Source organism: Lepidochelys kempii, chromosome 2, assembly GCF_965140285.1.
Source record: "Lepidochelys kempii isolate rLepKem1 chromosome 2, rLepKem1.hap1, whole genome shotgun sequence".
In the NCBI taxonomy this organism is placed as follows: Eukaryota; Metazoa; Chordata; order Testudines; family Cheloniidae; genus Lepidochelys; species Lepidochelys kempii.
The window spans coordinates 216,828,008-216,972,186 of record NC_136381.1 but is presented as its reverse complement, the minus strand read 5'-3'; positions in this window follow the sequence as shown (position 1 = coordinate 216,972,186).

Genomic DNA, 144,179 nt, shown 5'->3' with positions numbered 1-144,179 from the left:
TACGGTTGCTTGGTGGTGTGTCGTCGCCTTTCAGAATGCTGAATTGAGTGAAACTCAAACTTCTGAAAACCAGGAAATTCAGTTAAGGTTGCCTATAACTCTGCCCTTTTTCATAAATGCCCCAATACACCCTATTAACACACATCGTTAGAAAATCTGCCAGCCAAATTTTGATTAGAATAGCTGTTGACTATTCTTCTGTGTTCACAGTAAAGTTTCTCATAAAATTAAAACATGGTTAAAGATACATTTTAGTCACGGGTATTTTTAGTAAAAGTCAGAGACAGGTCACAGGCAGTAAACAAAAAATCATGGCCCGTGACCTGTCTATGACTTTTACTGTATACCTCCGACTAAAAGGTGGGGGTGGAGGGGATGCCTGGGGGCGCTGCAGGTGCTGAGGGAAGGTAGCCTGGGTGCTGGGGCAGGGGCAGGCAGTGGAGCACGGGCCCAGGATCCCCGTTGGTGCTGAGGTGTGGAGAGTTGGTGGGGCTGGCAGGTTCCCTACCTGCCTCCGCGCCTCCCTCTCCACAGTAGCAGCAGAGTTTGGGTGTGGGAGGGGGTTGGGGCATGGGACGGGGTGAGGCAGGGTCTGGGTGGCACTCACCTGGGGGACTCTCCGGAAGCGGCAACATCCCCCTTGCTCAGCTCCTAGGTGGAGCTGTGGCCAGGCAGCTCTGTATGCTGCCTCTGTCCAGAGTGCTGGCTTTGCAGCTCCCATTGGCCGGGAACTGCGATTGAGACCATTTTGACCCATGTCACAGCAATAGTTTAGTCTCTAGATCTGTGCAAAAAACCTCAATCCTCCCAGATACTTTTTGGAAAATTGCTATTTTTAAGGACTTGACTCCAGAACTTCTGGCTGAAACAAACCCCTACTCTGCACTCCCACAGCACAGAAAATTTCAAGAAAATCTGTGCAAGCCTTTTAGAAGTATTGTCCTTTAAACAGGAAGGATGGAAGGATGATAGAGAGAGAGGGCTCCTCTGCATATTGATCTGCAGCATAGGAGGCTCTGAAAGGTGTGAAGTGGCCCATACATCTCCATGTGATTCTCTGAGATGAGAGAGAACACCACATAGAAATGAACACAGCCTGAAACAATAGGTCTGAGTAGAACATCTCCATCTCAGAAGGTGTTCTCCTATTTCCCACCTTCCTCCGCCTTTAAGTGCTTCCTGGAAGGAAAGGGGTATTCACATGCCTATTTTTCCCCTTTAAATTTTTTGAGGGGTGTAGAAGGATGGGGTGCACTGATAGAGTTGGGGCTCTAAGGTGGTTGGGGTACACTGGCCAAGCAGTAGGGTGCATATGTGGGTTGGGGTGCCCAGAGGGAAGAGCTGGGGGTGCCATTCCTCTCTCAACTGAGGCCCCAAACTCTCTGAACTCCCCTGCCATGTAACCCCTTCCTCCTAACCCTCCTGCCTTGCTGTAGCCCAAACCCCTATCCGCCACTCGCAGGAAGCAGAACACACAGGTATTGGAGTGCACTGTCAGAGCTGGGGGGGTGCCATACCTCCCTCACCTACCCCAACCTCTCTCGCCTCCCCTACCATCCATCTCCCTTTTCTGGTCCACTTCTCTGTCCCTCCTCCCAGGAAGGATTCACATGTCTCATTGTTTCCCCAAACACTTTGATTACATTCCCCCGGAAAGAAACTGCCACCCTTGAGTCTCAAATTGCATCAACCTCCAGCCTTTCAGTTCAAAATTCCTTTTGTTTTAGATGGAGGTTTTTGTTCAATTTATCCTTGGTTATGTTAACTGAAGGGTGAGTTTACAGCCATCAAGAGGTCTGTGATTCATCCAGTCATTAGTACCTCTTAGTTAACAGTAGAAGGCCACAGAAGGAAACAAACTTGATTAATCCTTTGGAATAACTTGGCAATCCCTTGATCAAATGACCCCATATTTGGATCCCTAACTCTACCGCACACCCACGTAAGGCACACCAAATTTCAGAGCCAACCCATTAATGGTTTGGATTTTAGAACACTTACAAAAGTGACCTTTTAAAGTATATAAAATGGTGGGAATAGAAACCTCTGGCTGTTTTTCTGCATTGGCACCTGCACGGTGTAAAAATGTACATTGGTGTACACACTGTTCTCAGTTTGGGTTTCCTAAAGATTTAGTGAGTGCTATACTAAAATTTGTCAGATTGAGACCATTTTGACCCTCATTGCATCTATAGTTTTATCTCTAGCTCTGAGCAACCCTCTCTGCCCCCACCTAGCGACTTATTTGAAAGTTGCTATTTTTTCAAGGCTTATATTTCTGGAAATCCTTGCTTAAATGTCTCCAAATTTTGCTTACTAACCCTACTCTGCACCCTCCTGAGGCAAATCAAATTTCAAAGAAATCTGACTAAGTATGTCAGTTTTGAATATGTAGTCCTAGTTGTCTACATTCAAAAATTAAGTTGACCTAAGTTAGGTTGGCGCACAGCCTCTGCAATAATTACTGCGGTTTTTCATGTTCATGGACACTGCTTCTGTCAGCAGCACGTGTCCTCACCAGGAGCGCTTCCACCAATGTAACTGAGATAAGGAGGTTTTAGAACGATTATACAAGGCACTGATGAGACCTCACCTGGAATAGTGTGTACAGTTCTGGTCTCCCATGTTTAAGAAGGATGAATTCAAACTGGTACAGGTACAGAGAAGGGCTACTAGGATGATCCGAGGAATGGAAAACCTGTCTTATGAAAGGAGACTCAAGGAGCTTAGCTTGTTTAGCCTAACCAAAAGAAGGTTGAGGGGAGATATGATTGCTCTCTATAAATATATCAGAGGGATAAATACCGGAGAGGGAGAGGAATTATTTAAGCTCAGTACCAATGTGGACACAAGAACAAATGGATATAAAGTGATCATTGGGAAGTTTAGACTTGAAATTAGATGAAGGTTTCTGACCATCAGAGGAGTGAAGTTTTGGAATAGCCTTTCAAGGGAAGCAGTGGAGGCAAAAGACCTATCTGGCTTTAAGATTAAACTCGATAAGTTTATGGAGGAGATGGTATGATGGGATAACATGATTCTGACAATTAATTGATCTTTTAAATATTCATGGTAAATAGGCCCAATGGCCTGCGATGGGATGTTAGATGGGATGGGATCTGAGTTACTACAGAGAATTCTTTCCTGGGTATCTGTCTGGTGAATGTTGCCTATATGTTCAAGGGTTCAGCTGATCGCCATATTTGGGGTCGGGAAGGAATTTTCCCCCAGGGCAGATTGGAAGAGGCCCTGGAGATTTTTCACCTTCCTCTGTAACATGGGGCATTGGTCACTTGCTGGAGGATTCTCTGCTTCTTGAAGTCTTTAAACCATGATTTGAGGACTTCAATAGCTCAGACATAGATGAGAGGTTTATCGCAGGAGTGGGTGGGTGAGATTCTGTGGCCTGCATTGTGCAGGAGGTCAGACTAGATGATCATAGTGGTCCCTTCTGACCTTTATATCTATGAATCTATGAAACTGACACTGTGGGGCATTGTGGGATACTGACAGCCTGGAGTCCTGGTGCAGCCCCTTGGTGAGGGATTAGGGTGGGGGGAAGGAGAACCTGAGCCCGGCCACCTCCCAATGAGAGATTGGGGGGCAGGGGAGGACAGCCTGAACCTAGGAGGTGGCTGGGCTCAGGCTCTCCTCCCCACCCACACCCCAATCCCTTACTGATAGGTGGCACTGGGCCTCTGGGTGGTGGGGCGGACAGCCAACAGGCAATCTAAGTTATGCAGCGTCTACACAGACACTGTGTCGTCCTAACTACATCGACCCAAACATTACGCCTTTCTCCGACTGGAGTTATTATGTGAAGGTAGTGGGTGACTTACATCAGTAGGAACACCATTGAAGTTTAGACGCTTTCAGAGTTAAGTTGACCTAACTCTGTAGCGTAGACCAGGCCTTAGAAAAGTTGATCTTTAAACAGATGTCTTGTTGCAACCTTAACTATGGTGGTACTCCCACATCGCTATAATGCATTTAACAAAAATATAAAGTAAGAGTACATTCATCAAAATGATGTCATGGTTAAAGATGCAAGCAGTACTCATTAGGATTCAGTGAAAGATTGAGTCGATCTTCACATCACCCTTTGCAAGTGTCTTTCTTGTCAATGGTTTTATACTAAGTTGTCATTTCTTGAGGCAATCCTGCATTAGCTGAAGCAGACTCTGAAGCACTGTAACTCAGTTTAAAGTAAACTGCCTCAAGCAGTTCTGTGAGGAGGCACAGGGTTAAATATCACTGACTGATAGTGGTCTCAGCAATCAAAAGCACAGTGTACGACTGTATGGTAGGTTTCATCCTGCTCCAGCTTCAGATATTTGCGTTTCTAGGAATATAGGAATTGCTATAATGGATCAGACCAGTGATTCAAGTAATTTAGAATAGTCTGAGTGTAGCCAATAATGGATGCTTCAGACAAAAGTGCAAACAAGATGCCTTCAGTAGGCACTTAATGTACCATGCCCACAGGAAGAGTTTCCTTTTAACCTCCATTAGAGATTGGCTTGTACCCTGAAGCATGAATTTCTCTTACAAAACTAAAAGAAGTACTTGTGGCACCTTAGAGACTAACAAATTTTACAAAATCTTACAAAACTGTTTACAGCTCATCATCAACTGGTGTAACTGGTGTTATTCAAATTTACTCCAGCTGAGAATCTGCCCTTGGGGATGGAGGTGAGGAAGACGACTTCTTTTTCATCCTTATTATTGTAACTTGAAATGTTCTCATTATCCATATAAATGTCTGGTCCTCCATTGAACTCTGCTAAGCTTTTGGCCTCTGATATATCATGGCAATAAGTTCCACAGGCAAACTGTATGGTGTAAAATTTATGTTCCTGTGTTAGTTTTAGTTTGTTGCCTTTCAGTGTAATTGAATGCTTCCTGTTGTATTTGAGAAAGATCAGACCTGTTGTATTTGTTCATCCTACCTTCTCTATACTGTTAATTATCTTGTACACCTTTATCTTTTCTTGTCTCCTCTCTGAGCTAATTAGTCCCAATTTTGTTCAGTCTCTCCATATATGGAAGTTTTTCTTTCTCAACCATTCTTGTCACCCATCTCTTAACAGTTTCTATTTTATGCTGCATCCTGTTTTTGAGAAAGGATAAGTGGAACTGAACTTGTAATATTTTTGATATTCTGAATAAATTAAGACTCTCTATTGCTGGGAATCAGGTATGAAAGGTCTAACATTTTGAAGCCCATCTCAATGACAGTGAGTCCAACACATTGGTTCTCAAATTGTGGGTCATGACCCCTCAGGAGGTTGCAATGTGGTTATGTTGGGGGCTTTGGGGCTCTGAGCCATGGCTCTGGCCAGCCCAGCTCCTTGCCCACCTCCATTCCACCTCCAGCCCTGCTCCACCTCCAAAGAAAGGGCTCTGAATAGAAGTTTGCGCCATTTTTCCTGTGGCTGGCCCTGGGACTGAGACTACATTAAAGCGCTTGATTGTTCAGCAGCTGAAGAAGTAATTTATTATTTAACAGACAGACACACAGGCACATACTTTCTTCAGAAAATACTGCCAAAACTGCTAAAAACCAAAAGTATCTCGAGTCTTACGTTAAACATGTTTTACCGGCATCCTGATCTCTAGTATTGGAAAAACCACAATGCGTCATTTGCTGCAAAATTTTGTCTGCTGAATCGACAAAACCATGCAAACAGCAGCGATATCTTGAAACAAGACACCCTGAACATAAAAATCAAAACGTGGATTTTTTCAATCCAGAGAAGAAGCAACGAAGAAAGCCAGGTTTGATGCAGATGGAAGTTTCCAACAGCAAACGACCTCAGCTGTGGAGGCCTCTTATGTTGCCCATACAAAAACGTATCATACAATATGTGAAAGGCTTGTTCTGCCAGCGTGCAAAAATAGTATGTGTCTTAGCCTTGGCAATGATACTGCCGAAAAGCTGAATATACTTTCTACATCGAATGACACTGTGAAACACAGAATATGTGAGATGTCGGAAGATATCAAAAAACAAGTTGTCCACAAAATTAAACATTCTGCTTTCGGTATGTTCAGCCTGTAACTTGATGAAATTACTGATGTTACTCACTGCGCACAAGTGATAATGTTCGTATGGTATGTTAATGCTGGGAATGTTAAGGATGAGTTCTTATTCTGTGAACAAGAACAATCACAACATCACAGGCCATTTTCAAGAAGGTTGTGATGCATCACCACAAAAGGTTAAGCATCCTGCAGGATAAATGATCCAAATTCAACCCTAAAAGACATTTTGGTAGATAATGCTTGTGTTTTTGTTTATTTACATATATATAGTGTGACAGGGTCAGGCCAGATGGCTACAGGAGAGTGATAGAAGGCAGATATATTAGCCCCAGGTTAAGTAGGTCCCTTTTCCCTGGGTAAGGTAACAGGGAAGGTTCCAGAACAATCAGGAACCTGCTGGAGACAATTAAGACTGACAGGCTGATTAGAACACCTGCAGCCAATCAAGAAGCTGCTATAATCAATTAAGGCAGGCTAATCAGGGCACCTGGGTTTTAAAAAGGAGCTTACTTCAGTTTGTGGTGTGTGTGTGAGGAGCTGGGAGCAAGAGGCACTAGGAGCTGAGAGTGAGAGTGCCTACTGTTGGAGGACTGAGGAATACAAGCATCATCAGACACCAGGAGGAAGGTCCTATGGTGAGGATAAAGAAGGTATTGGGAGGAGGCCATGGGGAAGTAGCCCAGGGAGTTGTAGCTGTTGCACAGCTGTTCCAGGAGGCACTCTAAACAGCTGTATACCACAGGGCCCTGGGCTGGAACCCGGAGTAGAGGGCAGGCCCGGGTTCCCCCCAAACCTCCCAGCGCCTGGTCAGATACAGGAGGAGTTGACCTGGACTGTGGGTTCATGAAAATGGCCAAACTGAGGGCTGCTGTGAAGCTCCAAGGCGAGCAAATCCGCCAATAAGCGCAAGACCCACCAAGGTAGAGGAGGAACTTTGTCACAACTATTAAAGGTTAACAATCTAATCAAACAGTCCCTTTCTATGCTGTATTCTGTTAATTCAGAGATCAAAAGGACATCTTAACATTTAAATGAACTGTAAACATAGGATATCGCTGTATTCATCTCTTTGAAATGTATAGCAAATCATCTGGGGAGGGATAGCTCAGTGGTTTGAGCATTGGACTGCTAAACCCAGGATTGTGAGTTCAATCCTGGAGGAGGCCATTTAGGGATCTGGGGCAAAAATTGGGGATTGATCTTGATTTGAGCAGGGGATTGGACTAGATGACCTCCTGAGGTCCCTTCCAATTCTGATATTCTATGATTTGCAAATGGTGAAAAAACAGGCAATTGCCTGATGTTTATCTGTGTGGATAATTACCGGTGATGCTTAGGAAATAGACCTACTTCAAAGTGTCCACGAGTGCCTATTGTTCACCTGAGGACTCTGAGCTGTCACAAGAAGGCTTTAAATGGTATAAAGATGTCTTGGGTCCCAATCATTTTTATCTCAGATCTGCTTAAGCTTCATCAGAGGATGTCTGAATCACAAGATTGAGATCCCAGTCCTAAACTGTAACACCCTGAATATGATATTGAACATTACACTATAGCCTATGGACTAAATTCTGAAAGAACTCTTTGCAACTACAAAGCTCACCATCTTTGCTATGAATCTGAATGTCAAGGTTGTACTCATGTCTCTGTGTATACTGATCTTTTAACCAGTACTCTCTTTTCTTTTTAAATAAATTTTAGTTTAGTTAATACATGCTTACATCCAATTTTATTTGGGTAAATCTGGAATATTCATTAACTTAGGAGATAATGCATCCGATCTTTTGGGATTAGTAGAAATTTTTTATATAATGAATAAGATTTTCAGTAATCTTCATCATATTTGACTTGCGTGTCTGGGTGGAGGCCTAAGGCTGGGTTACTTTAAGAGAACTGTGTTGTTGGCTTCTGGGTAACCAGTGAGGTATTATACAAGCTGTTTTGTGCTGGCTTGGTAAATTAAAGTATTGGAATATCCACCAGCTTTGGAGATTCTCTGGCCCATTCTTTACAGTTCACCCTAATTCAGTGACATCAGTTGGCTCTCCTGGGATCCCGCTCACAAAGGTGAATGCCTTTTTCAAAAGCATTGAGTGGAAAAATATTTGTGGTATCTGTATCGAAGATGCTCCAGCCATGATGGGCACACAGTCTGGCTGTCAGCAGAAGGTGAAGTGCATGTCACCTAATGTGATTGTCACTCGTTGTGGAATCTGTTGTTAAGTCCCATCTGCAAAGACATTGCCAATGTGCCTTAATGCTGTGGTGGATGTTGTTATATGGGCAGTGAATTACATTAAAGTGTATGTTCTGAATAGTCCTCTCTTTTGAGAGCTCTGGTGGTGGTGAATATGAAATTCTCCCTTTCCACACTCAAGTCCAATGGCTTTCTAGGGGACGCACATTAAAGCGTGGTTTTATACTTTGTGAAGAGATGTTGGAATTTTTCCTGTGAAAAGAGAAACAAGCTGAACAAAAAGTTCTGTGACAAGAAATGGCTTCTCTGCTTGGCATACCTAGTTGATATATTTGATAGCCTTAATGACCTTAATCTGTCTCTTCAGGGAAAATGTTCAACATTAATAGACCTGACTAATATAATCAGAGCCTTCCAGATTAACTTGGATCTGTGGTGCAGGAAGTTGGACACAGATATGGCATATTTCCGACACTTTCCTCATTCAGCGAAGAGAAGGAAGTCAACACTGATAATGCTCTCAAGTCAGCTATCAGTGACATCTGAGAGCCCTTCACAAAGAGTTATTTCACTATTTCCCAGCATTACCAAAAGTACTTCATTCTCTGGTGAAGAACCCTTTCAGTATGACGGGTGAGCAGTTTCCCACTGAAGATATTCACACACAGGAACAGTTTGTCGACATGATCAGTGGTGATGAAGTGAAAGCAAAATTCACACAGCTACCTCCAAACCAATTCTGGTGCTCAGTTGCAAGTGAGTACCCACTAGTATCTGAAATGGCCCTGAGAGTCCTTCTGCCATTTCCCACTACCTACTCATATGAGAATGGATTCTCCAGCCTTCTCACAACAAAGACAAAATCTTGAAACCAGCTTGATGTGAAGGATGACATCAGATGCACCCTTTCTAAAACAACATCATAGAATATTAGAGTTGTAAGAGAGCTCAGGAGGTCATCTAGTCCAATCCCCTGCTCAAAGCAGGACCAACACCAACTAAATCATCCCAGCCAGGGCTTTGTCAAGCCAGGCCTTAAAAACCTCTAAGGATGGAGATTCCACCACCTCCCTAGGTAACCCATTCCAGTGCTTCACCACCCTCCGAGTGAAATAGTGTCTCCTAATATCCCACTTAGACCTCCCCCACTTCCATCGATCTGCTGGCAATGCTCCTGCTTATACAGCCCAAAATGCCATTAGCCTTCTTGGAACAAGGGCACACTGCTGACTCATATCCAGCTTCTTGTCCACTATAATCCCCAGATCCTCTTCTGCTGAACTGCTGCTTAGCCAGTTGGTCCCCAGCCTGTAGCGGTGCATGGGATTCTTCCGTCCTAAGTGCAGGACTCTGCACTTGTCCTTGTTGAACCTCATCAGATTTCTTTTGGCCCAATCCTCCAATTTGTCTAGGTCACTCTGGACCCTATCCCTACCCTCCAGCATATCTACCTTCCCCCTCAGCTGAGTGTCATCTGCAAACTTGCTGAGGGTGCAATTCATCCCATCATCAGATCGTTAGTAAAGATGTTGAACAAAACTGGCCCCAGGACTGACCCCTGGGGCACTCCGCTTGATACCGGCTGCCAACTAGACACTGAACCGTTGATCACTACCTGTTGAGCCCGACAATCTAGCCAGCTTTCTATTAATGATCGAGAGGATGGTGTGGATTGCACCCTCAGCAAGTTTGCAGATGACACTAAACTGGGAAGAGAGGTATATATGCTGGAGGGTAGGGATAGGATACAGAGAGACCTAGACAAATTAGAGGATTGGGCCAAAAAAAATCTGATGAGGTTCAACAAGGACAAGTGCAGAGTTCTGCACTTAGGACAGAAGAATCCCATGCACTGCTACAAACTAGGGACCGAATGGCTAGGCAGCAGTTCTGCAGAGAAGGACCTAGGGGTTACAGTGAACGAGAAACTGGATCTGAGTCAACAGTGTGCCCTTGTTGCCAAGAAGGCTAACGGCATTTTGGGCTGTATATAGACATACCCCGAAAGCTTGCCTGCAGAATTGTGAAAATGAGATTCAGATCCTATAGGAGGGCCCTATAGGAAACCATTTCTTCAAAATCCATTCTTTTTTTCTTGCTACATCCTCCCCTTCTGCTCCCCTTGATATAAAAGTTGCCCTCAGTTTTTCTTAGCTACCAAAAGTCATATCAGTGCAAGTTATACTACTTTTCCACTTATCATTTTCTTTATGACCCTTGTAGGCCTTGTCCAAGTTGAACTGTTTTAACTTTATATTGCTTTAAAAACTGATGTATTTAATTTGGTGCAAAATCCTACATGGACACTCTTAATCCAACTGAAATTTGTTTTATATCGCTTTTAGTTTGCAAGAAATTGAGTTAAAATAAATTGATATGGCAGGTGTGAATTGAATTATGACTGACCACACAGGGTTTTGCATTAGTTTAATTCAATTGGTTTAACATCATGCCTTTAGTTAAACCAGTGCAATTAAAATATAGACAAGGCCTTGCACCGAATGTGTAATTTACACTATCTTTTAATTTAGTACAGAGATTTTTGTAGGAGATTCGTTCACTTACTCAAAGCTGAATTTTCAGCTTCAGGTGGGCTTACTACAAAAAAGTATATGGGGGGAGAAAAAGGAGTAAACCTCACACTCACACACACACACACCACTATTTTTTTTAAGGTCATATTATGTTCTATTTAGTCAACCATTTACGCATGAACAATCTTACCAAATAATCATACACTTCAGAACCAGATAGTTCCTGATATATTGTAACTGGATCCTATTTCTATTCTCTCTACAGTTCACCACTTCCTTTGCTGTATAGCTGGCTTGCATTTCAAATTAATTGTTCCAGCTTATGCTACATTTGTTTAAAAAATTTCAGTTGCTTTCAGTGTATTTGATTGATGAAGGCATTCAACACAAAGCAGCTCCTGATTTACATAACTGCTACCACACTTTGAATACTGCAAGATATTTTCTATAGATACCAACATTTTAAAAAGTTTTGCTTTGATTGCGGTTGTACTACTTGACGTGGGAAGCAGCATCATTCTGGCAAGTGATCTTACTGACAGGAAACAGCAATTTGTAAGTGATTACTGCAGAATGCCTGTGGAAAGTGAATTTCAAATTTATATTCCTAATTGTTTGCATCAGCAACTTCACACTATGCTTACCTAGTCCAGGCAAACAGATTTATCATGAGATCTGTGTCCAATAAAAACAGTTCAGATTTCAAATATTGAAATCTCCCAATTAACTTCTCCCAAGTAAACTATGGACTGAGAATTATTTGTAGAAATTTATTCTGGGAATAACAAGCACATTTGAGGAGACTGATTGAAATTGTGGACAACTTGAGATCAAAAAGATAGAGGCAACTTCCACTGAAAGCATTGTTCCTTATGCTGTAATAATTGCCTCATCCTGCCCACTCTTGTACTGCTTCTACCAGTTTTGTAGGTTAAATATATTTTTATGAATGTGTCATTGATACATTTTGCTATCCTTTTATTGCACGCTAGGAGTTACCTTTACTTAGTCATACCCTTTGTTTGCAGGTAACAAATGACACAAGACATACACATATTCAGCCACGTTTGCCCTATAGACATTGAGGATGGTATTGGCTTCAGAATGGGTTTTTGTTCAGCCGTGGAACAAAAATGAGATCTTTCAAAATTTTTGGTTTGAAACACTTTTCCAGCCAGCTGTAATGCTGCCACAAACTGTACACAGTAATTTATTCCCTCAACAGGAGATCACAACTGGATTACTAAGTGTGTGTGTGAGGGGGAGGGAGCTACTCATAGATTCCAAGGCCAGAAGGGACCACTGTGATCATCTCATCTGATCTCCTGTATAACATAGGCAATAGAACTCCCCCAAAATAATTGTTAGAGCAGATCTTTTTTTTTCTTTTTTTTTTTTTAAAGAAAAACATCCAATCTGATTTTAAAAATGGCCCGTGATGGAGAATCCACCACTACCCTTGCGTTTCTTTGATTCAAAATGGACTAAACCAGGAAAGTTTGCTTTTCAAAATGCAGTCAGTAGCCATAGTTGAGCGATACTCTGATTAGACTTGGCAATCGAACCCCTTTGATCTATGACCGGCACTACCAGTTCTGGAAACTTATATGACCGCCACCAGAAGCAGAAGCAAAAGCAATAGCTTTTAGAGACTCCTATGGCTCTGTCACAGAGAATACCAGTGGCATTTGCATAGGGACTCTGTGTAACAATAGAAAGAGTGACACGTATGATACTACTGCAAATTTTCAGTAGCATCTCCATTCGCGGATGGCTTCTGTACCCTGACAAAAAATGTCTGCTCTCGTGAAACTTGCAAATCATATACTGCACAGATGTTGTTCTTCTTCGAGTGCTTGCTCATGTCGATTCCATTCTAGGTGTGCGCGCGCCCACGTGCGCGGTCGTCTGAGATTTTTGCCTTAGCGGTATCTGTAGGGCCGGCTGTGGGGCCTCCTAGAGTGCCGCGCTCATGCCATAGTATATCAGGTGCTGCCACTCCAACACCCTCTCAGTTCCTTCTTACTGCCCGTGGTGGTCAGTCGGAGCGCCTCTGTCCCTTGCTTTGCAACCGGCCAGCGGATCCTTTTCTCAGCCTTGTGCTTCCAGCTGGAAATAGTTCTATTGTTTGCTAGTTAGTAGTTAAGTAGCTGTTAAGTGTTCGGGTAGTTAGGGTCCCAGCGGAGACTTTGCTCCCGGTGGGGCATGCCCTGTACTCCAGGTTTTAAGCCCTGCTCCAGGTGTAACAGGCCTATGCCTGTTAGTGACCTGCACAATAGTTGTCTGCAGTGCTTCAGGGAATCCCCCATGTGAAAGAGCATTGTTGCATCTGTAAGAACTTTCGTCCTTGGATGCAGAGGGAAGGCGACACAAGACTTAGAGCCTTCCTGATGCAGGCTGCCTTGCGTCCACCTTTGGAGCCAGCTCAGCCCGAAACAGCACCCAGCGCTTTGGCTTCGGTACATAGCACACCTCCGGCACCGGGCTCCTCCCAGCACCAGTCCCTGGTGCTGAAGAAGAAGCCAAAGAAGATGGCACTGAGCAAGCCCAATAAAGGTGCTCTGGGCAAAGGACTCTGTTTGGGCCTTACACCCATTCCGGACACACACAAGGGCTCTGCCCTGGGTAGTTCCTCCCCCTGAAAAGACCCGCCACCAACTCCAGGGAGCGAAGGGTCAGTCGATGCCCGCTCCGGTTTTGGTGCCTGCAGAGCCAAGAGAGCTCCCACTGCAGCCAGCACTGTGTTCGGCAATGGAACTGGCTAAGGCTCCCTGCAAGGGCAAGCCTGCCGATAAGGCCTCGCAGAAGACGAGTGAGCACCACCTATCTCCGGAACCAACACAGAGCCCTAGATTGCCACACTCTTGGTCTGTGTGTCGGCCCAGGTCTCTGGCCTGTCATTACAAGTCACCGGTACTGCGCTCCCAGTCCCCGTCTTTGCACCGAAGCTTTCCCAGGTGTAGATGATCTCCCCAGCACCAGTCCTTGTCACATCGTAGGTCACCGGTGCCGAGACCTCGAGGCCGCTCCCTGACACGGCACTGCTCTCCCTACTCCCGGCACCAGTTGGAACACTCCCAACACCGGTCACCTGCGGCAACGGTTAGCTGTCACACCCATGCCTCGACAGCCCCGCCGTGGTCACCAGAGGGTGACGACTTCTCCATATTGGAGGCACAGTTCAGTTCCTCATGCAGGCAGCTATGGGACTGGGCTCTGGAGGATACATCTGTGGCATTGGTGCCAGCCTGGCAGCAGGGCCAGTGTCCAACCTAATGGCCTTATTGGAATGCCTGGGAGGTTCCTATCGTGCCATTGCCCCAATCCCACTAGCCTTCGGTTGCCTCATCGGTCAGGCCAAAGTTGGCACCCGCGGCACCGTCAGCACCAGGTTCGGTGCAGGATGCTCTGGTGGCCGTCGCAGGTGCAGAGCTGGTACCCACCCAAGGCCACCCTCCCTGGTGGGTGAGGACACCGTTGGACTTCTCCTGGTGGTCCAATCATCCTCCTCCTCTCCGGACAAGGCAGTGGCGGGCCCCTCCAGAGCTAGCCCACCGGATGATTTCAAGGAGCATCAGGTGGTGCTCTGTAGGGTGGCTCTGAACTTGGGCCTCAAGGCAGAGGAGATGGAGGAGCAGACGGACACATTGTTTAATGTGCTCTTGGCAGCCACCTCAGCCCATGTTGCACTCCCTGCATGGGCGTAGGTGGGTCCTTAACATTGCCAAGTCCATCTGGCAAACCCCGTCCTCTATTCCGCCCGTGTCCAAGAGAGCAGAGAAAAAGTACTTTGTCCACACAAAAGGGTTCGAGTACTTATACACCCACGCGCCACCATGATTGTTGGTCGTGTCTGCAGCCAATGAGAGGGATAAGCAGGGCCCCACCGTTCCACCTCTAAAAATAAAGAGGACAAGAGGCTGGACTTGTTTGGTTGCAAAATTTATTCTACGGCCAGCCTCCAGTTTCAGGTGGCAAACTTCCAGGCCCTCTTGGGCAGCTATAATTTTAACTTGTGGGACTCCCTCCTCAAGTTCAAAGACTCCAAGTCCCAGGATGCGGCCCAGGAGTTTGTAACCCTGGTGGAGGAGGGTACCATGGCGGCTTGGTGCTCCCTCAAATGGCCTGGGATGCAACCGATTCAGCTGCCCGAGTTGTCGCCTCCGTGGTGGTTATGAGGTGCAGTTCCTCGCTCCAGACCGCCAGCCTGTCTCAAGAGATGCAGGCCTCTATTCAGGACCTCCCATTTGATGGTGTTGGCATTTTCCCCAACCAGACGGATGTGCGGCTGCATGGCCTTAAGGACATGTGGGCGACTCTCTGCTCTCTGGGGATGCACACTTCTCAGGTGCTGAGGTAGCCGTTTTGGCCTCCTCTGCCACCTCGACAGTGGCAGCCTCATCAAGGGTCTGCAAAGAAATGGGACACCGGGTTTAGCTGCTGCCACCCATCATCATCCTGCTCTCCTGTGCAGCCTGGCCTGGCAAAGCACCAAGGGGGCCATAAGCATTCATTCTGAGGGTGTGCCTGGGAGTGACGCACCAGCCATATGCCTGGATCCTTCCCACCTTTTCTTCGACCGCCTTTTCCCTTACCTTACCCTGGTCCAGGGTTACGTCGGACCGCTGGGTCCTGGACATAGTCGCTTGGGGCTATACCCTGCAGTTTTTTGCCATCCCTCCCTCCTGCCTGCCCCCCTTTCCCCGTCCCTCTTCAGGAACCCTTCTCACAAGCACCTCCTTGTTCAGGAGGTCGAGAAGCTCCTGGAATTGGGGGCTGTGGAGGAGGTTCCTCGGGATATGGAAGGAAGAAGATTCTATTCCCGCTACTTCCTAATCCCAAAGGGGGCTTCAGACCCATCCTGGACCTGCATGGCCTCAATAAGTCTCTGAAGAAGTTGAAGTTCTGCATGGTTTCCTTGGCCTCCATCATCCCTTCCTTGGATCCGGGGTATTGGTACACCACTCTCAACTTAAAGGATGCTTACTTCCATGTCACCATATTCCCAGGACACAGTTCCTGCGCTTCATAGTGGCTGGGTGCCACTTTCAATTCACAGCACTACCCTTTGGCCTGTCCTCAGTCCCCAGGATGTTCACCAAATGCATGGCACCAGTGGTGGCTTACCTCAGATGTCGGGGGAAGGGGGGTCCAGATTTTTCCGTATCTCAGTGACTGGCTTATCAAGGGCAGGTCTCCGGAGCAGGTGCAAAGGAGCCTCAATCTGGTGTATTCTACCTTCAGTGACCTGGGCATGTTAATAAATACAGAAAAGTCCATGCTAATGCCAGTCCAATGCATAGAGTTTATTGGGATGGTTCTTGACTCCACGTGGGCCAGGGCCTTCCTTCCAGAAGTGCGTTTCCAGATCATGGCAGACTTAATTTCCCACATAAAAGCCCACCCTCCCACCACGGCCCACATGTGTCTGCAGCTGTTGAGTCACATGGTCGTGTGCCCATACCTGGTCAGGCATGCCTGATTTCATCTGAGGCCTCTGCAAATGTGGTTGGCGTCAGTTTACATTCCCAGCAGGCACCCTCTAGACCTAGCGGTCATGGTACTGAGCCATATCCTACTGTTGTTGGACTGGTGGCGGGACACCGAGTCGGTGCTCCAAGAAGTTCCTTTTGTTCCTTTTGTCCCCAACCCCATCACTCATCCTGGTCTCGGACACTTCAGATCTGGGCTGGGGAGCCCACTTGGGCAAGCTGAACACCCAGGGCCATTGGCTACAACCCGACCTGGTCCTCCACGTCAATGTCAGGGAGCTCAGGGTGGTTTGCCTGGCCTGTCAGGCTTTCTTGCTCCACCTGAAGGGCAAGGTGGTGTAGGTCCTGACAGACAATAACACTGTGATGTATTACATCAACAGACAGGGTGGTGCCAGGTTGGGAAGCGCTCAGCCTCTGGGACTTTTGTGCGTGGCACGGCATTCACCTGGTGGCTGCCTACCTGCCGGGAAGCAAGAACGTCCTAGCAGATTGCCTTAGCAGGGCCTTCTCGTCTCGCCACAAATGGTTGCTCCATCATGAGGTGATCAACCTAATCTTCCCCAGGTGGGGGAGCTCCCCGAGGTGGACCTGTTCATGAGCAACACATCTCGAAGAACAAAAGTTATGAAAGGTAGGTAACCATTTTCCCCTTCCCATATCATTTCTTTGCATGTCAGAGGAAAACATCTGGCTTCTCCAATGTACAGTTATAATCAAATGCCTTTTTTATTTAGTGCCCCTTTTTTATTTCTAATAAAAGTAGACACATTAGTATCATTAAGTGCTGATCACATTCAAAGGGCATGTACTCTTGGAAATCAAAGGGATGTATATGCGGCTATAGTAAAATAAAAAGCAGAAGAGTAACATTCAATCTTTATTTATTGCATTACAATGCTACACTTTCTATGCACAGTAAAAACAATGCAATGTACTTATTTAGTGGAGAAAAAACCCCATTAAGGAATACGCATTCACTCTGGATTGTGATACTAGTGAAACAGCCTCTCCATTCAGTCACAGTTGACTTGCTCTCACTGAACAATCCTTTTTTGCTTTAGCTTGAACGTGGTCCAATGGAATGTCTGTGCCCAGCGCTAATTAACTAGCGCTCCATCAGTAAGGAGTTAGCACTTGAACTAAACAGTAGTCTAGTGGTTTGATAGCCTTGTTCCTTTTGCTTTGATAACAACCAGTGAGATAGGAATATGCTCACTGGGACATTTCATTCTCCCACCATTTAAAAATAACAAATAGAGATCTGCTTTTGGTTTAGCACTGAGTCTCTCTTGTTCACTCCCTTTCATACAGTGTAAAAATGTTTACAATTAACTTGGGGGGGGGGCGCGGAGGCAACAAACAGCTTTCGACAACTCTGAATTGAGTACCGCAGTGTACCTGTGTAGGGCAGCCATTTTATCCCCCACCACTGGGGTTTCTGAGGTTATTTTCCAAAAATATTACTCACAAAATTCTCATGGAAATGTCCTTGCCATTTTATCATTTCTGCTTCTGTTTTTGGAAACAAGGACATGCCTTGGGTTTTCTTATGGTTGACGATCATAGACCTTAAATTGTCCGGTGGTAGTCTCTAATGAGATCTTTGTGGTCAAAGCTCCCAACTGGTACTTCATCCTTATCCTTCTGAAATTATTGGCTGTCTTTGACACTGTTAACCATGCTCTTCTTGCAATCTTGTGCTTCCTCAGCTTTCATGACTCCATCTCTCCTTGCTCTCTTCCTGTCTTTCCTATTGCTCTTTCAGTGTTACATTCAGCACACTCTCCATACCTTCAACTTTCTCTGGGTCCTACCCCCTTCTCTTCACCTGGTCTCTGAGTAATCTCATCCACAAATACAATTCTGATCTGGTATTTATGCTGATGACTCAAACTCCTTTCTCCACCTGAATTGGCTCCTTCTGTCCAAAATAAAATCTCTGCCTGTGTTTTTGAGACCTCCCCGTGGATGTCAAGCCATCAATGTCAGCTCAACATGGCCAAAAAAAGATGCCTTTCTCAGTCATCACTGACATCACCACCACCCTCCTTGTCATGGACATCAGCTTCAATTTGGCTGTCTCTCTAGAGCACACATCCAGGCTGTACCTAAAATTTACCACTTCTTCCTGAAAATCTCCAAGAGATGGTCCTTCCTCTCTATTGACACAGTTAAATCTCCCATCCAAACCCGCACCTCATCTGTACTACTGTAATCTTCTCCTCTATCCCATCCTGTATATCAAACCCATGTAATTATATGGGGGAAGAGGGTGCAAATCCACCTTTGCAAAGCAAAGAAAAAAAATCTGACAGTCTGTCCATCTTTCTTTAAAAGAAATTGCAGCTATGGAAGCTGTTAAGTGGTTTTGAATGTTAGAAGTATTCTGGAGATGAATTGGGGTGTAATAATTCCCATTTAAGTCAATGGAAAGAAGGATCAAGATCTTGCTGAGTATAATGTTAATGAGGTGGTCAAAGATGCATAACATGCCTCTGAAGTTTATCACTCACATTACCAATGCCTCTTTTTTAATTTTTTGCCCCTGTGGCTGCTGGATAATTGAATGTTTAGGAATCCGACTTGTATCCAAACTTTTCTATGAATAGACTTTAATGTATAACTGTAACTGAAACATGTTGTACACTGTTCCTTTTGTACAATTTACATGCAAGTGAAAAGTGACCATGAAATGCATCCATTCTTCCTGTATTGAGGAGTGAATTAATCACTTGGTTTGTTTGCGAACGGACTATAGTTCTTGTAGATCTTTTTTTTTCTAAACAATATTTATTTATATCTTATTGGACTTGAGTGTATTCAGGCTTGTGGCTTTGGCATGTTTCAGTTTTAATTTTAAAGCCAATGTACTTACCTCTCACTTGAATGCATAAAATAAGAGTGAAATGAACTTTCCCTCCATTTGCTGATGTGAGTGGGTAGGGTAGGAAATTCTCACAGCTGGCGGACAAAGAATTTCTGTATTTGCAAAGTGGTTGGAAACACAAATGTTGATTATTTGAATGAAAGAATTTAATTAGGGTTCCTGAAGAACAGGATATTACTGACATTTCTGATTGGCAAAATGAGCATAGTAGTACAGCATTTAACATTGCAATAGCTCTCTCTTAATGATGCCATTATTAGAATTTGGCTGGCATCCTGGAATACATACAATAGCTTGGCTATAAAATAACGATTTGGAAATTGCAGATGTGGAGCTTTAGAGTGCGAAAGGCAAAGGGTTACTGAAAAGAATACCATATGAAGCATTTCTAGCGCCTCGCACTCTCGTTCTTCAGACGAAGAATCCTTATCACTCTATTAAAAGTCTGCTGCCTATCAAAGTGTAAATAACAGCAGTGGAATTATTCAAGTCTTTCTCCCCACCTCCCTTAGCCCTAGTGCCTTGTTTTAATTATCAACCCCAGCTCCCAGGCAAGTTAGTGGTGTACTGCAGCAGCTTGCAGCTGGTGCTCTGATGGGCATGCAGCTGGTGCTCTGCTAGAGATAGATGTGTAGGACTGGGTTCTCTCCTGCAGTAGAATGCCAGTTGGCAAAGGAAGGAAACAGAAGGTGAGTATCACGGTTCCAGTTACAACTCCCTGATTGTCAGTGTTAGCTCCAGCCCATATGACTTAAAACAGCTGCTGGGCTGCTCTAGGTTGCACCGTGGCACTGACATGAGATCCTCAATGGACTCGACACCAGTACAGGCCACTTCTCTGATCTGACGCATTCCCTATCTCTCTGGTGCACCCTATACATCAGGCAGGTGGTGTGGAGAAATAGGTCATAAGGGCACAGACCCTGGCCATGACACACTTGTGCCAGCAGAAAGTTCCCTTCTGACAGAGCAATTTTCTGCTGGGCATTTGTGTCAGATTGCAGCCTCTGTGCAGTATCTGGATGTAAAGGGGTGATAATGCTGTAGAGAGCATTTGGCTCCCAAAATGAGCAGTTGAACCAGCTGATTGGAATTATAGAGTAAGACCTTTTCTGGAATATCATGATATGTAGACACTACCTACACCAATGTTAGGGATTCTCCTATCAGCATAATCCACCTACCTGAGAGGTGGTACCTAGATCAACCTAGCACTGTCCACAGGGGGACTTAGGTTGGCTTAACAACGTCATTGGTTGCAAATCTTTCACATTTTAACTTAATTTTCTAGTATAAACCAGGCCTTAGAAAAGGGATTTTTATTTATTTGAAAGGTATAAAGCCTGATGTTATCTTTGTTTTCTGTGTAGCTTGTACACGTTTGCTTTCCCTTACTATTTCATCTTGGTATCTGTGGTTTTTCTATTAAATAATCTTTTTATTTATTTTTACCCTAGGCAGTCTCTGATGTGCAAATTGTGTGGAGTATGTATGCAGAAGTGAGCTGGTAACTGGAGGGCTTGTTTCACACCTTCAGGAGTGGCAAATCAGAGAGGGAACAGTCGGAGTGTCTGGTACCTAAGAACTTGGGGAAAGGGATTTGGGGAGACCCAGGACTGGAAGGGCAGTTGGTGTCACCTTGCAAGGAGTTACTGGACTGGTAAGAGCCAGGGCGAGATCTTATGCTTGTATGCAGCTACTGGTGTCAGGGAATTGAACCATATCTGAACAGCATAGAGGCCCTCAAGATTACAAAGCAGGTTGTAGCAGAATGCCTTATCCAGTGTGGATGATCCCCCAAAATGTCACAACCACCAGCTCTATAGCCAGAGTAAATCTGTGTTCCCCCTCATACCATACTGTCTTCTGTACTCAAATTTGGTTTCACAGTGAGATTTTAGCTAAAAGGATATAGTTTTAATTCTGCAACTCCAGTTCTATATTTGGCTTCCTTTATCTTAGTATTGGACTTGGATTAGAGTAGATCCAAAAATGGTAAATATAAGTGGCAAAAACTGAAGGAAAAAATGGAATATTTTTCATTTTGTTTGGAACCCCCCCCCCATGCACACACTCCCCCAGCCCCTGCAGGGGAGGGGGAGAGAAGGTAGGGGTGTGGGGAGTGAGAAAGTATGGAGTAGGGAAGAATCATGTGTGACAAATGCTAGTCCTGTCACTAAAAGATGTTCCAGTGCCGTGGTGGGCACGATATAAGACATTAAATAGAACCGAAGAGCAACAGTTTATCATTCCTCAATCCCATCTCATGACTGCCATAAAGAAAAGCAGCTTACTTTAAAATACGAGTTGGTCAGGTATCTTTCACTTGAAAGTTTTTCTGTCAAAAGATGCCTCTATGAAAATCAAAACCTTTTGTGGGAAAGGATTATTTGTGATGAATTTCTTGTTTTTTTGCAAACATTTGGGGAAAATTTCAAAATGATTCAGATGGGCATTTTGGCATTTTCAGAGCAAAACATTTGTTTTTCAGTTCAAAACAACTTTGGGTTTTAAAATGTGAGTTAATTGAAATGAAATGTTTTGAAATTGTGAAATGAAATGTCGTCACAGTTGACCCAAGTTAAATTGGGGGGCGGGGAAGGATTTTTGAGATTTTGACTTTTTTTGTCAGAGTTCAGGTGTTGGAAAAATGTTTGAAATCTCAAAAAATGTCCTGGGATGGAAAATCCATTTCCTACCCAGCTCTATTTAAATTTTTTGTGGCAAGGGCCCAGGGGTTTGCATGAAAAGGAAGTGAGATATCTAGAAGAGCCAAGTGGCTTGCTGGTAGGAAGTATAGGCTTGTTATGTAGGTTTGGGCTACTACGTTCTAAATTGGAATAAAAAGTCCCATCTTCCCACTCATTTTACCATAAGGGAAAAGATGATTTAGACTTTGCCAACCACTTTTCATGGCATTTCTATAAAATATTACATCGAAATATAGAAAAAACTGAATATGGAAATATATAGATTGGTATTTGAAACAGCTGCTCTTAACAGAAACATTTTTAGAACAGATTGAACTTGGGATGCCATTTTAGGAAGCAATGTCCGACATGGAATTACATTTGATATATTAATATGTAGCTAATATTAGTCATAACAACTAGGAGAAGGAGAAATGGGTTTAAAAACACATTGTGGGCTGGGTATCCCTGAATAGTTGGGATTACACTTTACATTGAATGGATCACAGTGATTTTTTAAATTCAATAGGATTCTATAGTAAATTACTTTGGGAATCCCCTTTAAGCCCGCATCGCTGGTCTCCACTTCTGAATTCTTTAGCATGTTTGCAAGGTCTGTGATTATCCAGCTTCTGATTATTTCTTCTTCTTTGCTCCTCTCTCACGTCTTCTCAGATCTACTTTGCCCCCTCTGAAGTGAAGCAATGCAGTTATTTTCACTCTTTCTGCTGTGACAGGTTTCAGAGTAACAGCCGTGTTAGTCTGTATTCACAAAAAGAAAAGGAGTACTTGTGGCACCTTAGAGACTAACCAATTTATTTGAGCATGAGCTTTCGTGAGCTACAGCTCACTTCATCGGATGCATGCCGTGGAAACTGCAGCAGACTTTATATACACAGAAAATATGAAAAAATACCTCCTCCCACCCCACTGTCCTGCTGGTAATAGCTTATCTAAAGTGATTATCAGGTGGGCCATTTCCAGCACAAATCCAGGTTTTCTCACCCTCCACCCCCCCCACACAAATTCACTCTCCTGCTGGTGATAGCCCATCCAAAGTGACAACTCTTTACACAATGTGCATGATAATAAAGTTGGGCCATTTCCTGCACAAATCCAGGTTCTCTCACCCCCTCACCCCCCTCCCAAAAACCAGGGGGGTGAGGGGGTGAGAGATATCCCTGTAGTTTCCATGCCCTTTCACTGTGACACTCACAGAAATTATGTTTGCTGCCTACACACCAGTTTAAGGTAGTTGAAGGCTCACACTTCACCTTAATAAATAGCAGGGAAATGGCTTTGTAATACAACAAGAACAAGTTTATTAATAAAGAACAGAGAATTAAGTGACACTACATAAGAGAGAGATAGATATGGTTACAAACAAAAAATAACATTTTCTAGTGTTTAAGGCTTAATAGATTATGGTCTTGGTCTCGAGCAACTTCTCAACTATAGTCAGTTCCCAGAGGCTTCGACCCACATGGCTGAAGGATCCACATTTCACGGATTCCAAGATCTCTGACCTTTTTGTCCCTTAAGTGATGACGAACTAAAATGTATTTTTGCTCGCCTTATATTACCCAAAGTCCATTGTCTCAAGAGCCAAGAAGGAGTACGGGGGGCAGGCTCTGTCCCCTGGCATATTTATTAAATTGTCTCCTCCTCAGCTTGTTAGCGTGATATCATTGTTTACCTTATATGTAAATGTACTTTTATTATCCTCTGCCTTTAATCAAGCCAGGCAAACCCACATTACTTTATCTAGGCTTTGTCAGGCTTGATATATGCACCACCTCTCAAACACTTTTTATGAACGAATTTCCAGCTCACATGTATAACTCTTTGAACATAACCTGTACATACATCTCACAATGATTTTCAGGACCAGCATGTCATGAGTTTACATATACCTTCTAGATATATATTATGAACACCGTGTTTTGGGGTAGCAGTAGTGACTTTGTCAGGCCTTATATGAGTTACACTATGGAGTGCCTTCTGCTAGTTGGCGTTCAGAGGCTCTCACAGTCACAATGTCATGTACTTATTTGTTTGCTGGAGACTAGCAAGCCCAGTCTTTTGTGTTTGATATGTCTGAGTCTGAAGAAAATAAAATAAAACTACCTCTTGGGTGTCTAACACTCCACTTCCCGTTATTGAGTCTTACCTAGTTGCTCCCTGCTAAGTTAGTGAAATGTCCCAGGCTGGCATTCCAGCTGTTTATAAATCCAGGACGGAGTTGTATGACAATACACCGCAGCACTTATTAGCAGTGTTGCCATAGCCACAATAGGCTTAGTTTAATCACATGTATTTCATTTCCCAAATTCATTGTAACAGGATTCAATTCTGCCCTGGAAGTGTGCACATAATTTTCATTACAGTCAATTGAAGGAAAGAATTTAAACCAATGTTTGTTGACCTGTTGAACAGAATTAGAGAAATGCACAGAGACTCTTAGGAAACATTTTCTCTCTGGAGTGGAAGAATTGGTAAAAGGATTTTTACATCCTCTTACTTCCGGGGGGTAGTTTAATATGTTGCTGGAGACGTCCTTTAGATTTCCCGCAGACATGGGCTTGAAGCATTGTAATGGTGGGAGTGTGTTAATGCCTGAAGTTAGGTGTGGTTTACTTAGATCTCTTGCTTAGGGTTGACAGGTGTCTAGTTTTTGACTGGAAAGCCCAGTTGAAAAAGGACCCTGGCAGACCCTCTGGCTCCTAAGTGGCCAGGGGGGCTCCGCGCACTGCCCATGCCCTGAGCACCAGCTCCGCAGGTCCCATTGGCTAGGAACCCTAGGAGCCAAGGGACATGTCACCACTTCTGGGGAGTCCCCTGAGCGTTGCCTGGAGCCCACTCCCCTCACAACTCAACCCTCTGCCCCAGCCTGGAGCCCCCTCCTGCAATCAAACTCCCTCCAAGAGCCCACACCCCCTCTCACAGGGATGCCCTCTCTGGGGTGCCCTAGCCCCAGCCCAGAGCCTTCTCCTGCACCCTGAACCCCTCATTTATGGCCCCACCCCAAAGCCAATACCTCCTCCCACACCTCAACCTTGAGCCCCAGCCGAGTGAAAATGAGCGAGTGAATGAGGTTGGGGAAGAGCGAGCAAGCAACAGAGGGAGAGGGGATGGAGTGAGCAGGGGCCTCAGAGAAGGGGTGAGGCCTTGGGCGCAGGGGCGGGGGGGAAGGGTGTTTGATTTCGTGCAATTAGAAAGTTGGCAACCCTACTCTTGCTACTAGTTGATTGGGAAATGGTATGACAATCTAGATTGTGAGTGCAGTGTTTGAAGCTACTATGATATCAAAGTTTTTTGGTCTCCAAAACTTTCCATCCCAGTGGTTTGGAGACAATACAGTGCATTGCCATGTTGAAGACCTGGGCTACAGTGTGGCACTGGGGGACTCGAACCTTAGGCTTGCATTCCAGAAACTGTTCTTGTCATGTGCATTGTCAGCAACAGGCAGAAGTGCACAGATTTGTTTTTTTTCCCAATGAGAATATGAAATCAACTGTTTGGGCCAAAACAAAGCAATTTCAACATACTTTTTTGGGAGGGGGAAGGGGATAAAAATTCAGTCACAAAATTAACAATTCATCAACTGATAAATCAAATGTCAACAAATTGTTAATTTTGTGGTGAAACAAACACTTCAAATGATATAGTTATAACTTAGAGAGACAAGATGGGTGAAGTAATGTCTTTTATAGGACCAACTTTTATGGATGAAAGACAAGCTTTTGACCTACACAGAGCTCTTCTTTGTGTCATAATTGATAAGTTATAATTTCATAGGCAAGTGCTTGCATATAACAGTGAGTCATTAGAACATTAGCCATCTTAAAAAAAATCTGGGCTTTTGTTACTGCTTCTTGTAACTATCCTCCCAGGCTCAATGGCCTATTTAGGGCAGCTCGAATAATAAAAATATGCATGAGAGCTAGGGAAGAGCTGAGCTACCAATGAGACTCTTCCTCATTATTTGCATACAGTTACCAAGTACTTTTACTACCTGTAAAAGGCAAGCTTCCTCAATCACTGATGATGCTATTGTTACCCACAGGCCACCAAGCAGCATTACCATAATGAGCATCTGTAGCATACTACTTTAATATCTGATTGGGTTTTCAGGTGACTCACTCATAATTTTTCTTGTTTAGACTCCAAGGATCCAAGCCTGTTTCTAACTGCGCCTCTCCTGATTAGACATTTACTCTAATAATACAGTTGCCCCTATGAATGGGTGAGTAATACGGTGAGTGATTTATCTAAAAGAATACAGACCAGTATGTTCCATCAGGTAGAAAATGGCCTCATGTAGGAGATGAGTGCTTGTTCTTGAGATGTGTAAAAGCTTAAAATAAACATTCCTCTTGACATCTTCTTTACTAGGAACCACATCCACTCAGATGAATAGGGAAAAAGATAATGACATGAATATCACTTGATACACAGGAGAGCTGTCTAATTAAACTGTGCTTTCTGAAGAATCATAGAATACCAGAGTTGGAAGGGACCTCAAGAGGTCATCTAGTCCAACCCCCTGCTCAAAGCAGGACCAATCCCCAATTTTTGCCCCAGATCCCTAAATGGCCCCCTCAAGGATTGAGCTCACAACCCTGGGTTTAGCACCAATACTCAAACCACTGAGCTATCCCTCCCCTCTATTATACCTGAATGCCTGTTATACAGCAAGCTTAAGGCTTTTAAATTTCTTTACAGAGCTGAGGGGAGAGGAATGTGTGTTGCAGCAGGCTGATTATAAAAGACATGCTGCTTTAAAAGGATGTAATCATCTTTTGAACTGCTTATGTTTTGCAAAGAAGTCATACAACCTGGACCATAGCTGGTTTATCATTTCTTATAGTAATGATGCTGGAATTCGTTGACTTAGGCACAGCAGGAGCAACAGCTGTTATCATTTATAAATGTTATTTTTTTTCCTTTTTGGATAGGGAGTCTAAGAAACAGAGGAAAATAGAGCTCTGTCTGCCATACTGTCATCCCACACCTGAAGGTCAGTTGCCCTAATGCTTCCCACTGTATGTGCAGTTCCACCTCTCCAATTGATAAGCAATTTCTGGGTGAAGTGAAGTGATCCTACCAATGCAAAAAAGAACAATGGTTCAATCATAGTTTTCTGCACGCAGAATCTCAGTATTTCACTCCTTGACTGAGATATCCGCACACCCAATCTTCTAACGTGGGATACAAAAACACAAACCTACATCTTTCTTCTTAGACCATGGGACTCCTTTTATAATCAACCTGTGGTGCAGTAAGTCAATCAGTTTGTAATCTCACCCCTATCTTAATTCCATACAGAAGTGGAAATAGAAACAAAACTGCCCCAGTCTCTGTTACTGCTGACAAGATTTAGATTTACAGGCCCAATCCTGCAGACATTTACACACGTGAGTAACTTTGAAGTTAATGGAACTAATTTATGTGAATAAAGTTACTGATGTGTGTACTTTCAGGATCAGACCCTTATTCTGTACAATTGATGGAGGGGAATTGTACTTGATCTAAGATCAAGGTGAGCTGTCATCCTGCTGCGGATGAATGATGGGGAGGGTTTTGGGAAGACAGCTATTAAGGAGAGCCCAGTTCCTGAAAAGGTGTGTATCAACTCTAGTCCTATTTCTCTCCACTGCTGGGCTGTCTGGGATGATGTAGCTTCAGTCAGGAGAAGAAACAAAACTGGGATCCTCAGTTTTCTTATTAGAGAGGGCTGGGGAGGGCTTCTTGTCATACTCCATGGAGCAAAGGCTGTGTCTCAGTCTATGAGCACACTATCTGCACTTAAATGACAGTAATTAACTCACTCTGTCTGGAGTGGCTCATGACCATGAATGCCAACCTCAGGGCAGACTGTCAGAGAGCAGGGCAGAAACTCCAAACTCCGTTGTAGGTTGTGTAACTAGATTTCACCAACCCATTAATAAGTGTGAACTCCTAAAGCACTATAACAGTCTTACCATGGAGTCACAGACAGTCCCCTTGGGCACTCCAGTCTATCTTGCCACCCAGCCAAGCTGGGCTGTGTGATAGATGGTCAGTTTACTTCTAAAATCACAACAATATTCAGGTTACTCCCAGTCCCAAAGGACCGGTCACTTACCCATGCCAGTTGTACTTAGATCTCAAACCAAAGATGACACCAGTAGCCAATCCTGTAATAAACTAGCTAAAGATTTACTAACTAAGAAAAGAAACTGGTTATTTACAAGGTTAAAACAGGAAACATACACACATGTGAGTTACAGTCTTAGATTTTAAAAAGGTAATATGAGCTTCTATAATAAGTAGCTTTATATGTCCTTTAGGGCTGGCCCATGCCAGGCAGCATGGAGATCTCTTGCTTACGTTTAGGAATCTTTGCCCTTCAGACTCCAGACAGCATAAAGAGACCCAATTTCTCCTTGTCAGGGATTTTTATTCCCCCTCACCCCAGAATCCAAGCTGATGGGATGAGTTCATGCGTAGGCCCTCCCCTTCCTGGAGGGAATGAGGAATGCAATCAATAAGATCTCGGTTCTTTGATGCCACAAAATGTCTCATTTGCCTCCAATGGGCCATTTTGTGTGCAGGATGAGCACTTTACTACACAATTACAGAGATTTACAATGCAAACACTCACTATAACTTTATACCACGGACTACAAAGTTATAAGTGAGATCAATACGTGCAGCATCCAACAAGCATTCCATAAAGTCTAAACACATTCTTAGAACACTAATATCTATTTTAACTATACAGTAAAAGATGTTTTATCCAGCATTTTGGGGAAATAGGGGGTGCCGGTAAATGAAAAATGCCAGTTAACTAAGAGGGAGGGAGTTTTGGTGCAGGAGGGTGTGTGGGGCTGAGGGTTGGGGCACATGAGTGGGTGTGGAGCGCAGGCTCTGGAAGTTTGGGTGTGAGAGGGGGCTCAGGGCAGCAGGTTGGGGCACAGGAGTTGTTGTGGGGTGCCAGATCTGGGGGCCACTCACCTCAGGTGACTCCCCGCAAGCGGCGACCTGTCTTGGCTGCTCCTAGGTGGAGGCATGGCAGGTGGCTCTGCACGCTGCCTCCACCCACAGGCGCCTCCCCCATAGCGCCCATTGGCCGCAGTTCCCAGCCAATGGGAGATGCGCAGCTGGCAGTGGGCACGGCAGGAGGGGTGGGGAGTGTGCACAGCCACTTGCCGTGCCTCCGCCTGGAGCAGTCAGAGCCCGGGACAGGTCGCCACATGCCCTCCTGAGCCCCAACCCCTTGCTGGCACCGCACCAACCAGACTATAAACTGCCATTTCAATGAAGATCAGAAATGCCGGTTTATAGAGCTTTCCAGTTGATGAAGTCCCAGATAAAACAGCTTTTATTGTATTAACCTACAGAAAAGCCAGACTGGTTCCAGCTATGTTCCAGTGTTCAGTGAGGCCATGGGCCTTTGGCATGAGCTGGCACCTAGTCTGCCCGTCACAAATTAATAATAATCTGGGCTGGATTTGAAGCAGAACCTAGCAGCTAAAGACTCTATAACCCATCACCTGTCCCTTTATTAAATTTATTGTAAAGGATTGAGAGATTAATTAAATAATTTGAGAGCCCTCATGCTTACTTATAAAATGTATATACTTGAGGTTAAGAATGTACTGTATTATTCTTAGTGGTTTGATATTGATTAAGTCAGGGCATATTATGCATGTTTGAATCTCAGTTTGTCTGTAGCACTAAATCTGCTGGATGAATCTTAAGTCAGAAGATGGCAAATGCAAACATAAATAATGAATGGAAATATTTTTGTATTCTAGAGGACTCTGTCTCTAACTTCTATGACTGTTTAAAGAATTATTTTCCATAGCATTGCATAACTTTAGGCATTATTCTGTGCAAGGCAAACAGCACTTCAATAATAACATCTGATTTTTCACCGCGCTGACCAGCCTAGTTGAACCAACCTAATTTTCCATTGTAGACCACACGTAAGTCAGCTCTGTATGTCCCAGTACCATATAGAAGTTGGTGTAATTATGCGTGGATGCTACAGCTTCTTCGTTGGGGATCCACCATGAAATTTGCTGTTCACTTTAGAGGGTTGTATCTGTACTGCTAGGGCATAATTTATATCTTTATCTACATCAGTGATGCACGACCTTTTCTGCCTGAGGGGCCAAAGGTATTATTTCCTGCAGGTCAAAGGGCCACAACCAATGCTTTGACTATCTCCCTAGCCTCAGGCAGGGCAGGTTGAGCTCCTATCCTGCTCTTTCTAGGGCTTCCACAGCCCAGTTGGGAAGTAGGCAATGGAGCAGCCAGAGCAGCTGTCATCCCGTCCCTGCAATTCAGCAGGGGACAGGCAAGCAGCAGGAAAGGGAGAGTAGCTGCTCAGAGCACTCGCAGCACAGACCAGAGCCATTTCTGGGGCTGCAGAAAGAAACTCCCCTCAACTGGACCTCCAGCACAGGCCAGCTTAAGTCATGTTCAGTATATGGACAGGCACTGCATTACTTGCTGTAGACCAATGTGTGTCTTGGTTGTAGGTGACATAATGCCCATTGAGGCCCTGATCCAAAGTCCACTGATGTCAATGGGAAAACATCAATGAGCTTTGGATCAGGCCCTGAATCATTTAAGGAGAACTAAAGGTTATAAGCATGGCTATTAGACTATTGCTTTAAAAAAAAAGATGGGGGCAGCAGGGGTGAAAGTAATATTAAATTCTTACCGGTACAGGGTCCCGGTCCCAGGAAGGGGCGGGGCCTCAGGCGGAAGGGGAGGAGCTAACGGTCAGCCTCCCCCAGCCACCCATCTGCGTTGCCTCGCCTGTGCCGCCCGGCACTCCGGCAGCGATTTAAAAGGGCCCGGGGCTCCAGCCGCTGCCATGGTAGCACTGGCCGGGAGCCCTGGGGCACTTTAAATCGCTGGCCCTGGGGCAGCTGCCCCTTTTGCCACCGACGGGGAGGGGGGCGGGCAAAAGGGGGAACGACGTTAAAGCACTGTCACGGAAGCGCTTTAAGGTTGGCTGCGTATGGGCCGGTACCGGCTTCTTACCGGTTGGCTGTACTGGCCCAGACCGGCCCACTTTCACCCCTGGGGGGCAGGTCTTCTCTAATGCTCTCCCTGTTATTGCACAAGCACTTATAAGCTGTGCTATTCATAAATGACAGCTCATGTTCAAGGTCAGACTGTAAGCTCTTTGGGGAAGGAACCATTTTTTGCTCTGTCTGTACAGTGGCTAGTACAATTGGGTCCTAGCCCATGATTGGGGTTCCTAGGTAGTATAGTAATGTACCCAAATCATCCAATATTTTAATGACAATTAGCAAAAAAACCCAGAAGATTGAATGTTTTTTTCGAAAGCATAAAATGTACTTTTGTTTGGGATTTGTTTTTGAGTTTGAAGCACAAGACTCAAAGAATCCTAAAGCAAGCCTGATTTTATGAATTTCATGGGAAAGTATAATATAAACTGACAGTACAAAGAAGCATTTTTCTCTATGAAAATTGAAATAGACATCTCAAATTTGTGACACGTACACAAACTCACTGCATGAAGCCATCTGGCCAGAATTAATCCAAACATCAGCAAGAGTTGTAAAAGCCACTACAAAGAAAAGTAGCAATACTCAGACAGAAATGAGACCAAAAACTGTAGAACAAAATTAGCTGTTAACCACATGCTGTTTACAAAGTCAGTCATTCACTAGTACATTTTATCTTTGACCTTCCATGCAATGGTTATACAGTAATTCATAGGGTGTGGGGGTGGATGGTTACAAATCACTCCACTCTGTGGCAGACAATTACTTTCAGATTTTAACTTTAATTTTTTTAAGTTCCTGACTAAGTGTGCCACTCTAGGGTACTGGAGGAAGTCATTAAATCATCATGAAAAAGCTACACCTTTGATATATATATATATAAAGGTCAGGGGAAAGTGTGTTCAGACAGAGACGGTGGTGTAATAAGTATTGCTCTGATTGTGAGATGCAAGTCTGGATATTAGCACAGGAGTGGCCTGCAGGTTAGAGCAATGAAAATCTAACTTGACAAAGTGGATTTGTTTAACCTTTCCTTAAGAGAAAGGTCTTCAGGGTTTATGGAAAATGGTTTCAACTGTATACTGGCCTATAGTTTCCCTTCTCACCCCAGCCTGCTTCTGATGTGCTTTTCTTACTGTTGGGACTGGTGGAGAGCCATTATGCTGACTGGAAAGCCATCTTATGATGGGGGGTTAGGGGAGGGACTCTGCCAGGCCATTTTAGGAATCATTATGCTTCTGGAATGGCACTGGACATGAAATAATCTAGGCCTGTGTGTCTCTATGTAGCCACTCAATGTGGCTGTGCAAAAGAAGCAGTGTTGATGGGCTCTAACAAGACTCCATCTAGCTCTCCGTGGCCAAGGAGGGTTGCTTCAGTGAGGGTCCTTGAAAGGGAAGAGGAAGGGAGTTGAGGGGAGAGGGAAGGAGAAAAAACAGGGCAAAATGGAAAGGAAGTTATTTCTGAGATAATATATTGCATGTCCTGATGGGATATATGATATAGACCAGACCTTAAGGGAAGCCTTCAGAGACTGGGAGGTTCATGAATCATAACCATGAATTCCTCTTCCCCTTCCAGATCCACTAACAAATTTACGAAAGACACAAAATTATTATCTAAAAACACTTCCTCAGTAATGGAGTCCATTCTCTCTTGTGGCTCACATTAACTCTCATCACCATTAATGGGAGCTATATGCGCACCTAGTCACTCATGTCTCTTCTAATTATAATAAAAGGCAGCACAAAAGGAGGTTGAATTTGGAGGTGTGCTCAAAAGGGACTAAATTGTTATGGGCCTCAACCCAGACTTTAGTTGTGGGTGCACATGATAGGATTTAGCCACTAAAGTACCTGATTGTGTGTGCACAATCTAGTAATTAGACCATTACATTCCTAGCATTTGCATCTGCAGTTAAATGGATGCACAAAATTGTAGGCACAAATTTGTGCCTGCAAAATCAGATCCAAGAAATTTACATCTTTACTTCAGATTTATACCAATGTAAATGAGAACTGAATTTCAACCACTGCTTTCCTATTACTTGAACAGATCACAGGTCCCAACCCAACAAAGTAATTAACACATGCTTAAGTTTAGTTTCCGTGTGACTGCATACTCACATGCTTACCTGTGCTTACAACCATGCATGTGCTTTGCTGGACTGGAGCCATAAGAAAGATACAAAAAATAATGGTTAATTCAAATTCTTGTTTACAAATGAGGTGTTTCCTCTTTTATGTAGGTTACAGGCTTCAATGAACGATAAGGCTATGTTCACACTACAAAGAGAAGTTGACCTATGTTAGGTGGACTTACAGCCACCTCATCAATTACTACCCTCCTTCCTAACTGGTGCAAGTCCTCACCAGGAGTGCTTCCAAGGAATGAAAAAGTACAGTGAGGGGGATTGAGATCCAGGACCCACAGTTCACCACCGGGAGCCCAGCTGCCTGCTGGGGCTTCTCGTGTCTGTGCTCCCAGCCGAGAGAGGGGGGAAAGGTTCCTGGGGCGTCTCGCCTCTGGCGGGAAGATCTGCACCAGCAGTCTAGTTGGCTGCTGTGCTTCCAATGGGGAGCAGCGAGCTGGGACCCCAGGGGGCAGCAGGGCTCCCAGTAGGGAGTGGGGAGCCTAGGTGGCAGCCCAACTTGAAGCAGACACTGGGCAGCAGCCCAGGAGCTGGCTTTTTTGGCAATTTTATGACTCCAGCGGAGCTGTAAAATTGACAAGAAAGACAGACAACAGCCGACGTAAGTAAGGCGGTATCTACATAGACACTGTGTCACCCTAACTACACTGACATAAGCCCTATGCATCTCATTGCAGTAGTTTTATTATGTCTGCATAGCAGGCGAGTTACATCAGCGGGAAGGGGTTTGTGTGTACACCTCCACTATTTTGTTGACAAAAGCTGACTTTTGTCGACAAAACTGTGTAATGTAGACAAGGCCTAACTCTTTACATTCAGTCTCAAAACTCCACTTTCCTATGTGGCACTAAGTTTAAGCTTGCCTATAATTCTTAAAGGGGATAAAGTAGTTATAATAACATCCAGGCAAAGCATCGCTAAGCAGGAAAGCTGATGATAATGCTGAATGGTTTTGGCACATATCATTTTCTGCAAAACATGTTTGTGGCATTGGTTGCTTTAGGGGGAAAGGAGGCTGTTAGTATCTGCTAGTACTACTGAGATGAATTTTAGAACAGTCTTGTAGACTTTGTATTTTGCAGCTGGTGAATGGGTGGCATGGTATTTGTGATGCTTGCTGACCCCTAATAGGGAAGTGGCAAGGAATAAGAATGGCAGGAGTGAAAGCACCTAAGATACGGCAATCCTGGCAGCAGTGTATCATTTCATCTCCAAAAAGAATAGACCCCAGCTCTCATCCATAAAGGCCAAGGATGGACTTCAATGGTATATCCCTGGTGTAAAACTAATTTAAGAGAACAATTGGTCTCCAAATTTTCAGCTACCCTCCAGATGTGTCTGGAAGATCGTTAGCTAAAACATGCATTTGCGCCCACAAGTAGAGTTTTTCATTTGGTGTACTCAGAGGAATGGATTTTAAATCTACCTCTGTGGACAAAGGTTATCAAGGGTTTATGGATCAAAATGGGTTGAGACAGGGAGGCTCCTCCTTGAAATCAGTTGCCCCAGAAATCACACAGGGATACATGGGGCCAGATTTATAGTCCCTTCAATTATGTTAATCTTCAAACTATATCCTCATGTCCCAGTCCTTATTCCTCTTCAGGGGTGCAGGATTAGGCCATTAATTAGGCCATTAAGTGTACATGTACCACTTTATTTAAGGATGTGTACCTACAGAGGGTTGAATTCACTCCAGTGCAGAGGGTCCAAGCTAGGCACTCAACACCAGTTAAAGCCCTAAATTAAGGGACTAAACAGCGATAGTATAGGGAGACTTTGTGAGCCCTGTGCACTGGTGTGAATTTTACTCTCATACTGAAAAATACAGAACTTTGCAGTTAATGTCTTTCCTCCAAGGATCCCAAAGTACATTACAAGTGACGGTTTCAATAAGACTCACAACTCCCCTCTGAGAGAGGTGGTATAATCTCCATTTTACAGATGGAGAAAACTGCACCCAAATCTCCAGTTTCAGCCAATGGGAGCTGCTGCGGGTGCTCAGCGGCTCTGAAAATCAGGCCCTAACGGACTTGGAGGTTTTAACTCGGCTTTGGGATCATGGTTAGCTCGACTTCATGCTAATGCTTTTAAGTGTTGTAGCCAGGTCCCCCAGTTGTGGTATTGTAGGTGGGGCCTTACTCGAAGACACTCAACAAGCCAGTGGCACAGTCATGAATGAAACATGTGTCTGCTGTCATAGTGCTATGTGGCTGAATATCTCATCTCCAGTTGCTTTTAAGCCATCCTGTCTCTACTGTTCTGCTCGATGATCTGTAGAAAAGCCCCTGGAAATCAAAGGTTTAAAGCACATGGAACGTACAGGGTGTCTCTGATCCAGTCAGCCACAAGAGGAATCTTTTGTTATCTGAAAACAACAACAAAGATAATTATTTTCAAAATGCATTGATTTGCATTAGATTAAATGGTAAAGAGAGAAAACCATCAAGTTATACCCCATCTTGAGAAGGGTTTTTAACATGTAAGAAATGTAGAAGGGTATCCAGCTAAATAAATAAAAAGGGCTAAAGTGAATCATTGCCATCAAGTGAATCAGCATTTTAAAAAATAAATAATCCAAAGATTTCTTTCATGTGCCCAGGGTATCACCCCTGATTGCCAGAAAACTGCAGTTCAAAGGATCAGAGCTAATTTGGAATTCACTTTCATAGCAGCCGATATTATTCATTTGACCTTTAATGTAAATGCCATATGCACTCTAAGTGTTCCATTGCATACTAGGTCAGTAGGAGTTAATGGAGACTTCAAGTAACTAATTACCAGCATCAATACCAGTCATGCAGCCCAAAACTATTCTGCTTCTTTGACTGTTCTGATCACCACTTTGTACAAATTAAAGTGCAAAACTAGCATTAGCGAGAGTTTAAAACGCTGCTGTTTCCCAAATGCGGATGGAGGACACATATTTGAAGGGGTTGCCAGTCCATGTGGATAAGGAATATTTGAGGAGTACAAGGTTGAGGTTAATGCTGGAGCCTTAGCTGGGATTTAACTGGCCCTGTCATACACAAGTATGTCTACATGTCTACTTACACTGTAAGTTCTTTTTCTAATAAGTGCATACAATAACTAGCACAATGGAGCCCTGATTCCTGACTGGAGCTTCTAGGCTCGATTGTAATACAGATATTAAACAGTGTAAGTAACCCCGGTCATAGCCGTAGTCGACTTGAGATCAAGAGGACTAGGCATTTGCGTAAAGTTGCTCATGTGCATAATGGGTCACAGGACTAAACCCATAGTGTCCTGTTGTGGTTACTGCAGAGGTACTGTGGTTCCAGGGTTGCAGGCTGAGGTGGTGGTAGCCCATTGATGGCCCTAAGCAGGAATATTTTTGCCACCCCACCCCCCAACACATAATAAAAAGTGAACAGGGGTCCCTCTTGAGGTGCTCGTGACCCTAAGCAATTGCTTAGTCTGCTTAAGCCTAGTGCAGGGTCTGGTTCCAACATTGTCTCTGCCACTGAGTCACAGGGCATCATCGCCACCAAGTGAATCAGCATTTCAAAAAACCGAGCAAGTCAGTTTGGCTACAATTTTTAAACGTGAGTGCCTAACGCTTGTGAGAGTCCAAGGAATCTATTCACTGGCTTGTACACTGAAGGTCAGGCCTGGGTCCAGCCCATTTCTGTTATAACTGTGGGCCCACTAAGGGCAGGTATTCTGAGACTTGTAGTTCTCCAGAAGGATAATGTGATAGCAGCCTAGAACATGGACAGCTGGTAAAGATGATAGGCCTATATACAGCTCTGTCACACTAAACATAAGGAACTCTTATGTTTCTCCATGGTAATCTAGGTAAGGATTCTGAAAGGAGCCTAGAATGGGATTGTGGCCAGAGGTTGGGGAAGGGGCCTGGACTCTGGAGAAGCCTGTAGGAACCTCGGGAAGGAGTCTGAGATTCATTGTCTGAAAGGAGACTGGCAAGCAAGCCAAAGCAGGTAGTGGCCTGGGGGGAAAATTCAGGAGGAATTTTGTACAGAGTGAATGGCAACTGCATGGTTAGGGTCCCTGGGCTCAAGCTGAGGTAGGGTCTGAGCTCTCTTTTGGTACTACCTAGAGGAGGTGTGGAAACCCCTGCAACTAAGGGGATGAGTTTAAAGAGGAAATGTGGCCCACAGGGAGAGATGAGGTAAAATGCTGTAACATCCTTTGAGAGGGAACAAGATAGATAAATACCAAAGGAGGGCTGTGACCCAGTATGTTTAAATTAAAAGAAAAAAAAGAGTAGATGATTTGGATTTTGTTTCATTTAGACTTGTGGAAATTTCTTTGCCACATGAGGGGAGGATTCCCGATTTGGCTAAAGTGTTAAATCACCAACACCCCAAATTGCCTTAGCAGTTCAGGGGAGAGAAAATAAGGCAGTGGACTCCTCTCCATGGCAGAGAGATAAGAAGTCTGTTTCAAGGTACAGTGTGATGCCCACTGAAGAAAATAAATGTCTTTGAGGATGTTTTGTCATAATCGTAACCAAGGGAGGTGTCTTTTGCTAGAAATGTTATGCTGTGTTCTGAATAACATATTGGGTGAATAACATCTTGACCCATTTGAAACTGGTGGAGTTTTGTCATTTACTTTAGTGGGGCCAGAATTTCACCCAGGGAACATAACACAGCAATGAATTTGTGTTTACAAAAGGGTCATGATGAAAAACCTTTTAGAAGGTCTGGAAGTCTCCTATCTGCATCCAGTGGCTCCAAAGTATTTCCCAATGTGCTTTCTTCCGACAGTAGGAAACACCTCTCTTCAGAAGTATTAGTATGATCCTCACAATCCCATCACAAGGATGATTCATCTTAGCCTGAGCTGTTTCAGCAGTTACCAGAGAGAAAACCAGTGCCATCAGAGGCATAAAAATAAAGCTCCCCATCAGTCTGATAGCAGAATTTTAACAAGTAACCCCTGGGAGCTCCTCATAACACATTGCATTGGCAAAGTCTTTTTTTATTCTGGCTGTGGGAACTTTCATGGCTTAACATATCACATTTTTAAAAGCAGCATTATTTTTCATGTACTTTATTGTAAGATTTAGGCATTGTACTTGTTATGAAATAACAAATCAAATGCAACTTTAAAGTAATCTATTTTGTATTGACTTATCCAGGTGAAAGACTGTAGGGCTCAGTCCTCATGGAAAGAGAGGGTAATGGAGATTTTCAGCACTCTTAATTCCATTAGAGCTGTTCTCTCAGGCTTGCATAGAAAAGAATGAGATCATTCTTTTAAATGCTTGCTAGAATACTTTAGTGTTTAAAAGTAGTCCTTAGCTGGGGTGTGTGTTCTGTTAGAAATGTATTCACAGCTTCAAACACACTTCTTCTCCCACATACCACACCACACAGTCAATTTTTTACAAAGACGAGCATTTGTTTCTACAACTGCAAGGCAAGCAAGAAGCAAAGGGGCAAGGAGACAGCTGTCTTCTAAAAGCAGAACAATTTTTACCTACTTAGAGAAAACAAATCCTTCTTATCTTTGAAAAACAGCTGAGTCTGCCCAGAACAAATATTTTGGTGGCTTGTTTGTGTGGGCAGGTACAAAGTCTTGCTGACTTCAAAAAAGGGGTGAAAAAAAGTTAGGAGTATAATCTGTATGTTTTTATTCACAGGCTTTTCTCTCCCTCTTTCCTCCGCCCAAATGTGGTCTGCCTCTTCTGCAATATAGTCACAATGCTCCTTCTGCTGCCTGGAGTCATCAACTGAAAACAATGGACTTGTTTTTTTCCTCCCTTTATATGTGTGTGTATATATATATATATATATTCTTTTACTTAGAAGCATCATTCCCACACTTGGCAGAAAGATCAAAGTGATCATTCACAGCTTGGCTGTCTTACTTAGCACGAAACAACCTTAAAACAACATTTGAAGGTTAATTTTTATGTCTACAACCTACAACTACAAAAGGAGAGAAGCTGTTTTCTTGCTTAAAAAGTTGGTGAAATTTCCAACTTACCAGCAAGGGACATGGGCAAAAAAAAGCTTGGATTGAGATCTGAAACATTTGATAGAGCTGCAGGGTGGCCTACAGCTTTTAAAAAAAATGCAGCCCTTGTAGTGGTCTGATCTCCAAGACCCGTTTCCTATTAAAGCAGGTAATATTTGTAGTCATCCTGATTCTGCTTGACATTTGAAGCTTTGCCATTCCTTTATTTTAATGCCACAGTTAACTTTAAAAGGTGAAGGTACATTCCATTATCATTTGAGGCTCTGTTATATTTTTCTGATCAAACACTACTGTACGTTGGTTCCCAGCTACATCAAATCCCTCTATAATCAACCTCAATAAACTAAGATCATTATGATGCTCAAAATTACATGGAATCCAAGTGTTGGTGTTGTGAAGATGCATTGATTTGAATATGCATCCTCAACTCAATCTGCTCAGAAGTCTTTAAGTAGCATCCTAGTATCTGAACTGCTTTTTAGATCCACTGGGCTTGATTCCCCTGCACCTCTTTTTGTGTAGTCACTGTGCACCTGTGAAGTGGATAGAAGACGCTACCATTGTGAGTTGTTAGCCATCTACACCTGTTTAAAATGCTATGCAAGGTTCCAGGAAGTGAGGAATTTGGGACTACTATTTCTAAATGTAATTTTCATGTCTCATTTTGTAATAAGGTATAAAACAGGAGAGTGTAAATTCATGTCAGATTCCAGACTTTCAGATCTTCTGTCATACCACATACTGGGAGGACAAAATAACTTGCACCTGTTTTTAGCATTCTTTAGTTCGGGTGACTTGCTGCAAAGAAAGTGCCTATTACCTGCTCCTATTTGCAAATGACAAAATAACCCTGAACTGAAAATAACAGCTCAATAAGGGATATAAATATGTAAGGATTCTTGAAGTCTCTTACCCAGCATCCAAAAACATGGCCAAATATGCATCATGGGCCAAATCTTCAGGTTGTGTTAACTAGGTTAGCTCTATTGCATTTTATGCAGCTACCAGTTGAGTTCTGTTCCATGGTGTATATATACATAAGCAACTCAAAATGTTTGATTGTCAGGAATGGATCAAAGGGACAGAGCCCATAATGTATTGTGCACTTGCTATATAAGGCCTTATTACAAATAGATTTAGGTCCCAATCCTATCCTCTGAAACAGACTAAACACACACTGATTTGAGGTGTATCTGTGCCATGAAGGTCTATTAATGTGTGACAGTAAGTGGGCATAGCACATAAGAATTGCTATACTGGGTCAGACCAATGGTCCAGCTAGTCCAGTATCCTATCTACCGACAGTGGCCAGTGCCAGGTGCCCCAGAGGGAATGAACAGAACAGCTAATCATCAAGTGATCCACCCCCGGTCACTCATTCCCAGCTTCTGGCAAATGGCAGGTGAATTCACAATGGATGAACATGTTGTTTAAATGGAATTTGAGCTTGTGTAAAGGTTAGGAAATCCACTTTGCCTCTGTTTCTCATTCCCAGTTGCTATGTTTATTGTCTAATGTCTATTCCTATTACTTTCACATCATGTGTCAAAGATTTTAACAAAATATACCAGTATGACAGGAATTGTAAACATCTCCTTGCCAGCAGCATGCCAAGGGGCCTACAGGACATATGGGACACACCCAGGTGCAAACATTTTAGAAGATTCAGTTAACTAAAACTTCAGTCTTTTTAATCAGATTTTTTTTATGACTTAAATACTTGTAACACATTGGGCCAGATCCTCAGCTGGTAGAAATTCAAAGGACAAGGCAGCAGTTCATGGAGATATAAACAGAAATATAGATTCCAGATGGGTTCTAACGCTAGTATGAGAAATAAATACAAATGATGCTCCATCATATAAAAAGGACTAGCGTCCTTCATCTTCTCAGTTAGGGGAAAAAACACAAAACCTCTGCTCCCCCGCCCCCCAACAATTTATATTAAAGTGAAAAAATGTAGCTAGCTAGCTTTCTCTTTTTTGTACATTCTGTGAGTGATTCAGATGCTCCAGTATCACTGTTTTGAGCCAGGTCTAGTGGAAGTAGGTGCTAGGTAAGCTTCTGCACACAGCCCTGCCAGTACATCTAAACTCATACAATACTCCCCTGGTTTCAGCCTTGGGCTGTGCTTGAGAACATCGTTCATGTTAAATTATGTACATAAGAACAGCCATACTGGGTCAGACCAAAGATCCATCTAGCCCAGTATCCTGTCTTCTGACAGTGGCCAATGCCAGGTGCCCCAGAGGGAATGAACAGAACAAGTAATCATCAAGTGATCCTTTCCCCGTCGTCATTCCCAGCTTCTGGCAAACAGAGGCAAGGGACATCATTCCTGTCCATCCTGGCTAATAGCTATTGATGGACCTATCCTCCATGAATTTATCTAGTTCTTTTTGAACACTGTTATAATCTTGGCCTTTAAAACATCCTCTGGCAAAGAGTTCCACAGGTTGACTGTGTGCTGTGTGAAGAAATACTTCCTTTTGTTTATTTTAAACCTGCTGCCTATTGATTTCATTTGGTGACCCCTAGTTCTTGTGTTATGAGAAGAAGTAAATAACACTTCCTTATTTACTTTCTCCACACCAGTCATGTCGTTATGATTTGTGTGTGTATGTGTGTGGGGGTGCCCAAATGCAAACTCTTTTATTTTTTTAGGTCTATTCTAAGTACAAAGAGTCTCTGCCGATCTGTGTCAAGAACACTTGACCTAACTGCAAATAAAACTACTAGATGCATTCTACTGTGCATAACATCTTTAAGATTTTGATGAGTGACTACATTCTTTTGCACTCACGACCCAAGACAAGATTTGAACATATTGTAATGGGCTCCTCTTCCCGTACTAGCCGGATTGCAGGTAGGTGTGGTTTGAGAGAGGTTGTGAACTGGAAAGCGAGAGTGTTCTATGGGAAGATGGTGCTATCTGCCACTAGCTCTAGGGGAGACAGTCAGTGCTATGTGGTGAGGGCTCTAACTGCATTAAGGGATAGTTGGATTTTAACACTGTTCTCTTCACATTCATTCAGATATCCTTGATGGTACAATACCAGAGGTCTCCACAGATCAAAAGCTAGTGCCTTAACACACTGCAATACAATATACCACTAAACAGCCTGACACAAAGCTCTTTTTTATAAACATGTGCTGGGACAAACATTTTGAATTTGTGAGTAAAAAGAGAGCTCCTGAGTAAGCGTGATGGAGACAGTAATGCTGGGCATGTGAAAGGTGGTGGATTGATGTCTTTAGACACTAGTGATTTCTGTAATATCTATCCCCAGAAAAAGTACAGCATGGTTCCTGTCAGAGCAAGCTTACTTTCACTGCTGTACCAATTTAGAACCTTTAAGGGACCATCTTTAGGTGTGAGATGACATCTGTCTTCATGCCCAGACCAGTCGCAGGACAATAGTGCAGTTGTAGTATATTTCTATTATGTGCATACCCGTCCACTGGAAACTGGACAGAAAACATCAAATGCAATTAATAAATTAAACAACTAATATGAAGCTGTGGCTTTAGTCATTTCAGTATAGAGATAATCCCAAAGACCTTATTCATGCAAAAGCAGTGCTTTACCTAATGTTGTTTATAGTGAACACAGAATTAATGTGAAGAGTGGAATGCATAAAAACTACCAGTACAGCTGTCACTCAAAGGTGTGCACGTCTCCAGTAATAATAAACCCTGTCAACACTAAGGAAAATTACACACAGTGTAAGAAAGAGACTTGTCTCTAAACTGTGTTTCCTTTCAGATTTTCAGTTCCCTTTGATGTCTCCATCTTATACCTAGAAGATGGGGATATATTACAGTAAATGTTAATTTTGTATTTTTATGTTCCCTTGAAGATGTTCAAAGATCTTTTAAAGTCTCTATTTTGTAAATGTGACAGGATGCGAGAGGGTGGGGGAATGGTACAGGGGATACTGCAGCAAAATGTTTCATTCTGTGGAATAGTTTCAGTTTCCTTTCAAGGTGTCAGCTCCTCTAAATATTTTCATCTTGTAAAAATATAAAAGCAAGATGGGCTAGCAGGGAGATTCTGTGGAAATAGTACCTCTTTTACAGTTTATTTCTACTGCTGTGCAAAAAAATAAAATAAAACCCCTCATATATACCTAGCTCCCTTTCACGCTAAAACTACTCTACCCTAGCGCTGAGGGGTGATGGGAAGCAAAAGAGAAAATATAGCATCCAGTTCCTACTGAATTCCTTAATTACCAAAGAACAATGGTTCACACATGAAGACAGAGCAACCCAAGGAGCTCACTTTTGTACAGTCTTTAGTGCAGTTACACTGAATACTGCATGAGTTCTTAACTGTGGGAACCTGACAGTAAAATGTTGCTAAATGTTATTGTAGAAAAATAATGAGAATGGAGAATTACACACATTTCTAGTCTGTGCATGAGCAGTTTTCAGGGTCATCAACAGATACCAGAGTAATTTCTCTAAAGTGGTGCAGTATTTTTCCTGATCTGAGCTTGTTTAAATTGTGGCTCATTCATTCATGTACGTATGTGTGTGTGCATATATGTATGAGGCATAAGTCTTGAGTTCGGCTTTGCCTCCTTTCCCTCTCTCTTCCCCCTACTTTCAACCTGCATCCTTCCTAGCATCAGAATATGCCAGAATGCTGTGGAATTGCCAAAATATTTTGCTGATCTCTGGAACACTCATACTCCAGCAGCAAGGATGGCATACACTGCAAGACTACATCTCAAAGGGTACATTTGGAGATGAAGAATTGGTCCCCTCCCTATGAATGACAAAGCACAATGTGCCCACTCGGTAACAAAAACATTATTCATTTGGTAGAGAATCCAAGTTGAAATTTTGAGTGTTTGGCGTTCCATTCTAAGGCTGGCAAGAGTTGGGAGGTCAGTGGTTATACATTCCCAGTGAGTTGGCAGGACATAGCTGAGTCAGTGGTTCATAAAGTCTGAGGTGCCTATCCATTTATTGTGGCACTGAAGTAAAAAGCTCATTGACGTCAATGGGAGTTGTTCCTATTTACTTCAATGGGCTTTGGAACAGGCCCCATCTAAGCACCATCCAACAATTAAAGATAGCACTGACTGCCCTAAATACCAGTGTTTCCTCAGCCACTGTTTTGTATCTCTGGATTTTTAATTTTTATTTCCTTCCTTCCAGTCTCCCTATTTGTGGGTTGGGCATATTCCATTGTTGAGGAAAGACCTCAGAGTTGGGTCCTGTACTTTAGCTGAAAATGGTCAGGGTTGGATTCTGTTTGATCTCTTCTGGTAAGGTGTCCCATATCTCTGCATATGTTAATATTTCATTGGTCTCTGGTTTTGCTTTTAAAACCACCTCAGCCAGTCTCTTGAGTTCTTATGTTGCTTTGGATACTTTTTTATGTAGTAGGTGACAGTATGTAGATTTAAGACTTTAATTCTGAATACTTTGCCTTTGAACATCAGTCTGCAGTCACAGGGTGGTGCTGCCTTTCTGTGTGACAGTTGATACAGCATATCCCAGAGAAGGCATACACTGTCTCTTGGGAACTTTACTTTTGTTCTTCCTTGTTTTATTGTTGTTCACTACAATGCTGCCAGCCCAAAGATTCTGTAAAAATCATGAGCTAAACCCTTACTTTAGACATTGAAAAACCTTTGCAAGAGGATGTTGTGAAGGGCAAGACTATAACAGTGTTCAAAAAAGAACTAGATAAATTAATGGGGGAAAGGTCCATCAATGGCTTTTAGCCAGGATGGGCAGGGATGGTGTCCCTAGCCTCTGTTTGCTAGAAGCTGGGAATGAGTGACAGGGAATAGATCACTTGATGATTACCTGTTCTGTTCATTCCCTCTGGGGCACCTGGCATTGGCCATTGTCAGAAGACAGGATAATGGGCTAGGTGGATCTTTGGTCTGACCCAGTAGGGCTGTTCTTATGAATAGCAATAAAGCTGCTCCCCCGCAACTAACTCTCCCTGCAAGAGTGACCACAGAATAGATGTCCTTTTGCTGCCTATGCAGGAATCCCATGAAGGAAGAAAATAGAATCTGAATTTGACTCTCTTAAATAGTCATCCTGGGATATTGACTGGAATAGGTTGTAAATACTGGGGACTCTCCCAGCCACCTCAGGACTGTGGGCAACAATAAGAGCCGCAAATCTTGGGTGTGGATAGAAGTGTGAAGTCACAAAATCTGGGAACTTTTTTGGAGAATGAGGTAGGGGGAATCTAAATCAGACAAGCCATTCTGCCCTGCCTTAATCCTTCCTGAGCTGGTCCCACAAAGATGCTATCTAATGAGGGAATGTGTTTTAGGATTGTGCTACAGTAATCCAACAATTCACTCTGCAAACATAACTGTACAAATCAATCGATATCTGCCAAACAAACGTGGACTGTGTTTTGATCTATAGATTCCAATATGAAACCTCAGGAGGACTGTTTGACTTTTAATACCCTGAAACCTCCAGATTAAGTTGACCCTTTGGTTCTGTGTGAATTAACTTTCCCCAGTTCACATTTTTTTTTAATTTCACCGTTCCTGCATGCATGAAATTGATCAGATTTATTGTAGTGCGGATCAGCCGAACTGCTCACTGTAATTTCACTAGATTGCTGGATGCGATACTTGAAATTCATAGTGTCATTACTGTGGTGTGTGAGTTTTCTCAACAGCTGTTTTCAGCTATGTTTTCTGGGGGGTTTGTTTGTTTATTCATTTGTTTGGTTTAAAAGAATTGTGCCTGAAAGGATAGGATCAAAACATAATACCTTAAATGTTGATTCTCTGTTTCAACTGCACACGCTTTTAGGGAAAGTCTGTCTAAAGAAAACTAAATATCTAAAATTAGAAGCCCAAGGATGGACTTTTACAGGTATTTTTGGTTTCTCTAAGTTTACTGCAGTATGGCACTGCGTAGCGTAACAATGCATAACTAAAGTGCATGGTTTGTTTTAAAGTTGTCTCGCTACTCTTAGGACATGATTAACAGGGAGTCATTCAGGATATGTCTACACTGCAATAAAAGATGGTGACACTGAGTCTCAGAGCCCAGGTCAAATGGCTCGCTGTGCGGGGCTAAAAATAGCACTGTAGACCTTTGGGACTGAGCCAGAGCCTGGGCTTTGAGACCTTCCCACCTCCTGGGGTCTCAGCACAAGCCCTACAAGCCTGAGTCAATTGACAGGGCTCTGAGATTCAGTGTTGTGGGTTTTTTATTGCAATGTAGACATATACTCAGGGCTTCTGCTCAGGGACACTCAGGTTGTGTCTACACAGGGTGTCTAACCTGAAGCTGTCGGGTAACTCGCAGTATGTGAGTCACATCAGTAGCATGCACACGGAATACCTGTTCTGTTTTCAGTTTGCATTTTGTGAACACACGGCCACAGTTTGCTAATAAACTGAGGTTTAGTGTACTCCTGGGCTATCCCATGGTTCTTCGCTTTGACTGAGCAGCAAGCTTCCTGGGATTGTTTCTGCAGTGAATTGTGGTTCAAATTAAAAAAATATCCTATGATTCTTCTCTCTCAGTCCCATGCCTTCTTTCTGAGATGTCTCTCGCCATTTTCGAATTGCTGTCGGACAGCATGGCCCCGACACTTCTCCATGCCACTATGGTAACAGCTGCTTAGTCTGTACTATGACACTGCAGTGCTGAATTTGTCTGGCTCTGACTTTGCCTGTTGTGCCACTGAGCAGATGATGTAGGAGCAGGAGAATATTCGATGGCAGCAGTAGCAGCCCCTCTGATAGAAGGAGGGTACTCTGCAGGGGTGGCAGCAGAACAAGGTGGAAGACCAGGAGGATGCTGAGCTGTTGGAAGAAGAGGACTGGTTTCTGGATCAGGTACACAGCATTCGGCACTGTTTCTGGGCCCGGGAAACTGGCATGGTTTGGTGGGAGAGGTTCAACCCAGCTCTGCAGAATGATAAGCGGTGGCAAGAACTTCAGGATGTTGAGGGTTACCATTTGTGAGATCTGTGCAGAATGGGCCCCAGCACTTCAGCAACTGTGTCCCAACATGTGCTGCCCTGTACCTCCGGAGAAATGGGTCACTATTACCATCTGGAAGCTGGCCATCCCAGAGTATTACTGGTCGGTAGCCAACCAATTTGATGTGGAGATTATCTGTTGGGTGGTCTGGGAGGGTCCATGCTAGGATCTTTTGGAACTCAGTACTATTTACATTAATGGAGAAAAGACGGTTCATTCCCAGGACTGCTGTGGACATTGTTGCTGTGGAGGTTGGTATGGTTATTTCTGGGAGACTTGGTTTATTCCCTGATGCCCAGGCTAGCGAAGCCATACAAAGACCCCTTAGGAGGAAGGAAGGAACATTTTAACTATCACCAGAGTAATTGCGGAATGGTAGGTGAGTGGGCGTTAGGCTGTTTGAAAGGCAGCCAGCACAGTCTGTGGAATAGGTTGGAAGCAGCATACATATTCAACCATTATAACTGCATGTTGTGTTTTGCACAGTGTTTGTGACACCAAGGGGGAAAGCTTTGTGGAAGCATAGAGATTGCTCGGAGGTTTGAGCATCCCACAAGATGTCCCATAGAGAATACAAACATCTGGGGGAATTTTGAAAGAGATACCTGTTATTCATATTTTAAGTCTCGTGGTTAAACATGTTCATCTGGGGGTTTGTACTGGGAAAGAGACATTGCGAGCACGGGGTATTGTGTGTGCGTGGTTGAAGTTAGTGTTCCTTATGTGCTTTAGCAAAACCCATTCATTATTTCATCTTTATTTAAAGGATTTTCTGTGTTAACTGCCGTTGTGACTCATAATGGATGTACTGTGAATGGTTTTTATTATGAAACAACAACCAAAAAACCCCCAAAGTTTTAATGAAACCAATAGAAAAGTAATATCTTTGGTTATTTAAATGTATTTCCACATGCAATCTACAAAATACCCTACTATATACAAACCTTCAGTGAATGCAATGGTGTAAACAAAACTCAAAGTGCAACAGTTAGAACATTTCAAATACAGCAATTTGGGAGTGTGGGTCACAAAGCTACAGGTGAAGCTACAGGTCACAGAGCTATCCGATGAAGTGAGCTGTAGCTCACGAAAGCTCATGCTCAAATAAATTGGTTAGTCTCTAAGGTGCCACAAGTCCTCCTTTTCTTTTTGCAAAGACAGACTAACACGACTGCTACTCTGAAACCTGTCAAAGCTAAGGTGAGTATACACCTTACCTCTGGCCCTTCTTATCTGTCCAGGGTCTGGGTTTGAATGCTGTGGCTCAGAATTAGCTAGAGGCATTGCAAGGCTTAAAAGAGCTGGACTACCAGGTGCAAGTGTTCTTGGTGTGAAGAGGTTGGAGCTGAGAAGTGAATGGGAATAGTAGGAACACTGCCGCGGGGATATGGTGGTTAGGGTTTTCTGCTGGTCCCATTAGCCAGCATCATCCAGGGGCTGAAGGACGTGGCTGGGACTGTACGGCTTACTGGCCTAGCAGGAGCATGTTTTGGCTCAGGAAGGCATTCTGGCTCAGGATAGTGTCAATGAGTGGCATCTCTGTCTTTTATCGTACTCTCCTTTGCCATAATTATCCTGTCCTTAGCCATAGCCACGATTTCCTTGGTCAATGGCATGATCTTCTTGGAGAGCTTCATTTTTCTCCCACTGGGTCCTCATGTCCAGTCTCCACATCTCAGCCTGGTTTTCCTATGTGACTAAGCCATAAGTTCTGCAAACATGTTGTTGCCAACCTTCCTTTTATCCCCCTAAAGTTGGCCAGCCTGTCAGCAGTGTATAGAGACCTGTCCTTGATGGTGTGGCTGTGAAAGGGGAGCGGGGGGAAATCACTTGTTTATATACCAGACAAGTCATGATAGGGTTTTTTTTTTAAGTATGTATATGTGATGTTACATCCCAGAGACTCTTCCCTTTCTTTGGGGGGGAAGCTCATAGCTGGTAAGTGGTCTGTGTGTACAGAGGGTCCTGGCTGCATTTGGACGTGTCTGTTATATCTGTTTTAATGCTGCAAGGAGTGGGGTGGTCGGAGCTATGTTCCCAGTTTGCTTTTGCAGTTTTGTTTGAGTGCTGGAGCCCCGCCCCCCTGTGGCATCGGACCTATAAAGAGGAGGCGGGGGGGTGTGTGTGTGTGGATTATGAGGGGCAAGCTGGATAATAATCCCCTGAACTTCCCTTTTAGGCTGTCCTGACACTCAGGCAGCGGACGACGGGGCAGAGAAAGGTGTTGTTCAAAAAGACAAAGGGCAAACCAGCTGTGAGGTTATTCCTCAAGATGGTCCCCCCGAGAAGTGCTGTTGGAGTGAAGAGGCTTGTGAGCTCTACTGGGGCCAACGGTGAGTGGCTATTCCCTACAGTGTGCAAAACAAAATAGAGAAATTTCTCAGTCTTAAGTTCTGCTAGATCTCCCATGGATCCACAGAGAAATTGCAGAGCAAAGTATAGGGCCCTGCAAGAATTGCCAGCTAGAATGCATGTTACAGGGCATTTCTACCTTAGTGAGGAGCAGTGTTGTTTGTGCCTCGACTGGGCATGCAGTGTGCACTCTTCCCTCATGGAAACTACAAAAACTAACCAAATCTCTTGTTCTGTCAGCGCTGTCTCAACGAACTGCTGAATTTTGTACCAATGAGTGCTTTTGGTATTCCAATCTGCTGCAGGAGGGATGGGTGGTGGTGGGGGTAAGAGGGTACAGACTAAGACTGTGCCATGCTGGTGGGCACCATGTTGAAACAGCAAAAGAGGGGAGGAGAGGCAGGTACTCCTAGCTCACATCCATCATCTATAATAATAAACACAATGTAAAGGTAATTACGTGCTGAATTTCCCTCCAGGGGATCTGACTCTTTGGTCTCAGCCTGGGTTTTCAGCTGGGAATCAGGCTCAGCCTTGTAGAGGGCAGGAGCTGGGGTCTGTTGTAGCTGGACAGGGTTGGGGCTGCCTTTCCAGCTGGCCATCATGAGGGTCCTGAGTCACAGAAAGATCCAGGCTCTCAGTGGTGGGGATGGAGCAGCTACTCTCCAGCATCCTCCAGCTCATCCCCCTCATGGGTCGATCAAGTCAGCGGTGGTGGTAGGGACAGTGCAGGCAGTTGGTTCTGAATAGTGCCTGGGACAGGTCATACTGTAATTGTGTAGAATCCTGTCCAGACCATCGAACATTGGACCGGTCACATATTCCACACCAGATTGTCTCTCTTTATCCCTTGTTTCAATATACTGACTCTTTAGCATTCTGATCATGACCCCTTGTGGACATCTGCTTTGCAATGTCTATGAAAAGGTCCTTATTCTGGTGGCTGTCCCCAAGAGCTTCTGTCCCGATGGGGCCATGCTGAAGCCCTGAATCTCAGCACCACTGCACAAGACATATTGTAGGGCTTCTGGATTACAATCACAGCTGTATCTCCAGAATAATTATGCACTGGGATTCAGGAGCAAATGTTCAAAATCTAGCTCTGCAACAACTTTCAAAAGGGGGAAGGGCCATCCTAAAGGGGAGGGTACCCAGTGAACAGACAGGTCAATAATGGCTGACCTGCAAAGCACTGTGGGATAGCCATTGGAAGTATGCAAAAAGTGTTGTGCAGCAATTGTGTGCACATGAACAAAAGACCATTTGAAATAAACCCTAGTCCACTTTGCAAGAGGACTCCAGAATTCCTGATAAATAGAAAGTTAGTGTAGAGTGATGGGTTATGTCATGTGTATGCAAGTGTTTCAAACTACATTAACTCAGTTTGATCTGGTTTAAAACTCCCATGTAGACAAGCCTCCAGGAAAGGTAATCTGAATTAACTAAAGATGTTAATTTAAAGTGGTTTGGTTAAACTGCATTAAACATTTGTGTGGAGACACTCATTCAGAAATAAAGTGGCCTTAATTTGGTTTAGTTTAATTCACTTTGAAAGATGAAGAAGTTGTAATAAGTCATGTAATCATATTTGTGGGTGGAAGAGGCTTAGATATGAATAACAGAGACAGTATTTTGTCTATTTTCTGACAACTGGTGGCAATTGTGCGTCTCCTTTTTTTTTTTTAGAAAAAAGAAAGCAGTTACATGCCTCTGAATGCCTTAATTCATATGGAGAAATTGCTGTGATTGGGACAGTTCTCCAACTTCTCTCAGAGATGTTGTTCTGTCACAAAGCTAAAGGAACAGCTCTGCCTTTAGAGGGAGGCAAAGAATAGGGAGAGGCAAAGATGCGTGTTTGGCCTACATTTCTTGACCTTGTTCCAAACACTAACACTTCTTTCCCACTTCTGAAATGTCCCTTTGGCTGAATGAAGAATTATGTTATTTCCCACAGCATGCCACCTTCCTCTGATCTGACTTCAGCTGACTTGCTTCATATGACCAGTATCCAAAATGAGGCCAGCAGGGCTTGCAGCCTGAACAGGATACACCTTGATGCTCTAATTTTCCAGTAAATGTTCAGAGCCTGCTTTTAACTTTGTTGATGCCAGTGGAAAAACCAGTAAGAGCCAGACTTTCTCAGACTATGTGATAACCCACTTTATACTGCTGTAACACCTAGGATGTAACCCCAGCAGAAGCACATAATTTTAGATACCTAGATTTTTGGGATTACAATAGGCAGCACAGATAGACACCTCTGGATAAGGTTGCTGGACACTTTCCATTACCAGACCCTCTTTTCAGTTGTTCATAACTTTGCCAAACTTTAATTATTTGGGCTGAAATTTTCCATTCTGGGTGCCTTCCTCAGTTTGTTTTTGTTTTTGTTTTTGTTTTTTAATAGAAAACGTGAGGAAAAAAAAAACAATTCAGCCAATTCTAGAATTAGCTTAGGTCAAAATATGTGTTTTTTTGCACCAAAACATCCTTAGAAATACTTTTGAGAAATTCTTATGCCTCCATATTTTGGAGAAGGAGCTTAAATTTGGAAGGAAAATACGTGTCATGTTGTTTTCTGAAGGTGAAAAGTGCTAAAAATGCTGTATGGTCTCTGAAAAAATCAGGTCATAGGCATTTCTAATTGGGCACCCAAAACTAGCATATGCTTTTGACACTGAAGCCTTTGTACCTTGGTCCCCCATATTTAAAATGGGGATAATGATACCCTCTCAACAGGGTATTGGAATGATACATTCATTAATCTTTGCGAAGCACTCTGGTAACGTAGTGATGATCACCATAGAAAAAGCCCATGAGAAAGATGATGATTCTGTCTTTAGAACAAGGTTTGAATAGTGAGCAGTAAATAAGGTCTTGGTTCACAGACTGAACAACGAGAAAACAAAGAATTGAACAGCTCCTAATTCACTGAGCATTGTCCATCTTGTGCACTGAATGAGGCAGGGGCCCTGTGTCGTTTGTGATCAGATAGATAAAAGATCTCTTTCACACACACACACACACACACACACACGGTCCATAAGTTATTTCAAGGCCTCCTCTGGCATTGCTGATATCATCCAATTCACCTTTGAATCCATATTTGGGGCACTGAGTTATGATGTGTTTGATGGTTTGGATGTTCTCACAGCAGTCACACAAAGGGGAGTCTTTGATTTTCCAGTTGTACATCAAGTAGCCGTATCTTCCATGGTTTGTTTGGATACGGTTCAGTGTGGGTCAGATTCTGCATGGCAGGTCAAAACCAGGAGGGCGTCTTGTTGGGTCAGTAACAATGCGCTTGGTCTGGATCTCATCAGAGGTTCCGAACGTTTGCCATTCCCTGGCAGGATATAGAGACATGAGATGGTAACTTGTGATCTGTAGTGGTTGTTGGGGTATAGTGTCTATAACTTGCCAGACAGGAAGTACTGGGTGGTCTTGGTGCATTTAAGTTCTCGTACTGTGGCTAAACCTTGACGGATAGCTGGAGGTTCAGTGTTTGCTGATATGGAAAGCCACAGTAGAGGGGTTCATCTTAAAATTCCTGTGATGATTCACATGGTATGATTCAGCTGCCTAACCACAAAACGGGTATGGCAGCTTCTTGTCCACACCAGCACATAGTACTCTGCAACTGAGTACCCCGGGTTCCAAGGCCGATATTTGTAGCTTCGTAATGCGTGCACACAAGAGGTACATATAAAGGTTGCACAGGAAGCCTTAATACTAGCATTTCCTAACTTTTGAATGCTTGACTTTGCAACCTCACTAATGTTCTTTTAATGCTGGTTTTAGTATATAATTTTATAGTTCTTCAGACTTGCTGCCAATGTGGCAACTGATGTGCACTGTAAGGCTATGCACTGTTCCTTGGTGTATCTCAGAGCTACAGTGACTCAGGCTGAACAGGGAATGACAAGGTAATGTTTTACTAAAAAAAAGTGTCACTTTTCTTGGGATTTTTTTGAGTTGCAAATAAAACGGTTTCATACCTGACTGTTATGCTGTAATTAGCCTAACTAAAAAGGGAGACATTTACTGCTATTTCTGACAGCATCTTCTCAATAGCTTGAGTCTCCAATTGCTGACCTTTTGGAAAAAAGAACCCCTTGTCCATGTGTCAGTGGAGGGATTGCGTCTATTTCTCTAATGAAAATATAATTGGTGGGCCAGATCTGCAGCTGGTGTAAATCGTCATAAATCCATTCACATCATTGTAGCTATGCTGATTGATTGAGGATCTGGCCCTATAGATGTTAAAAAGGAATTAATAATGCTAGGAGGAGTCACCGCTGGGTATGTAGGAAAGGGAAAATAAATAATACATTGAAGTGAAAGGTGAAGTTAAGAGAGCATAGGGAGTGTAGTTGGATTGGAGAATATTTTAAATAATTTAAAAAGGTTTAAACTATTTGAAATCATGTGCTCTGCAAATCTATGTAACTGCACGATTTTGTTACTGTTATCCACATCCTCCCTCCTAATTTCACTCCTGTGGTTTTTTATTCATTTATTGCTTCTTGTCTCAGTTAGGCCTCTGGTCCTGCAATGAATGCCCACGTGCAGTAGATTAACTCTGTTCTGGGTGGTCTGATCCAAAGCCCACTGAAGTCAGTGGAAAGGCACTCACTAATTTCAATGAGCTTGGGATCAGGCCCTGGCTTCTAAAATGAATAACGGAGTAAGGATGAATAAGTGGGTTTTGCCTCCCTTTGCTGGGCTGGGGAAATTGTTTGAGCAGTGACCCAACTGCACCCGTAACATGCATCTGCTTCACTGCTGAACTGAACATGACCCTTTGAGCTTGGGTTTATCAGATGCAATACTGCATTGTTCCAAAGCTGCATCACAGGCCATACTGTGTCAGATGATTGGGAGTTTATTACATAAATTAAAAATCAGCATCAAAGTAAGTGACTATCTGTTTTATTCAACAAATCTATGCTCCGCAGCTATATGTACACAGTATGAGCAGAAACTCCCCAAAGACTCTAGGTCTAATGTAAAACATGGCATTGACTGATTGGATGAAGTTTTTTGTTTGTTTGTTTGTTTTTGATAATTCCCAACCCCTGGTCAGGCCCAGAAGAGCTTAATGTCCAGGAGTGAGGGCGGGAGTTTGGATTCAGTTTAGAACTTGCTGGTGGCCAGACTTTGTGGTTTGAATAAAATGTCTTTCGGCTTTTCTGTTCTGTAAGCAATAAAGTATTGGTGGGTTTCTCAACTGCTTTGGATAACTGTTCACTTGATAAAACTTGTGTATATTTATCTGCCAAATCCCTTCCATTTAAACCAGCAATTATGAGCCACATGTTCATTTAGGAACATAGCTTTTCTCATTCTCCAGCTGCATATCAAACTAACTACAAAGAGATATATCGGGTGACACCAATGTACCTAGGAGAGTGGGACCTTTCCTGCTTCTGGGATTTCTGTCAAACCGGTATTTCTGAGGTTGCTATTCTATTTTTAGAAGTATCACTGGGGAAATGTAGTTTGGTTCTTTCACAGGTAGCATGGCGGTGGGAAATAGCAACAGTTAGCACTGCTTATAGGGCTGTCCTAGGTAACTCTAAACCTGCTTCATTGGTGTGCATCCAAAGACTGGCAGAAGTTAATGATCATGTAGGTTAGCTGATATGGGCTCCCAGTCTGAAGAGTCCACCCTTCCTGCAGTGGGATTTTGTTTTCTAGAAGGAGCATTCATTTACCCACTGGAATGCATGTGGATGGGTGGAAGTTGGTATAGCTTGGCTTGAGGTGAAAGCTTGGGGTCTGAGTCCAAACTTCTATTAGGTTTGCAAAAGGATGTCCAGATCCAAATTTTTGGTTCAGTCCATTATGGAGATGGGAGTTGGCAGTGAAATTTGAATCTGGATCATATATTGAAATCCAAACTTTCCCCAAGTTTGGGCTGTTTGTAACCAGAATTCTGGTATGGGTCCATTTTTTGATTACTCTTCTAGTGGAAACATATCCAAAGAACAGTATTGAATTGATCTGCGCCACTTGTACCCGTAACTGAACACCCCCTCCTTACAATGTACCTGGATTGTTCAGAAAATATGTTCCATCTTATATGATTTAAAATCTGACTTGAATCTTGACATGTTTTTCTTTTGTGAAAACAAACACTCAGAACATTTGTTCTTGAAATTGTTAGGTAACTGTTCTTGAATCTTTTCCAGCTCTGAAGGGTCATTTTTAGGAATGTATTCAATGTTTACTTGAATACAGGAATCTTAAAAATATGCTCTTTCAAAATGCTTTCTCATATCCTCATTCTTCCACAACACTTCCAAAGGAGTAAGTAAGTCACTGACATACACCAGCAGCTTTGTTACATAAACCCAAGTTGGGCAGGTAAGCCAAGTGATCCCTTGGAGCAAGAAAAGAGCAGAAAAAATATCTTTGATCTTGTTTTTCATTCTGAGAAGGCAAGGCACAGAAAAGTCTGAATGTCAATTTCTGCCCATTGGTACAAAATGTCAATCTTAGCTTTTTAAAAAAAAAAAGCTGAGAAGATACCCTGCATTATGGGAGAAATACATGGTTGAAGCTGTCATTGCCTTTTGTAGGGGTTCTTCCTGTGCATCTGAGGGCAGAGATTAGCCCCATTTGTATAACAGTGGGCAGCATTTAAAACTAAACATTTACCAGGGTACAGTAGAAATGCAGTCTAATTACAGAAAACACCATGGTAAAGGAAAGACTATTTTACAGCCTTTGTTTTCCTGTTAGTGTTTTCTCCCCAACTATGGAAGCAAATGCCAGTGAAAAGGATTATTAGCACCTAGTGCCCCAAGCCTAGATCAGAGCCTCATTGCAGTGAACATTGTACACATGAGAGAGAGAGAATCCCTACCTCGGGATTAAATAAATAAATAAGACAGATAAAGAATAGAAAAGAAGTATTATCTCCAATTTTACAGATAGCACAGAGATTAAGGCCGGGCTAGATCCACAAAGGGGTTAAGACACCTAAGTACAAAATTCAGATCCTCCAACCCCTCGATCAACTTCTACCTAACTTGGTATGTACCTACATTTCCAGCAATATAGTCCCTAAATATCTGCCAGTGAGCATGCACATAGCTGCCTAAGTCCTGATGTAGGACACCTAGCTTTTGCCTAGGCCCTGATGGGATCCTCAAAGTAGGCATTCTCTTGCCTGTGGGGCCCTAGCTAGTAGATGTGCTCAGAACTGGCCTATCAGATCAGGCCTTACACAAAGCAGTGGTGGTAGTGGTCCCCTTATAACCTTTAGCCCCAGGGCTAGAGCACTTTCCTAAGGATATGGGTTCAAATTCCCACACTGCCTGATCTGGAAGAGGATTTGAATCCACATCTCCCACCTTTTGGGAAAGTTCCCTAAACACTGGGCTACAGGGTATTCTGAGGTGGGTATCTGTTGAAGCTGTTTGTCTGTGTATAAATAATTACATATTCATTGGAATAGGAATCCTGGGAGAGTGCCAGAAACCACTGGGCAAAAGGTTATAAAGGGAGGCACCAATCCCTTGTTATTTTTTTCCCCAAGAAAAGGCTTAGGTGCCAAACTTTGGGAGAGGTTCACAGCTGTGCATCCCAAATGGAGATAGTGCCTTCCTCCGGCCCAGACTTAAGCAGCTAAATCTCTTTGACGAGTGAGGCTTAGGCCATACCTCTCTCTTCAGCATTTGCTATTAACTAGCTTATTCAGCTCTCTGCTCAGCTTGCAGGTTTTTCTGGATCTCATGCTTAGGCACCTGACTCTCCCTATGCATCGTAGAGGGACCCTGAGAACCTAACTTGGGTGTGAGGTGGGTGGCACCTAAAGCTAGGCATTACAATACTGAGCCTAAGTGCGCTTAGCCTCTAGCCCAAGTGGCCTGCCTAGGGTCACACAGGAAGCCTGAGACAGAGTTGAGATCTGAACCCAGAACTCCAGAGTCCCAGTCCAGTAAAATGATGTTATTTAGATAGATATTCATCAGCATGGTCCAACTGCTTTGTGCCCTGTGTCAATGCAAACGAGCCATAAATTTTTCTTATAACAGTGAATCTGGGTTTTACAGCAGCTTTGGATGACCAGAGTGGAACAGAGGAGCCAGACAGTACCAGTGAATATGGAGATGTACTTGCAAACATCCTAAGATTCTACAGCTTGCCGTCCATGTAAGTTTAGCTCATGACACTTTTTATTTTGGAATATTAAATTAGATCAAGTACAAATTGTGTTGTACCCACCAGATGAAGTATATTTCAGAACTATTGTGCTAGTTTTGCTGAGCAGCATCAAGAACTCTTGTATTCTTCCTTCTTCGCTGGTGTTACGAAAAGAAACGAGATGATCGTTGTTGGCATAGATCCTTCGTGACATGCTCAGCACTAACCTGTGATGATCCTAATTAGACTTGGCACTCAGATGACACATTGGAGTGGTCTCTCATAGGCTTAAAGAGTCACTCCATAGCAGCTCTTAAAGATTCAGTCTGGGACCACATTTTATACTTCTCCACTTCAAAAAGGGCCAAGTACTTACTCAAACGTATCTCCTCAATTACACTTATATTATGTGTGTCTGCTAAAATTGTGTAATAAATTGTACAAATAAACCAGGCATTTTTACAATAGATATACGAACACCTTTACAGCAGTGCATTAAATGGTAATTCATATGTTATTTACAAAGAGAGATGCAAAAAAATCCCCAACAAAAAACAAAGGCAGACAGTGAAATAGCTTGTGGGAGTCTGAGATAGTCTGCAGTTAGCTAGCTGTCAGTTAACTTTAAATAAAAGCAATATTTTAATTCCTTCTCTGCTGGTCCTTGGTCTCAAGCAGGAGTGTATTCATGCTAAATAAGGCCCTAATACACTAAAAGCTTGTCTCTTCTAAAACTCTGTACCCTCTCTAGAGTCGGACAGATCCTTCCTCCCCATTACCCACATCCTCTCCCACAGTCTTCCTCCCACTTCATGATTGATTTATTGGTGCTTTCTCTCCACTCTTCAGTTTTCTTTCTTTCTTTAGATACACCCTGATCTTGACTCCTTGCCTTTCTTTGTCCAGCCCAATGCTGCTTGGGAAAACTGGTTCTTGATTTTCCTCTCTCTTTCCATGGGCCTTCCTGAATGTAAAGGGAGGGATCAACCAAAATTAAACTCCTCTGCTACAGCTTGGCTTATCCTTTTCTTAACTTAGTTATTCCATTCATGGGCGTGTGCCATAATTTGAGGGGTTGGGAATGGGGCACCCGAAGTCCAGAGAGCATCCTGTCTCTTCACTGTGTCCTGACTCCTGAACCAGCAGTGAGTGTCAGCTAGTAGAAATGAGCTGTGTGACTGATGCCACTACTGACACTCACCTCTGTCTGGGTTGCAGCCTAATCATGGGGCCAAAATCCTAAATATCATAGAACCATAGAAGATTAGGGTTGGAAGAGACCTCAGGAGGTCATCTAGTCCAACCCCCTGCTCAAAGCAGGACCAACCCCAACTGAATATCCAACGATCTTCCTTAATCCTCTCTTGGCTCCAACTCGTTTGCTGCCACATTCCATTGGTGTTCTGCTGAAATCAATAGAATATCAAAAGGCAGTGGTTGCATTCAGCAGCAGTCAAGCGCTTAAAGTGAATTCAGTGTCAACATTTTACTTCATCTTTTTTTTCTACGTGACTTGGTGTGAATTACTGGATGTGGGCATGAGAACCATATGACACATCCTAGGTCAACCCTGCAGTGCTGTGCAATAGGAGCATCTGTTAAATTACGCACTTCAATTTGTTACTTTCTTTTCACCAATTAGCTTCTTATCAGGTGAAGTAGCAGTTTTAACAAACCCTAATTTCTCACCTGGGACCCTGCAAAATTCCAGGGCATTTGGTTGATTTCTGCGCTGCTCCATATATTGTAAATATGGTAGAAACTATTGCCTGATACTCTGTAAATTTCCAAGTGTCCAGACCACCTCAAGTCACTTTGGAAAGCTTGCATGTGTAACACCCTCCTGCACTACTGGTGCTAGAAGGCTGACAGCTGGCCATGGGGAAGAGAGAGTCATTGCAGATACAGACTCCATCAGCGTAACTGTCAGGCTGATGGGAGACCTTTTAATATGACCAGGCATGCCAGTATTCTAATATGTAGTCAGCACTGGTAAAGATTGTTTTATAGCTTTTTTTCCCCCTCAGTTATTGTCACCCCCATCAGGAATGGCGGGTGCTAAGTGCTGTTATAGTCCTGAGTATTAATTATGCAACAATTAATGTCTGTGTTGGACTCAGTACTGCAAAAATATAACACAGCAGTCAGCACAAAGAGGTCACAGAATTCAATAATCAGCAGAGATTATATTTCAGTCACAACTGCTTTTACCAGATCTATTCTTTCATCCAATATCATGTACTCGATGAAAACATCGGTAGCCACAATGTTTTCTACTTTCTACTTTGAGGGCCTAATAAATAGAACCCTGTGCCAATACAAAATTTGTATCCACATCCGATCCGCAAACATGATCCGCGGATGCAGGTATCCACGGATATAAAGCAGATATCCACAGATTTGCAGGGCTCTACTAACAAAGAGAAGACTTAGAGTTCTGTATCTGTGGTATGTATTATGAGGATTCTATAGATATTGGCACTTTTCAGTTATTTTTTACATGCCAAGGACAATGTAAGTTACTATATGAAGGGTTTTGAATTCAAATGTGGAGGAACTCTTTTTTTAAAAATTTATTTAGCACTGTTCCTCTTTATCATTTATACTCTTGAACCACCAAGTAATAACAAAACTCTGCAGTTATATGGCTTTCGTCTAAAGGCTTGTAAGTGTTTTACAAAGACGCATGTGTATTATTAGCCCAGTTCTAGAATAGGCACAGTGAGATTAATTGACTTGCTCATGGTCACTTAACAATTGAGAGGAAGCAAGAACCGGCACAGTTGGGAAATAGACCATAGGTTTCCAAGGGCCCTATTCTAACCAATAAGCATGTTGCCATTCCAGCAAATCTTCCTCTGTAAATCAGCACCGCTGCCATTTCAGGAAAGAAACAAGATAAAAAGGGATGCCTGCTTCACCTAGCCATTTGTTAGCTTCTCTCACACACATCTCTGTGCTTTCTTCCATGCTACCCATTTCCCTGCACTTATTCATAAGGACACTTCTTGCTTCTTAAGTCTCACTTCTCCTGTAATGCTTACAAGTGATTAGCCAGCTAATGATGGTTGGCTAGAGATGCTGTGGGGACATCTGGCAATTACCCTATTATATATATAAATAGAATTGCAAATGTACATCTGATCATGCACAATTGAAGTCAATGGACAATTTTTTCCCTTGCTCCTTGCTCAACAGGAGCAGGAGTGGTGCCTTCATGTTTATATGTACTTTTGATCCCTCTCTCCCACCCTTTGTACGTTGCCAAGCCTCTTTAGATTTTAAAGTCCTAGGAGTGAAGATCATGCCATGTTATATTTGAAGAGCCCCTAGCACAATGATACTAATTAGAACCTTTAGAAGCTATTGTGGTATATGTGTTTAATAATGGAGGGAAGAATGAAAAAGGATACAAAAAATAATAATACTACAGTTAGTTGGATGAAGAGAAGGGGAAAGACTGAGAGGAAAACTGGAAAGAAATAGACAATAAATAAAAAGAATGAACAGAAGAGTAATGAGACAGACGAAAAAATGACATACTATAGCTTCCTTACACTGATGAATAGGCAATTTGGGAAATACTGGGCCAGAACCTCAGCTGGTGTAAATTACATAAGAACATAAGATTGGCAATACTAGGTCAGACCCATAGTCCATCTAGCCCTGTATTCATTCTTGACAGTCACCAGTGCCAGATACTTCAAGGGAATGAAAGAACAGGGCAATTATTAAGTGATCGATCCCCTGTTGTCCAGTCCCAGCATTTGGCATAGTTGTCATAGCTCTGTCGAAGTCAATGGAGCTAGAACAACAGAGCATCTGCTCACTTCTATCTGCTGTGGGAAGGCAAAGGAGCCCTTATTTCTTTATCACCTCCTCTTTTTGTCTTTCTGAGCAGCTCTATTTTTCAGCCGTGTGTGTGTGTGTGTGTTTTCCAGAATGGTGGGAAAAGAATCAGAGGAGCAAAGAGACAAGGAGAAGATGGCGATGATCAGGAGAAAGAGTGGAAGAGATAAATTAGGGTGGGAGAGATAAACCAGTGTCGAAGCTAAGAAGACTGAGGGCAAATGTAAATATAGGGAAGACTACCAGAAAGAAGGGGTGGGGCAGGGTGAAACAAAGTTAAGGATTGGAGGAGGAGTGATAGGGGAGGAATTTCCAGCAGTTCTGATGATGGTGGCAACAGCCATAAATGAAACCAAAATTAAAGCAAGTTTTCCTTCTGCCTATTCACTCCTCTAGAGTGGCCAATCTTGAAGCACATCATTGAGCTCCGCCAAGAACTGAGATGACACATGTAAAAGACTGACTGGGGTCACACTGTATGTGTTATATGGTGAACAAATTGTTTTATGGAATTAGACAAAAATTACGAATCAAAGGTATCTGACTGCCAAAAATCTATTTAGCGTCCCTTTGTGAAAGACAAATGATCTTGAAACAACAACACTGGTTAAAGTGAAAATGCTGTAGCTGAGGTGCGGGGAGGGGGAAAGCAAGCAAAGTGCAGTATATATTTTTTTTCAGAATATTGATTGTGTGAGGTGCGAGGGCCAGTTAAGAGTGTTTTTATTAAGTTAGTGCACTGCAGGATCACAAGTACATTAATGCACAGTACACTGCTAAATCCTGTGGCCTTTTGTACAATTATTGCCCAGTCACTTACGTCAGATCTGCTTAAGGTGACATACAAACAATCATGATTGCGGCTCAGCAGCAGTTCTGCAGAAAAGGACCTAGGGGTTACAGTGGACGAGAAGCTGGATATGAGTCAACAGTGTGCCCTTGTTGCCAAGAAGGCCAATGGCATTTTGGGAGGTATATGTAGGGGCATTGCCAGCAGATTGAGGGACGTGATCGTTCCCCTCTGTTCGACATTGGTGAGGCCTCATCTGGAGTACTGTGTCTAGTTTTGGGCCCCACACTACAAGAAGGATGTGGAAAAATTGGAAAACGTCCAGCGGAGGGCAACAAAAATGATTAGGGGACTGGAACACATGACTTATGAGGAGAAGCTGAGGGAACTGGGCTTGTTTAGTCTGCGGAAGAGAAGAATGAGGGGGGATTTGATAGCTGCTTTTGACTACCTGAAAGGCGGTTCCAAAGAGGATGGATCTAGACTGTTCTCAGTGGTAGCTGATGACAGAACGGGGAGTAATGGTCTCAAGTTGCAGTGGGGAGGTTTAGGTTGGCTATTAGGAAAAACTTTTTCACTAGGAGGGTGGTGAAACACTGGAATGCGTTACCTAGGGAGGTGGTGGAATCTCCTTCCTTTGAGGTTTTTAAGGTCGGGCTTGACAAAGCCCTGGCTGGGATGATTTAGTTGGTGTTGGTCCTGCTTTGAGCAGGGGGTTGGACTAGATGACCCCCGAGGTCCCTTCCAACCCCGATAGTCTATGATTCTATGATTGAACTCTGGTCTTGGTAGCAACAATCAGCAGTACTGTCATTGCATGAAGAGAATTAAAAAATAATCATATTGCTGCTTAATTTTCCTGTGAACTTTCTCTCTAGCGGATCTCCAACGACAACATCAGAAAAAATGCAATAGGCATGTAGCTCAATTATATAGATTTATAGAAATGAATGTCTTGGACACAGAGGGACAAGCTTTGTTATTTCATATTCTGTCAGCAGCAGTCTGATACTAGCAAAGATCATTATACTTGATGTATATATGTGAAGAGGTATAAAGAGATAACAGAGACACAGTCCATTGGCAGTTTAAATAGGTCACCTCCACAGTAATGTCAGGATTTCAGAGCTCCTAGCTTTCTGCGGTCAGATGTGCAAATGTTTTGGGTTCTCCCACCATCAATCCATAAGAACGATCTGGTCTTCCATCAGGGGAATAATTCACATCCCTTGTTCTATTTAAGGATGAGTCAGCTGTTCATTAGTGAAAAAAAATGTTTTGTTTTGTTTTCAAAAACTGGATACTTGGAATAATTAATCTATTTTATTATTCAGGGAGCAGTGTACATGCCACCAAATGGTTTGAAAGGACATTGTTTTCATCATCATTTGCTGCTCAGAATATGCTTGTCAAATCACAGTTAAGTGTCAATCCATGGTGTGCTGTGGTTTTGATCTTAAAGGAAAACACAAGTTCAATGGCACTATAGAGTCATAGATATGTACTGGGTTATAAACAGGTTTTTGTTTACTTTTTTGGCCTTGTGACAGAAAAGCAAATATTTTATATCACCGGGGGGGAAAAAACGCACTGTTTGTTTATAATTGCACCTGCTCTTACATAATAGGAAATACAGTTTGAGCCATGCTTTCCTGGAATTGTTGTCTGACTGGCACAGTTGTTCAGTTGAATCTGATATCCATGTGTTATCTTTCAAGGGATGTTTTATTTCTTTTTTTAAAATTCTCTGGCATGTTTCTCTCTGCATTAGAAGCCCTATCTGTGTTTTCCGAGACACCAGTGCGGCCCGAACAATGACACTCGCTGCCTTAAATTTATATTTCTTGAGGGAGCTGCTGACCCAGCGGACAAATGCATGTTTGATCATACACATCAAAACTCCACTAACTTCCAGAGCCTGCGAAGCGGGCAGTGACAGATACTGGGAGAGAGGAATTGGTCCCAGGGAAATAATTAGTGTGTGTGTGTGTGTGTGTGTATGTGGGGAATCTGTGCTACTGTTTCTTTAAGGCACCTTGTCGGGTGAGGCAGGTCCTTTCTCCCCAGCCAAACAGGACAAGCCCTGGGAAGGAGAGCAACATATGCTGCCTTCTCCCTCCCAAAACAAGTAGAGATTAGCTACTCTACTTAGGGAAGAACTGCCACCTGTTGACCTCTCGCAGCCTAGGGAAGAAATGACTAAGCTGGTGAGTCCTGGCTTCTAAGTCATGGAGGAAGGCTGGAATCAGAGATGCATGAGGGTAATTTAAAGAGGTCAGCTGGGAGAAGCCAGCCTGAAGTAGACCCCTATGAAGGAGAGCGGGAGGGATCACTTGACTAGATGATAAAGACCCAATAAATTAGACACTGCCTCTACCCTCCCTGGAGGGAAATGTTGTTCTAAGTATTTTGGACTGCAGCAAGTTACTGGAAGACCTAGGAGGGTACTGAGGGCAGGGTGCCTGCAGGGACATCCCAAACCACCAGAGGGAGAACTGTGGACAATGTCCTGCCACATGATCGCAGCTGAAGGAATTATTTTATGCTTCTGAAATCAAAAATCAAAAACTTCAAGACATGCATGGCACAGTTGGTGGGAAAACAAAATTTCCACTTCAGAGGAAAATCTGACATTTTGAAGTATGTTTTAATTCCAAATTGGAACAAAAAATAATATCTTTTTTTTTTTCAATATTCCTCAGAAGAACCAAAATTTTGTAAAATTTAAATTCGGAGACATTGTTTTGATAAAGTCAAATCAAATCATTTCATGTTGATAATGCTGAAATATTATAATTTAAAATATTGCATCATTATAGTAATATAATGTAAATATAATAACATACATATTTTAATAAAACAGGATAAAGTCAAAACAAAATGTCTCTATTCCATTCAGATGAAACATTTGGACAGTATCAAAACAAAGTCAAAATGGGTTGTGAAACCACACATTGAACAAGACCTTTTCCCAGAAGGAGGAAAGGGACTGTCCAGCCATGTCCTTCCAGCAAAACAAGATCTGCTGGTGGATGATGGAGGGAAGCATGGGATGAAGATACCGATTGAATGTATTTATTTTAAATTATTGTAAATGGGGGGTGGAGTTCACATCCTGGCATGAACTCTCCCAGAGCCCTGGGTGGAATTTTGGCCAAATCAGCCAGAATATGCATGTTGGGTCCTGTTTCTGTGTTGTCTCACTGTACCCCACTTCTCCCAGCAGAGGCTGTGATTTAAAACCCACAATCCAACCCAGAGTTAGTAGCGAGGCCTCTCCTTGTTGGAGCCTCACTGGAGATCTCAGGACAGCAACAATGCACAGAAAAATAAACTGGAGGGAATGGCCAACTCTAGAAAATACTAGAGAAATGAACAGCAGATATTTTCATAATCCCTGTGAAGGTCTATAACTTATTGCAGCTACTCCCTTGGTAATTAAAGAGAAAGAAGGAAGATTCTCTCCACTCACCATACTAAGATTTTTGCTTTCCTGGATCTTAAAATAGTATAACAACAAATATACTGGGGGTGGAGGTAGTTCTTTTTCAGATGAGCTTGTCTACAATTCCAGTGAAGAATTCAAACAGTACTATGTTAATGTGCACTAGGGAACTTTTAGTGCGTACCACCAGGGTCCACATGGGCCAGTTAGCAAGTGACACCATAAAGCACACAGAGTTTACACCATTCTGGTGAGGACTAACACATCAACTAGACAAGCCCTTAAAGTGTAATTCTAGCCCCACTGAAGCCAATGGGAACTTAGACACTGACTTTTAGGGGTGAAATCCTGGTTCCCTTAAATGGTCCACTGCAGTAGTTAGATGCTATAAATTATGTCATTTAGCAGGCTTAAAAATGGATTGTATGCAATGTGAAAAAGAAGTTGTTTTTGCAGAAAGATGCTCTTGTCTCACCTTTATGTATTATATTTGTTATGTAATCAGAACAGGCTTAATGAGCCAAGACACTACAGAGAAGCCTGAACAAACCAGGGCTGCATTAGAAAATGAAGAAAAATACTGTGTAAAGTTGGCAGTGAAAGTAACTGAGAAGCGTGCAGCATTTAGCACATGAAGAGATGTATAATGGCAATACCTGCTTTTGCCACCCATTGGAAAAGTTCTCCGGAAACATAAGACTGAGATGAAATTTAGGGATGCAGGAATAACAACAGTAGTATTGTATAGAGCTGAGACTTGAACAAGATATAAATTAAAAGATTGGACTGTATTGACTGCGAGAACCTTGGCATATCTTGTGATGGTGGGGTAAGAGCTATGGGCAAGGACAGCATGGAAGAAATGGAGTCTGAGTGCTAATGAGAGAAAATTACCTTTCAGCCCAGGGCCAGTTGCAGCGGAAAGAGACTAGATGGGAGCCCACTGGGTGGGAAGGGACAGGGAAGGGGCAGGGGGAGATGGAGTGGGCAGGTTGCCTACAGTACAGAAGATGTCTCCAAAGAATTTAGGAGGAGAAATTGGCCTACTAGTAAAACACCACAAAGAGCCCTGAGTAGGAGAGCACCGTCTGCCTGTTGCTTTAAGATTAAGATATAACCACTGGGACTCTTAAGGTGAAAAGGGATGTCTAGGCATGTTCCAGGGTCTCTGATAAGGATGTGTTATCTCAGCTCAAATCATCCCCTGCTGGACCTTCCAAGGACCTGTGGTGCTAGAGAAGGCCAGGTGAAGGATGAGGGTTTGCATCTAAACCAGTGAAACTCCATTTTGACTGAGTTTCATTTTGTGCTGGATCTATGTCTAGATTGCTGTGCTCTCATCTGTATTATTGACATCATTCCTATTGTGTATTTTAAGTAAATTATTAGATGCAGTGCTCTCAGACAAGCTCACCAACTCAAACTCATACTGTGGTGAAGAAAACATATACAGGTGGGTTATCAATTAGATTCACATATAGTACCATACAGTAGTAGAGCCTGCTTCACATGGCTTTTCTGCATTCATGTGAGAGTGGCTGGGGTTATTGTTATGGTTATGGGGTTATTGTTATGGTTAGCAATTCTAGGTATATTTTCCACGCGGTAGAGATGATCTCCTTTGTCATACTGAACTATCAACTCCTTTGTTTTCAAATGACTTTCACATGCTTTGGAAAGTACAATTTTCTTTTCTGTAACTGCAATATATCCTGCAGGTTACACCTTGTCGTTTTAGAGCCAAAGTGATCAGAAACCAGTCGGCTCACTATATGGAACCTCATTAGTGCAGTGTGACCCAGACTGGTGGAGAAAGCATTCGAATAACTCCCATTACATTGTTCAAAAACGATTTCATTTTTAGAATGTCAGCTGTGATGGGGCCATTTGCTGAGCTTGTCAGTGCCATATTTATGTATCCTGCATGGATTTCCATGATCCTAAAATCAAGTGAGGCTTGGACTTTTAAAATTAAATTCCCCTTCTTTTCAAAGCATTCCTTTCCTTTAAGCAATTCCTGGCATCTGACAGATTTAAAGCAGCAGAATATGTTTAAACTGATGTTTCCTATAGTTAATGTACTGAGACTGGCAAAGCGGATCAGGAAGCATTTTATCAACGAAAATGACTGCACGTGACATAACCAGCCATACTGATAGCCTGAATTGATCAGCAGGGGTTTTAATTAAATGGATTCCAAAGGAAGCTTTTGTTAAAACTGTTCTAAAAGCTTGAGGACTGAGAATAAATAAATAATAATTCTTCCAAAATAGTTTAGTCAGGACATTTTTAATCTTGAATCATTTAAAACAAAAATCAAGTTCCTTTAAAAAAGAAAAAGAAAAAAGCTTTAGATCAGGTTGAAGCTAGATTTACCTGTAAACTTGCTTCATGTCCCACTGAAAACTTGGCTAACACTAAACTTATTGGGCTGAAACATCTCGTGACAGGTCTAATGCTGGAATAGTATTTTTGTCTAGGAAGTGTGAGGCAAATTAGAAAAGATCTTTGCCTACTATGTGGAGGCAGTATAGCCTGTTGAATAGAGCATGGGACTGGGAGCGGGACTGCAGAGTTACGGGTTCTGGTCCCCACTCCGCCACTAGCTTGGTGGGTGACCTTGGGCAAGTCACTTCCCCTCTCCATTGCACTTCTGCAGATGAGGAAATTGGAGGCATCCTTTTTTAAAGCATCTTGAGATCTACTGATGAAAAGCACTATATAAAAGCTGGATATTATTATTAGGGTTAATAAAATGAGGTGTTTTCTTCAAAGTGGAGGGTATCTCCTCTGCACAGCTCTGGGTCTGTTGTTCTCAGTGGGAACTGCTGGGTGCTGAGCACTTTTGAAAATCTGCCCCCCTTATTGTAAAATAGGCTGTCAACTAGCGTTTAGACATGTTTGGGGGTGGGAGGAAGCAGTAAATACCCAATGATTGATTTTCTATTTGTGTCACTCTAAGCATAAGACCAGGACTTGGAAATACTAATCAGATCCGGTTTCAAAACCTAGCTCTGCTGATTCCTTGGTAGTTTTTTATAAAAATTAATTTTTCAGACAGGCTGTCCTCACCTTATAAACTGCATGGAAATGCAGACATTTCTATATTTCTACTGGCCATTTCTACAGGCCAGTCAGCCTCACCTCAGTCCCTGGAAAAATCATGGAGCAGGTCCTCAAAGAATCAATCCTGAAGCACTTGCATGAGAGGAAAGTGATCAGGAACAGCCAGCATGGATTCACCAAGGGAAGGTCATGCCTGACTAATCTAATCGCCTTTTATGATGAGATTACTGGTTCTGTGGATGAAGGGAAAGCAGCGGATGTATTGTTTCTTGACTTTAGCAAAGCTTTTGACACCGTCTCCCACAGTATTCTTGTCAGCAAGTTAAGGAAGTATGGGCTGGATGAATGCACTAGAAAGCTGGCTAGATTGTCAGGCTCAAAGGGTAGTGATCAATGGCTCCATGTCTAGTTGGCAGCCGGTATCAAGTGGAGTGCCCCAAGGGTCGGTCCTGGGGCCGGTTTTGTTCAATATCTTCATAAATGATCTGGAGGATGGTGTGGATTGCACTCTCAGCAAATTTGCAGATGATACTAAACTAGGAGGAGTGGTAGATACGCTGGAGGGGAGGGATAGGATACAGAAGGACCTAGACAAATTGGAGGATTGGGCCAAAAGAAATCTGATGAGGTTCAATAAGGATAAGTGCAGGGTCCTGCACTTAGGACGGAAGAACCCAATGCACAGCTACAGACTAGGGACCGAATGGCTCGGTAGCAGTTCTGCGGAAAAGGACCTAGGGGTGACAGTGGACGAGATGCTGGATATGAGTCAGCAGTGTGCCCTTGTTGCCAAGAAGGCCAATGGCATTTTGGGATGTATAAGTAGGGGCATAGCGAGCAGATTGAGTGACGTGATCGTTCCCCTCTATTCGACATTGGTGAGGCCTCATCTGGAGTACTGTGTTCAGTTTTGGGCCCCACGAAGGGCAACAAAAATGATTAGGGGTCTAGAACACATGACTTATGAGGAGAGGCTGAGGGAGCTGGGATTGTTTAGCCTGCAGAAGAGAAGAATGAGGGGGGATTTGATAGCTGCTTTCAACTACCTGAAAGGGGGTTCCAAAGAGGATGGCTCTAGACTGTTCTCAATGGTAGCAGATGACAGAACAAGGAGTAATGGTCTCAAGTTGCAGTGGGGGAGGTTTAGATTGGATATTAGGAAAAACTTTTTCACTAAGAGGGTGGTGAAACACTGGAATGCGTTACCTAGGGAGGTGGTAGAATCTCCTTCCTTGGAGGTTTTTAAGGTCAGGCTTGACAAAGCCCTGGCTGGGATGATTTAACTGGGAATTGGTCCTGCTTCGAGCAGGGGGTTGGACTAGATGACCTTCAGGGGTCCCTTCCAACCCTGATATTCTATGATTCTATGTAGTAATACTACGTACGGATCTTTTGCTGAAACTCTGAAGATCATAGTTTGTTTCTATCCCGTGTTCATTTCCAGTTCAGCCCCATTAGGACTCCGTAACCAAACACAGTTTGTTTTTGTCACTGCCAACCCCACTACATTCAAGTTCTCCAGTAAATTAGAGCATCTCTATACTGTACAGACCCCCGGGACAGCTAAATTTGGCATTCATATCCTTGCTCTTGGAAACACTGTAACACAATCCCCAAACAGAGACATTTAAGAACACTACCTAGGACCCGTTTAATCATGACACATTATTCTTTTAACGACTAATTAAATAAAATGCTTTTCTATAGATAACCAATGGGAACAGCAGGACAATTAAGGCTGCTCAGTGCAATGAAACGAAGGAACAAACAGTCAGAAAAATGAATGAACCATCAACTCTAATGCTTGCTTAATGAACAGCCCATAAATCAGAAGAAAACTCTACAGGGGTTCTTGAATAGCATTATCTGCCTGCTTTATATCTGACTTATGTTGATGTCATGCTTATGATTTCTACATTCATGCCCACATTAAGTTACTGCTGTAGGTTCATATAACTTTAAGCATGTGAGTAATTCTGTTGGCACAACTTTATGTGAAACATACTTAAGGGCTTTGCTGTATCTGGGCTATATTCTGAAGTTTGTAGAGGAGGTATAATTCAGGGATTTGATAGTCCTCCACTATCCAAATTGAACATGGTGTCTCCCATTATGATGTGAGAACCAAAAAGGCCTTAGAGCTCGTGAAAATGTGAGTCCACCTGGGATTTGACAGGAGTGTGTAGGGGATGTGAAAATCTTCAGAAAAATAGCCCTGTCCAACAGAAAATATTCAGTATTACTGACTTCCCCCAACTCAAGAAAGTTTGCACTTAGCTCAGACAGGAAATTTCATCTTGGTTTCCACAATGCTCAGGAATGCCCCAGATGAATGATAACATGAATAATAACTACAGTGATTTCTAGGTCTTTGAAATATGGTGGCCTACTGCCATATAGGGTAGGGACTTAAACTGGTAAATAACTACTAAGGGCAGAAGCACAGCAAAAAACACTCTTGTTTATTTAATCTGTACAGGCTGCATCATGCTCCTTCCAAAACTGATACCAAAAAACAAGTGGTTTTGTAGCCGTATCAGTCCCAGGATATTAGGCAGGGTGGGTGAGGTGATATCTTTTATTGGACCAACTTCTATCGGTGAGAGAGACAAGCTTTCGAGTTTACATAGCTCTTCTGGAAGTGTGGGAAAGGCACGCAGGGAGTCACAGCTAAATGCAAGATCGAACAGATAGTTTAGCATAAGTAGTTTGTGCATATTCTAATTGACCATTCAAAGAGAAGTGGGCCGGTAACATCCCTGTAGTCATGGGACAAAAAGGGAGATTAGTGGGTTACAGATTGTATTAATAAGCCATACATCCAGTGTCTTTAAGGCCATGATTTTTAGTGTCTAGCAAAAGTTATGAATTTAAACTCCCAGCCTCATCTTTTGAAAGTGTTGTGCAGGTGTCTTTTGAGGAGGGGGACTAACAGGTCAGTTATAGAGTGATCACTTTCTGAAAAGAAAAGGAGGACTTGTGGCACCTTAGAGACTAACAAATTTATCTGAGCATAAGCTTTCGTGAAATGCAACTTATTTCACTGTAGCTCACGAAAGCTTATGCTCAAATAAATGTGTTAGACTCTAAGATGCCACAAGTCCTCCTTTTCTTTTTGCGGATACAGACTAACTCGGCTGCTACTCTGAAACCTTTCTGAAAAGTGTTCACCTACAGTTTTATCATTTTCCTGTGTGAGTTCATTGGAGGGCGCAATGATTGTCTGCTTTCACCCAAATAATTGCTATTGGGGCATTTAGTGCACTGGATGAGGTATACCACGTGTTGTGATAGGCATGTATAGGACCCACAAACTAGGCAGATGCAGAGAAATCCCTGATGATTAAGGATACGATTCTGTCACGGAGATCACAGATTCTGTGATGTTCCGGGACCTCCAGGACTTCTTCTGGGGGCAGGTCTGGAGCAACTGTCAGCCCTGGAGCAGCGGCCCCTGGAACACCTGGCCAGCGGTGAGCTCCCGGGCCAGCGGAGCACTGACTGCTGAACAGCTGATCAGTGGCCAGCCTCCGGGGCTGCCAGAACATCTGGCCGGCAGCCAGTCCCAGAGCAGCACCCCCAGACCACCCTGACTGGTCAGTCCTGTGGCCACTGGAGCAGAGGTCTCCAGCCCATCTGAACAGCAGCTAGGATTGGGTAAGCACCCCTGGGGCAGCTGCAAGCCCCAGCACTGCTCTGTTTGCCCCCCCACACACTATCCCCCCAGTGTTTTTAGTAAAAATCGGGGACAGGTCACAGGCTTCCATGAATTTTTGTTTATTGCCCATGACTGGTCCCTGACTTTTACTAAAAATATCTGTGACGGCATCTTAACCTTATTGATGGTGCAGCATTGCCATAACAGATCCTTTGCTGCGCTCCCCCTCCCAGTCTAGACATAGGGGCCACGGTTATTATTTGTATTAAGGTAGTGCCTAGAAACTCCAACTGGAATTAGGGCCCTGTTGTACTGAGAGAAAATCCCTGCCCTGAGAAACTTCTAATCTAAATAGACAAGCCAGACAACACGTGGGATGGGAAACGCAAGTGCAGAGAAGTGAAATGACTTGCCAGAGATCACATACAACAGGTCGGTGGCAGATCCATGAATAAAATGAGGCCTCCTGACTTCCAGCGCAGTTCTCTATCTACTGAACCAATTACAAGTATGGCCAGAGCACTGCTGTCAATCTATGGCTACCAGAATGGTACTTGTGGGTCACTGGCAACCAGTGTAAGATAGAGTAAGGTGATGGACTAGGGGGACTAGTGCTAATGGTATCTGCCAGCCGAGGATCAGGGAGTCACAAAGCTGGCTTAGTTGGAGCCACTTTCTCCAGACTTGTGGCTACCGAAGCTCTGCCAAGCCAGAGTGTCTGGGCCAAAGAGACTAGTATTTTTCCTTTTGGCCTTAGGAACATCACAGGGCATGTGTAAGAAGAAACGTTCATTCATTGGGGGGAGCAGGAGGGGAAATCAATTCTAAAGCAGATATTTTTATCTCATTTTGATACTCTTTACAATGACAGAGTAAGTATGAATTTAGATAGCAAGTGTGAGAGAATTATGCAGCTACTAAAAGGAAAAGCACAATTTGTAGTATTCCATTCTTTTTCACACTGCCTCTCCATGCGCTGTAATTATACATGAAATACCTGTCTCCATTGCTTCACTGGGTTTTCTACTTATGCAGCATAGCAAGTGAAAGGTCTCTCGAAGAGCTCCTGAAGTTGGGTGCTTATCACTCCTTCAAATAAAGCATTGACTTACCGTTTCTAAATGAGCGTGTAGGAGTTATAAATCTTTCAGCCACATTTCTAACAATGAAGCACCATTTTCTGTTCAAGCGAGAGGTTTTTTTACTATTTTTTACTATTACTGCACTATTCCATGTGACTATGTCAGGATTTGAATACAATGGGTCAATGGGCTTGCCAGAACTCACTGCAGGATTTTCTATATTCATTTTATAAAGTGATAATCACTGTATTCTGATTTGAGCATGTTTGTAACTTTATGTTCCTTGAGTCTGTGAATGATAGTGAATGTTAGATTCCTGTCTTGGGGCTTGATCACCCCATTCATGGAAATACTCAGAAGATAAAAATATCCCACAAGGAGGCGGCTTGTTGATTTTAAGAAGAAATACATCAAGGAAGGGGGAAAGTGTTCCTTTCTGCATAGAGTTTGTACAAGTTCTGCCTGGGACTTTCACATACACCCTGAAATCCCCTTGGATCACTTTAAAACTCATTCTGGGGTTCCCTTTCCCACGTCCCTTACTTTGCAATTCCATTGTAGCCATATTGCAACTGGTCCTTCTGGCCAGCAGTGCCCCTGGAATGACTCTCTAAATAACACTACAGTAATTGCTGGAGACATTGGTTGTATGTGTCATCTCTACAGAAGCCCTGTTCTTCACAACCCTTCTTAATACCTCCGCAGCCCCTTGGTAGCATGACTCCATACAAGCTGCTGGCCTTGGGACACCTGTTTCACTGTTACACTGATCTAAGCCCCAGTTGAGCAAGGTTCTTAGGTATTAGCTTGAAGTATGTGTGTAGTCCCTTTGACTTCAATGGGATTGCCACATGCTGGAATTTAAGCTAAGCACTTTGCTGGATCGGGGCCTAACATGGTCAGGCTGGTCCGAGTGAGAGAACAGGAGGGATCAGAAATCAAAGTTGGGTCTCCTGCATAACATAGATCAGCACAGCAGATCATTAGCTAGCATCATTAGAGGCCAGTAATAATACCTGACATTTCTATGGTAAAAATCTATTTTCATGAACAGATAGACTGGGTGAACTTTAAAATAAATTCAGAAAAGTGCGTAGGGCTGCCTTTAAGTTACACGAGTCCAGAAAAGCCAACTCCAAAAACTGTGCTGATTTCAGACAGTTTTCCAATAATTCCAGTGTACAAAGGGACACGACAATATATACACTACCCCCTTGTGTTTTTAAAAGGTATCTTTCCAAAACCATTATTAACACACCAGGTTAAATGAGCCCTTGGCTTTTTTGGCTTTGCTTGTAATAGGCTATCGTGGCTACGATTCACAATGTTTGCAGTTAAACTTTTTTTGGTTTACTTGTTCATTTTAACCGTTCTGTTCTACATCTCCTGCTGCTTGCAGCCATTTCCAAAATGTTACCGCTCATCTCTGATTTGTAAAAGGTTTCTTTTGAAAAATTAACGAAAAACCCATTTTATCTTTTTTAGCAGTGAGGACATGAAGGAGAAATTGATTTTTACTTTTCAGATTGATTTTAAAGTTCCGTTAAAATTTATATTTAAAACATTGTCAGAGGCAATGCTGAAAATGTCTCTGTCTGTGGAGAAACTTCTAGCTTTTTTGTCATTAAGCTGATCAATTTATATAATTTGCCTCCTTTATGAAATGTGAACACAAAATGCTCAATAGAATATTGTGAGCCTTTGCATAGCTATTGTAAACATAACATCAGTTTCACCACTTGGTTGGAGCTCATGCAAGGATTTTTCTCTTGTAATTAATGCCAAAATTACTGTCCATTTTTATTTGGAACTAATGATAAAATACTCACTTTTAGCTAATCTAATTGCTATAATAATCTGAAAAAAATGTATATATGTTACAATGCTACTAATAGTTGCATGTGAGCAATCCTGTTGAGTTCAAAGGTACTTACATGTGTAAGTGTTTGCAGGGATTGGAGCCTGATGGGTAATTCAATGCTATCTGTTAAATTAACTCCTGAATTAAATGTCTTCATCTTTCGTACACATTTTGTTAAATTTCAAGTATTTTTTTAACACTCCATAATGTAGTAACAGGCTAATTAGTAACAAATTACTCACAAGACTGCAACACTTTAATTAGTAGCAGGAAAATATTTATCACTTGTTTTTCTTCTTGGATCCTGTCAAAGGACCTAATCCTGAACTTCTTACTTACGGACTTCTTGCCTGAGTAAGAAATGCAGGATCAGAATTTGTTATCTTTATTGGCAATGTGTCCCGCTGCACTGTCCCTTTAACCTCTTAACCTGTTCTCAATCAGGAGCTGAGCTATTACTCTCAAAACTTTGGGTTCATACCAAAAAGTAAGTGAGGTCAGGCTGCCCTTGAAGATGCCAGAGGGGGTCAAAAGCTACTAGACCACTGTGAGCTCTTGATGCCAACTGGCAGAAGAGGTGCATAAAAGTTACAGGAATCCCCTGGGCTAGTATGTTCATTCTTGTTCACCAAAGTGTCATGTGTGGTCTCTAATGAACGCTTGTGTCACACTGGTCGTCAATAGTATTGCAAAACGCACACATGGATGTTTTGTAAGGAGTTGTATGTATACACTGAAAATTACATTCTTGAGGTCTGTGCCTAGAGACTGGACACCAGCAAGGATGAAAAGCAGATTTTTTTTTTCCAGGCAAGAAATGTCTGTCTGTTTACAGGTGAATGAGGTATTGTATGATTCACAATGGACCTCAGCTCATAAGTCTGAACCAAATGCAAAAGAACTGTGAAATCTTCAAAGAAAGGAAATGAAGAAGTCGTAAAAGTAGGAGTTATCTTGTGTAGGGGTAATACAATGAGCTTTTGAAATTACATCTGAGGTATAGATGAACTCCTCGGTATTTTATTCCTTCAGTCTGTGAGGACAAGCTGTCAGTGGGCTTGATCTTATGAGAAGGGGTTTCAACTAATTGGGTTGAAAATGCTGGGGAAAGAACTTGGGGTAAGCTTTCTTGTAGGAGAAATGCCTTGCTGGTTAAGTTAATCTCTAGAAAGCATGTTATAATTTTGCGTACCCATTTGTTTCCAATATTCATACTCACTATCACTTAAATCTCTGTTCTTTAATAATAAGCTTATTCTTTTTTTCACTATAAATTATGGCTCTTGATTAATCGCAGTTAACTCACACGATTAACTCAAAAAATTAATCGTGAGTTAGAAAAATTAATTGCGATTAATCGCACTATTAAGCAATGGAATGCTAATTGAAATGTATTAAATATTTTGGATGTTTTTCTACATTTTCAAATATATATCAATTTCAGTTACAACACAGAATACAAAGTGTACAGTGCTCACTTTATATTTTTATTAAAAATATTTGCACTGTAAAAATGATAAAAGAAATAGTATTTTTCAATTCACCTCATACAAGTACTGTAGTGCAATCTCTTAATCATGAAAGTACAACTTACAAATGTAGGGTTTTTGTTACATAACTGTTTTGTTTTTGAGTCCAGTGTAAAACTTTAGAGCCTACAAATCCACTCAGTCCTACTTATTGTTCAGTCAGTCGCTAAGAGAAACAAGTTTGTTTACATTTACGGGAGGTAATGGTGCCCACTTCTTAATTACAATGTCACCAGAAGTGAGAACAGGTGTTTGCATGGCAATGCTGTAGCTGCGTTGAAAGATATTTATGTGCCAGATGTGCTAAAGATTCATATGTCACTTCATGCTGTGGCCATCGTTCCAGAGGACAGGCTTCCATGCTGATGACGCTCTTTAAAATAATAATGTGTTTATTAAATTTCGGACTGAACTCCATAGGGGAGAATTGTGGGTCTCCTGCTCTGTTTTACCCACATTCTGCCATATATTTCATGTTATAGCAGTCTCAGAGGATGACCCAGCACATGTTGTTCGTTTTAAGAACTCTTTCACTGCAAAATTGACAAAATTCAAAGAGGATACCAATGTGAAATTTCTAAAGATAGCTATAGCACTTGACCCAAGATTGAAGAATCTGAAGTGCCTTCCCAAATCTGAGAGGGACAAGGTGTGGAGCATGCTTTCAGAAGTCTTAAAAGAGCAGCACTCTGATGCAGAAACTACAGAACCCAAACCACCAAAAAAGAAAATCAACCTTCTGCTGGTGGCATCTGACTTATATGATGAAAATGAACAAGCATCGGTCCGCAGCGCTTTGGATCAATATCGAGCAGAACCAGTCATCAGCTTGAACGCATATCCTCTGGAATGGTGCTTGAAGCATCAAGGGACATATGAATCTTTAGCGCATCTGGCATGTAAATATTTTGTGACACCAGCTACAACAGTGCCAAGAAAACGCCTGTTCTCACTTTCAGGTGACATTGTAAACAAGAAGCAGGCAGCATTATCTTCTGCAAATGTAAATAAACTTGTTTGTCTGAGTGACTGGCTGAACAAAAAGTAGGACTGATTGGACTTGTAGGCTCTAAAGTTTTACACTGTTTTATTTTTGAACACTTTTTTTGTACATAATTCTACATTTGTAAGTTCAACTTTCATGATAAAGAGATTGCACTATTGTACTTGTATTAGGTGAATTGAAAAATACTATTTGTTTTGTTTTACAGTGCAAATACTTGTAATAAAAAATAAAGTGAGCACTCTACACTGTATTGTGTGTTGTAATTGAAATCAATATATTTGAAAATGTAGAAAACATCCAAAAATATTTAAATAAGTGGTATTCTTTTATTGTTTAACAGCACGATTAATTGCAATTAATTTTTTTAATCGCATGATTAGTCACAATTAATTTTTTTAATCGCTTGACAGTCCTACTATAAATATATCGAAGTGCTGTATGTTCAGCAGAGCTGTGTCTAAGGGATAACTAATAATGTGCTGTGTACTGTTCCTTTGGGAACAGCAGGCCTGGTAATTCTGTGAGTGTTCGGTGGATAAGTTCCTGGACACTGCTGAGAATGCTCAGAGGTCTCCAGGGTTGGTGTGCCTATCATTAACCTGTACAGGGGGGGCCTGGAAGACAGTGCCTCTATTGCCAAAAGCTGAGGGGTTTAGGAACTGGTCCACAGCAGGCACATACTAAGACTTCCTCCCACTAAGGGCAGGTAGTGATGACATGCCACACAATCTTGGGAAGCATCACAATCTCTCCTTCCTAACTTCAAGAAATCACTACAGTGCACAGCGGAGAGGCCTGGCCAACTGGAGTTGAGGAGTCATGCAGAGGGGGAGCGTCTGAGGCATCTTTTTGGGAGAGGGATAATGGTTGAACTTCCTCTCTGATGTAGGTAGATGGTTAAAGGAGCAGGCATTCACCTCGCCATTTTCCACTTTTTGACCCCATCCTGCAATGTGCCTCTTGGAGGTGGACTCCTGCACCTATCCAGAGTCCCACTGGCTTCAGTGGTGGGGTCCACCAGTGCAGAGCAGTTTTGCAAGATTTTCCAGCTAGATTCAAACCAGAGGTGGAAAGTGAAACCCCGCTCCAGTTGAAGTCAATGGGAGTTGCACCAGTAATGTCAATGGGGCCAGGATTGCATCAGGAATTTAAATCAGAGGGTTTCAAAAGCTCATAGTTTGGGGTTTATAAAAATGGGCAAACTGGGGAGTTTTTGGAGAGGTAGGGAGGTGAGAGGTTCTCATTTTAATCAAACTGGCTTTCTAGCCCTAGTGGATAATGTATCTAGACTTTGAGTAGGTATTTGTGATGGGGCAGAGTGGCCCCGCACTGGTATCGCAAGGGTTAACCCTTCCTTCCTGGCAGAGGAAGCCCCGCCCCGGAAGCCCTGCTGGGCATGCTCCAACTGGAGAATAAGTATAAAAGCCTGCAAAGGTGCTCAGTCTGGGCTGACCACCGGAGGAGAAGGAGGCACACTGCCAGCTCTGGAGGAGGGACAGCCAAAGCTCCAGATCCAGGGGCCAGCCAAGCCGGGACGCACCCGACGTCCAAAACGGAGGTCTCGGCAGGAGGGGACGGAATGGAGGACCACCCCCCTTGGAGTGGAGAAGACGACATTGAGAGTAGGCAGTGACCCTGGGGTATTTTAGAGACAAGCAGCGTTAAAGCTGCACTGATGCTCGGTGTGTTGCGGGCGGATCCCCACCAAGCTAAGCACGAGGGGAAACCCCCACCAATAGGAGAGCCCTGGGTCAGGACCCAGTAGATAGGGCGGGCCCGGGTCCCCCTCCCCCATTGGGATACACTGTATAGACCCTGCACTGCTCCAACGCAGGGAGCGATTTATGTGGATCCTGGCCTTCGGGCCACACCGCCCGATACTCAGGGTGACCCATGGACTCAAGCCGTTAGGTCCCGCTACCCCAAATAATGGGTGAGCACAGGGAAACCAGCCATTGGGCCACATTGGAACGCCCTTACAGGATGGGGTGGGAACGTAGGAGTGGCACCCCATCCACCCCTGCCACAAAGGGGCGCTGCGGTGCCGGACCTGTCACAGTATTCAACATGGTTCAATCATGGGAATGTCACAGAAAACTTGGGACAGTGTTCTTTAGTTAGGAATACTGCTCTCACTTAACTAATAAAAAAAAACAAACCCAAGAATCTGTTATTAATAGTAATAGTCAGAGAGATGTAGACTGAGGCTCCACAGGGTTTAGTGTTAATATTTTAGAGATCAGTTGTAGGCAGGAGTGCACAGTAGACTGATTGATTAAATGTACAGAAGAGATGTTACTAGGAGGGAAGGCCAAAAATGATGCAAGTCTGTGTTCCAGTATAGCAGAACTGATAAAAGTTAGAGATGTACAGAAATCAATAGCCCAACACTCAATCAGAATTGACAGAAGGATAGGTCACTTGGGGGAGAGAGAGAATCCCATGCATATTATGTGTACATAATGAAACAGTAATGAAAGAGTGTAACAGAAAAAGTAAAATCTTGACCGTAGGGCAGAATAAATCATATACTGGAGACATCCATGAAATATGAGGCATCTATGTTACCCACTGGAACTGGGGAGGCAATTAGTTCTCTCTCTGTAACACTGGTAAGCCCATATATGCACTACTGCATCTGTTCATAGCTCTGTATTAGACCTTTCTCAATAGAGCAGGATCCAGAGGGTAACCAAAATAATACCAATTAAGAAAATCAACCCATAAAAAGCTAAATCAACATAATTTGTGCAGTCTAGCAAAGGCTTAAAGACACTACTGTCTATAAACACATGCACAGAATTAAGGAGTGAATTAGTGTCAATAATCCACGCCGAGGCTAGAAGAAGTAATGCCCTAAACTATGAAAGCGAAAATATACATAAATATTGTAGTAGGAAGAACTTAATAACAACGTGGTCAATAAGACAGAGTGGAATAAACTTGCAGTGGAACCACAGTTGAAAATTTTGGGCCCAAATGAATGCTCACATCAACAAAAATGCTCCCATTGTCTTTAACTGGAATTGGATCAGGCCCATTCAACATAAAAGAAAGACAAGGAATTAGTTAGAGTCTCTATGGAAATCTGTTATCTGACACTGATTTTAGCCTTTAGACAAGAAGATCTAGGCAGGCCCTTAGCTTCCAACACTGTTGCAGGTAACTATTCCATTTGAAAATGTGTCTTGGGAGCAGAGATGATCCATACCTGCTGATAGTGGGGAGGCATAATTTAAAGGTTAAGCTGCTTCCGGAACAACTCCAGACACACATACACACTCTCCCACTCCCCCCCAAGGCAAACCCACTTCTTAGCCTTAGCCTCAGTCTCCCCTCCTGGAAAGCAGCAGCCTCTTCCTGCAGCTTCCAGCTGTTTCTCCTGCCTCTCCCCGTGGGGTGCAGCTCACAGCTCCATGGCTCTGGCAGCTGCCGCACAGGGAGGGGGCACCATGTGGCTGAGCGTGGCCAGCAAACCCTGGCAGAAATTCTCAGAGGGTGCCACCCTCCTGCATGCATCACCTCTGTTTGGGAGCCAAATAGAGTAGTTCATGATCTGAGATTCATTTTCTCTGGATCCTACATGGAACATGCAAAATTACTCTTAACTAAGCATGATCCTTGCACTAAACTTTGAATTATTAATATTTCTATACCTTTCATTATCCCTGCATAATACTTGCACTTTTGAAGGTAGTTTGGTCTGAATAGATGGGAGAATAAGGCTCTGTCTACAGTAAAATTGTAAACGGTTAGCAGCTTTACCGAGAATATTATTTATACACGGCTCTTGCAAAAAGGTGGGTATCATGGTTTCGGATGACGTTGTACCTAGGGTATAGTCTGGGTTATGCTCTGTTTTGTGTCCATCTGTATATGTTCAAAAGAAAAAGTTCCTCTATCCACTTGAAACGTCCAAGAGCAAACCAATTCCAGGAGATTAGCCACAGCTATGTTCCTCTCTTCCTTGAATACTTTGTAAGCAGTGTACAAGTCTTCTAATGTGCAAAGGGACGGGGGGGGGGGGTAATCACATCAGGTGTGTAAGAGTCAGTTATTTGAAAATGGAATTATATTTTTCACAGTATCTTGTATCATAAATATTAAGCAAAACTTTATTAATTGTTTTCTATTAGGGGTTTTCTTCACAACAGTGCAAATATAACTTTATATTTAGATTAGATTTGTTTAAAAGAGCTTGGAAAAATCAGTCTGAACAATCTGATGGAAAACCAGAATTTTCTAAGAGGAGGAAAAAAGCATTTGAATGTTTGGTTTGGTCCAGTGTCACAAAATACCTCTCTCCCTTGCAGCTCTGAATCTCAGATAACACACATTACTCAATATAAACAATAAAAGCTTTTGGGCTTGCTTTTCATTCTGTGAAGCTGCTAATGGGGGTAATGAAAATAATTTTTCGTCTTCTGAAGCAAGCTGTAAATAAGAATTTCTATAACAGAGGTCACATTTTTGTGTGTGCATTATCATGCTTCTAAATACATTATTCTACAGTCACTGGAACACTTACATTTTCCCTTCAACATTCATTACACAGCTCATTTTGCATTGTTTAAAATGCAATGACACAAAGATTCCTTGCCTCATATTTTTCTGCCTTCTTAAAATAAATTAGGGGAAAAAATCCTCACTTCTATGGCACCTTCCATTCCAGGAGCTCAAATTCTTTTACCAGCCATTAACAAATTCAGCCTCTGAGCATCCCAGAGAAATAGGTATGTACTTTTATATCCATCTGTCATAAATATAAAGGGAAGGGTAAACCCCTTTGAAATCCCTCCTGGCCAGGGGAAAGCTCCTCTCACCTGTAAAGGGTTAAGAAGCTAAAGGTAACCTCGCTGGCACCTGACCAAAATGACCAATGAGGAGACAAGATACTTTCAAAAGCTGGGAGGAGGGAGAGAAACAAAGGGTCTGTCTGTCTGTCTGTATGTATGTATGTATGTATGTATGTATGCTTGCTGGTTTCTGCAGGGGATAGACCAGGAATGGAGTCTTAGAACTTTAAGTAAGTAATCTAGCTAGGTATGTGTTAGATTATGATTTCTTTAAATGGCTGAGAAAGGAATTGTGCTGAATAGAATAACTATTTCTGTCTGTGTATCTTTTTTGTAACTTAAGGTTTTGCCTAGAGGGGTTCTCTATGTTTTTGAATCTAATTACCCTGTAAGCTATCTACCATCCTGATTTTACAGGGGGGATATCTTTATTTCTATTTACTTCTATTTTTATTAAAAGTCTTCTTGTAAGAAAACTGAATGCTTTTTTCATTGTTATCAGATCCAAGGGTTTGGGTCTGTGGTCACCTATGCAAATTGGTGAGGCTTTTTATCCAACATTTCCCAGGAAAGGAGGGGTGCAAGTGTTGGGAGGATTGTTCATTGTTCTTAAGATCCAAGGGTCTGGGTCTGTAGTCACCTATGCAAATTGGTGAGGCTTTTTACCAAACCTTGTCCAGGAAGTGGGGTGCAAGGTTTTGGGAAGTATTTTGTGGGGAAAGACGCGTCCAAACAGCTCTTCCCCAGTAACCAGTATTAGTTTGGTGGTGGTAGCGGCCAATCCAAGGACAACGGGTGGAATATTTTGTACCTTGGTGAAGTTTTGACCTAAGCTGGTAAAGATAAGCTTAGGAGGTTTTTCATGCAGGTCCCCACATCTGTACCCTAGAGTTCAGAGTGGGGGAGGAACCTTGACACCATCTTACAGATAAGGAAATTGAGGCACAGAGAAACAAGAGGCCAGACTTCTAGAAACTGGGGTTTCTTTTCCACTATCTGTAGATTGTGGTACAAATAATTCTAGGGACAGATTAGATCATGTGGCTATTTAAGTACCTGTTTGTATTCATAGTTTTGGGTATGATGGCTAAACATCAGGGGCAAAAATAGAGGCCAGGCTGAAAATTGGGCCTGAAGTAACTCATCCAAGGTCAGAGAGGAAGAATGTGGCAGAGCTAGAAACAGAGCTCTCAGATCTTAGCTCCCAGTTCCAAATGAAACCACAAAACTATTCTCTGGGATAGCCAGAAATTAAACTGTTCTTATTTTAAACTGGCCTGCAATCTGAGCATTACCTCTCCAATTTATAGCCATACTTTCTGAAATCTGGTCACTTTTGTATTTGCCCAAGGAAAAGGATCTATTATTAATAGTAACAATGTTATCTACACAAAAGATTCACACTCCCAAAGACCCTATTATTTGGTCTGAAGGATATAAAAGATCCATAAAAGGCTCAGCAATATGACTAGCAATAATGATATCACATTTCAGCAAAGTGACTATCAGTGGCACTAGGCTCAGATATGTCACTTTCAAATACATGTCACAATTGAGGCCTGGCGAGAAGCCCCGCTTGTTACGTGACCTTTCAGAGAACAATGCTGGGCAAAAAGATGTGACAGTCTTTTGAACAGACTTCATCCATTTGCAGTTGGGCTTGCCTGTCCATAGTTTTCATCATTTTGGATTGTTTCTAGCATCAAAGAGTCTCAATGTTGTTATTTAAAGAAAAATGTTTTAAATTAAAGGAATTTGCAGTACTGAGGAATCTATATTGTATCGGAATTCTTGCTCCTTCTCTGTACTTTCTGTAACTTCATTCTGTTTCTTTCGCCAGTGAATAGGATAATCTACATTGCTGCACCAGATTAGATTTATAGCCAAAGCACACATTTGTCATAGGTTTCCGACACCTTTCTCAGATATGCTGTAATGAGGATTCTTCCAAGGACAATGATTAGCTGGAGCTCTGAGACTTATAGCTCAGTTGATTCCTACCGTTTAAAATCTTGAAGTTAGGAAAACGTATTTTTCATTCTTGTGCTGCCAGCGGATGAAGTATGTTAAATGGCATTGTGTCTTTAAAGACTGGCCATGATCTCAGCTTGTGTGTGTGCTGGTGTAGCAGCAACAGGGACTCTGTGCTTCTGAGAATAAAATTTCAAAGGGGTGCAGGTGCAAAGGAGGGAGGAGGCGAGTTGCCCTACTTTATCACTGTTGGACGTGAACCATATAAGTTATTAATACTTCACCTTCCTCCAAATCCCAGAGCTGAACTAAAAAGCAAATTTCACTGAAATTATTCAGCCTGCAAGAATTATTGATGCTATGAGACATTAAAAGTAAAGCTTTTGCCTTGTGTGTTTTTTATATACATCAATGAAGGTTCCCTGCTGCCTTCGTTCTTTGATATTTTGGGTACTGCAAGGAGGTTGTTACTGAGATTCTGTAAACAAACCATGCTGATTCATTTCCTACAGGGCTGATGTCACCAGAGCTCCTGGGCTAGGTCTGTGTTATTGGCTCTGTTAATTAATTATTGACTTGCGCACTGGAGTGGGAATTGCACATCTGCCACAGTAATAATAAAAAAGTGAGCATAAACATGTGATGGGCACCTGTGTTCCATAAAGACCACAAGCTTCTTAAGACAAGGAAGCTGACAATAAGAGGATACAGAGTGGGAAATCTGGCTGTCTTGACACATTACACAAGGAGTGAGAGATACAAGAAGAGTGGCAAAAGCTTGAGTAAAAGTAAAAGAACATGGTTTTGGTGACAAGTGCATTTACGACCTGTCAGTGCTGTGTGGCACAGGATGTTACAGAGAAATATTGTTTCCAAAGAATGAAAATTTCCCCCTAATTATCTGCATGCTTTAGAACAGCAGCCGTGTTAGTCTGTATCCTCAAAAAGAAAAGGAGTATTTGTGGCACCTTAGAGACTAACCAATTTATTTGAGCATAAGCTTTTGTGAGCTACAGCTCACTTCATCAGATGCATGCAGTGGAAAATACAGTAGAGAGATTTTTATATACACAGAGAACATGAAACAATGGGTGTTACCATACACACCATATTGAGAGTGATCAGGTAAGGTGAGCTATTACCAGCAGAAGAGAAAAAAAAACCCTTTTGTAGTGATAATCAAGATAGGCCACTTCCAGCAGTTGAAAAGAACATGTGAGGAACAGTAGGGGGGAAAAATAAACATAGGGAAATAGTTTTACTTTGTGTCATTATTTTCAATGTTTGTTTTCCCCCCCTACTGTTCCTCACACGTTCTTGTCAACTGCTGGAAATGACCCACCTTGATTATCACTACAAAAGGTTTTTTTTCTCTCCTGCTGGTAATAGCTCCCCTTACCTGATCACTCTCATTACAGTGTGTATGGTAACACCCATTGTTTCATGTTCTCTGTGGGGGGGGGAAGGAGCATGACACTAGCATCTCTAAGAACACAGGACTGTTCAGAAAGTTACAAGAGGGGACTTCCTTTCCTGACCGGTGGATTACCATTGGGAATGTTGAAATGCCAATAGTGATCCTGGGTGACCCAGCCTACCCCTTGCCATACACCGGCCACCTTGACAGCACCAAGGAATGATTCAACTATCACTTCAGCAGGCCCTCTAGAATGTGTGCCACAACTCCTTGGCTTTCATGCTGTGTGGCTGCTGATCTCTGTTGTACCCCTTCTCCTGCATTCCCCTGAGCAATCTGCTCGTAGATGTCAATGTTTCTGTAGCTGGTTTGAAGCTCTGCCTTCTCCCCACAGGTCCAGGAAGTCCAATATCTCTTGTCTTTTCCAGGCAGAAGAGCATCTAGAGCAGGGGTTGGCAATCTTTGGCACATGGCCCATCAGAGTAATCCGCTGGCAGGCCACAAGACATTTTGTTTATGTCCACAGGCAGAGCCCCTCATAGCTCCCAGTGGCCACAATTTGCCGTTCCTGGCCAATGGGAGCTGCGGCCAGCACGTCCCTACAGCCCGCGCCACTTCCCACAGCTCCCATTGGCCGGGAATGGCGAACTGTGGCCACTGGGAGATGTGCGGGGGCCATGCCTGTGGACGATCAACGTAAACATAATGTCTCATGGACTGCCCGCAGATTACCCTGCTGGGCCCAGGGCAGGATTAATGCAGGGGCTTTAAGGGCTGCAGCCCAGGGCCCCGGGCGAAGGGGAACCCCCAAAATAAATCCATAATTATATACAATTCAGCAGTCACCAACTGGTCGATCCTGGTGCCTCTGCCAGTTGATCGCGATCTCCGGATTGCTAAAAGTTCAGTGGCGCAGCAGGGCTCAGGAAGACTGCCTGCATGCCATAGCCCCATGCCACTCCCATAAGCAGCTGGCTGCTGGCACATCTGTGGCTCCGCACACCGCCCCCATCCCCAGTACCATCTCCACAGCTCCCATTGGCTGGTTCCCGGCCAATGGGAGCAGTGGGGGGGCGCTTGTGAGCTCACCCAGCGCACGGAGACACACTGTTCCCCTTTCCCCAGGGGCACACAGAGACGTGCCAACAGCCGACCACGTCTGGGAGCGGCATGGGGCTATGGCAGGCAGGCAGGCACCCTGCCTGAGCCCTGCTGCGCCGCCGGCCAGGAACTGCCTGTGGTAAGCGCCTCCTGGCGGGAGCCTGCACCTCTCACCCTCTCCTGCTTTGAGCAGGGGGTTGGACTAGATGACCTCCTGAGGTCCCTTCCAACCCTGATATTCTATGATTCTATGATTCCTGCACCCCAACCCCCTGCCTCAGGTCAGAACCCCCTCCTGCACCCAAACCCTCTCCCACAGGCCACACTCCCTTTTGCACCCCAACCCAAGTCAGAATGCCCTCCTGAACCAAACTCCCTCCCAGAGCCCTCACCCTCTCCTGCACCCCAACACTCTGCCCCAGCCTGGAGCCCCCTCCTGCATCCAAACTCCTGCACCCCTCCCAGAAAGAAACTAATGTAACAGCTGTTCTAAGGTAAGAAGTAGGCTATTTTGAATTAACTTAACTATATTCCACATGTTTTAAGACTGAAATGTAACCACAGAATGGCTTTAATGTTAATTAAAAGGCAAGTTTAGTATAGCATTAGTATAGCGTTATAGCCTCGATGCCAAAATTGTGATCATTTTGTTTTAAATTAGGAAAAAAACTTGTATACAGGGGCCCCATAAAATCTAATAGCCCTGGGCCCACAGGAGAGTTAATCCAGCTCTGGATGGGTCATGTGCCAAAGGTTGCCGACCCCTGATCTTGAGCATGTAGCTGACATGGTCAGCTGGCCAGCTGCACACAGCAATGGAGAATTGCTAGGTGTGCAAGATGAGCAATCCAGAAAACCAATTTCAAAAATTCATGAGGCTTTATTGGGGAGGGGGATTCCAGTCTTTGTGAGCCCTGGGCAGTGGATCTCACAATGGTGACCAGAGCAGCCAGTGTGGGGCATTGTGGGACACCTGATGGAGCACTGTTAGGGTCAACATAACTAATGCAGTGTCTACACTTGCACTGTTTTGACCTACGTCCATCAACCCTGAATGTGTGCTGCTCAGGAAGGTTGTGTTACTATGGTGGCATAATGGGCACCTACACTGATAGGAGACACATTTAAGTGTCAACACATGCACAACTAGGTAAGCTGCCTTGCACTAACCTAACATTATAGTATAGACCAGGCCTGTGACACCCTGAGTACATTTCCCAGACCGGCGGTTTCTGTGAAAACTCGAAAGCTTGTCTCTCTCACCAACAGAAGTTGATCCAATAAAAGATATTACCTCATCCACCATATCTGTCTGTCTGTCTGTCATTTTAATGTGGTTTGAAATCTTTTGGGGATTTTTCCGTCTCGTTATTGGCTCATGCTTCAAGAAAAACTCTTTTTGTTGATGGGTAAAAGCCAGTCAGGAAAGGTCTTGGGAAGGGGCTGGAGAAGTCAATGCTATCTCTCCTTGCTTCCCCCATATTGAGAATGGTGCTTCGGCAGTGGAACCCTGTGAAGTGATTCCTTCTCACTTTTGTGACGCTGGATTCCTACCTTGCACAGAGCTCTCCAGTACTCAGCCCGGTTGCTTGGGCTGGGCACTAGAGAGCAGATTTCTTCTTACGTGTTCCCTTGTTTAAAACAAAATCTCATGAAACTGGAAAAAAACTAAATCAATAGCTGCTGTTTACGCCCCCTTATGGGAGAGCTATGGTACATTTCTGCTTCTCTATCGACTTATTTAGGTAGAGACCATATAATAAAATGGTTCACCATGATTTCAATGTATCTTTCAAGATATTTCTTGGAAGATCAATTTGTGCCATAATTGATAAATGCACATCACAGATCTCAGTTGCACTAAAACAGGGGTGAAACTGGCCTAATACTTTTGAATGTGGTAATGGTTTATGAGAGGCACAAGGTAGGTGAGGTAATATCTTTCATTGGACTGACTTCTGTTGGTGTAAGGCATAGGCGCCAACTTTCCTTGGCGCCAATGGGAGCTTGCGCCCCCCCGCCCTGGCCCCACCCCTGCCTCACCCCCATTCCAACCCCTTCCCCAAAGTCCCCACCCCAACTCCTCCCCCTCCCTGCCCCTATTGGACCCCTTCCCCAAATCCCCGCCCTGGCCCCGCCTCCTCCGTGAGCACACCGCATTCCCCCTCCCTCTCATGCTTGCAGCATGAAACAGCTGTTTCGCAGCACAAGTGCTGGGAGCTAGGGGGAAAAAGTGGGCATGCGGCGTGCTCGCAGAGGAGGCGGAGGAGGTGGAGGAGAGCTGGGGCGGGGGGGCAGGGAGCTGCCCATGAGTGCAGAGCACCCACCATTTTTTCTCCATGGGTGCTCCAGCCCCGGAGCACCCACGGAGTCGGCACCTATGGTATAAGGTACAAGTGTTAGAGCTATGCTGAGCTATTCTTTGGGTCTGGGGAAGGACGCAGAGTGTCAGAGCTAAACACAAGTTGGTGCAGATTGTTTAGCAGAAGGAGTAACACATGTTGGAGGCGCTCACTTGAAATTAAGTGGGCAACTGGGGGTTAGAATATTATGCATAAAGGGTTTGAAGTTTCAATATTTATCCTCAAGGGAAACCTGCACACCTTCAAAAGGCGAGCCAGGGATCTTAAATACATAACGCTGCTAGACACCAAATCCATAGACTTAATGGGGACACTGGTTTTATGGCTCATAATGTAATTTGTAAGACACCACACTGTCAGCTACTCTTAACTGCCCAGTTCAAACTCTTTATGCATAACAATCTAACCCCCTATTACCCGCTTCATTTCAAGTGACGGCCTTTAGCATAGTTACTTCTTCTACTTAACAATCTGTCTCACTTGTGTTTAGCTCAGATACTCTGCTTCCTTCCCCAGACCTGAAGAAGAGCTCTGTGTAGCTCAAAAGTTGTACCTTCCACCAACAGAAGTTGGTCCAATAAAAGATATCACCTCACCTACATTGTCTCTCTCATATCCTGGGACCAACACAGCTACAGCAACACTGCAAGCAATTTCCTCCCCAATCACTCTTTAGGCCTACAATCACTGTAGGCACATAGTAGTTTGGACTGAATTCTGGGATGCTATACAAGCCACTGCATAATGAGGAAAAAACTGCCAGTAGTCTTGCATGGGAAGTACTGTGGCAGATTTTCATGTTGCATACAGTATCTACCATTGGTGGCCTGATTCTGCTATTGGAATGGTTTAATTGTGGATGATGTATTGATAGAATGGGTCAGAGAAGCTATGCCAATTTACATCAGATGAAGAGATTGTTACTTTCCAGAAGATGATATTTTGGGCCTTATGTTTCCCTGATTTACACCAGCGTAACTTCACAAAGACTTGGAGTACTCATGATCTGGTTTGTAGTTCACCTTCAACCTTCTATTTCCCCTTAATAGGCACATGGTAGATTTAATTATATTCTATAATGTTGATAAAATAGCATTCTAGTAACAGCGTTATCTCCAGATTAAGAACAAAGTGTGCTGGGTAACATCATAAAGCTCAGATGATATAAAACAGGTGAGAACCTAAAAGGATCACAGGGTGAAGAGCTTTTGCTACATAAAAATAAGAGAGAAAGTTGTTCTCATTATGGTAATCCTCACATTTTCAGGCATGAGAGGAATGTCTACAGGCTTTGTCAGATACACAGGGATGATTTAGTAAATGCCATTTGCTCTGTTGTATAACTAAAACAAAGCCTAGTGCAGCACCCAGTGATACGTTTGGACAGAAGAATTTGATCCCCTTAGAGCCATTCAGAAATTGTTCTCAGGATAATTGCATTGTCTCACCAGTAGTCAGCACCACTGCAACAGTGCAATGAAGAAAAGATGATTAAACTAGAGACCAAGATGAGATAACCGTAGAGCAGGGAATAGAAAATATTTTATTTTTATTTTCTTGTGGCCTCTTTGTCTCTCTCCTGGCTTTCTCAATGGCCCCATCATGCTTTTTTATGAGATCAGCCATATCTGTTAGGCAAGCCATGTACCGGGGACTGTAGGGAGCTCCACTGCCTTAGGGAGAACCGCAGGAGGAATTCTGCTTTAGTGAGGTAGAATTCATCCCTGATCTCAATGGTACTCCTGGGCATATCATGCTCTGAATGTCTGTAGACTCTGTTTGCTAGAAGCTGTGAATGGGTGACAGGGGACTGATCACTTGATGATTTCCTGTTCTGTTCATTCCCCCTGAAGCACTGGGGGGAGGGCTAGCTCAGTGGTTTGAGCATTGGCCTGCTAAACCCAGGGTTGTGAGTTCAGTCCTTGAGAGGGCCATTTAGGGATCTGGAGCAAAAAAAATTTGGGGATTGGTCCTGCTTTGAGCAGGGAGTTAGACTAGATGATGTCCTGAGGTCCCTTCTAACCCTGATAGTCTATGATTCTATGTTAACACCTGGCAGTGGCCACTGTTGGAATACAGGATACTGGGCTAGATGGACCATTAGTCTGACCCAGTATGGCCGTTCTTATGCATCTAGGCACAATCTGATTCTAGGTGTGGAAAAAAAACACACTCTGATTCCCCCAGCCAGGCAACTGTGTGGGTTTGGCTGGAGTCTGAACACCACAATTAATTCCATAACACTCAGCATCTTCAGAGGAAATCATCTGAAAGCTAGTTGGCTTTTTGTTTTCTTTTCAACTGCTCCAACAGCTCTTAGTTTTTAGCCACTCATTCTGCAGAGGAGGAAGGGCTTCAGTATTCCTAAATAGCAAACACACTGTGTATTTTGCTAAACTTAGCTGTCAGTAATGACATCATGCTGTTATTCTTGAGAAAAGGGTTGCTACTGTTTTGCCTGTTTCTGGTGACACTAAGAAAATGTTAGATGAAGGGACTGGATGATTCAGGGGATTAGTAATGGGATAGACCTTTTCACCTCTAAGACTAGGTGCCTAGTGACCAAGAAGTTCTACCATCTGATGGCTGTTCAGTGGCTGATGTGAATTAGGTTGGTGGTCTCAGTCTAGTTCTAGAGAATATGTCTCTAAATCGGAATACTGCCACCACTACTGTTGGCATCCTTGTCAACAACGTCAACAGAAAGGCCAACAACTGAACAGGCATGGAGGCAAACCTATCCTCTCTGCTGCTAGAAGTTCTCCCTCCACGATAGGGTTAAGGAACATTAAGGTGTATGATAGCATGAAGAAGCTTGTGTGGCTGCTATTTGTGCTGTACCTTTAGCACGGCTAAACAGAAATCTCTGGTCTCCAAGCTCTCAATCAGGCATCATTCAATAGCATTATACACAGTTTTAAAACAAAACCAAACATCTGAACAACATCATACATCGTGGCTTTGTCTGATGAAAGGTCTATGTTCCAGCTTGTCAAACAGTGAGAATATAGTAGACTGCAAAGGAACCATTGTCATTAAACTTCCTTATTTGTCTGTTTAATGATGTTAATGAAGGATCCCAGGGGGATTTTATCCAGCTTCTTCTATTACTTGATTCTGATCATTTGGATCAACATAGGGAAATCTCTCTATTTGTTTGCTAGGCTGATGCATGTGGTTGTATCATGGGATTGGAGCTACTATATCAGAAAGTGGTTACTTCTCACCTGTTCTGAGGCCTTCCAGTCAGGGTCAGTTTCTGGGCTGACAGTATGTGTGTGCCTGTCTGGTATGCCTCTAACAAAAATCCACTAAATCAACTGGCAAAACATTTTCCATTAGAGCTTGCACTAGAGAGCAAGGATTCATCCCCCTTTCATGCTTCTGGAGAGAATACAGAAAAATAAAAATGATGTGGAGAACAAAGGCAAACCATGGGTAGACAAGCTGAGGATCTGGAAAGCATAGTCTCTCGACAAAAGGATAAATTCCTATGGACACTTACAGCTGCATAATATGAAAGGGTCCTCAGTATATATCATGGGTTATTTAGTTTCCCATTAAGTGATCTCATGACAGATCAAGGCAAGACAAATTATTTCATTGGGATTCTTGTCATAATAATGCACCTCATCTTGTGGTAATGATGATGTGTCTAAAATGCATCTCACTACTCCAGGTGATGTGATTCGGTAGGGTTTGTATCATCATGTATAAGCTGTGCACATAATTTCAGTCTAATCAGTCTCTGGAAGAATGCTTTGAAAGATTCCAATATTGCTCACATATAGAGTGCTGAGAGGGATTTTTGTTTTTTAATGTACTGAATGTGAGAACAGCAGGGAATTTTTAATGTAACATTAGTAACAGTAAACCCTGAGGTAAAGGGGAATCGTTTATAGCGTCCAAAATGCTTCCAGCCACAAAACACGGAGGGAAGAGCCAGGCCTTAGAAGTAAGTAGCTACAACCTGTCTGTGTAGAGAGGCTGCTGGCAAAGTCACCTTGGCTAGTGAAATGGATTGCTCAGCCAACCTCGTGATGGAGTCAGGTAAGACCGCTGCTTATATTACATTTGTATCAGTCAAAGAGTCGTACAAAACCTGATGAAGGCATGAATTCTTAATTATAAGAGACATACGTGCTGTGTTAAAAATTGCAATATTTTAAAAGATGAGAAATTTGTTAATATTACGTAGGAAAAAAGAAAAAAGTGCATGACACTGCACTCTGAAGACATAAGGAAAAAAGTGTGTACTACTCTATGAAGATGTGTTAACTGTCATGTATGATCTATTATATATTTCCCATGCTTTTTTTACCTACCCACAATGGGGACTCATGCCACAGAAGACTGACTGAAAAAAATCTCAAAATGCAGATTTTAACAGTGACAATAATTGATGATTGGAACGACTTACTATAGTAGGTGGCTGAAACTCCATTACATAAAATCTTTATCCATCCCATAATTTGGAATCTTCCTAAAAGATATGCTCTGGTTCAACCATTGGCTTGATGTAGGAGTTATTAGATGAAATTCTGTGGCTGTGTTATGCAGGGCACACTAGATTGTCATAATGAACCTGTCTACCAGTAAAATATATGAATCTAAGAATCAGTCACGTGAACTTTTTTCTTTCTTTTCTCTACCATGGAACCGACATAACTAGAAAGTGATATTTTGTACCACTGTCAGTGACCAGGACACTCTAAAAATGAATAATGACAATTTATATTAAGGGGAATTTTTAGCTGCATCTCCCTACCATTGCATCTTTCATCTCCACATTTTGTGACAGTTACAAGCCCAATGAATGCCACAGTGAAAGGAGATATGCTATGTAAAACACAGGTTGTGACGTAGGCAAATGATAATATTTTGCTGTATTTGCATATAGAAAAATACAACCAGACAAATGTTTACTACTGAAAATTTATTAAAGTATCTTTCTTGTGGCTCAAACCTTTACTGCTTTCTACAGACACAAGGTTTTACAAAGCAGTTCTGTGTAGAACATCTAAATGGTAAATCATAAGCTAAGCATTTATTTTTTTCTGCCTACATTTCACTTACTTTGCTCAACCTTAGTGCTGAGCCCAACAGAACACAGCCAAGACTGTGGAATACTGCCCGTGCATCAGTTCTGCTGAACAGAATCCAAACGCTGAAGACTCAGCATCGCAATGTGGTACTGCTTGCATGACAACATCATTATGTCATGAAGTCACCCCATAAGAATCCGTGCCCATCCAGGCCCATTTCTCCTACCCCAGGACATGCTTTACTCCAAGTAAAGTCACTGGGAGCTAATCGTATCCCACAGCTGGAGAATCAGGCCTTATGAGCCCCTGTTCGAGGCCTGGATGGAAGGAGAAGGGTGTTGAGTGGAAAAGTAACTGGACAAGATGAACTCTGTGGTCTAAGAATGAGGTGAGAAGGAATCCACTGGCTGCTTGCTCATACAGATGATACACGCTTGTCATCCTCCTTGTGTCTTCATTGCTAGGGCTCTACAGGGATGGTGCTATGATGCAACAATGTTTATGTTGACACATCAAGTGTTGCTGTCGAAACACAGGTCCTCATTTTGTGATATAATTTGGGTTCAGGGAAGTTTGCAGCTATACCTCATATCAGAAATAGAATTCAAAACTCTTCTGGTTTTCTCAGCCCTACATAAGGTCCCACAGTATTCTGCAGCCCTTCAGAGATATTCTCTGTGGCAAAAGTCTGGTTAAAGTCTTTGAATGGATTCCTTAGCACTGAGAATATACAGCTGTGTGCATTTCCACATCTGCACTTTCCCACATCTGCACTTTCCCATCAAAGCCAAGGCATTCCTGAAGCTCTGGCTTTCAATCGTACATTTCTTGATGAAGTGATTTGAAAGTCTGCTTAGGGATCATTTTTCTCCGATAGTACTCTTATAGCTGTGCCAGCAAAGATAAGGCAATCAAGAGAGGGTGGTGGGATTGCTCATTAAATAACACTTAAAAGGTTTTTCTGTATTTCTTAAAATCCTTTTGTTAAGTTCTCTCCTCCACCCCCTCCTGACCTCCAACATACACTTACACACCAGACACAGGAAGGCAGTATTTGACTTGTGTTTACTGTTGCTGTTAAAGGCAGCATTATCCAACAATTACCACACACTGGTATCTGAGAGACCAGTTCTCTCCTATACTCACGATAGGTAATAACTGTGCAACCATGTGGTTGGTATCTAGCAAATGTTGACTTTTTAATGGTGAATGCTGTGCCATAAATCTTCAGATGGTGTAAGCTGGCAAACTCTCACTGACTTCGAGAGCTATGCTAATTCGAATCAGCTGATGATCTGATCCTCTTTGTATGTGTTTTGGTAGTAGGAGGAAGATATTTTTGATTGTTGTTGATGTAGTTGTTTAAAATTATTTGAATCAGTATGGTATAATTCATCAGTGAATGCTTGTAAATTGCATTAAAGTTGTAAATGTTTGTGTAAGTGCAAACATTATTTACTATATCTAATGTATCACCCCTTCTGATCTCCTTTCTCCACATACTTAGCAATCTCTGCATGCCTGGAATGAAGTCTCCTTGTGTCAATCTGAGTACTTTGGTTTCTGGGTACCAGGCTCTAGGTCTGAGAAAGCATGTCTTCTACAGATATCATGCAGTATTCACAATCTAAATACCTAGAGAGTGATACATAGGCACAGTGTGCAAGATACCAGAGTTGGTCTGTGGGGAATAAAAAACTAAGATGACTGTAAAGCAGATTCAGACCATTTCCTTTTGTAGGATTGTTATATGCATGACTACAGCAAGAGTTTTTAAAAAACACCACTCTTTGAAAATCCACTCCAGTACATGGATGACATGAATGTGTGAGGCAAGTTCATTCAAAGATTTAATGGCGTTTCAACTGGCTGCATGTGAGTGGTGGCCATTGTTTCCACAGACACAATCATTCCGTGGGACCTCTGGGGGACTAGTTTGCATCATTTAATTTGAACAGCCCAGGGGTGACTGACATAAAAGAGATATCACTTTTCCTGATTGGTCTCTGTTTTAGTGCTCAGCGTGTGATGCAGAGAACTGATTCCCAGGCTGTTTGTTGTCCATATTGTTAAGATTTCCAGGTCTTTCTGAGTTATGGCATGTGATGAGTTGTATAAACCACACACAGGCCTGGAAAGGGTTACAGGGAGCCTGAGAGTTCTATTAACCTCACCTGATATACCTGGAGGGGGCATGATCAGGTTGAGGGAAGAACTCAGAAAAAGGGTAGTCAGGGACAGAGTAGTCAGAGGGAGAGGAAGGTTCTCTCCTGGGAGGAGAGGCTGGACAAGGACCAACTAAGGGGAGAAGACAAGAGGTATAGCTGCAGGAGCCAGGATTAGTTCTTGCAGTGGGCCCTGTGAATGGGCAGGACTTGAGGGAAGCAGCTCTGTGAGTCAATGTCCTGAGAAAATGATGGACAGTGAGAGCAAAGAGGAGGAGACACTTAAACTTCAACCCCAGCAAGGAAGAGAGAGGTCCAGTGTTATTTATGGTTGGGCTTCTATTTGCTGGAGAGTCTGGGACTGAAGGGAAGTCACATAAGGGGCAGAAGACTTTTTGTGGGTGACTATATTTGCTTTACATGCTGATGGAGGAGATTATTTAGAATTTGAAGGACATTATTGCCCAGGAAGGAGCAGGACTTTAGAGAAATCTGATTGGAGGGCCAAGTTCTGTATGCAAGAGACTGTTGCAACAAGGGTGCTCCAGGATGGTAAAGCTGCTACATGGAGACAATCCAAACCTTTGTCTTTCATGATCATTTATAGTTTCCCATTTTAGAGCCTGGTATCAGGTATTGATAGTATTGCTGATTGTTCATCCCATTTTTAAACGGATATTTCAGCAGTCGGCGCCAAGGGTGGGATGGGAAACAATGCCTTCATACTCGGGGAGGCTGTGGGCTTTCCCAGCAAATCAAGGCTGGAAAGAAAACAAACAGAGATTTTGATCTCTCACTTAACATGCACAGAGCCTTGCAAGAACACATTTAGAGGAACACACGCAGATCTGCTGTGGTGGGACAGTGCAAGAAAAGGGGTCAACTGTGCATTGAGGAATTTCATACATCCCTTCAGGGGCTAGTGACAGGGGAATCTCCTATAACTGTCCCTGCCTATTTCTTTCCTAATACCCACTTTCCAGACACTGGCTCTAACATCCTTATCTTAGATCTCTAGTCCTGACTGGAGGAGTGCTTCACAGATACAGTACCAGGAGTCTTTGATGCTAAGTAAATAGGTAGGTGGTGTCAGCTAACAGAAGGATTAGCAACCTCTGCAGGTTTGTTAAGTCTCCCAGTTTGCCCTAGAAACTCCCAGCTTTTGGCGTTGCTGGGCTCCTGAGCAACAGCTTCATTTTCCCAAGTGGAAGAGTTGCAGAGCTGAGGAAGAAATATTGTAGGCAACATCTGTATAATTAGTGTCCTGTAGGCAAGGTCTCTCTTGTAATGCAGGGTTTCTACCCTTGGGAGGATTTCAACCATAGAGACAAAGTCTAGCATAGGCATGGCTAGAGCACCCCTGGACAGAATAATGAAGGGTGTTGCCCTATGAATGTCTCTATGGCTATAAGCATGTCTGAGACTATGCTCAAGAGAGGGAGGATGTGACATGGAGAACCAGACAAAGTGGATGTAATGTGGAGCCATGTGGGGGGGGGATTTTGAGGGATGAGGGGGAGAAGTAAGAGCACAGAGGTTGGTCAGGGTGAAGGGAGAAATTTTGAGCAGGGGAGTAGAGAGAGAGGAAAGCAATAGGGATGATGTGAAGGGACAATATGGGGAACCGGAGAGAGATTCAGATGATCAGTTCAGGAGTGGGGTATGAATGAAAGAAAACTAGAGGGAAGAAAAGTTTGGTTTAATGGATCATTTATTGATTGAACAGTGAGAAGGAGCAAAGAATTGAAAGTTTTGACTCTGGGGGAATTATGATAAATGAGGTCATGCATATTCACTTAGTATGCAAATTAGAGCATGGCATAATTTACATAACATCTCCAGCTTTCCAAAGGCACAGCCTTAAAGGTATGCATTTGTGATGGGTGGTTCGGGTGGTAGGGATCCAAAGAGCTGCCATAGATATCTTATGTGTGTGTCTCGCTTTATCCCAAAGTAGCAGGGAAAAGAGGATCATATTCCCTCCTGTGGAATATATGGCAACCAAATCGCCATTTCAGATAATAGAGGTTGATCTAGAGCTGTGTTTCTTCTTGCTAGATTAGCCATTCCTGCAGCTAGTAGTTAGCTACTGTACAGTAAGGCACTCTGCTGTAAGTTCAGGCCTCATGTGCATATGTGGTGAAACCCTGACCCCATTTAAGGGTATGTCCAGCTGATGGTTAAGCTAGAGAGCTAAAAATAGAGTGTACCCACAGCATTGAGAGGGGCTAGCTCCCCCAAGCACTTACCCATTAGAGACCATAGGCATATACTTGGGGCAGCTAAACCTATCCACTATCTGTGCCACCATGGCTGCACTCTATTTTTAGAGCACTATCTTGATTAGAACTAGCGCAGGTATGTCTTCTCAAGCTGGGAATCACAACCCCAGCTTGAAGTGTAGATAGACCCTAAGTCAATGGCAGAAGTAACATTGTGTTCAAGTAGCCAGGGTTTTGTTTTATTTAACGATTCAGGGTGATCTGGAAGGGTTATGTTACAGGTTTATGGTACAAGAAAAGAGCAATTGGTATTGCCAAACCTAACACTTTCACTTTCACAGATATCAGGGATTCTTACTCCCATATTCAGATATGTTTACCTGTCTTATTTAATAAAATTGTGGCTTTTCCAGCCATTTCAAATTAAACAAATCTGTCACCACTCTAACATGTTTTATCAATAATCCTCACAATCACTTCTGGCAGATTCCCAAACTAATATATTCATGCCAACCCCCTCCCCCCCACCCTACTATCATGTCTTTGGCTCTGATAGATTAAATACTAGGTGTTTAACATGAGACTGAGTCAAGAGTCATATTTGCTCAGGGAATTTTGATATTCTCAAAGAAGGAAGCAATGGAACATGCACAATCCTGCCACAGAAAAAAGGAAAAGATTTAATATCCCCTATTAACTTGCAGAGAAATGGAGGCATATTTGATTATACTAGTCTGCTGAGTATCTGGACAAGATTAGAACAAGGAATGGAATATTAATCACTAAATGGTGGTTATTAGACAGAACCCAGGGGTAAAGCTCTAGCCACTGTGCTATATGCAAAAGCTAGACTGTCTCCAGAAGGACCTTTTCACATGACAATTTGTATGGATTGTTAATTATGCTCTGTGCAGTGTCTAGCACAGTGATTTTCAACCTTTTTTTCACTTGTGGACCCTCCCAAAAAATTTCAAATGCAGATGCAGACTCCTTTGGAAATCTTAGACAGTCTGTGGACCTCCAAGGGTCTGCAGACCTCAGGCTGAAAAGCACTGTTCTTTCTAGCAGACATTGAGACATTATTTATGAAAACAAATTTACTACAGTAGGCAGCAGTGCTGCATAAAATTTCAAATACAAGCTTTATAAATTACCCTAAACCATTACAATATGCTCTTAAAGAATTAAAGAAAAAAATCTAAGAGGAACAGTGAGTACATGTCCAGTTCCAAAATAACCTTCTGACAGTGTCTGTTCTCATAGAATCATAGAATATCAGGGTTGGAAGGGACCTCAGGAGGTCATCTAGTCCAACCCCCTGCTCAAAGCAGGACCAATCCCCAACTAATTCTCATTTCTCTACTCTCTAATTCAAGCTGGATTTTAACTACTATAATGTTAACTATGGTCTGATTTTTCACTCGATATATTTGTTGAACAACTCTTTAAAGTTGCATCCGATGCATGCATCCGATTCATGCATCCGATGAAGTGAGCTGTAGCTCACGAAAGCTCATGCTCAAATAAATTGGTTAGTCTCTAAGGTGCCACAAGTACTCCTTTTCTTTTTGCGAATACAGACTAACATGGCTGTTACTCTGAAACCTGTCTTTAAAGTTAGCTTCAAAGACTAGAGATGGTAAGTATTATTCAATGGAAACATTGGTCAAATAATTGGTTAGACAAACACTCAGGCAATATTCAACCATATTTGTATAGTAAGTGATTAAATACGATTTACTGAATACATTATCTGGTCAAAACCAGCAGGAGATTAGTTCTTTAAAATGATATATTTTCCTAGTATGAAACTACAAAAGTACACACCAGGTATAAATCATAGTTGAAGGTAAGCCTCTGGGTTTTCTCTGTCCCTCAGTTTAAAGTTGTAGGGATTTAGTGTCCTTTCTCTGGTATCTACTGACTCCCCAAAGGCCAAGCAATAGCAAGTAGCACTTCACTGCAACCTGCTTTCTTCTAGCCTCTGCATGCTAACATCAGAAACTGACCAAAGGTAAAGTTGTCATTACTGCTGATTTATTGCAAGTGAAATGCAGTGGCGTCTCACTATTCTAAATTATACAGATATTGTTACAAGGCAATGTAATGCCCTTCAGTCCTCACCAGGATTCTAATACTAACATCAATACTCTTTGGGCAGCCCATTAAAATCTCAAATCTCATTCAAAGGTAGGACCCAGTTACCCAACCAATTGTGTACTTATGATATAAATTTGAAAAAAAACTTTAACCATTTGGGCTAAAATTTTACATGCCCCGTATCTGCCTCAGGTTGATTATTTTAAAAAAATATTTCAGCCAAAATGATTCAGCTGTTTTCAAGAAGAGGTTAGAAAAAATATGTTGTTTGGCCCATGTTAAAACATTCTGGCCACCTTTTCTTTGAGAAGCTCTAGTGGCCCCATTCTTGGGAACCAGGACTTGAAATTTGGCAGGGGATTGGCCTAGTGTCACGGATGTGCCTTTTGCTGTTTCCATCCACAAGCATCCTTGATGCTGGCATTACCTAATGCCACCATAACGTTTGTTCAATGTGGGGGAAAGGCGTGGTGTGTAATATATAAAGAGAGTAGGGGGAGGGATTGTTTAGCAACTTCACTACACTGTAAATGGTGGCAGAGAAAAATAAATAGGTATGGGAAAAAGAGGGGCAAAAAGAATAAGGCTGACCACTGTGAAGTTATAGAAGGGAAGGGAAAATAAAAGCGGCATGAAACACCCATAAAGGGGAGATGAGCACAGAGCAGGGCTCCACCCTATGTGATAGCTGCCCTCCATCATCTCCAGTGGAGTCTGCCAACTTTTTGGGCAATGTGTGAATGAAGGGCCTGAAATGGCACTAACTTCTCTTGAAGTATATCAAGCTACACCTGAATAAAACTGGCATGCAATCAAAATTAGGTCCAGCTGTTGGAGAAGCTTTTAAAATCCTGAGTATTTTCTACCTTTCTGTGAGTTTCCTTCTATTTTGATGAGAAAAATGTAGAAGGAGTTTTTTTTTTTTAACAAGGAAAGAAGCACCACTACCACCTCTGCTTTACTAAGAGGCAGAAAGCAGACTGGGTAGTGGATGTCATAAGGGGCCACAACAGAGGGCACCCCCCAAAAATTAATCGCTCATGGATCTGATCCAGCTCTCCCTAATGTCTTTCCATTGATTACAATGGGAGCTGGATTGTGCCATATATTGGGTGAGATGTGGGGAAACCAAATGATTCAGAAATTAAATGACCTTTGTAACACAAAAGCCCTGATCTACAATGAGCTCCATCCTGGGGTGGGGGAACTCCACACCTGCACAGAGCCCCACTGACTTTAATGGGACTCAGTTCCAGCAACAGAACTCGCTGCAGGAGTGAGGTCAAAGCCCACTGATGAATCTACAAACATTTCACAGTGACACACAGAATCAGAGGGGACTTCAGCAACATTCCAGCTAAGAATCATTGTAAAGCAAAGATCTTTAACATCAGTAGTGCCCCTATCAAAATGCTCTGCATGATCCTTGGATTTTAACTGTATGCCGAACCTGGGTTGAAATAGATTTTAGTTATTTTTGTCAAGATGGAAAGGTGCCATTTCGAAAGCTATTCTCATCTTATCTAAACACTGTTTAGATGTCATGCGGCATTTGTTTTGCTGTTTACGTTTGTATATAAACTGATAAACTCTGTCAGCAACAAGCAACAAATAATTACAGAATTAGACATTTAGAATCCGTCGGTTAAGATGAGGGCCATGAAATAAAACCATGTGCAATGCCTTAGCATGTTGCAAGGACATCTCAGCTGGGGCCCAATCCAACTTCCACTGGAGTCTTCCCATTGAGTTAGGAGATTCGCTCAGTATGCTGTCATTGACAATGGAGGTGTGATATAAGAACTTGAACAGAATTTTTGAAAATATTAAATTCCCACCCTCTGAAAATCAGATCCCTTTGAAAGGCTTGTAAGTAGCACCTGAGAGCATGGCATCTAAAAATACTAATTTTGAAAATGTTGGTGAATAATATTAATATTTTATATTTCTATATTGCCTGGCATCAGAAGATCTGTAAGTGATTTTACAAACTATGAATTTAGCCTCGCATGACCCCTGTGAAGTATTATTACCATCCCTCTTTTAGAGACTGGGAAATAGCAGCGGAGACTCTGACAGTGCCACAAGTGGAACCCAAATCTGCCTCCCTCGGTTCCCTGGGTTAACAAGTAGATTTATAAAGCATTTATATGGCCCCCATCACTGTAGAATCTAAGTACCTCACAATTGTTAATTGTATTTATCCTCACACCATTCCCGTGAGGTAGGGCAGTGCTAGTGTCCCCATTTTACAGATGGGAACTTAAGCACAGTGGCTCACCTAGCGTCACACAAGATGCTTTTGTGGTGGAGCAGGAATTGCACCTGGGTGTCCCACAGATGAGGAGAGCATCATAAACCACTGGGCCATGCTTAATCTCTTATGGCATACGTGTACAACAATCATTTGAAATATAAATGGCACTGTTTTTACCTTTATCTGGACTCTTTCAAAGCCGTGCAATAACTTTGAAAGTCTTCATGGGCATTCAAATGGGAGCTAAATTCCCTGTGTCCTCCTCTGCAGCATGACAGTTACCTACTTGGTTACCAGTCTAGAAAATTACACATAAGGCACCTTTTCTAAAGTGATTTTCTCTTTATAATTTGCTGGGGGTGGGGGAGGGGGATATTAGAACATTGTTACATTGAGGTTTTCACTTTAATATCTCTTTTTCCTCCATGTTTTGGTGCCTGGCAAATCACTTGTAATATTAAACATAGGGGAAATCTGTAGTCTCTACCTCTTCTCGTAATCACAAATGCTGAATTGACTTTTTGGACAATATCAGAAGCCAGTAGTCAAACTGTCAGTGGCAATTGTGCACAAGGATTTTAGAACTACAGGTTCAGTGCTTCAGAATGGGGGGACAGCTATAGTGCCTTAATACACGTGAGCCATAAGCATAATGATTTTCCCCGGGTTTTAATCCAAGCTCGTTTTAATGGGTCAGCAAACCAATTTATTTTTATGTCTTTCCCCAAACAAAGTGTTTTATCAATAAAAATTTGAGAAGAAGCTAGAGAAAAAAATTAATCTTTCTGCGGAGGAAACTTAACTAATAGGATTAGAATTCAGACTGCATAACCTTGTTGGTTCTTTTTTCATTAAGAGTCCATCCATTTTAATTAGTTTTGTTTTAATGATTGTAAGTGCCCAGAAGCTAAGATAGGTCTAGTTTGTTGAGGGGGATAAATTTCCCAACAAATTGAATTATCAGCTTTGGCTAGATAGGCTAAAAGATAATCAATAACCCCCCCAGGAATGTCTGCTCATGTTTAATGGTTTTACCAAAGAAGCATTTCTAAGTATTTATAGTTGTTCTTCACTGGATTTTTAAGAAAACATGTAGTGGCTGAAGCTTGTGATTTAATTGCAAAACAGTGAAGGGCTCTGGCAATCTTATCTGCTAAGCAATCAATGATTGTGGTTTCAATTCTCTCAAGATAATTTTCTTTTGCAGATTATACATTTTTAACTCTTTATGACATTCCACTGTGTGGTTTAAAACAAATGGAGAGAGTAACTCAGTCTGACTGGGAATTACTGCATGCAGCCGGGATGTCTTGAGAATACGGCCTCTGATCGGGCTGGAACATTCAGAAGAAAGTCTGGTCAGTCATTCTTCTAGATGGTGATAATGGGCATTTTAATGGGTTCCATACACATTACTTCCACCATGTGATCTCTCCAAAATTTGTACAAGACCTTCCACTATGTGCCATGTATTTTTCCTATAAAAAAGACTTTTTGCTGCCAAAAGAAAAGGAGGACTTGTGGCACCTTAGAGACTAACAAATTTATTTGAGCATAAACTTCCGTGAACTACAGCTCACTTCATCGGATGCTGCCAAGAGCTCTCTTGTGAGTGTTCTCTGGGTCATGAGGGTGCGCCGCACCGCACAGGACTTCTCAGTACCTCACAGAATTGAGGACATACAGTAGAACCTCAGAATTACAAACATTTGCTTGCTAGCGTAGCTGAGCCAGCAAGCGGTGTGTCATCATTTTGCTGCTGAGATATGCTAAATTATTACCGCCTGGACCCACAAAGGAGGCAGCAGGAGAATGACTGTGACTCAGAGGTGTGTTTCTCAGCTACAGTGCTTCCTGGCTGGCACTACTTGTTCAGTGCTGTGCTGGACATCACAATCTAATCCTATACTGTTCTCTCAGAGATAAATTGGCCCCTGCTAAATTTGTACCTATCCCCATAAATCCCCATTGCTGTGCACAAAAACCAGGTGTTTGTTCCTACAAATGGGTATTTATATTAAATTACCCAGCTACTTACCTATGCAAATATTGTGTTGGTGTGCATGAATTTTGGGGGCACAATTTAGATGGCCTTTCCCAACTCTCCTCACCCACTCGGACAAAGTGACTAGTTTTGTAATAAATGAGTAAAATAGAATAGGTGAAATCCTGGCCCTGTTGAAATCAATTGAGAATCTTGCCATTGATTTCAGCAGGGCCAAGATTTCACCCAGTAAAGCTATGTCTACCCTTGGAGCTAGGGGTGTGAGTTCCAGAGCAGGTAGACATACTTGTTCTAACGGTCATCGAGGTATTACACTAAAAATAAGTGTAAATATAGCCTAAGCATGTACGGTATCATCTATGATCACGATAAAGCTCAAGCAAGTAGATTTGTGTCTGGGCTTGTACATTTTCAAGAGGATTTTGCAAGACTAGCAGTATGTGACAGTGTGCCTTACAGTGTCCGTTTACCTGTGGTTTCAGCATCCTATCAAAATAAACATGCTATAGTACTGTTGCTGTACAGTAAAATGATGCGGTGTTTTAGACAAGTGCTGTAGAAGGGTCCCCTATTGGCCCTGACCCCCATCGGATCGCTTTTCCCTGATTTCTACTTCATGCCCCTCCTGCCCTGGCAATTTGCTCCACCAATACATTGATTCCCTTTTGTTCAGAGATAGCCCAGCTTATTTGTACAGGACCCAAATATTCCTAAGAGTTCCTAGTGTAAGATGAACCTTTGAACATTCTGGTAGCATTCATTTTATATGCATTATCACTTTACACCTAACTTCACTCTGCCTTCTTCAGAGCATAAGACATTCTGAGAATACTGCCCCGTGGTTCTTTTGCTTAAGCTGCTCCTTGTCTCTTTCAGAATATTGTTCTGTATAGTCTTGACCTAAGACAGACAGGGAGGTGGCTGGAGCGAGCAGAGAAATGGAAGAGGGAGGGAGAAGGGGACAGCAAAAGTTGAAGTTGTTTATTTTTAAATAGTAAAGTACACTGCAGGGCCTGATTCTCTGTTACACTAGGGCCCCTTTGCAGCACTCGGACAGTGTAAAGTAGCCTTAACCAGATGTCTATAAGGTGGGTAGTAATGGTCTCAAGTTGCAGTGGGGGAGGTTTAGATTGGATATTAGGAAAAACTTTTTCACTAAGAGGGTGGTGAAACACTGGAATGCGTTACCTAGGGAGGTGGTAGAATCTCCTTCCTTAGAGGTTTTTAAGGTCAGGCTTCACAAAGCCCTGGCTGGGATGATTTAGTTGGGGATTGGTCCTGCTTTGAGCAGGGGGTTGGACTAGATGACCTTCTGGGGTCCCTTCCAACCCTGATATTCTATGATTCTAAGCTGCATACTAAGTCTGAGGCTGTGGGACCTGGGCTTGTGGACTCAGTGTTCCCAAGCCCATGCTTGAGCATCCACATTGCATTTTAAACCTGGGAATACAATTGCTGGACCTAGTCTCACAGCCAGGTTAATATGTCCATACTGTACTATTCAGATCTTCTGACTTGGGTCTGTGGCTTCACCTGCATCCACACTGCAAAATGACAGGGCTTGGACATGGATCACAGCATGACTCAGGCTCTGACCCATCTCCCCGAGCAGCATCCTAGAACCCAGGGGCTTAGTGCTTCCTGTCCTGAGTCAGACTGATTTGTGCATGGCTGGAAGGGGTGGCGAGAGTGGGGGGGCTGGGCTCAAACCTGAGCCAAAGGCCAGGCTTAGTGTGCAGTGAAGACATACCCAAAGAAGTAGATATACATGTATGAGCCATGTAGTAAGGCCTTAGTGTAAATGAGAATCAGGCCCTACCGTATTCATATCAGGAAAGAAACTTTATGAAGATCTGAAATATTTCACTATCTTTTTCCCTACTTTTTTTCTTCACTTTTTACCTGCCTCTGCACTTTCAGGTTCTGCTTAGGTCCAAAGTTCTGAAATATTACAGATGGCATTCCTAGGAAATTTCTAGCAGACACAAGTTTAAATGGTTTAGATAAGCATCCAAGTTTAGTTAGATTGGATAAGCATCCAAATTCTTGGATGTTGACCCAAAGTGAATCTCTGAATACAGTTGGTTTATTTGAACAATTTCCTTGATGAATTTTCAAATAATTTCCTGAACAAATTATTTGATGAATATTTTTTTTCATCTTGTGTCCAGCGCTCTAAAGTAGATGACTCTTCAATCCTTGATCAAGAACATTTTTCAAGGGAAAAATAATAAAATTCCCCCTCCCAAATAATAAAGATGATGATAATAATAACCCCCTCCCCCGCAAATTTTACTACTTTCAATTTTTTCTTGTTTTTGACAGAAAATCCTGATTTTATTTTTTGCTGACATAAAATTGGGTGAGGGAGAAAGCAAAAAAGGAGAGAAAGAGGAAAAATTCAAAATAGCTGAAAAAATTTTGTTCTCAGTTTTTAACTGAAAAATTTCAGTTTTTTGCAGGAAATCTCTAAAAACAAAATGCAATTTTTTTTTAAATTTACCATGAAAAACAGTTGGCATTTTTGACTAGCTGTATTTATGAATATATATATATACACTGAATGAAAATATTCACAATTGTTAACCAGCTTTATATCAGAATCTGCTGAGAATCTATCCATGGCTTAGTCATAGACTGCACAGGTATAATAAATGTATAATAATCAGGAAGCATTTCTGTATAACTATCCAGATAAATTACATACTGCTAGCAGAATATGGTAGTATTGAAAATGTGTATTTAATCATTTTATACATCTCATATCAACATTCCTGTACATGAGTCAATCTAATGCAATATGCTTTATCTTTCTTGGTTTTCCAAAACACACCCACCATTATAAGGCACAAAGTAATGTAACCAGAACTGTATTTTATTTTGATAATCTCCGCACCATCATTGTTCTTAAAATAGAACTGATAAAGCTATTTATAAGAGTGAAGCACTTGTCATTAGCAAATTGCTGCATGCCTTTGTTCAATCATTTTCATTAAATATTTTCATAATGACCTCTCTTCTCATTCACAAGCAATGTCTAAGTGCTAAGGGAAATTAACTCTCACTTTGTAGGTAACAGATACTGACTATTGACCTTAAATTATGGTTGAAGTTAAACTAATTTTAAGATTAAGATGGCAAGCTCTCAAAAAGCCACTACAATGTTTGAGAGGAAAAAATTACCATGCAGTTCACCAAATTATTCATCTATTTTCCTAAATGTAAAGCCATCATCATCTGGAAAAGTTTCAGCTTTTATGCTAATATAATTGAACTTCATATGTCAAGCTCAACTTGAACATGGCATTATGAACTGGACTTTGCCTTAGCAGATTTATCAGATTCAATTGCACTTAAAGTATTTTTCAAAGATAAAATGTGGTTTTAATAAACATTTAGCTCATTAAATACAAGTTGTCATTCTGGTGATTAATCCATTTAGAGATATGTGTAAGCGGGGGAATAGTCCCGCTCTTGTCCTGGCTTCTGCACTACCCCGGTGAAGTGGGCTAGCAAAAGGATCTGAGTCCTTGCTCCCACTTCCTTTACCCAGTGGCCTCCCTGTCCTTGAGAACTCCCCTTCCACTCTCCTGTCTGGCAGAGTCCTCGTAACCCCAATAAGGCTGGGCCAGGATTCCTGGGGGGCTCGACCCCCAACCCTGCTGTGGTCACTTAGGACAGGGGCTAGGGTGTCCCCTCTCCGGGATACTCTCTCTGCACTGGGCACTTCTCTGACCCACTGACCATTACATACAAGTTAAAGCAAATGCAAGTTATTTAATTAACAATTAATTTTAAAAAAGAATACGGAATAATGGGAAAGGTTAAAGGAAACACATCACCCCGCTCTGTGGCAGGGAACATCACAAACAGTGTCTCTGGAAAGTCAGGGCAGTTCACAGTCTGTTCCTTGTACATCCCAGGCCTTCTTCTCAGGCCTGGCTGTGCTGCAGGGATGCTGTGGGTTGGACACTTGCTCTGGTGGTGGCCACACGCTCTCAGGCTCTAAGTGGTAGGCCCCTTCTTCCCAGTGTCGCCCCTGTCCTGTGAGGGTTACGATCCAAACCTGGCCTGCAGAGCCTCTTGGCTGAGCCGCTGGGCCTACTGCCCAGGGTCCCCCTCGCTCTCCCCAGTTGCTCACCGTACCCAGCTCCAGACCACTCCAGCCCCAGCTGCACCACTCGGTCTCTGCACTGCTGCTCTGCCTCCAGCTCCCTGGGCAGCTTCTCTGGCCCCTCTGCCTCTGGTTGCTACAGCTCTGCTCCCAGGACAGGTCTGCTCTGCAGGCTGCTTCTGTGACTCTGCTCCCAGCACTGACCTGCTTCCTGGGCTGCTTTTCTGGCCCCTCTAGCTCTGGTTGCTGCAGCTCTGCTCCCAGGGCAAGTCTGCTCTCTCTGGGCTGTGCCTCTGACTGTGGGGCTGCAGCTCTGCTCCCAGGACAGGGTCTGCTCTCTCTGGGCTGCTTTTCTGGTCCCTCTGGATCTGGCACAGCTCTGCTCCCCAGCTTAGCTTGGACCCCTGCTTTCTCCTTAGCTTGGCCCCACTCTGTCTGAACCAGGCAAATCCAGCTCACACGGAGGATGGGACCTGATTAGCCTGCCCACCTTGTCATTCAGGCTGACCTGGAGCATTGGCCACTCCCCATTGTTCCTGGGGGCTGTCAGTCTCAGGGTCCTGATTCCCCATCGACCCTTCCCCCTTTTTAGTACTGGGAGGTAGCAACTAAAATACCCTCACTGAATGTTAGTAAGGGGGCAACAGTCCCCTTACATATGCATGCAGTTAAGCTTGAAATAATTCAGTTTCCCTTCCATAAACTTCCTGGTTAATATCTACCACATGTAGCCTAAATAAAACCATGCAAGGTATATTCATAAAAGCATTTCTTTGAGGATAATGAAGTAGGCCCATTTCCCTCGTCTAATGCCCTAATCTCTGTTCTCTTTTCACAACATAGCTGACTCAGTGAAGAGAAAAGCTAAAACTGACTCTAATAAACATATCTTTAATGAATTCTAAGTCTTGGTCATTAAGCATTCAATATTTCCACCTTTTTTCCTGTGAATGTTTTGTGTTAACTGAGATGAAATATTGAAATGCCACTATGCAACCTGCATGATTGTTATTAATCATGTATATTATGGTGGCTAAATACAGACCAGTCTAGAATGGGGCCCCACTGTGCTAGGTGCTGTACAGAGTAGTAGATAGTTTTTGCCCTGAAGATCTTACAGACTAAATAAACAAGACAGACAGCATCTCTGAAATGCCTGTAAATTGCTGCCTCCGTTAGTCTTACTTGTAATTTCTGTATCCCATGCTATAAAGTAATATGCAAGTTTTTCTTTATAACTGTAAAAATGCCTTCTCTGAACTTGTGAACCGAGGCAGGAAGAATGGTTCCCTCTCCCTCCCCCGCATCCAGAAGAACTATCAGTACTAAGTGGACCATTGTGGAATATCACAACACAAAGGCTGGATTAATGGCCCTCTTACACCCGTGAAGGTGCTACATGAGAGAAAGCAGGTCCCATCAGCTTGAATTCTGTAAGAGCAAAATAAAGATAGTGGACATGAAGATTTTCCATTTCTTTGCTGTTTGAACTCTTACAAGGTTGGAGCTAAGAAACAAAAGCAGAGATCCTAGGGTCAACCTGGAAATAGCTCTGAAAGATATTAATTATTGACAGATTACTACATCTCAGTCACTGTTTGGATCCATAGACTGAATTCATTTGTATATATATGTTGCCTGCTTTAACCTGTAAATAACTCTCTAATTTCTTTTTTCTAGCTAATAAATCCTTAATTAGTTTACTATAGGATTGGCTACCAGCTTTGTCTTTGGTGTGGTCTGCAATAAGTGACCGGTTTCTTGGGATTATTCTTCTTCTGAATATTTTGTGATTTTTGGTGTAAGTGACCATTTATCAATAAGTTGAGCTTGCCTGGGTGGTAAGGACTGGAGTGCCCAAGGAGATTGTCTGTGACTCCATGGGAGGACTGTTACAGTGATCCAGGACTTCATATTTCTTACTGGGTTGGTCAAATCCAGTGGTAGAACATACCGCCGGTTTGCGGTGTCTGCCCTGCTTTTGACAGTCTGCCCTGAGGTTGGCACTCTCGGTCATGAGCCACTCCAGACATGACAGTAGGTCAGAAAGACAACACCTGGGTTCTAGGGCCCCCAGAGAGTGAGTGTGTGTGCGTGCGAGTGAGGGGAATCTCCCTTGCAAAGTTTTGGGTCCAAGGGGGATGCCTTGTTGAACCCCATTTTACCCCCAGTTCATCAGTCCCTGCTTTGGATGCTTCTACACCTACTATTATTGGCTGGAGTCTCGGCTGGCTCCTCTCTGTAGTTTTGTCCCCAAGATCACAGAGCAGGAGCTGCCTTCTAGTCTAAATTCTAATTTGCTCTTAGTGAGATGAAGCCTCTCCCAGTTATGGAAAGTGTCTGTGTTTTGCCAGTTAATAACTTAGATCCAGATCCTCAAAGGTGTTTAGGCTCCTTTGAGGACCTGGGTGCTAGATATTTTGTGTAATTAGGGCATCAAGTCTTAGATCATGAACAGACAAATTCATTTTTATTCAAGACAATTCAGTTCAGCCATTTTGTATCATTGTGAAGTTGTAACATGGCCATGCCAGCAAAATCTGAGGTGAACAGTGGCATAGATTTTAAAATAAGAATGCACTTGAGTACGTGAAAGGGTAATACAATATTTTTTGAAATATCATATTATGGCATTAAAATTCAGCAGTTCAAATTGTCCTGACTTACACCCCATACAAGGCTACGGAAGTGAATGGAAGTGCCCAGGGTACAAGTTAGGCCAAAATTTGGCCATATATGTCTGCTTCATTAAAGTCCTTTAAGCGGGAGAGAGAAGTCACTCTGGGAGGGTTTGAAAACAGTTATGCTTTTCAACAGGTGCGCTGACTTCATCTATTTACAAACAATATAGAAATATCAGATAGGGGCTACCGGCACTTGAACATATGAAAGCAATCTGTCTTTTCCTTTGAAATAAATTAATATTCTTATGGAAAACAAATTGGAGAAGGCATTGATTGATGCATAAGAGGAAAAGGGAAAGTAGCTGTTTTCACAAAACAGCTTGTTGATACAGAAGGTAAAAGGAAAACAATTCACGCCTGTGACCATTGAGCAGATGCTTTATTTATACTAATTATTATTGCAGTGAGCTTGGAGTTGATGAGTCTCAGTTGGAGTCCCTGAAATTCAGGGTTGTTCATTATGGGGTTTGGGTTTTAGCCCATCTTTCAGCTACTGTACAAGAGGTGCCATATTACACTCAGGAGATCCAGACTGGAGCTTCATTCTAGAACATTATACATTTCCATTACTGAGGGCATTAAGTCAAACACCCTACCGTGGGCCAGACTGTGCTGGTGTGCAAGGGTGGAGAAAAGAAATGGGCCTTCTCCCATCCCTCTCACCCATTGTAGTACCTACACGAGGGGGTCTGGCCACCTTTACAGTCCATGGGATCTCCTGAGAACAGGGACTTCTCTCTACTAGTGCTAACCATCTGCAAGGGAGTGTGGAGGTAGTAGGATCATCAGTGCATTCTCCTCTGAGCCTGCTGACTGTGTGGAGGAGCATACGCTGCATCCCTTGTAGGCAGGCAGGTTTCCAAGTGCACAGGGAGAGCTCTGGAATGCTTTGTGTCTCCTTGAGGCACAAAGCCTCCTAGTGCTCCTGCTACTGCAGCGATCGCTCCATACTATCATCAAAGCAGGGGTGTCACTGATTGCAGCCACAGGACTCCATATACTGTGCGGCAAGTTGGAAGTGACAAAGTCGTCCAAACTCAGATTGTCCCAGAATTGCTTGACTATGGCCTGGTAGCCATGCTTTAATTTAACCAGAAATGCTCTCGGGAGAGTCACCTGCAGTTACAGGAATACTGTGAGCAAGTCACCATGTGCACTATGATGGGCCAGCACGGCTGGACATGTCAGAATGATGCATCAAGCGCTGAAGATTTAAAAAAAGAAATTTGCATTTGACTGCAAAATGCAGAAACAAGAGGTTTTAGCTGACTACTCATTTTTCATTTGTTTCCCAGAGCCAGGAAACCCCAGGTTTGCCTTTCAGGAAACCCTTTATTTTGGTATGGCATCCATGGGCACGTATAAACTGTTTGCTTTGGTAGCCATGGCGGAGGCCTGAAATCTCTATTGCAAAATGCATTAGTACCATGACAATGCAAATTCACTTAAACAGCCTTAGTGGTATGTCTATATTATTGGGCTGGCTCGTCAGCTGGTGTAAATTGGCACGGTTCTGGAGAAGTCAATGAGGATCCGGCCCATTACATTTTCATGTATCTTTTCTTTAAAAGAATACCATGCATCTTTCCTTCTTTCCCCATCTCTAGCAATTACCCTGTATCACCACTTTTACTTTGTATAATCAAATAATCTGTGTTTAATGTCTCATTAACTCAGGCACATTAAATAACAAATCATTAGTTCATTTTTAAATAGCAAAAGAAAATTTTTGCATGATCTTTTCCAAATGTCATAGTAATGCACAAATTATAGAATAAAGGGAAGCCAATAAATTAGCACAATTTCTTTGGAGATAATTAGACACATTTGAGGTGTTCATTTTGCCTTTTTTATTAGACACTATGGTAAGCCTACCTAGAAACAGTTACATTATACAGCACTGTTATTATTCAGTCACTTTACTTAAACTATTTTTCACTGGCCTTCCATGCATGGTTTTCCTGATTAGCCTCAGTGCTTCTGTGCTTTACAAAACCACAGTGGTTTTTGGACACATTCAATAGTATATTTGCTAAACATAATGAATCAAATTTACTCCTGCTGAAGGGAGGTAAAATTTCCACTGACGTCAATTGAAGTTGCACACAGTTATGCCAGGGTTGAATCTGACCCATTATCTGTGAAACAAGTCAGTTTCGTGCTTCGTGTTTAGTCTTTAGGTTTAGGTTTTAGGTCTTTATTGACAGTCCTACAGACTGAAGTCACATAACTGAACAAGGGGCATGGCATGATTAGCAGCTGTACGCACTTCCTCACATTTCCCAAATATTATATCTGAAATCTGACCTGTAAGGCTCACATCTAAGGCTGGGTCTACACTCCACTCCACTGGCAGGGGTATGTAGAGTACGTGTAACTGCATCCGATGAACTGAGCTGTAGACCACGAAAGCTTATGCTCAAATAAACCTGTTAGTCTCTAAGGTACCACAAGTCCTCCTGTTCTCTTTACACGCTGCCTCATCCACACCGGAATGTGAAGCTACCCGTGTCATTGAAAGGCTCTGGCAGGGCTCCGGCAGCTCTGTGTGGCAGGGATGAGCTCCAGCAGCAAAGAGTTTCCAGAGCCTTTCCCTGCTTCCTTCCCTGCCAAAGCCTTTCCCAACTGCTGGGGCCTTTCCCTGGGGTGGAGAAAGACTCCGGCTGCAGGGAAGCAGTCGGACGTCTATAAATACCAATGTAGATGTGGGAGACACTGCTTGGTCGTGTAGAGAGCTGTGTAGACTATATACCCACAGGGTTCAGGCATGTCTTTACTTACCTATATGAGACTGTTAACACTTTCCAACTCCTTGTCTTGACAAGGCCTGTGAGTCAGGGTGACAGAATCAGGACCTCAGATGTGGTTTTGTGATGTGAACACCTGTTTTTAACAAATTAGTCTGAAATCACCTAGTCATTATACATAGGCCACCAAACACTCATTAGATGGAAAATCTTTCAGCCTATACTGACCTAGGCTGAATTTGAATCAGTGGCCGATAAATCTAGTATCTTGAACCATCCAGTCTCTCTGTTTCTTTTCAAATTTTACCTGTTCTTCCATTTAAGTAGAAAAACATAGTTTCTCTTTTGTGATTATATAATACAAAATATTCTAAAACATATACTGTGACTAATCAAACTCACGTATGCAAATCCCATATAATTTATACACTGAAGTCAATGGGGCTTCACACAGGTGGACCAATTTGTCAGTTGCATATGTAGGCTGCTGGTGTGTTGATACCACAGCATATCATGCTGGAAAATTCTGTCTCATTGTTTCCTTGCAGTCTCCCATCAATCTGTCTGTTGTCTGTTTTACACTTAGATTGCAAGCCCCTTGGGGCAAGGACTGTCTTTTTGTTTTGTGTCTATACAGTGCCTGGTCCATGACAGGTGCTCGTAGGTGCTATGTTCAAATGAATAAATAATACATGACTGGGACTAAATTTTCCTGTGTTGTTAGTGTGGGAGACTAAAGCATTTTAAAAATAGGGAAATGTCATTGAAAAAGAATGACAGTTGCCGGGGGCCTCCAGGGCAGGTGTAGTACCTGAAATTACTTTAAAATTCATTGTTTGTAGGGCACTACATTTCTAGCTGATACTGTCCTTTTAATTTATACATAAAGATAACCTGTTGTTGACTAAATACGGACCTATTTAAAATATCTTACATCTTGTACTGTGTAGGGAACCTGCTGAAAACATTATGCTGCCCTCAATATTTTCTTTGATTAATATCAGAATCCAAATTTCTTGTTTACAAAGATCTTATTTATACCTCAAAGTATCCTAACTTTTTTTTTTAATAACCCAAGACTATTTTGGATGCTTTTCACTGCAATTGAAGTGAACTATTTGTCAGAGAGAGGAATTACATGTATGAGCCCCTGAAAAAATTATCTAGGCCCTCCTGTCTCTTTTTTGCTTGTCAAACACATTACACTTGGTTAACAGTGGGAGAAAAAAATCAATCTTTCCTGTCTGATTTCTGATTAATGGTATTTATCAGGCTCCTGAGCCTTGAAACTGCTGCCAGTGCAGAAAACAATATACTCAGGTAATGCACAGAACCACTTCATTGTGTTCTCATTCTCAACAACAGAATGAAAGATGGAGGAAACAGGGAAAGCATATGTATTTGCTACTGAGACAAAATTAACCAGGCCTTGATCCGGCCTTGATTACAGGCCTTGATCCGGCAATGGGCTGCATCCAAGCAGACAACTGCACAGACCCTCTGTGACTTAGTTGAGGCTCCAGATGAATGTATGGGATGCCATCAGTATGGAGTTCACGGCAGGATGGCGGCCATATGTTGCCATAAAGCTGTTCATGGAACACCTGTTGTCCATGTCAGATCAAGGACAACATATTGCCTGGCCCTTAGGCATGTTACTTTGCCACTGAATCAGAGTATTTTCAACCTTTTACATTTTGAGGATTTTGTTTGAGTTCTTCAATAAATGAGAATTTTTAAGGGTTTTTTTTTGTTTTGTTTTATGTTCTTTTTAACATTTGTTCAGACACCATGTAAGGTGAGAAACAAGTTAGAGGTTTTGCATCATTTTTCTGAGATAATGGATTATAAAACAAGTTATAATGGTTACTTGTCCACATACTGGTATTTTACATCCTAAATATTTAATAAAAAGTTTTGCTTTAGGTTTCCTTGGCTAGTCCTCCCACCCCCTTTGGAATAACAGCGCAGTGTGCTTCAGTATTCATCTTAAAGGATTCCACTGTGGCATCCTTCCACTGTGGCATCCACAGTGCCTATCCATATTTGCCAGTTTGAACCAAGACTGCCATTTGCTCTGCAGTCACTGTGTGTACAAGTAAATCTGCATCTCTGCTTTACTGATCGCTGAGCAAGACTTGTTGAAAATCACATCCAGGTAGAAATGCACATCCAGGTGGACATCCTGATGCCTTTGAAGTCAAGGGGAGACTTCAATGGAGCAAGGATTTCACCTCTAGTCCACAGGAATTTTGCCTTTCAGGAAACCCTTTATTTTGACCACTGTTTCATTTTCAGGTTTCTTTTTTAAAAAAATATCCTGCAGCACCATGCCCTGATTTTGCAATGATGTAACTTCAAGCCCTTGAATAGTCCCAATCTGTAGCCTTGTTGCTGGCACCCAGTGCCAGAGGCAAGCAACAGCAGGGGTTCGTTGCCCGGTGTGCATCACCCAATAAACACAAGGGGGAGGAGAAGCAGAAAAGTTTATTTGGAGCTCCAAATAGGGCGCAGGGAGACTGAGCTGTCTCAAATCCTGCCCCAGTGCAGCAGATTCCAGTATACATTTTATACCTTTTCCTACTTCACTACACAAGCTTATGCAACCAATTACCTGTTGCCCCATACAATACCACAGCAAATCAGCTGAAGCAGCCAGTTGTGTTTTTCCTCAGTAGCATTGCCCGAGCCTTGCCTTATTTGGTCCTATTTGTTACTAGTTTTTGCTAAACATTTCTGCCTTATCTATCTGTTTCCCAGGCCGAAGCTGGCCTTGGCTGATGAGCCGTGTGCAAACCTGTCTGTTTGTGTGCCAGCTTCCTCAGTGTTATGCAGGATCACAAAGGGTTCAAGAAGCAAAGGGACCTTGGTTTATCAGGGCCTAGAGCAGGAGGGCTTCATCAACACTCGTGGTCTTCCACGCTCCCGAGTTACCTAGTGTAGTGCCCAGTGTCCCCAACAGCCTGAATCTGCACCTCCCTGATTCTACAAGGGCTTGATCCAAAGCCAAGTGTGATCAATGAGCAACATTCCAATGACTTTAAATCAAGGTCCAAATGTTCTGTGGTGGTACCAGTGGGAAATTTTAAGGACAAAGACTAGCACAGATGAGGTCTATGGGAATGTCTATACCGCAGATGAATAGTAGTGAAGATGTAGTGACATGGACTGCCGCATGAGCTAATAATCCAGGGTTCCCAGGTGGATCATAGTGGGTCAGTTAACTCATGCTGGAGTTCATGTTGCTATGACTCTACTACGGTTTTTACCTGTGCCAGTTAGATCAAAGCTAGTGCAGAGATGCGTACGTGCACCACCATCATGTCTTCATTTGTGCTGTAGATGTACCCTAAGTCAAGGTTAACCTAGGCCCGTTCTGAAAACTTTTTCTAGTACAGGATACTTCAAATCAATTTGGAACTGTTATGTTCTTTAAGAGACATCCTTTGATGGGTCCCAAGGTAATCCAGACAACTAGCAAAAGTAATTTAAGATTCTCCTCCCCTTGTTGAACGTGCTGGGGACTGGCAGATATGTAACTTATAATTGTGGGGTTGTGGCCATTGTTATTTCTTTTAGGACTGTCAAGCGATTAAAAAAATTAATCGTGATTAATCGCGCTGTTAAACAATAAAATAATACCATTTATTTATTTAAATATTTTTGGATGTTTTCTACATTTTAAAATATATTGATTTCAATTACAGGACAGAATACAAAATGTACAGTGCTCACTTTATATTTATATTTGTTTACAAATATTTGCACTGTAAAAAACAAAAGAAATAGTATTTTTCAGTTCAACTAATACAAATACTGTAATGCAATTTCTTTATCATGAAAGCTGAACTTACAAATGTAGGGTTATTTTTGTTACATAACTGCACTCCATAATAAAACAATGTGAAACTATAGAGCCTACAAGTCCACACTGTCCTACTTCTTGTTCAGCCAATCGCTCAGACAAACAAGTTTTTTTACATTTGCCAGAGATAATGCTGCCCGCTTCTTGTTTACAATGTCACCTGAAAGTGAAAAAAGGTGTTTGCATGGCATTGTTGTAGCCGGCATCGCAAGATTTTTACATGCCAGATGCGATAAAGATTGATATGTCCCTTCATGCTTCAACCACTATTCCAGAGGAAATGCTGAGGATGGGTTCTGCTCGATAATGATCCAAAGTAGTGTGGACCAATGCATGTTCATTTTCATCATCTGAATCAGATGCCACCAACAGAAGGTTGATTTTCTTTTTTGGTGGTTCAGGTTCTGCAGTTTCCGCATAGTAGTGTTGCTTTTTTATGACTTCTGAAAGCACGCTCCATACCTCACCCCTCTCAGATTTTGGAATGCACTTCAGATTCTTAAACCTTGGGTCTAGTGCTGTAACTATTTTTAGAAATCTGATATTGGATTCTTCTTTGTGTTTTGTCAAATCTGCAATGAAAGTGTTCTTAAATCAAACAACATATGCTGCGTCATCATCTGAGTCTATCATAACACAAACTATATGGCAAAATGCAGGTAAAACCATGGAACAGAGACATACAATTCTCCTCCAAGGAGTTCAGTCACCAATTTAATTAATGCATTTTTTTTAACAAGCATCATCATGGAAACATGTCCTCTGGAATGGTGGTCGAAGCATGAAGAGGCATATGAATGTTTAGCTTATCTGGTACATAAATACCTTGCAACGCCAGCTACAAAAGTGCCATGTGAACGCCTGTTCTCACTTTCAGGTGACACTGTAAACAAGAAGCAGTCAGCAGAAAATGTAAAACTCTTTTGTCTTAGCAATTGGCTGAACAAGAAGTAGGACTGCATGGACTTGTAGGCTCTAAAGTTTTATATTGTTTTGTTTTTGAGTGCAGTTATGTAACAAAGAAAAATCTACATTTTTAAGTTGCACTTTCATGATAAAGACATTGCACTACAGTATTAGTATGAGGTAAATTGAAAAATACTATTTCTTTTGTCATTTTTAGAGTGCAAATATTTGTAAGCAAAAGTAATATAAAGTGAGTACTGTACACTTTGTATTCTGTGTTGTAACTGAAATCAATATATTTGAAAATGAAGGAAAACATCCAAAGTAGTTAATAAATTTTGATTGGTATTGTTTTACAGTATGATTAAAACTGTGATTAATCACGATTAATTTTTTGAGTTAATCGCATAAGTTAACTGTGATTAATCGACAGCCCGAATTTCCTTATAAAGAAAGGAGCTCTGAAGGTTTGTTGTTGTTTCTTAATGTTAGAAATATCAAGTCTTGGGCAATACTATTTTATTATTAAGATGATCAGAGATTTTTGGATCATTTTTGGCTGATCAGCTGATCTGAGCATTAAAAACATTGAGACAGGAGGACTTCATATTCATCAATGTTTTTAACATTAGTATTTGCAGCATCGCTTTGATGCAAACTGCTAGCCTAATACATTTCCCAGCTGCATGTACTGACAATTATGGATTTTATTAGCACACTTGGAGAAAATAATTGCAAGCATAACAAGAGCTCTTCCCCCTTTGCCAGATGCACTGAATGACGTGCATCCCTTTTCACAGCATATCAGCAATTTTTATTACTGACTTCATTTAGTGGCTCTCATTCACCAAACCCTTTGTGCATAGAGCAAGAAGTACAGAGTTTAAAGAGTTGCTGACGGTTCATGGATCCCATATAAAAGCCAATTCTGCTGTCAGGCAGCATATTTTCTGTTTATCATCCTGATGATTTTAGGGACTCTTGCATAAAAGCGTGCTCTTTGTTGCTGCAGAGTTCAGCTCTTCTTCCTTCTTATTTATCACCTGATGTCAAACTTCTGTTAATGGCATCATAACAATCTCCATTTCAAATAATTGAGATATCACTAAAAGTGAGTTATGGGGCTTCACTCTTCAAAATTTACATTGACTTCATTGGAAACAGGATTGGGACCTAGGTCTTCAGTAGGAGTTTCTAAACAAGCAAGCTCTGGGTTTTCCTATAAATGTGCTTGGGGCTAGCTTTGTGAACTCTTTAGTCCTCTTGGTGATCAGTTATTCACACAAGTCCCACTGAAGTCACCTACTTGTGCAGATAACTAACCACCAATGGGAGTAAGGGGTTAACAATCTAGCCCTTAGTAATTCAAAATAAAGGGACAGGTGGGCGTACAAAGGGCGTTGCTGTTGTAAACCACTGGGCACCTGCAGCTTCACATTTCTCACTGTGCTACAACTCAGAAAGATGTTGGGAGAGCGTGTAGAACTTGGATCTGCTTGCTTCAGGTCTCTCCCTCTAGAGTTAAAGGGGGAATCTCCATTTGCTGTCATCAGTAAGGGGTCTATGATGAGTTCTGATTTCAACCAGTGAAAGACTATGGCACATACATACTGACCAGTTCACTAGAATAGTCCATAAACAAAATCAGATATGAGGAATTGCAGCTATGTTCTCAGTCCAGCTAGCACCTCTGAATGTAAAATTGACACACCTTGAATTGCAACTATATTCTGAGCAGCAGGCATAAAAATTGTAGTCTCTAGGACCTGGCACCTGTGACATTAGATGCTCCTTCTCCCCTGGCCCCGCCCCAGCTGCGGGGCTGGCAGGGATGAGCAGCTGACACAGCAGTGGTAAAGCTGCTTTCTACTGGCAGAGTTCCCCTGCACTGGACTTCCAGCTGCTTTGAAGCCACTGTGGCCTCAGTGGACTACAGAATCTTGCACATAATATTTATTTGCTTTTGTTTTGCTGTGAACCCCATTTGATTTAATTGTATCTTCACTGATTTGGTGTATATAAATATCACAACAAAAAGTGCTCACAAGTTACATAAGATGACATTTGGGAACCTTTCTCAAGAAGGAAGATGAACGCACACAAATCATGAGCCAAAATGCAACAGAGAAGAGTATTTCACAGCATCATTTTACATCTAATTAGCTTGAGTCTTAGCAAGAACCAAAGGAAAAAAATACCAGGAAACATATTGAAGCTATAATGTTGGGCTCTGAAGTAGCTGAACCATTTTTAACACTTTAGATTGGGTGTGCTGGCAGAGAGTGCAAGCTCAGGAGTAACTGTCAGCCCCTTAATTCAAAAGAGACGATTGCAAATCTAGAGCAAACATGAAAGAGGTGAACATATTTCTGTAACAAAATTGGCCAGATGTGGCTAGGATAGCATCTAAATGACAGCTTTAAACAAAACCCCACAACCTACCCAGAAACAAAGGGCTATGTTTTGGCTCCAGTTTAGCACTGGGGAAGGGGAACGTACTAGTTTGGCACTTGTGATCATGTCACCCTCTAGTGACCAACCTATCATGGTTCTGTGATGCTACATTAGCTGAAGTGGTAGAAGCCCGTCTGTGCCAAGGTTCTAGTCCCAGCTCCCTCCCTAATAACTCTGGCTGTTGTCTGTAGCATGTCATGGTAGAGCAGTGGTGGAGGTGGCGGTGGGGCGGGGGGGAACTATAGTACCTCCAGGAACATGTTCAGCTACGCAGGTATAAAAAGTGCAGCATGTGCTCCCCCATTACTACCCTTCAGCCGCATGCTGGTATCTAATTGTGGGTTAGACCATTATCATAGAATATCAGGGTTGGAAGGGACCTCAGGAGGTCATCTAGTCCAACCCCCTGCTCAAAGCAGGACCAATCCCCAACTAAATCATCCCAGCCAGGGCTTTGTCAAGCCTGACCTTAAAAACCTCAAAGGAAGGAGATTCCACCACCTCCCTAGGTAACGCATTCACCCTTCTGGTGAAAAAGTTTTTCCTAATAGCCAACCTAAACCTCACCCACTGCAACTTAAAGCCATTACTCCTCGTTCTGTCATCTGCTACCACCGAGAACAGTCTAGATCCATCCTCTTTGGAACCCCCTTTCAAGTAGTTGAAAGCAGCTATCAAATCCCCCCCTCATTCTTCTCTTCCACAGACTAAACAATCCCAGTTCCCTCAGCCTCTCCTCATAAGTCATGTGTTCCAGTCCCCTAATCATTTTTGTTGCCCTCCGCTGGACGTTTTCCAATTTTTCCACATCCTTCTTGTAGTGTGGGACCCAAAACTGGACACAGTACTCCAGATGAGGCCTCATCAATATCGAATAGAGGGGAAAGATCACATCCCTCGATCTGCTGGCAATGCCCCTACTTATACAGCCCAAAATGCCATTGGCCTTCTTGCCAACAATGGCACACTGTTGACTCATATCCAGCTTCTCGTCCACTGTAACCCCTAGGTCCTTTTCTGCAGAACTGCTGCCTAGCCATTCGGTCCCTAGTCTGTAGCAGTGCATGGGATTCTTCTGTCCTAAGTGCAGGACCCTGCACTTGTCCTTGTTGAACCTCATCAGATTTCTTTTGGCCCAATGCTCCAATTTGTCTAGGTCCCTCTGTCTCCTATCCCTACCCTCCAGCGAATCTACCTCTCCTCCCAGTTTAGTGTCATCTGCAAACTTGCTGAGGGTGCAATCCACACCATCCTCCAGATCATTAATGAAGATATTGAACAAAACCGGCCCGAGGACCGACCTTTGGGGCACTCCACTTGATACCAGCTACCAACTAGTCATGGAGCCATTGATCACTACCCGTTGACCCTGACAATCTAGCCAATTTTCTATCCACCTTATAGTCCACTCATCCAGCCCATACTTCTTTAACTTGCTGGCAAGGATACTGTGGGAGACGGTGTCAAAAGCTTTGCTAAAGTCAAGGAACAACACGTCCACTGCTTTCCCCTCATCCACAGAGCCAGTTATCTCATCATAGAAGGCAATTAGATTAGTCAGGCATGACTTGCCCTTGGTGAAGCCATGCTGACTGTTCCCGATCACTTTCCTCTCCTCTAAGGGCTTGTCACTCAGACCTGTCTCCTTCCGAAGGTGCAATGCTGCACTCCTGCAATCTAGGAGCACAAACAGCAGCATGATAGGTGCCTCCTAGGGTTGCCAGCTTTAGTTGGATGAATTCCTGGAGGTTTCATCACATGACACTATCTTTAATTAAAGATTAATTTTTAATTCCTGGAGCCTCCAGGACAGTCAATCCCGGAGGATTGACAACCCAAGTGTTTCCTGGTGTGGATGTTGTGGGGGAATCTCCCCTGCACACTAATATGGGGGTAGCTCTTATCTAGCCTTTTGTAATGCTTTTGGTCCCTCCTGTGTGCTCCTACAGCAGTGACTTCTGCCCTGTCTGGGGCTTCGAGAACAAAACATAATTTGAGTCCCTCCTCCCCTGGGTAAGGCGGGATTTGTTGAAGTGCACACTGAAGTCAAAGAAAACTGAAGCTGCTCACCTCTCCCAGGATCAGGACCAGCCCATCTACAGGAAAACAAGGATATTACCCTTAATTATTTCAAACCACAGGGCTCCACGCAGGTGCCGGTATCTGCCCACACGGTCTGTTGCAAGATCAAGGCCTATGCATTTGGCCATTGAGTTCAATGGGAGCAGGAGCAGGCCTTAAGTGGTTAGCTGGTAGCCTCCAGGTTGGTTTTACCCCCTTCCTCCCTCCCTTGCTGATTATCTTGACCTCATTACTCTCTATTTTGTAGAAACAACAAATGTGCAAACTGGCTCATTCAGCTACAATACATAATGGGAACTAATGACCGGGTGGTCTTTCTCCACGCTATTGAAAAGTGAACACGCAGCTGGAAACTAGGTGAATGTTCCTCAGGGTGTGTGTAATTACACAGCTGAGAAGCACTGCTAGCCCTCATGTTGCTCCAACTGTCACAGCTGCATGATCCGCTAATGAAAAAGTCCAAGCGGACTTTCTTTCCACGTTGCCCTCTGGAATAGGGGAAGGATGTAGGATTTACTGTGAAAAATGACGACGGTGCCTTTAAAACTTTCGTTACCATGAAACGCTTATGAGCATTTGTGATCCCCAAATAGGTGCCGAAGCAGAGATTTTTGATTCCATGGCTAGAATGTAAGGCCCGCCCAAGTAACAGGTCTTTTTACAGCATTCCTGAAATGGTTACAATCTGTGTGGCAAGAGGGGGTGGACAGTTGCAAAAATTGTTTTTTTGTTACGGCTCAGCCTACTCGATAGTCTGTCTGAAGTGTACTTTACCGCAAACAGCCGCTGCCCTGAGAGCTAATACAAAGAGATTAATGTTCATAGTATTACATTCAGCAGCAATTTGTAAGCTGTCTTTCGCATGGAGGTACGTGGCGCAGTCCTGCAAGGTGCTGCGCATCCCCGACTGCCATTGAAAGCAATGGGAGCTGAGGTCACTCAGCAGCACTTTGCAGGATTGGGCGGATGGATTAATAAACGTTGTTTTGCAGTTGCGGGGGGGAGAGGGAAGCTCCTCTCAGGCTGGCTATTTTCACAAATCATGGCGTGTTGGTGAAACCATTGTGCAGATGCACTTGGGAATACTATCTGCTACCCCTCTGCTTTGTTTTCATTAGATCATGAAAGGCCAAATCTTATGAAGCATAGTGCATTATACATGCCATAGAAAACCCAACGTTTGCAGCAGGAGCTGGCCAGGCCTAGCCTGGGTTCCCCGCAAACCTGCAGAGAGGCTGTTCTAGAGGATCTCTCAAATGGCAGCTGTGCTTGAACATTCGGGGTATGGGCTCAGGAGAATGATTGTCAAGTTTGTGTGTATTGGTAACCAGTCCCGGGGGGGGTTGAAGCCCAGCATATTCAGCACTAAAAGCATTACTTTCTACTATGTGAGTCTCATTAACCTCACCTGGAGAGCAAGAGGGGGACAAAGACCCACATTTTCCTAGTGTAGGTTACTATACAAATTTCTGTCTAGGATTTTATACCCCACTGCACTATTTAAGCATTTAACTCTTAACCAGCAAAAATCTCTGTGCACATGTATGACACTTTGGGGTGCAATCCAGACCAGCGAGGGGATGTGTCACCAGCTGCCTTGCAACCCGGGGTGCTTCACAATGTTTTGCTGCTGTAGCTCCCAACCTGGGCTCCTCACAAACAGCGAAACAGCATGCAGGTCCCACCCGGAGTGTCTGTATATAGCTGCAGCCCTGGTCCAGCAACTCTAACCCCAGCAGCTTGTCAGCAAACGACAGCCACACCCTAGCTTCCAGCAGCCTTGGTTACTACTTGCAGGGTGACCCACCACACATACACTCCCAGTCCTGGATTTTCCCCAAAAATGTTTTGCAGTAGCCAGCCCTCTCCTGGACGATCCAGATACATTAGATCCATTTCCCCTCTAAGGGGATCAACATACAACTGTCTGCTACCTTAAATGGGGTAATCTAAGCAATTCACAACACTGGATTAGTTTGAATTAAATAATAAAATAAGTTTATTTAACTACAAAGCGAGGTTTTAAGGGAATACAAGTAATGAGGCATTGAGGTCAGAAATGGTGACAAAAAAAAATAAAGATAAAACACTTTCTAAACTTAACTAACTAGACTTGGGTCAAGGTGAAGTCCCTTACCATGTTTCCAGTAACATAGTCTCGGGCCAAGATCTGCTTCCAAGGTGCAGTGGCTGTTTCTTTTGTCTTCTTAGGTGAAAAGAGAGATGGGTAGGGAGAAAGAAGTTGGGGTGCTTTTGCCCCTCACTTCTATAGTTCAGTTACCCTTTGAAATGCATTTTCCTGAGAGTGACCCCTAGATAAAGCTTTTTTTCCAGCTGAGAGCAAGGATACGAGAGTCTTGTGTGGGAGAGGTTTTATGCTGTTGTTTGCTAAAATGCAGAGCTGTTTGTTCTTGCCCCCCTTCCTTGCCAAAGAATGGCCACTTGATAGGTGATGGCCCATCAACTGTGACTAGAGATGTCAGTTTCTCCTTTGTCTTTGTGAAGCAGGTTAACTCACTCCCCAGACTTGTCTGGTAAACACACTTCAGTCATGATTTCTGTTTATGTTCAGAACCTTACATATAATGTTACTACATACATTTGACCAGGATATTATTGACGAGCAAGTTATTAGTTTTCAGTGCTACCTCACATGGCATATTTTGTACAAAGATTATTACAATGATGCGTAGGGTGTGAATACGCGGGTGCCTTCTATCACAACATGTCATAGCCACCATCTTGCTACCCCTGGAGATTAAACCAGGTACCTCTGGTCTAAAAATATGAATTTCTACAGGTAGCCGTGAAGAGCCAAGCTGTTACAGGTAGGGGCTGTAACAGACACCCATCCCTTCTAGGTCAGGAACAGAGGCAGCCATCTAACACACACTGACCAGTGCATTACCCACACACATACACACATTTTCCTGTACATTATTTGTACTTCTGGAAAAACCAGTCTTTGTGCTTGAAATGGACACCAGCCAGGAAATGGGAGCTCATTAAAGCTGTTTTATGGAGTACATGACACAATGATTTTGGAAGCCATTCTCTATTTAAGACTTTGACACTAGTATATATGTTTAAAACTATGACAGTTTGAGGTGCACGTTTCAAGCATTAAGCACTTAAACCTCTGTGGTTCTGTTATCTTAGCGGTTTGTGATGCAATGATCACAAACTTTAAGCATAAAATGCAATGAAAGTCAAAGGGCAATTAGATTTTTATTATAAAATTATAATATCACAGACAAACAAACATTATTTCTCACACACCATCTATGAAAACCCAGGATATTTGCCACTCTGGTTTCTAGCCCTTGAAAACATACAGTTGTAGTTTAAGAACTATATCCTCCAATTGCCTGATCCTCTCTTAAGTTTCTACTCTAGGGTCATCCATGTATAGGAACCTTTCCCAGAATGCTTTTCTGATAGACCATTTAAATTTGGGAGAGGCAAGCACCTGCAGCCCTAAGGTAGCCATTTTACATCTGACTGCACCTTCCTCCCACCCAGTAGGTATTCTTAACTTTTATTGTCTTTTCTTGTGGTTTCTATTTATTTTGTATCTGAGGAGATATGATTCATCCTCACTTTGGTGAAGTGACTCTAGATATGTGCTGTATATAGTTGGATATATTGAGTCTATTGACAAAAAGAAAAGGAGTACTTGTGGCACCTTAGAGACTAACCAATTTATTTGAGCATGAGCTTTCGTGAGCTACAGCTCACTTCATCAGATGTTTGAGGAAATCTTCCTAGTTAAGTTGTTCTCCTAATATTTGTATAGCACCTTGGGCTGAAGCCTGGGAGATTTTGGTTGCTTCCAAACTAGGAAACAGTCTCTGGTATGGATCTCATTAGTACTGAAAGCATAGAACTCTGTCTGGGTCTGAAGATTCAAATCTGAACCCAAGGAATCTGAGGGGATTTGCATTTAAGACTTGAGTGTTGGTTTCTCTCTCTTTTCTTCATATAGATTGCACTACCATATTCCTTGCTCTGATTTGCTGGATTAATTTGTCATTGTTTAAATTTTTGTTATAATTTTTTATGCTGCTGGGTTATCTTTATTTTGTGATTGTATAATTAATTGCCTCGCCCCTAGAGCTATTTCTATAGGTGTTTTTTTTTGTGTTGCTATTTTTAAAATGTAAATAAGTCCACTTTTGTCAACAGTTAAAACATAGTGGTGTCTGAGATCACATTCTTCCTTAATTGTACATAGAATAGGCACTATCAGAGGTAAGAAATGGTAAATGTTATCCTCTGTTGACTGACTGTATAGATGCGGAGAGAGAAAGATAATGGAACTGTGTATTTTTATGGAAAGTAAAAGCTGAAGAAGGATTTGAAGATTTTGACTGACAACAGGGAGAATATTTAACCAAAAGTAGAATCCCATTTTAAATACTTCAAACTGTGTGATATCTTGTCACAGTTCTCCGTATTCATACTGGGAAGTGTAGTCTCAGCTTACGAAAGTGCACCCTTAATATCATATACCCTCTGCTGTTCTTTAAATGGGATAAAGTGAGTCAGATTCAGACAATTGTGTTATTGAACAAAAGAGATTTTAGCACCCAACTAGGTTCCTGGCTTTCAGCTTTATACTATAATTTTCAATCCAGGTTTCAAACAATCACTATAAATATTGCTGCACAATTTAGTCTACCTTGCAATCTTAGCAGAGAACAATTACACTACACATGAAATTGGCCCTCTGAAACTACTGAGGAGTGGAATTACACCGTGGATGAATTTGGCCCAGCACTTTTCAGTGTAAGCGGAGATGCCAATAATCACATAGTGAACTGGAGGAAAATATTCAGCCACTTTGCAACTATTTCTAAATATTCTAGGAAGGACAATCAGTTAAAAGACATACAAATGGATCAGGGATGACAATCTATGGGGACAAAAAGAAAAGGAGTACTTGTGGCACCTTAGAGACTAACCAATTTATTTGAGTATGAGCTTTCGTGAGCTACAGCTCACTTCATCGGATGCATACTGTGGAAACTGCAGAAGACATTATATACACAGAGACCATGAAACAACACCTCCTCCCACCCCACTCTCCTGCTGGTAATAGCTGTCCTTAGACCTTTTTTGGACCCAGTCACTCTGCACCATCCCAAGGTGATATGCGGGTGGGGATTCATGAGGAACAAGCAGTGATGAAGTACCCACTGGAGCCAGGGTGAATTTGCTGTGCCCCTTACTCTCAGATGTGGCCAAATGTCACAATCTGAATATTGCGTGTTCTGCACTACTTACATTACCACACATCCTCAGTTGATTCCATGTTTAGCACTAAACATTGGCTGTCCGCAGTATCACGTATTTCATTCAATTCCATCTGTTACACTAGTTCCAGGGCCTATTTTGTTTTAATCTCTTGTTCATCCATCATCTCTGCAAAAATCATTGAAAAACCCAAAGCCTTGTTTCTGCCCTTTACTGCTTCTAAGTTGCCTCATAAAATGTGGTTTAAAAAATGTGTGCTGGGTTTGTTTGTTTTTATTATAAATCTCAGATCCTTAATCCCCCCTTTCGTCTGGAACATTTCAGCAACATCATCAGACTAACCTGAACTTGCTTCTCTCCCAGCCTTTATTTGAGAGAGCAGGAGATAGAGAATCTGAAAGTAGCAGTATCTGGCATCTTTCACAGCATAAATGATTTTCTAAAATAAATTAATAGCTGGGTCCCCATGTAGCAATGCTAAACCTTACCGAAGCTAGAAATGAAATGAGTGTTAAGATCAGCTGCTTGCTAATAAGAACATTCACCCTGTCCCACCTTGAATTGCCTCCTGCAATTGATAGTATAGGCCTAGGTAAATTGGGACTCAGAGTACTGCTTCCCTTCAGATTGGTACAGTACTTCTTCAATTTAGGGCTAATATCACTTTGCTCTCCTAACTCATTGTGCTGTCTGGACAATGCAGTTGCATCGCTGCTTCTCAGCTGCGGGTGGGGTGAAGCACAAAAACATCAACTACCTGTTGACTCTATTATAAAATTTGACACTACTCTCAACACTGTAATCAGAGGGAATTGTTATCCTAAAACATTGTAAACCTGTTTCTAATGGATGCTCCTGAATTTCACTAGAAATTGCATTAAAGTAGGTAGATTGACTTGCAGAAGACGGATGGCCCAGTGGTTAGGGCACTAGCCCAGGACTTAGGAGTCATGGGTTTAAGTCTCTGCTCTGTTTCAGACTTCCTATGCAGCTTTGGGTGAGTCACTGAGCCTCTCTGTGCCTCAGTTTTCTGTCTGTAAAATGGAAACAATAGCACTTCCCAACCTCACGGGGACGTTGTGAGGATAAAATTGTGATGTGCTTGGATAGTATGGGCAGGGTAAATATAAGTGCTAAGGCTGATTTCCAGTATCATGACATTGCTCACCCAAAAGAGCATTGTACCAGATTGAAATCAGAGGTATAACAGAGTTGAAAAGAAGGTAGGTAAAGATATCCCTTGCTTTATTGGAATACTTGGTACTTTTAGTATAGTTTCCTGATGCTTAAAATGAATGGGTTGATAGATGCCATTTAAATCTTATTTAAGCTGTTGTATCTCATTACAAAGGGATGCACATTTATAACTGATTGAAACTTTAACTTGGTTGTCTGCTATGCCACCCTGTTTAGCTGAGCCTCACGGACTTTTTGAATTATAACTTGAAGCTATTCTTTTGACTGAAGAAGGTTTCACTATCTTTTAAGAACCAGGAACATTATGGAAAGAATGTATAATTAAAGTTACATTTAAAAAAATGCTAATTTTTTCAAGCATGGAAATGAACAGTAAGGAAAGGTAGATAATTGTACAAATATGCTTCCATTTCATGAAGTCTGTTAAATATACCATATGTAGGATTTTATTGCATAGTTCAAAAAACAATCTTAACTCTGCCCACTTACTCCCTCCTTGTTTCAGCCTATAAACCGGAAACCTTTCATTCCAATCACTGTACATGATGTACATTTCTAATAAGATTTACAAACTCTCAGAAACAGATGATCATCAAGGCATGAATATATTACTATGTAAACTAGCTTGTATGACCACAGTGTTTAGTTTCATTCTGAGCTTTACCTCTAAATGCTTATAATTCAAGTCTACCGTATCTATTAGTGAAGGCAAAGATGTCAAGTCTCCAGTCCATTTTAAAATTAATCATCCCATTAATATATGAATATAAAACTAGCTGGCAAGGGATGATCACACTCCTTGTGACATTTCTCTCTGAGGAAAAGATGCAAGTCTAGCAAATACAATATTTCTAGAAGTACAGTATGCTCTCTAGTTAGACTTATAATAGGAGTGTTCTATCCCAGTAATTCCTATCAAGTTACCCTTCTCATTTATAACAGCTTTTGTTAATTGTTCACTACAGTTAGTCTTTCCTACACAATGTGTAGTACCAATTTTAACATCGCACTAGACATAATTGCACTACCACTAGGAAAGAATTAGAGTTTCCAAATTAAAAACATGCATAGAATGAAAGTAAAACCACATCAAGTGTTCTCCTAGAGCTGTGAAACCCAAAAGAGCCTAATAAAACTCAATACCTTGTTGCTGTTGGTCACTCATGAATAGCTCCTATAATCTATTCAACCAGCTGATTCCCATGTGTGTCCACTTTCGCTATGCTTTGTTCCCCAGGTCACAAATGGTGACATTTGCAATTAGTTCATTACTTGCATATGTGATGGGGGTGTGTACTCCCCATGCTGGCCCTGCAACAGTTAAATTAAGCCAAATGGGCCCAATCAGCCAAGTAGGCGGCAAACGGGGAAGCCGGAGGCAGCTAATTAGAGACAAGCTCACCTGTGAGAGACGGGGGGCTTCTACAAAACCAGGAGTCTGGCAACAGGGTAAGGCACTGCAGGAAAGTAGGCTGCAGTCACTTCCTGGGAGAAGGGAGGTGTGGTTGGGACTACAGAACCAAAGTTGCCTATGGTTGCTCCCTGGAAGGAGGGATCTGGGAGGCTGACAAACCCAGAGAGGGGAGGGAGCCAGACAAGTAGGAAAGGCAGTAGTGTTCAGGAAGTAACAGACCTGGGCTGCTGATTAGAGGGTTCCTGAAATGGAGTAGAGGACAGGCCTGGGTTCCCTTACTAGCCACTGAGGGAGTGGCACCATTGGGCAGGGCAATGAAAAGGAAGATTGCCTGAGACTGCTGTTGTGAAGGGACTTTGATATACACACATCGAAGGGGAAATCATGTAGTGACCTGGCTGGAAGACTGAGGCACGAAGAGGAGGCTGCAGTTCCTGGAATGGGGGAGGGGCTGCAGGGAGAGAAAGTGAGAGAGACAGTGTACAACCACAGGAAGGGGTGTTGGCCGTGCAGCGCTAATCCCCAAAGTGGCCAGGAAGAGGTACTGTCCTGCAGTGAGTAGAGCACCCTGTCACAGATGGCATTAAGCCTACTGCCAGCACCACATCTGCAGCACTAGATGACTGGCTTGCCGGTGCAGGAAAGTACTTCCACCACAGCAGCATTTTTATAAGAGAGAGAAATAAATAAACTGGGTCAGTGATTCAAGCAATTGTTTGGCAAACAAAACAACTTATTTCCCAGCATGGGTTGCTAGCTTTCAGCTATGGGCTATTAGACTGATTAGTGGATATCCTTTTTAGAAACTGACAATGTTTGTAGGGAAGACCTTACAGTGTTGGTTGGAACAGCACTTAATCAACAATGTACCAACATACTTAAAAATAGTAGTAACCATCTAAAACACACACACAAAGTAGTAACAAGCTGTCAGAGGGCAACCTTGCTTGGAACACCTTCTTGCGGCAGAGCACAGCACAAGTGTGCCTTCCTCAATTTCCCCTCTCAGGCAATCCAGAAACTGTGTGTGCAAGGTTTATCCTCTAGTTCATCAATGTGGCTTATTACCAGAATATAGTTACACAGTTCAAAACAATCTATAATAAAAGTCTAAAAAATATAGTCAGTTTCTCACCCCAGGGCAAGTAGTGCCTGGAATTTAAAGCATCTTGTGCCTGCTGCCCCGTATACCGCACAGCAGTGCCTTCAGCCACACCCAGACTCGTTGTCAGTCCTCTCCTGTCCTTGTACAAGGACAGCAACCCCAGTCCTTTCAAGTGGGGTGCCACCATGGTCTTTCCAGCAGAACCCCCCCTGTCTCTTTGCTGGGGAACATCCCTACCCCAGCCCCTCCCTGGGCCTCTCATAGTTCCTCTGGGTCTAGTTTTTTAGCTGTGGAGAGGTCAGAGGGTGAGACCCTCTGCTGCTCCCTGGCTTTCAACTCTCTCTCGCCCTTGGCTGTAATTTTTGGGCTTAGAACTAGCAGGCAACTCCATCTGCTACTGGTGCTGCTTCTGCTGCTGCCTTCATGTCTCTCCAGCTCTTGTTCAGGGACATCAGTCAGCAAACCCCTCTTGCTGCTCTCCATAGAATCATAGAATATCAGGGTTGGAAGGGACCCCTGAAGGTCATCTAGTCCAACCCCCTGCTCGAAGCAGGACCAATTCCCAGTTAAATCATCCCAGCCAGGGCTTTGTCAAGCCTGACCTTAAAAACCTCCAAGGAAGGAGATTCTACCACCTCCCTAGGTAACGCATTCCAGTGTTTCACCACCCTCTTAGTGAAAAAGTTTTTCCTAATATCCAATCTAAACCTCCCCCACTGCAACTTGAGACCATTACTCCTCATTCTGTCATCTGCTACCATTGAGAACAGTCTAGAGCCATCCTCTTTGGAACCCCCTTTCAGGTAGTTGAAAGCAGCTATCAAATCCCCCCTCATTCTTCTCTTCTGCAGGCTAAACAATCCCAGCTCCCTCAGCCTCTCCTCATAAGTCATGTGTTCTAGACCCCTAATCATTTTTGTTGCCCTTCGCTGGACTCTCTCCAATTTTTCCACATCCTTCTTGTCGTGTGGGGCCCAAAACTGGACACAGTACTCCAGATGAGGCCTCACCAATGTCGAATAGAGGGGAACGATCACGTCCCTCGATCTGCTCGCTATGACCCTACTTATACAATATACATATATCCAGCCTTCAGCCTCATCCCAAGAAAAAAACCTGCTTTCTTCCAGGATATTGTCCAGTTCAGTTCCCTGGTCTCTGGCAATTCTCACCTGACCCTGGCTGACCTATGCAGCTCTCACCTACTTCTTTCCTTGCTCCTCCAGTCTGTTCTCTGAATCACTGGGACTCCCTCTCACCAATCTTTCTCTGATCCTGTATAGCCCACAGATGGTTCCCTGGCCTCTTAACTGGCCAAATGGGAGCACTTCTTCTGGCAAAGGGGAACTGGACCCACTCTATTTACAGGGGCCAACCACTCTGTGACATAGGTAGAGTGCTATGTGCTTTAAATCCTCCGATGGTACAAGTGTTTACGCACTAAAACTAAATGGGAGACACTTCAACACAGGTTTATTTCATGAGGATGCATCCACAACCAAATCACCGTGGTGCTGAATGGATTTTTCATCTGCAGTGACTGGCTTCTGCTCACTCAAGATAGCTGATGTAACAGGGCCTCTCAGTGAAGCTCCATGCGTCAAAGTTTCATTTTCTTGTATTTGTGTCCACAGCTGACATGAATTCCGAATTGGCCTAAGGCTATGTCCACGCACTGAGTTAAGGGTGTGATTCACAGCTCACATGTACATACACACACGAGCTCGACGAGAGCTAGTGCGATTACAAATAGTAGTGAAGCCACTGGTAGTATGGACGATGGCAGCATGGTTTAGCCACACTGTGGACGGACCCTTGAGGTTCAGGTGGGTTTGTACTTGGCACGGCTTAGCCCTGCTGCTGCTGCCCATGCTACCGCAGCTAGACTACTACGTATACTCGTGCTAGCTCAATGAAAGCTTACGCGACTATATACGTGAGCATAGGCACCAACTCCGTGGGTGCTCCAGGGCTGGAGGTCGAGCACCGCTGGGGAAATCAGAAAGTTGGTGCCTCTGTACATGAGCTGGTAGTCACACTTTTCTCTCGTAGTGTAGATATAACCTAAATATCACCTACAGTGTGATGTTGTTGGCTAAGTTTACAGTGGTTTCTCAATAATATTTGGAAAAAATATTTGCATCATAATTTGATGCAGTGACAAAAAATATTCAGCACTGAGAGACAAGGAAAAAAATGTCCCTTCTCCTCGTCTCCCTCTCAGAAATAGTGCTTTCAGGTTTGTGTATCATGATCAGTGGAACTACAGTCAGAAGGCCAATGTGCCCTGGAGGTATTGTTATTGATGGGACAGCAGCAGAATACAGAATCAAAATGTGGATAAGAACCTGGTTAAAGGGGAGACTACAACCGGTCATACTGAAAGGTGAGCTGGAGGGAGGTAACTAATGGAGTTCCTCAGGGGTCCATCTTGGGACCAATCTTATTTAACATTTTTTATTAATGACTTTGGCCTAAAGTGGGAGTGTGCTAATTAAATTTGCCAAATACACAAAGTTGGGAGATATTGCCAATATGGAGGAGGACTGGAATATCATTCAAGAAGATCTGGATGACTTTGAAAACTGGACTAATAAAAATGAGATTAAGTTTAATAGTGCAAAGTGCAAGGTCATGCACTGTAACAAGATTTTTTGAGATAAGCTGGGTATAAGGCCTCACAGGTCTAGAACCAAGGCCTGTAGAGCTACCTGGCAGCTGCAAGTTGCCACTCAGCAGTAGCTGTTATCAAGTTGCACTCCACCTCCTATGACCTGCTGTGAACACAGACCATGGGTAGTTCTCCCTCAAGGGTTTGACAGACAGCAGCCCCATGGCTCCTGATTGGCTCCCTGCCTTATATAAACCCAAGGGGCATTCCAGAAAGTGTCTAGACAACAGTACAGATCTTATGAAGCTGCCATGACCATTTCTGCTCCTTGTTCTTGAATTCCTGGCTTGACCTCGGCTTGATTTTGACTTCACCTCCAGACTTGGACCCTGAAACCTGACTTGGACTCTCTGACCTTTGGCATTAACCCTGGCCTGGAACTTACTTTGAACAGCTCTGCTACTCCCAGTCTCAAATTTGCTCCTGCCCTGACCCTTGGCCCTGACTGTTCTTGTTGGCATCCTGATACTGGGGACTTATCACTTGGAAGCAACAGAGGAGGAGAAACACTTGGGTGTACTGGTTGGTCACAGGATGACTATGAGCTGCCGAAGTGATACAACCATGAAAAAGGCTAATGCAATCCTAGGATGCATCTGGAGAGGTATTTCCAGTAAAGAGCGGGAAGTGTTCATACCATTATACAAGGGCCTCATGGAACCTCATCTGGAATACTGTGTGCATTTCAGTCTTCCATGTTGAAAAAGATAAATTCAAACTGGAACAGGTGCAGAGAAGTGTTACTAGGAATGGAGAACCTACCTTGAGAGTGCACGCTCAAAGAGACTGGCTTGTTTAGCCTAACCAAAAGGAGGCTGAGGGGAGATATGAATGCTCTCTATAAATACAACAGAGGGATAAATACCAGGGAGGGAGAGAAGTTATTTGAGTTAAGCACCAATGTTGACACAAGAACAAATGGATATAAACAGGCCATCAACAAGTTTAGGTTTGAAATTAGATGAAGGTTTCTAGCCATCAGAGGAGTGAAGTTCTGGAACAGCCCATCCAAGGGGGAGCAGTGGGGGCAAAAAATCTAACTGGCTTCTTGATTGGGACTGCCTACAATGGCATGTAGCCAACTTGCTACTGCTAGTAACAAATATCCCCAGTGACCAGTGATGGGACACTAAATGGAAAGGGCTCTGAGTTACTATGGAGAATTCCTTTCCAGATGTCTGCCTGGTGGGTTTTGCCAACATGCTCAGGGTCCAACTATCGCCATATTTGGGATCAAGAAGGATTTTTTCCCTGGGTCAGATTGGCAGAGACCCTGGGGTTTTTTCACATTCCTCTGTAGCATGGGGCTGAGGTCACTTGCAGGTTTAAACTAGAGTAACTGATGGAGTCTCTGTAACCGAAGCCTTTAAATCATGTTTTGAGATGTGAGTAACTCAACTATAGCTTCTATGAGTCTATTACAGGAGTAGGTGGGCAAGATTCTGTGACCTCGAATCTGCAGGAGGTCAGACTAGATGATCATGATGGTCCCTTCTGGCCTTAAAGTCTATGAGAACAGGGAATGTGGGGAGTTAGGCTGGATGGAACTCAGCCATATGTACAGAGCAGTGCACAGGATTAAATGAAGATCTCCTAGTTCAATTTAGCAAGCATTTAGCTTCACTCTCTGTGAATGAAACAGTTGGTACTTCATGAAGTGACTAGCGACTGGGAAACCTGAAAAGCTTCCGAGGTTGAGTTTAGATAACCAACAAGAAAGTTGGGAGACCCCTGTCCAGTTTCCAGTAGCCCCTGACCCTTTTCATGCAACTCCTCTCTGTACAACCCCCTCCCTCCAAAAGCTTTTTTTCAGGGGCAGATCTGGAACCTTCTAGATGGTAACTATTCTTCAATCAAGGCCAAAGTAACCTATGGTACTTTGTGTAGTAATGTCTCTTTGGAACTGATACCTAGGTGAGAACTGCCAGAGACCAGGGGCCTGAACTGATCAAGGTGCCAAAAGAATGAAAGTTTTTTCCTGGGAGAAGTTTGGAGGCTGGAGAGCAGCAAGGGGAGGCCTGAGGCCATTGGCTCTGTAACTGTAAGACCTTTGTGTGTCACGTATTGTGGCTACATTGAAATTCTGCTTACTTTGGAGCCTCAGGTTAATTTAATGGAAAGTGTTGCTGCTGCAAAAATTGTGTGTGTGGAGTGATGTCTCTCCAGCAGCACGTTGGATTCCCACTGCTGGTTGGCCAGACTCCCCACCAAAATAAGCATGCTTACAGAGTGAGATAGGGAGTGACAGGGGAAGGGAAGCCACCTGGGGTTATCTCATTTGGCTATGTGGCTTCAGAGGGAAGCCAGAAAGATGATCCCATGATGGCTGAGAGGTCTTGAAAAGAATCCTGGAGGATGGAAGGCAGGGAAGCAATTAATATGTGTGCCGTTTTAAAGTTGGGAACTTTAAAGATTAAAAAATTGATTGCAAACCCTGGGGAAAATGTAGTGTCCTTTGTTTGGATGGTTGATGCTTTTTCTGGTGCATAAAAGACATGCCAACCTAGCTCATCCAAACGAATATTTCCTTGGAATAGTGATGAGTGTACACCAGCTGAATATGTTGGGCTCTGGAAGAGAGATGAGACAATAAGTAGTTTATCCTCCACATTTCTTATCAGTTCTCAGTGGCAATCAATATGCTATTAAATTTTAAAATACTTGCTATTACTATTACTAGCTCACTCAGTTTCACTACGTTATCTCTCAGACTGAAGTGTCAGTAGCTCCGGAGTTCCACTCCACTTGTTCCTTCATCTTGTTTTCAGGATTTAAAAATAAAATTTCAGTTATTTTTAACATGGTGAGTCAAGTTTGCCACCGAGTACTCACTAAACTCAGAATGAGTTGTTGTTGTTTTTTTTACCGGCTTTCAGTCCATATAGCCGCAGTAGGCACAGCAGCTGCTCATTTACAAGAATTATTATACAAGTCTATCAAATGCCAAAATCAGACCATGATTATTCTCTGTGGGAGTCAGGGTGTCATGCAGATGTTTGTATATGATATTGTTGGTTGGTCAGAGATTATGAAGATCAGGATTACAGCAAAACAGGCTTGCACAGAATTATAAACAGCCTTGGTATTATGCACATATGTTTCAGGGAAATGTATGGCAATGCAATATTATTCTCTTGGTCACACTTTGAGGCATACTTCCTCAGGACTGTATTCTAAGATTCTTGCCTAGTTCTAACTAAGGCAAAACTTCCAGTGGTCCAGGGGTTCATGAGTCCCCATTCCAGTATTGTAGTGCTCCATGCTGATCTGACTAATCAGGAGGATGGTCATGTCAGTGGAGAACGAAGAGGCATGAAATGACTGCCCAACCTATGTACAGTAGGGGCTAGAGAGGCTCTGAACTCCCTGAATCCTAGAATAATTTTGCAATGTTTTGACCAGCTCTAATTTTAATATCTATATACATCCATTCACTCACCATGGAAATAGAAGACCCCCTATGGAATATAAAGGGAAGGATAAACACCTTTAAATCCCTCCTGGCCAGAGGAAAAACCCTTTAACCTGTAAAGGGTTAAGAAGCTAAGACAACCTCACTGGCACCTGACCAAAATGACCAATGAGGAGATAAGATACTTTCAAAGCTGGAGGTGGGGGGACAAAGGGTTCTCTCTGTCTGTGTGTTGCCTTTGCCAGAACCAGAGCAGGAATGCAGGTCAGAACTCCTGTAAAGGGTTAATAAGCAATCTAGTTAGATATGCGTTAGATTCTGTTTTGTTTAAATGGCTGATAAAATAAGTTGTGCTGAATGGAATGTATATTCCTGTTTTTGTATCTTTTTGTAACTTAAGGTTTAGCCTAGAGGGATTCTCTATGTTTTGAATCTGATTACCCTGTAAGGTATTTACCATCCTGATTTTACAGAGGTGATTCTTTTACTTTTTCTTCAATTAAAATTCTTCTTTTAAGTACCTGATTGCTTTTTCATTGTTCTTAAGATCCAAGGGTTTGGGTCTGTGTTCACCTATGCAAATTGATGAGGATTTTTATCAAGCCTTCCCCAGGAAATGGGGTGTAGGGTTTGGGAGGATGGGGGAGGGGGGGAGAAAGACATTTCCAAGTGGGCTCTTTCCCTGTTATATATTTGTTAGATGCTTGGTGGTGGCAGCAATAAAGTCCAGGGGCAAAAGATAAAATAGTTTGTACCTTGGGGAAGTTTTAACCTAAGCTGGCAAAAATAAGTTTAGGGGGTTTTTCATGCAGGTCCCCACATCTGTACCCTAGAGTTCAGAGTGGGGAAGGAACCTTGACAGCCAGCTCTAATTTTAATATCTATATACATCCATTCACTCACCATGGAAATAGAAGACCCACTATGGGAGGTGAGGCTGGGACCCAGTAGTACAGTTGAAGAACAGGTTTCAGAGTAGCAGCCGTGTTAGTCTGTATCACAAAAAGAACAGGAGTACTTGTGGCACCTTAGAGACTAACAAATTTATTAGAGCATTAGCTTTCGTGGGCTACAGCCCACTTCATCGGATGCATAGAATGGAACATATAGTAAAAAGATATATATAAGGTGGAAGTTACCATACCAACTGTAAGAGGCTAATTAATTAAGATGAGCTATTATCAGCAGGAGAAAAAAACTTTTGTAGTGATAATCAAGATGGCCCATTTAAACAGTTGACAAGAAGGTGTGAGGATACTTAACATGGGGAAATAGATTCAATATGTGTGATGACCCAGCCACTCCCAGTCTCTATTCAAACCCAAGCTAATGGTATCCAGTTTGCATATTAATTCAAGCTCAGCAGTTTCTCATTGGAGTCTGTTTCTGAAGTTTTTCTGTTGCAAAATTGCCACCCTTAAGTCTTTTACTGAGTGGCCAGAGAAGTTGAAGTGTTCCCCTCAGTGATGAGCTGCCAAAATCTTAACAACCATTTCCCTCCTCACCCCACAAGGGGGTCGTGGCCGGCCCCCGGGACTCCTGCTCTGCCCCCGCCCCCTGGGACTCCTGCCCCATCCACCCCTGTCCCCTGACTGCCCCCAGAACCAGGCAGGAGGGTCTCGTGGGCCACTGTAGTGGGTGTCCACCCCACCCCGCCCCTAAGAGCTAGAGGGACCTGCCGAGGTGCGAGGTGGGGAGTCCGGGTGGTGCTTACCTGGGGCGGCTCCCAGGAAGTATCCGGCAGGTCCCTCTGGCTCCTAGGGGTGGGGTAGCAGCCACTCCCGCCACTGATCACATCAAAAGTGGTGCCTTAGGCACCGACTCTGTGGGTGCTCTGGGGCTGGAGCACCCACAGTGAAAATTTGGTGGGTGCAGAGCACCCACCAGCAGCTCCATGCCCGGCCCCAGCTCACCTCACCTCCGCTCCGCCTTCTCCCCTGAACGCACCGCCCTGCTCTGCTTCTCCACCCCCTGGCTTCCCACGAATCAGCTGTTTGCATGGGAAGCCTGGGAGGGCTGAGAAGGAAGCGGTAGCTTCGCGCTCAGGCCCAGGGAGGCGGAGGCGAGCTGGGGCAGGAAGCAGTTCCCGTGCGCGCCCCATGGGTTACCTGCTGCGGCATGAGTGGCCCTCCTTGTGCCCCCTGCTCACCTCCACTCCGCCTCCTTGGGCCTGAGCGCGAAGCCGCTGCTTGCTTCTCAGCCCTCTCAGGCTTCCCGGGCAAACAACTGATTTGCTGGAAACCGGGGGCGCGGAGAAGCAGAGCGGGGTAGTGCGTTCATGGGAGGAGGCAGAGGCAGAGCGGAGGTGAGGTGAGGTGAGCTGGGGCCGGGCATGGGGCGGGGAGGTGCCGGTGGGTGCTCTGCATCCACCAAATTTTCCCCGTGGGTGCTCCAGCCCCAGAGCACCCACAGCGTCGGTGCCTAAGGCGCCACTTTTGGCCGGTTGTTAAATTTAGAAGCCTTTTTAGATCCAGTTGTCCCGCAGGACAACCAGTTCTAAAAGGGCTTCTAAATTTAACAACCGGTTCCAGTGAACTGGTGCCAACTGGCTCCAGCTCACCACTGGTTCCCCTACTGGTTTTGAATGTTATGATTCCTGATGTCACATTTGTGTCCATTTATTCATTTGCGTAGAGACTGTCCGGTTTGGCCAATGTACATGGCAGAGGGGCATTGCTAGCACATGATGGCATATATCACATTGGTAGATGTGCAGGTGAACAAGCCCCTGATGGCGTGGCTAATGTGATTAGGTCCTATGGTGTCACTTGAAAAAATATGTGGACAGAGTTGGCATCAGGCTTTGTTGCAAGGATAGGTTCCTGGGTTACTGTTTTGGTTGTGTGGTTGCTGGAGAGTATTTGCTTCAGGTTGGGGGGCTGTCTGTAAGCGAGGACTGGTCTGTCTCCCAAGATCTGTGAGAGTGAGGGATCATTTTTCAGGATAGGTTGTAGATCTTTGATGATGCACTGGAGAGGTTTTAGTTGGGGGCTGCAGGTGACAGCTAGTGGTGTTATGTTATTTTCTTTGTTGGGCCTGTCCTGAGTAGGTGACTTCTGGGTACTCCTCTGGCTCTGTCAATCTGTTTTTTCACTTCAGCAGGTGGGTATTGTAGTTTTAAGAATGCTTGATAGAGATCTTGTAGGTGTTTGTCTCTGTCTGAGGGATTTGAGCAAATGCGGTTGTATCTTAGAGCTTGGCTGTAGACAATGGATCATGTGGTGTGTCCTGGATGGAAGCTGGAGGCATGTAGGTAAATGTAGCGGTCAGTAGGTTTCTGGTATAGGGTGGTGTTTATGTTACCATCGCTTATTAGCACTGTAGTGTCCAGGAAATGGACTACTTGTGTGGATTGGTCTAGGCTGAGGTTGATGGTGGGATGGAAATTGTTGAAATCATGGTGGAATTCCTCAAGGGCTTCTTTTTCATGGGTCCAGATGATGAAGGTGTCATCAATGTAGTGCAAGTAGAGTAGGGGCCTTAGGAGATGAGAGCTAAGAAAGCGTTGTTCTATGTCAGCCATAAAAATGTTGGCATACTGTGGGGCTATGCGGGTACCCATAACAGTGCCGCTGACTTGAAGGTATATATTGTCCCCAAATGTGAAATAGTTGTGGTTGAGGACAAAGTCACAAAGTTCAGCCACCAGGCTTGCCGTGACATTATCGGGAATACTGTTCCTGATAACTTGTAGTCCATCTTTGTATGGAATGTTGGTGTAGAGGGCTTCTACATCCATAGTGGCCTGGATGGTGTTTTCAGGAAGATCACCGATGGATTGTAGTTTCCTCAGGAAGTCAGTGGTATCTCAAAGATAGCTGGGAGTGCTGGTAGGATAGGGCCTGAGAAGAGAGTCCACATAGCCAGACAATCCTGCTGTTAGGGTGCCAATGCCTGAGATGATGGGGCGTCCAGCATTTCCAGGTTTATGGATCTTGGGTAGCAAATAGAAAACTCCTGGTCGGGGTTCTAGGCATGTGTCTGCACAGATCTATTCCTGTGCTTTTTCCGTGTGCTGCACAAAGGGGGGAGAATTTTGACAAAGGACACCAGGGCAAACCCTTTCTCTTGCAAACCACTCCATGTATCCGCACAGAGCAGAAAGATCTTTTTAGTCTATTGGTCCCATCCAATAGAGAAGCAGTGGTAGGCTTGATGCAGAAATTATGGAGTGAAATTCTGTTGCCTGTATTATGCAGGAGGTCAGACTAGATAATCATAATGACCACTTCTGGCCTTACATTTTATTTATTATTATGATTCTTGAGAGATCATTGTTAGCATGCTCAGAGTTCAACAGACACTCAGTATATATCTTCCTTATGAAGAGGATTTCATAATCTAATTCAGACAGAAAAATAGGATCCCCAGGAAAACCATTCAAACACAAGATGATGAAAGGATAACATTGGATTGGAGATCAACATATTCTGGATTCATCGATTTTAAGGTCACAAAGGAGACCACTATTAACATCTTGTCTGACCTCCAGCATAACACAAGCCATGGAATCTTACTCAGTGACTCCTGGATCTAGCCCAACAATGATGGAAAGTTTAAGTGGATTTTAAAGAGAAAACAGAAGAACCTTAGGGCTACAGTAACAAAGGGATTTAGGTGCCTAACTGATACTTTTGGTATCTCAGTTCAACGTTTAGGCACCACTGAAATCTTCAGAACCCCCACTCAACCGCTGCCTAACCTTGGAAGCACCTAAAGTCCCTAGGCCCCAAAGTTTCTGCCGATAAAGTATCCCAAATTTCGAGCTGTGCACATGTGCAAAGCTACCTAAGTCTTGACACTGCTGATCAGCTTGGTGCCTAAGCCCTGGAGGCATTCTCAAACTAGGCATTCCCCTGACTTTCTTGCCTGCTGGTCTCAATCTGGTAGGTGTTCTCAGAGTACATCTAGCTCACACAAAAAGTGGTGGTGATCCCCAATAGTGCAGTGGTTAGGACACTTGTCTGGGAATTGGAAAATCTCAGAGACCCCTGAGAGACATAGCTATACCGTCCTAAACCCCAGTCTAGACAGTGCTAGGTCGCTTC